Source organism: Acipenser ruthenus, chromosome 14 (genome assembly GCF_902713425.1).
Source record: "Acipenser ruthenus chromosome 14, fAciRut3.2 maternal haplotype, whole genome shotgun sequence".
Taxonomy (NCBI): Eukaryota; Metazoa; Chordata; class Actinopteri; order Acipenseriformes; family Acipenseridae; genus Acipenser; species Acipenser ruthenus.
The window spans coordinates 28,050,807-28,194,985 of NC_081202.1; the positions used below are offsets into that span (position 1 = coordinate 28,050,807).

Sequence of the window (144,179 nt, forward strand, 5' to 3'; positions counted from 1 at the left end):
CTACAGCCCATTGTGCCGTAGTTCTTCACCAGAGTCTCAACCAGCTCCACATAGTTTTCGGCCTTGTGATTGTCCAGGAAGCCCTGAACCACTGCGACAAAGCTGTTCCAAGCCGCTTTCTCCTTACTAGTGAGCTTCTTGGGGAATTCATTGCACTCCAGGATCTTCTTTATCTGTGGTCCGACGAAGACACCGGCTTTGACCTTTGCCTCAGGCAGCTTAGGGAAGAAGTCTTGAAGGTACTTGAAGGCTGCCGACTCCTTATCTAGAGCTCTGACAAATTGTTTCATAAGGCCCAATTTGATGTGCAGTGGTGGCATCATCACCTTCCGGGGGTCCCAGACTACATTTGGGGGCTGATTCGTGAAAGTGATTTACAGTATAATCGTAAATCTCGAAAAACTACTCACTTCTAAATCTTTTGTAGTCATTTTTGTATTACTTTAGTATAAATACATGTTAATTTGGATTCATATGTTGTTTTTTTCTGACTTTATGTGAACGAAAAGATACAAATTTGCCCGTTTTCTCATTGGAAATAGGTAAATTTCAAAATATCACTGTCCTGGTCACAAAAGCAAAGTTTGTGGGGAATAATAGCCATTTTCTATACTTTTGAGGCATAAGCAATTAGGAAATAACACTTACTACCCAGGAACAAAAATTGTGTTACATAGTGTTATTAGGAATAGAAGATGATTAACAACTCATCTGCATCAAAAAATAATTATATTTAAACTTCTTTTGTCTTTAAATTCTTTGAAGTCTGAACTGCAGTGACTCACACTGTTTCTTTTTATGCTACCAGTTAGGGAAAGGGATATGATGGAGACTTTTTTTTACCCTTTAAGGATTGATGATTTTGCACACATACAAACAGCAAGGACCAGGAACTTTTGAGAATGTTTTGCCTTCCAGAGGGGAAATTGAGTGAGACCCAGCTACCAAGACATGTTTATAATACCGGTCCCAGGGGATCATGTGAGTGTGCTGTATAAACTAGAGCGGTCCATAAAAACTAAACAGTTTCCAGTAACACAATTAGGCTTTTGAGCAGCTGTGTTTAGAGGTAATAAAATACCTACCTTTGGAATATGGTTGTGAGTTTTAGAATTGTCAAGGCCCTCACCTTTGCTGTTTGATGCTTTCATTTTTATTCATGCAACCTTACTCATTGTAAATAATTATGGCACTTAGTTGCATTATATTTAAGTGTGTATTCACCCAAGTGATAGTTCACTGGACAGCAGTGGCGCTGGAACAATCTTTTTAGTGGGGGTGCTAAAACCCATTGAACAAAACTGTAACCCCGGTATATGATTGAAGCCATGCATGCAGTTTCTATTTTGTTAAATATGGTAATAAAACTAAGCCAGCATCAACACCTGTTTATCTATTTAAGTAAAAAATGCTTTAACCACAGTCATTGCTACAATGTTTATAACATGCTTACCATAAAACATTTAGAGCAAACAAATCGAAAAGTAGCGTATAGTTGAACAGTTATATATTAATTACAGTATTTGTTATACACAAGGACAGTCAGAAGGCTCCAAAGGTTGACTTGCGATGCTGATTAATTTTTTTCATGAGGGAATGGACTTCTAACGCAGAGCTTCTCAAACTCGGTCCCGGGGCTCCCCTGTGGCTGCTGGTTTTCATTCCAACCGAGCTCTCAATTACTTAACTAGACCCTTAATTGAACTAATAATTTTCTGATTTTAGCAGGTGGTGGCGCTGAAGAATTTTCAAAAAAGTCTGATATTGTTTTTTGGGACATTTTCAATAAGCGTTCTACTATACACAGTGGTGTCTAATGCGTTCCAACTACTAATCGACTCTCGCAAGATTGCAATTCCGTTATATATAAAATATCCTGTGCAGTGCACTGCACACACAGCTCATAAGATTCATGAAACTAGCAGGATTTATCATTGCACCAGCAGATGCACAGCACCCCTGCACTTCAAGCCAGAAATATCACAGTGATGAGAGCTGTCACAAGTGGCTCAGCTACACCTGAAATAAATCTCTTTTCTTGTCATGCTTGGCAAGCTGGATGAAATCTCTTTCGTAGGTTGCCGACCCCTGGACTAGAGTATAATAACTTGGTATGGGGATTTAAATAAATAAAATAACTTTTGTTCTATGAAGCGTCAGTAACTGGAATCTGTAGGTTTTTTTTATTCCTGTAAAATCAACTTCAGCCACTGACAGCTAAATAGTTAAGCTTAGAGACTGTAGGTGAATGAAGTTTTCATTATAGTGCATTTAAATAAACTGATGGTTCTATGATTTCATATTGAAGTTCAGTAAAATAATTAATGTAGCATAATACATTCTGCTAATGGTAAAGCTATATTTTATGTAAGGACTATGAATCGCCAACCCGTTAATTGTAATCTTCGTTTAAGTGTGTATAAATATTTTAGAAAAATCAGTTATACAATTAAGCGTGTTAAACTTAATAATAATAATAAAAACTCAAGACCAGAACTAACTACCAATATATTTCTAATACTAATCTTTTATGAAGGTCCAGTCTTCTTCGACTTTGGGTTACGTGGATCAGTTTTTGCTGCCCTGCTAATGCCTGAAATCCACTTTGCCCTTCTGCCTGGATCTAGTTCGGGAGGTGAGGTAATTTAACCGAGTCACAATGTACTCTATTTCCAGAACTAGTAATGTAAAACAATGTTTGTGGCTCCCAGAAATTCTTATATATATATATATATATATGTGTGTTTTATTCTACACTGTGCAAGCAACACATTTCCTTAAGTAATGAAAATTACAGCATGGGAACCCATTTCCAGGATCCAGCTGTTTACTTTGGTGGGGGGGGGGTTCTATTGTCCCTGCATTGTTGACTTCCTCTAAAATGCTGTAACCTAAAAACATACTTTGAGCCCTTGTATGTCTAAATAAAGTAAACAATTGGTCTACACATGTAATTAGATATTTATACCTCTACTGTAATATCTTTAACCATTTCCAACTATTGTCATTTGTGTGTGTGTTTGTGTTTTTTTACATTTGTATTTGCTTGTTTATTTAACATTTACCAGTACATGGTGAGATTATTATTTTAAAAAAATTATGATACAGCTACATTATCTCAGTATTCAAAAGAGGGTCCAGCTATACAGAAGAACTTTTAAGGTTATTACAAGTTTAGTTGATGGTATCTAGATGATGACCAGCAATGTGTTCCCCAATGTAGTACATGCCATGAAAAACAAAGGCTTAAAGTTTGGGCCCACCTATACACTTCTGTATCATGACTTTATCTTATTTCAAAAATGATTTTTACTTTCAATTAAGGTAAAACTTGGCAGTGATGGAGAAAAGACGAAAATACGGTAATGGCAGGCAGACTGTAAGAACATGTAATATTTCACCAAGTGCTGTCAGCTGATTCTGAACAGAACAAAAAGCTGTGTACAAAAGCACACACTTTTTAGGACTGAAGTTATGTACCTGACAGCAATTATTGCCATCAGAATTGGACCTTTAGCATTGTCTGTTTGAGTGCCTTCTGTTTGAGCGCCTTCAATTCATCATTCTAAATACTGGCAGGCAGCTAACACCAGTCATAAAAAGTGTCTGCTGTGATCCTCTTTCTTTGTTTTCTATATTATATATTTATATTAAAATTAGAAATGGGATAAAGTGCACAATGTAAACTAATCCATTGAAATACTAAAAGCGGGTCTTTTGTGTGAAGGTTTTGAGAACAGGGATGACTTGCAGACATAAAGTGTGCCATAGAGTGTAGTATTTTATTTTTTATAAATATTTTTACGTAGACCAGGCTCTAATACCAAATCTAATAACATCTTCTTGAAATATTATTATATATCTGAAGATAGTAAAAACAACCACCTGTTTTCCAAAGTGGTGTGAAATGTAAAATATGGTGGGAAGATGTTTACTGTATGTGCATATACATTTGTAGGAGACAAATATTGAGGTGAAACAGCCATCTGAAATTTCTTTGCATCAGTTTGTATTAGACAGCTGATTCAAGGCGCACGCTGAGGCCTTATGTCCAGATGACTTTGCCCCAGAATTGCGCCTTGGGTCGTTTTACTACTCGTGTGATGAATAATGTCTGTTCCTTCGCTCCATTTTTCTTCTAAGTTTTTCATCGGTCTCAGAAAACACATTCAACATTTTGACAAAGTTTCCTCTATTGTTAGATTTACCTGATTCATCATGCCTTCGGAAAGGCAATCCTTGTCGGCCAATTTAAAACAAACAAAACTGGCTAATTGCAATCCTCCCCTCAGGGGACATCACTGGGCAAACCCCTAAGCCACCCAGCTCTAAATACCACATAGCCCCACTATTAAAATAGTGCAAATAATTAGGGAATAAATCAAATAATCCTATGCTAGAGTGACCAATAGTTTCAACTTGCAGTTAGACAAAGAGTCCACTTCATTGATCAAATGTCCACAAAAGTCCAGGCCCAAATCCAATACTTCAGGAACAACTGCATTGTTAGTTCAGTTTCTCAGTAGGTATCTCCAGTTTCTCAGTAGGTATCTCCAAACAAACCAAATAAAAGGCAGTCAGTCCTTACCAATGAAACTGCAATGAATCTACATTACTAAAATAAAAACTAAACAAATAAAATAACGACTTCATGCCTTTCTTTAAAAAAAAGAAAGAAAATAAAATATCTACCAGTTCCAATATTTACTACAACTCTACTACAAGTACTATAATAGCTAAAAGACCACAGGCTGCTAATACCCCTTTACAACAAAGTGTTGGGGAATACAGGAAAGTAAACAGCGTTCTGGACAGAGATGAGAAACAATGTGCCTGATGCAATGCAAGTGTCAATTACTGCCCTGACTAGTTCCTAATGCTGGTGCAAAACACCATCAACCTAAATCAAATGTGGTACTTAACTCTTCAGTACGAGTGAAGCAACTTCCACCCTCCCTATACAGCAAATCGCCTTCCTCTCAGGGCTGCCAGATTGTTGTTTTCCCGCCGAATTTGGGTTGTTTATCTAGCGGGTAAATATTGTCTTTGTCGGTTTGGCTATTTTTTATCATGCATGTTTGTTTCTGTTCCTAGCAATTACAATACAGTACATTCAGAACTCACCACAATTCCATAGTTAATCACCCCCACCCACCCCTTCTCTTGTCTTCTTCCTGATATGGTCACACTTTCTGAGCATTCAGCAAATCCAGTTCCAGAAAAGGGTGAACCCGCCTACTTTTTTCATTAGGATTGGTTAATATGGATATTCTTAAACATGTTCAGCACTGTTACTTTCTGAAGTTGGATCTACGCAATTCTCTCAGTCTGTGCACTTTAGAAAATTTGCTGAGGATTCGCTTTGCACTGTGGAGTAGGGCTCTGGACTCTTGACCGGAGGGTCGTGGGTTCAATCCCAGGTGGGGGACACTGCTGCTGTACCCTTGAACAAGGTACTTTACCTAGATTGCTCCAGTAAAAAACCCAGCTGTATAAATGGGTAATTGTATGTAAAAATAATGTGATATCTTGTAACAATTGTAAGTCTCCCTGGATAAGGGCGTCTGTTAAGAAATAAATAATAATAATAAATGGAAACACCTGGGTAAATGAGGGACACCAAGTATATTGAAAGCAAGGGCTTCCACACAGGTGTGGCTCATGTTAATTAAGCAAATAACATTCCAGCTTGCTTAGGGTCATGTATAAAAATGCTGGACAGGCCTGGTTGCCTATAATTATGGCTAGCATTGCTGCAAGAGGGGACCTCAGTGACTTTGAAAGAGGGGTGATTGTTGGGGTGCGTTTGGCAGGAGCTTCAGTGACCAAGACAGCTCAACTTGCTGATGTTTCACGAGCAACGGTGTCTAAGGTGATGTCGGCATGGAACTCTGAGGGAAAGACATCATCAGCAAAGGGCAACAGTGGGCGGAAGCGCATACTCCAGGATCGTTATATCCATGCATTAATTTGAAGTGCGAGGCAAAACAGGCGAGCAACTGCAGATCAGTTGACTGCAAATTTCAACCTGGGGCGCGAGCAGCCAGTTTCATCAAAAAACGGTCTGCCAAGAACTCCACAGAGCAAGATACCATAGTGGCCCAATGCCCTATTAAGTGACTTTACATTGGTGTTTCCATTTTTTTTGTCCACTACCTGTAGTTTGAAATTGTGAAATACACAAGCAGAGTAGCAATCACATTTTTTATAGAACATTACATACCTTTTTTTGTAGCATATGTAACATTTATTAAGTTTTGGCTGTTTTAAAATACACAATTTGGCTACTTTTTGGCTGGTTAAGTCCAACATTTGGTTGGGCGTTGAAAAAATAATCTGGCAGCCCTGCTTCCTCTGTCAGTGACTGCACACCATGGAGGGCGTCCAACTCTTTCTTAGATTTCTGCCTTTCGTTCACGCCGTAGTTGCTGTAGTTCCCTGTGTCCTCTCCACTTCTTGGCAGCCCGTGTACATCCTTCTGTGTTTCTTTTCCCTTTATTCATGGCTGTCCTGACTGAAACAGCACAGCTGTTAAATGCTGTAGCTATCACTGTACTGTAATGCCTGCTGTGTATATGCTGTGTGTCTATTTCATTCCCGCTGTTTGTAATTGTAATTCCCCGCTCTGTATTTCCTGCTGCTGCTTTGTTTACCTCTGTCTGTTTTTGCCAGCCTGCGTGTGTGCGTTTTGTGTCTCCCCTGTATTTGGTTGTTGTCTGTCTGTGCCCATTAGTCCTAGTGTGCGGCTGAGGACCAATGGGATGTGTGTAAGCTCAGGTACCCTGATCTGCATAAGGGGCGGAGCTAAAGGAATAAGAATGGGCTGGACTCGGCCATTTGTGTGTGTGTGACCTGAGGAGCTGTCAGAACTGTGGACTCTGGTGAATAAAAAACATTAAAAGAAAAAGCAAGCGTCTTTCTCCTGTTTTCTGCCTCTTGTAGAACGCTACAATACCCAAAAGGGGGTGGGATCTCTCCATCTCCCTCCAATCCCAATATATGTCTTTATTATTATTTTATTAATATTATTTATTTCTTTGCAGACGCCCTTATCCAGGGCGACTTACAATCGTAAGCAAATACATTTCAAGTATCACAGTACAAGTAATAATACAATTAAGAGCAAGATAAATACAATGACTTTGGTTCAAGCAAGTACAAGTGTGACAAAATACAATTCAATAATACAGCAGATAACAGTGTCAGTTATAGTTACATCAGGATATGATTAAATACAAAATACTACAGATTAATCAGGTATTCTGCATCTTAAGAGTGGGTGCATACCTAAACTCAATGGTAGTTTTCAGCACTGAGTCAATTAAAACGTCACTAAAAGGTCAACATTTCCGGGTATTTTGGAAAACTTTGTTGATTAAAGATGGACGTTATTGCAGTGGCTGCTGCAGCTGTCTGTCAGGTTTTAAGTGGAGAAAAAATTCTATGATGGAAGCTGTGCTATAATTTCCATGGTAGATAACAGCATTTCTGCATATGAGCTTGCAGCTGCAGAATCTAAACAGAATATTACAAAACCATCAATACCTATTTAATTAAACATGTTTATTTGTACAATATTTGACCAGGGCTAATGAATAAGGCTGGACATTCAAGACTGGGCGCTATATCGAGCATGTACGGTAGTTACTTTTTTGCAGTTTGCACTGTTTTATAAATTTTAAAACGTTTTTTTGTTTGTTTTTTTAACATGTCCTATTTTTGAAGCCGCTCTGCAGGTCTCGTTATCTGCTTCCACGGTCCATTTGTAATTTTTGTAGCAGTTTGATGCTAGCTGTGGGTGCCACCATCTTTTTGGTTGAATAGCTCACCAGCTTAGTCGGTGAGTTTGTTGAGTCAGCATGGAGCCAAGGTAACATGACATTAGGAACGATTTCTGGAAGTGTTGCTATTCATCGTTGAGTTTAGGAACACACCCTTTATGTCTGTGGAAGTGGGGAAAGTGTGTTACATCAAAATAAACCCGTGTAGAAACAAACCGTCCTCAACTTTGACAATACCTATAAAAAAGAAAACGTGCAATACAAAACATACATACTTGTGCCAATAATAATAATAAATATTAAATAACACAGGTAAAGACAAATACTAGTGTGAACAATAACAATAATAATAATAATAATAATAATAATAATAAAAAGTGATTTAAAAAAATTATGAATCAACTAATCACCCTGCGACAGTAAGATGTGCTTAAGATCTGGTTTTGCACACTTTGTAAAATAAACTCAAATATAAACATACGTGTCATAGTACAAGCTTTGGGCTGTCAATTATCTAATTTAACCTGATTATATTTACTGCTGTCTGTGGCTCCTCTCGAAAAGGACAGGCTTTTACCTAATCCCAGCTACATTCTCATATGGCTGGATTACCTTGTCCAGTTCCTAAGAGGATTGATCCTAGAACTACATTCAGATGGCACTTTAAAAATCCCTATGAATCAGTGGCAACAAGAAGACTTGGCAACCCATTTAATATACCCACCACTCTGTGTGAAAAATATACACACCACTCTCTGTGTGAAAAATATACTCACCACTCTCTGTGTGAAAAATATACCCACCACACTCTGTGTGAAAAAGTGCATCCTATCTTCTGAACAATTAAAAGATGCTGACTATGCTTTGTTGGCAATTTCTTTAAACAGGAAATCATTTTTTTTTATTTAAGAGGAATCTTTCTCCTGACCTATGTTCAAAGCAGTGGTGGTTTTGAACTATTTTCTAGCTTTCTAATTGAGAGGAAATGGCTGGGGAGGTGGGATTTTCAGAAAGTTCAGTCTATTTTCTTTTTAACAGGGAAACAAATATTTTCCTTGGCATATAAATGATACAGATATTTTGGTTATGTTTTTTGTTATGTTTTATTGAAAACCAGGACTTATTGGTCACGTGTTTGTCAATCCCCAGGCAGGCTTCAATTACATGTAACTGTCCCTGCATTTTTATGATTCATTCTCTAGCTATTGCATGCAGTATATTCACAACTGACAATTGAGCCACTGGGAACAACTCCTAATTGTAGAGTCTTAGATATATTTTTGTACATCTGGCATGTTTTTGTAAATTAGATTTTACATCCCTACAGTGGAGTTAACAATCCTGCTGAACAAAAAGATTAACTGCAGGTTTGTCCGGTGAGAAGAGGTGGGAATAGACAGCAGGAAGAGAGGTTTCCTGTTCAGTCCCCCCTGAGTCTCTTGGTAGGCTGTAGCAATGAGGTAACATTCAAATTGGGTATTTTAAAATGGCTATTAGGAAAACATAATCAGGTACTACACATTTAAATGTTTTTTTTTTTTTTTTTTTTTTTTTTTTTACTAGCTGTATACCATAAAATTCTCCTGTGACTTTCTAATGGCATTGATAGGTGAGAAAGAGATCATCAGCCTAAACCTTTCTGGTACAGCTAAATCTGTACTAAAACTGTTACAAAACCATGACATATTATTTGGGGGGATCTGATCTTTCAATAATGGTGTCCTTTACACTGTTCTGCTTTGCTAGTTGAGGAAGTCCCAGCCTCCTATATGAAACCGAATAAGCAGCACTGAATGGATCTTACTTCTTTGATGTTATCTTGCTCCTTTGGGATAATAGTCAAGTCACTGGATTGCTTTCCTGTACAAAATGATAGGTATCACTACTCGGCTAATGAAAGCAGATTGTATTTCCATTCATCATGAAAGGTAAATTCAGAGATGTCATAATTGCTTTATTCCACCTGAGTGCTTTAGAACATTTCTATCTAACCATTACCGTGGCAGTTCTAGGATGCTTGACGGAGAGACCATAATTGAAATGTTAATCAAGCCTTGAAAAATTGAGTATTTTTAAAATTGCTAAAATAATTATAACAAATGATTTAAAAAAGAAAAAAAACAATATTCACAAATTACTTAGGTTGCTAAGGTATTATGTAATTACATTGAGATCAATGTGTTATTGTGTACAATGTAATTACTATGCAACCATACTTGCAGGTCAATTAAAGACAATTTATGATAAACTGGGCCATTCAACTGTGTTCAAATATATTGAGGTAGTTCTGTTCTCTGGCATCTACACTGAATGAAACTAGTCAACTTACTGTAGAACACCTTGTATTGGTTTTTGTTGCCAGGTTTATATTGATTAAACACCACATCAGCTGTAGCACAAACATCGAACTGATTACGACAACTTAGAAATACTGCTTCTACCTGGGAAATTGAGCATTTACGGAATACGATTCTTTTTTAAAGTCCCTTTTTTTAAAACCCTCTCAACTGCATATTTGATGTATTGTTAGTACAAGCAGTATTAGCAAACCGCATATCCAAGTTTCAGAGCAGAACCCCATAACAGTGCTGACAAAACAAAACAAAACAAAACAAAAAGTCAGTGGCCTATATGAGCAACTTGGGTATTGGTCTGAATTCACAGGGTTTCCTGTCTGTTCTGATCATATTTTTGTTTATTGTTTGAGGAATCAGTGTATTTCGTAATAGAATACTGCAGTACACACTGGTTTTTAAAGTGTTTCCGATAGATTTTAATACTGTAATCTATTACAGTCAACAAATTGTATATCAACTGAATTAGAAGTCTGTAAAGCAGTGACTGAGAGGGAGCGTACTCTATGTTAGAACATCCAAAAAAGCTTTGGGTGGTTCTCATTGCAATTATTAAAATATTGTGTTTTTATTTTTGTTTTACAAGTCTGTGTTAAGGTTCTATGAGTTCAGGGCCTACACATCTGTTTTAGTTGCTTGCCATATACATATTTATTGTTGGCTAGCTCAGCCAAACCTGATCCAAAGTGGCATATAACCAGCTGGCAGTGGCTCTTACTATGTATATTTATGGCAGTCAATTAGTACGGATTCTGAACTCTGGTAAAAGCATCTTAACACAGAGTTATTAAGTAATAGTAATAATAATAATAATAATAATAATGGAATAAATTTGCATAAAGATCCTTTTTACACACTTTTTTTTTTTTTTTTTTTTTTTTTTTAAAGAAGTCCAAATAAAACATAAACACTAAAGCAGCTGACATGTATTTTTTTTTTATAGAGGTTTAACTTGCCCCTTACCTTTTCCACCCACATTTTTTTTCAAGGTTGTTGAGATATCATCACTTACTTTCATGGTTGCAATATTTAGCTGGCCAGTAGATCCTATCTGAATTATTCTGAACTTTGTTTGCAGAATATTTTCTCTAGGTTTATCATAGCATTCCTCAGGATTAGGGCTTCTGATTTTCGGTTTTAACCTATAAAAAAACGATACCCTCCCCCAGATACAAAAAATATGAAAATTGGTTATATCCAGGAGTTCACATAACTGGTTTGCAGGTACGCATGTGAACCAATAAAGAAAAATGCAGACTTCCATATTATTAAGACACAAAGGCGTACCGTCAGTACATTTCTAACAGGAAAGTATTTTTCATAAAGGCAGCAAGGGTGCTCACGCTTTCAAGGTGAGCCAAACAACCAATGATAGCAGGGGTCTCTATTAAGCCGTCCATTCAAAGAGGGATGCAGTTATGGGGAGTGGCATTAAGAAAGCTCGCTGACACTTCTCTTCCCAAACTGAGCAGGGGTGTCGATGTTTGAAATCTGTTACATTTAAACGTGAGTTTTAAATCATTTTACTTAAAATAATATATTTTTCACACTCAGATATATCTTTATATAAATACTTTTGTGCCGTCAAGCTAATGTGTTCAACAACACTAATAAATTGACAAAGTGTTTGGGTTTTTGTTTTTGAATCCCAGGGCGGCAATATGGTGGTAGGATATTGAAATAAATAGAGAATGCATGATGATTTGTTAAAAATTGTAATAACCAGCATTCCAGACTCTTGCATAAGCATTCAGAAACTATTGCTGAGGTTTCCGACACCAATCCCATCTCAATTGTTTGAACTGTCAGAGGCGGTGGAGCAACTTGGATGATGACCCCTAATTTTATGATGATCCCTAATTTTGGTGCGTACCAAACCATTTCTGCTGGTACTCCCGTGAGAACCTAATGTTACAAGTTATATAAACATCTGGTTATATACAATAAACACCAGAAAAAAACCTGGAAATGGTTACTCAATTCATGTTGACTTTTCACCCTTCTCCCCCTGTGAAAAAATAAAAATAACCTGCAAAAAAATTGCATTGCAGTTGGTCAATGTCCCTCCTTCCTGATTTGTAACTCACATTGATTCGTTCTGAATGCTTAAACCCATCCCAACTTAAGAAACACGGTGTATTAACCATCAGTGTATCAACCATTCCAGAAGTTAGAACAACTGCATCTGGTATTGGAAAGCTCCACTGTAATCGGATTCCCTAAAAACAAATGGCTTTTTAGGGATATCCCTCTGATAAAAGTAGTCTTTATTGAAAAAATTACAAGCCCAGTGTTAATTAAAATCTAGATACCTATTGGTTCTTTTACAAAATGTAATAACTGGATCAAATTAAATGTTTAGGTAACACATTTATACATTCATCAGTTAAATCAAACATCAAAAAAGCACACAATTTAAGGTAAAATACAGAATAGACATAAAATAAAGCATGTTAGGACACACAATCACAGTGTTTTAGGTAAATTAAGTGTTTCATAATCTGCAAGTTTTAAACTGAATGATGCATTGTATTATGCAATGACAGCTACAGATTGTCCAAGATAAATTTCAGTCACAATAAACATAATATAAATACTACAAAACTGAGGAAAACAAACCCACACCTCAACAATAGTTTATACAGTATATGCTTGATATATGCTAGGTGGTTTCTTGTTATGATGACTAACATGTTGCACCTTAAAAAAAAAAAAAAAAAAAATCAAAGAAACCAAACAAGACATAATTAGCTGGCTTTACCCCCCTGAAATACTGTACCAGTTTAGACTACAATGGAAATGATTTTCAAAGGACAAAAACTGCACAAATGGTAAATACAGAACGTGAACATTTTAAAATCAAAAGATTGAAAGTGGTTAATCGCCACTTAAAATACGTTCAATCTCTTCCAGTCTCTTCAAGGCAGCAGCCCTTTTCTTTTCAATCTCCTTCATTTCCTTGGTAGATTTGGTTTTAGTCCTCTTATCAGGTTGGCTTTCCTCCAGCAGTTTCTTTGATTGTTCTTCGCTCTCACTGGGCTTTTTAGCAGGGGAGGTTTTCTGTGCATTCTTGTTAATCTTTCCCTTTTCCAGTGGAGCTTTTTTTCCCTCCACTGCTGGGCTTGGAGCACCATCTGCCAGAGATACCTGCTGGCCTCCAGCACTCAGAGCTGCAATTTTCCCCCGGACTATGCTCAAGTGCCTGTGGATGTACTCTTCATGGGGTGCTAGGGCCAGGGTCTCCACCAGGCACCTCTCAGCCTTCAGGAGGTCACGCTCTTCGAAATACACCACACAGAGGTTGTGTTTCCCTTGAACGTTGTTGGGGTCCATTTGGAGAATCCTCTCAAAACATTCCTTGGCCCCTTTGGTGTCCTTTTTGTGATTCATCAGGATGTCACCTTTGAGGATCAGGCCTTTAACATGTTCAGGATAGTGTACTAACAACTCATTCAGAACAGGTAAGGCGTCCAGCTCCCTACCGGTCTGAGAATAGAGAAGGGCCAGATTAAACAGTGCACTCCTAAAGCCTAATTGCATCTTTATGGCCTTTTTCATCCACCGTTCTGCCTCTTCATTCTTATTGTCATCCATGGCAAGCATGCCAAGGTTAAAGTACCCGTTTGCATCTTCAGGGTCTTGCTCGACATAGATTAGAAATCTTTGTTTGGCCTCTGGTCTGAGTCTAGCATCACCTAGCAAACAAACAAATAAGCAAACAAATCAATCCCTGTAATTTATCAATAAAACTTCATGCTATGGCTGTAGGATTGGACTTAAAAAGACCCCTCTCCCAACAAGGTTATATTTAATATCGAGTTACTATAATCATTTGTTATTTAACAAATTAGACCACACACACAAACAGGACTTCTTATCGTTATTCATTAACCACACATTACTGATGTTCTCTGTAAACATGTAAAGATGTCTTTAAAGCAATTACAACATTAATTTCATGAAATGTTCACCTACAGTTGCCAAACACAACAGCCAATGTCTATCTGGGGGACAATAATTACAAATCCTGGCTGCATACAAACACAACACCTGGTTGACTTCAACTGCTGTTTATTGTATGATTTAAGACTAAGCTAATTAAATTCATTTCATTCTTTCTCCAATTGTGACAGAACTTTATTGGTTGGTCCTAAAACGTATATCATGTCTACAATACGTAGCACATGTTTGTATAAATGGGCTTTACATGACTTAACTTAAAAATTGGCTAAAAATGTTTGCAGTATATGGAATGCTCTATGATATTACAGAATCGTCATACTGACTTACCAGACTCCTGCATCAACAGAGCAGAATTGAAGAGTGCTAGTTTATGCTTGGTGTTCAGTTCTAATGCCTGGTTGAAATTTTTCAGAGCTTCCGACGGCTCCTTCATTTCAATGTTAACAATAGCCAGGTTGTACCACAGGTCTGCGTTCGTTCTGTCCAACTCCAAGGCTCTCAGATAGGCATCTCTTGCTTCCAATGGCTTTTTCATCTTCAGTAGCAGTTCTCCTCTGATGACAAATGCAGGTTTAAAGGATTAATGGGGAAACACAGGTCTAAAGGTTTAATGAAGAAACACAGACAGCAACAAAATACTGAATTTAAAACTGTGAAACAACCTAAAGATAGAATTAAAGATCATAAACCCAGTAGGAATCTAGAGCCCATTTTCATACTGGCACGCTCTACCCGGGTCAGGACCCGGTTCCATGCGGGTCGGGTACGCGATTTCACACTACTTTTGATAAAGCAGGGTTGACCTGGGTGACAGATGCAAGTAAACAATACTCGTATCAATGCCCCAGAAGCAGCTTGTTACTGACGCTTCCATCCAAGCTTCTCTGGATTGAACCGTCGGCCTAAATGTTGACTAGAGCAAATGTTTCTACATCCCTGCTGCAGTCTGGCTCATGCTGTGTCTCAATCAACAAAAATATGGCTATACAGAATAAACAGAAATGTTCCTTGCGGAAGTGAAACCTTCATGCAGGCGTGGCTGTTTATTTTTAGGATTTCGTGGACATTTCGCTTACCTGTTTAAACATTAAATAAACCTAAGTAGACAATATTTCAGAGCACTATAAAAGCCTAAAAATAGTGGTACTTGCTTACTTACTAAAACAGAGCGCTGTCAAGCATGCAACATCCCCCAGCAGTTGGGATGCTTGCATTGGCGGCCCAGTTCGTTTTGCCTAAGTGCAATGCACACAGGACGGCAAAGGAATAAAAAAAAAAGCCTATCTACAGAAGGAATATACATAGTTTGCATCGCTTGCGTTGTGCAGTTGTTCATTTAAAACAAGGTTTCTTTTTTTTCCCCTCTCCATACTTGTCCAGTATGCATTGACCCCTAAAAGAGGTGAATTTCGCGGTGACCCCTCAATTTCCCGATTTCCGCGAAATCGCGATTTAGGTTGACCCCTAATTATAACCAATTACACATGATGAATGTTAAGAAGAAGTGGTTGCTGTTGTAGTCTATATAGGGAGCAGGTTTAGCACTATTTAATTATTGTCCACTTACCTGCTGATGTAAGCCTGTTTGAAGTCTGGTCTCATACTGATAGCTTGCCGGTACAGCTGGTCAGCTTCTTCTAGACGTGATTCATTTGCACGAATTAAGTTTGCAAGGTTTATGTAGACATTTAGATGGTTGGGGGCAACACGGGTTGCATATTTCTTGCCTGGGATGATCTACAAAATACAACAGAACCTATCTTACCACGGAGCTTGCAACTTACCGGAAGCTGTTTCGTCTAAAATCAAGTTACTGAAGTGTTATTGCAGACCTTTATACAGATCAATACAATGACAACTGATGTCCAAAATTAAAGAAATACATGGATCTATGAAACAAATCTGTCACTGGACCCTTTAAAACAAACTCCATCCAGTGATTTTTTTTAAAACAGGTGATTAAGGGGTTAAATGAATACATGCATACATAAACCTGACCTTACACTTAAAACTTCACAGTGGTATTTTATCTTGAATCTAAATTTTTTCAATTGTTCCAAAACTAATCTAGTATTACAGTTCTCTCCATAGCAAACCCTTACGGTAATTTAATAACTGTGCACTTATGCAATAATTTTAAAAAGGCATAAAATATTTGCATTTGTTTTTATAATGCTTGGAAGATGACCTGCAATAGGGATGACCTTTCAGGCTTTTGGCAGAACAACAACTTAAAAGCATACTTAAGAGCATAATATAAGGGCCCATGCATCTGTAATCAAAGGCTTTGTAAAAATTAAGTACAAACAGTGCAGAGGTGTGTGATCTGTATGATTAATATGACAAGATGTTAAAACAGTCTGGCAGGAAAAAGGTTAGCTGCTACTTTGGACAACACATGTAATTTAGCTTTATTCAGAGAATCATAGATTAGAGATGTGTACTAACTGTTAAGATACTGTAAAAACAACTCTCAAAACATATGGTCTGTAGGATATCGGCACATTTGAAAACAATGGGTTAATGAAAAGTAGGGTTGTAACAATATCTATAGCAATATGTATCATGACACATTTGATGGTCCTGAAGCGCTATTTGTATAATGCACAATAGGATCAAATGGTAATTTAAGGACTACTTTGTTAAGACAAAAATGAATAGGAGTTAAGAACTTTATCTATTCATACCAACTATAAAAGCACACTTCATTCAATGAACTATGTGCTTTTGGTGTTTTATCACAATACAATACGATATACAGTGCAATTTGCTCAAAAGCACATAGTGACTATGTGTTGCTTTAAAAGCTACATCATGCAATAGTGAATTTCAAACAAATGTAAAATAATCTATATATCATCTTTTCAATAAATAATACAAGAAAAGAAGGGAATATACAATAAATTAGGTTGCAATTCATTATATGCGGATTCATTATAAACAGAGTTGCTGTCGACCACGCTAATATTAAAAGCCCTGTGCAGAAGTCACCAATATAAAAGCCTGCAGCTCTCCCTGTTCGAGGTTTTTGGACCGAGGGAGGGAAGGAGAACAGAACAAAATGAAACGAAACAAAACTAAAAATAAGGATGAGTGAAGGCTACTGCCCAGCCTGACCTTAGGGTTATTTTAGTGGTTTGTGTTTGTGATTTATTTTTGTTTAAACTTTCTTTGCTCTGTGAGCGTTGTTTTTGTAAAACCGTTTTATTTTATTTTGGTTTCAATAAAAATAGCGGCGCAGTGCGCTTTTACACCCAAGTACCTGAGTCTGTGTAGTTCCTGCTTCTGGATCTCTGAAGTTTGGAATCAAATAGATTAAAAAAATTAAAATCTGAATTTTGGGTATCACACTGACAGTATTACTAACTTGTAAATAAACATGGAAAGTAATACTTTTTACATTGGACCTGGACATGAGCTGAAATCAGCGGTAAAAATGCTTTTCTTATTTTATTTATTAGACTAGGTAAGCTACTGTCACATTCAAACCTTCCTGCTTACCCATATAAGTAGTTATTAATAGGGTGACCAGACAGCTCAGTGTTCAGTGGCACAGGCCGAGATAGTTCAGGTTTACAGGCTTCCATCATCACCAATGCATTTAACAGACAGGTGTGTAGGGTTTCTGGTTTTTGGTGTTTCCCTCTGACTTTTCTACTCTAATAAGAAGTATTCAATTGACCCCTGATAAGCCATTCGTGTATCTCAATTACAACTGAGCAATGCAATAATAATAATAAACTTATGCAATACTGTATGTGCAGCAATACAGTCTGTATTGCCGCACATACAGACTGTGTTTGCTGCCTTCATGTTTAATAAAACATGCTTGCCCTTAAGAAAAAAGAACCTAAGGCAGGCATTGGGATCTGTGCAAGTATTCTAAAAGCATGAAGTTTAATTATAGTGCTGTCTGTAATTAGACTGACAGCACTGGGTAAGGTAGTAGTTGGTGTGACAAGGTCTGTGTTGCCCTTCTGCTAGGTTTTTGTACAGGTTTCTATTTTTAATATGTACAGTACACAGAGAGTGTGTTCTTTTAATAATATTGTCATGTAAATAGTTATGTTTTCACTTTCGATAAACTTGTTTCCCAACGCGTTAGCTCATTTGATGGCACAGATTAATGTTACATTTTGATCCATGTGTGCCAAGCTAAAAAAAGATAGATCTTTTCATAAAAGGTTTGCTTAGCTTATTCTAACATTAGTATCTGCCCCACGACCTACCGTTTTAAAATAGTTGGGTAATTCCTTGGTGTTATGTTCTATAGGATAGGTGTTTAAGCAGAAAGAGCTAATTTGCAATATCAAAGGAACGTTAATGCTTTTGCCAAAACGTACATTTTCAAGCAGTACATGTCGTTTCATATTACAGTTTAATATGATGACGTTATTGAAGTTATGAAACAGCAATTTCAATATTGTATATACGTAGGAAACCCAATTTAAAATCTACATGGTCTCTACAATTTTTCAAAACAGAAACCAGGTTATATACAAACACACAGAGCGATTGCACAATTCAAGCTGAATCTAAAACCGTATAACTAATATGTGATTTAAAGCAACATCAATTTAAATCTGTAAAAAATATTTTTATAACCCAAATAGGACTGTATAACTAATGACAAATATACATATGTTTGACTGTTAGGGATGTATTTGTTACTGTAAAAAATATGTCTTAGTTCATGGCAGTTCGCCATCTAAAAACAGGTATGCCAAGATATTTCACAATTAAACGTAATATTTATTAAAGTGAAAAAATATGAGCTGCCACATTCAAAATTTGTATTTCTCTAGTTATTATACAACAAATGTTACTAAATATTTAAATGCATACCTTTTAAAGACAAGACTATTTTCAATATCAGTGAATTATCCAACAAAATAAAAGCAAATACATGGGTAACACTTTAGTTTAGGTATCCATTATAAGTGGTTATAAACAACCCATAAGCACGTTGTTAGCTATGCTATTACCCATTATACAGTATGATTATAAATAATAAAACTGTTATAATACACTTTTGCCATTTGTGTTTTTGCTAGAACATGTTATAAAAAGGTTATAATATAGATTGCAACAGGATATATAATGTAATATACAGTGTTCGAAGTAAGCTTTTTATTTTAGGCGCCAGCAGGCTCCTATTTTTTTCTTTATGGTCGCCAGAAAAAGAAAATGGTTGCCCATAACTGTATTGAAGTTTATTAAATATAAATAAAAACTATTGTTCAAAATAATATAATATTAATGTATACATTTTTAACTTAAACAATAATGCGCATCTCTAAGTATGTTTTATTTTATTTATTTCTTTATTTATTTATTTCTTAGCAGATGCCCTTATCCAGGGCGACTTACAATTGTTACAAGGTATCACATTATACATTATTTCACATTATACAGATATCACATTATTTTTATTTCCATAGCATATGGAAAAAAAATCTGCAAAAGTATACTCATTCACTTCGTTTGTATTGCTGCTGCTTAGAGACTTTGTCTTTGAAACAAAAGACAGTATTTTTTGCGGTCTGTTCGACGACATTTTATTAATCCTCTAATAGGTTTGCATGGACCTCTGGGTAAGTTGTTGCGCACGCACATAGCCTCGTAGCTGCTGAAAACAAACAGCTGTCAGATAGTTTGCCTTTGTAATTGACGTTCTTTTAATTGTAACTACCGTACACTGTATAAGTCATTTTCCCAAAATGACAAGGAGTTGTGAGATGCCACTGGTGACATTCACCCTCTCTGTTATCATTAAAAACCTCTTTGGTGAAATATTTTCCTATTAGCCTTTAATTACAAAGTCTTTCTTTTATAAGATAGTAATACAATATTGTGCAAAATAGGAACGAGGAGCAATATATTTAGGAGGCAGCCATACTTACATTTTTTTAAATACGTTAAGGTGCCAATGTAAGATGTATATAAGAGAGTGCTTTTTCAAGTTATAAGTACAACATATTTTGCTATTCGGGTTTCAAAGTCTTGACATAAGTACTCATTTTCCAGCTGATGTTTGTATGAGAGTTTTGAATAATAATAATAATAATAATAATAATAATAATAATAAAGTTGAATAAAATGAAAAAAAAAAACACATTCAGGTTGTCTTAAAAATGAATACATTTTTATGGTCAAGCTAAAGAAGAGAACAATGGGCAATGGAAGATCTACACCATTACATATGTGGTAAAAAAACAAACAAAAAAAAACACACTTTGGGTGCATCTTTGCTGAAAACATCAGCAAACACTTCATTGTTACACTTTACAAAATATTGTTTTGCCATCATCATAATTATGAAGGTATAAATTACTTTAGATTTGGGTCTGACAATGGTTTATTGATAAGTTATAAAAAGTATACGTTACATACATTTATAATTAAGTAATAGATTAGAATTGTGCATCACTTTAGTTTAGGGGCTTGCAAAATATGTTATTAATATCTTATACATTGTTAATAGAGTAAACAGTACTTTAATAGGGAACTTGACAGCATTTCTGATATACTTTATATACATGTATAGTTATGTTATAGATTAGGGACCCCAATATTTTGCAAACCCTATGAAGTTTTCATAGGGGTTGCACAATATTGTATTACAATCTTATAAATGAAAGACTTTGTAATTAAAAGCTAATAGGAAAATATTTCACCAAAGTGGTTTTTAATGACAACAGAGAGGGTGAATGTCACCAGTGTGGTGAAGGCTAAACAAACTATGCTTTAAGGGTATTCATAAACCTTTAAGATCACAACATAAGGTACATTTTGAAGAATCTGTAAATGTGTGATTAAGAATTTGAGTGATATTAGTGAGGCTGGATGGTTAATTGGAAAATAACTTCAAATACTAGCAGTGGTAAGCTTTGTGTATAATAAAGTGAAAAATGTTTCTTGCCATGGTGTATGTTCTAAGAGTTGTTAAAATGTGTCATTGTCATTCTAAGATTATGTTCTGATAAACACAATTATTGTTAATGGCAATGCTTAAATTACATCAACAGACACTGAATCAGAAAAAATAGTATGAAAACGTATACTTTTTATAACTTATCAATAAACCATTGTCAGACCCAAATGTACCAAGCATGTATAGAGTTTGGGCTATATTATCGCCTGGAAATCAAAGACACATAACAAAATGAAGGGTCCCCCCTTTGACTTTGCTTGAGGAGTTTCTGTAACATTGAAAACATGAAGTCAGCATCTCAAACGGTTTATATGAGAATTTAGATGTTTACATAGCAGAGGCTGATCCACACAAAAATATCCACCATCACTTAACTGAAGTGACCCCATGGAATATAAAAGCATTTTGTGTGAGAATTTAAATTCAAAATGAAGAGGCTCAAAAGCAAGGATTCCTATAAATAATGAACATAAGAAATGTTACAAACAAGAGGAGGCCATTAAGACAATCAATGCTAATCCACTTCTTAGTGGACAAATTATGCCAGAGCTTGGTGTTTACATATACAGTAAACAGGAATTAAGCTACTTTTGAGTCTCTGCATTTTCAACAGGCATTTTCAACAAATTGTAGTTAGTCATCCTGTTGGTAGCCACTTTTTGCATTCATAATAACTTACCTGTGGCATGAGAGATTTTGCAATCATGTAGGCGTCCTCAGCTTCTTTGGTTTGATTTAGGTTTTTATATGTTCTTCCTACATTCATGTGGGCACCTATGTCATCTAAAATCAAAAGATAAAATGACAATAATGAATTATTTTGTTTGTCACTTTTTAATGACTATCTATATGCAATGGGAATGGACTGTGCTTCCAGGTAAAGCTGTGTCCACACTGGACGTGAGTGAATAATTTAGAAGTCACTGCAGTCAAATGGGAGTATCCACACCAGCAGCAAGCTAAAATAGAAACGGTTTCTATTTTTTTTTCGTCACACGACTGGAATGAACCAATCAGAAGCAAGGTTAACACCCTTGACACATGTCAAATACATGTTCTTTCCGATTACGCAAGTTGCATAAAAATAGGTTTATTAATAAGCAAAAATAAACCGTACCATACATGCAGTCTATATATCCAGCATTTAGATGAAAATGTGCACTTTTACTGGCTTTTAAAAATGACGCAAAAAAGGTCCTGCATTCACACAACTTGAACATGTGACCTAATGTTAAGCTATGGCTTTTTTTTGGTTTGTTTGTTTGTTGTTATGATAAATAACGTTTTGCTCACTAAATTGTTCTGTGGCACAAATCCATGACAAGAAGAAGGTCTTTACATAAGCATAAAGTGAAGTTTTGTGGAGATTCACCAAACAAACAAAAATATTACCAAGGTCCTACAATTTTATACATTGTAAAACAAAGCCAGAAATACGTCTGTATTCTATTTGACACATCCCAACATTACCAAGCTCATAGTTTTGAAGATTAAGCCATATCTGTTCACCGGACTGTTTTAAAAGGAAAAACTAAATAAACGTCTTGTGTCTTGCCATGGCACACGACCCTGTTCTGTGTATAATTATTCATAAGTAAATGAAGTCAGAGACATATTTAAATAATATAGTAAAACTCATGGATATTAACAGTGTATGAAGCAATTAGGGGATGATGTCCGACATCATCAAAAAGACGTAAAAAAACAGGTCTCTAGTCGTTTTTTCTCTGGAAAAAGCCGAGAAAAACATTCAATGGCCGAGTGAGACTGATAGGAGCCGAGAGAAGCCAAAAAAAAAACAGGGGCGTATCTGAGAAATACAGATAGCCCCAGCACCACAGAGATAACACGGACATAAACAAACAAGATAGCTGCTTCTGCATCCAGTACTCAAAGAATATCACAGACATTTGCAGAGCTTTTTTGAGATGTTATAGTAATAAAATAATAACTTGGATCACATTATTGAGGAGTTCGGTGATAAAACGAGTGATAAGGAGATGATTTATCGGTATGCACTACTATGAAGAGGTATGTGAAAAATACAGTGAACAAGGGGTGGGGCGGGGCTGGAGATGCAGTACTGAGTGTCCTGTTGATATGCAGTGCCTTTTAAACCTGTTTTACTGTGGAAAAAAAATACGAATTTTAGCGCGTCTAAAATAAACTGCGCGTGTGAAAATAAATTGAACCTTACGCGCCTGAGACGTGCTGAATAAATGGACCGCTAAGGGTTAAGCATTAGAGTAAACACATCTTTTTCAAACATTATTTAGTTACTTTTGCTCTGGAAGGAACTTTGCCAATAACATCTTCAATTTTCTTACATCCCTGCCAATCACTGTGACCACCATGCTGAGGCTTTTCAGCACGTCTTTGAACAATTGTCACACCTTTGTGTCCTTTGTATGCGCCACAGCACAAGTGAAGACCGATTTCTTTTCAGTGCTTTAAAATTGCTAATAAGCTGCTTAACTTTAGCAGATACCAGGTTGCCTGTAGGCATTTACACATGAGCTCTGTACTGAACACTTCTTAAACAAGTCAGACAGGAATTACAGAGATAAACAATATATTATATATATATATATATATATATATACACACACACACACACACACATATACATACACAGTTGTAGTCAAAAGTTTATATACCCCAATGGAAATTGATAATATCTAGATATTTCTCAAAAAAGTAATTTCAGGAAAAATCTTTTGTAGCAAAAGTTTTGCTTTTGTGGATAAGGAAAAAAGGAAATAGATGTCTACAATTACTTTTCAGCTTTTTTTTTTGCAAAACTCCAAAAATGTTAATTCAAAAGTATTCATACCCTTTGATGCAAATATAGTATTGTCCACAAGGTGCTAGAAATTTCTAGAAAATGCTGACTTGTATATGGACATTCTTAGAGTATAAAAGGGTTAGGCATATGATGATTGCTGTCATTAGCAATAAATCAATATGGGAAACAGTAAAGAGCTATCTGAAGACCTCAGACAGAAAATTATTTATTGTCATAAATCCCAATTTCAACTATTGTTTCTATTATCAAGTACAAGACTCATGGTACTGTCACAACACTCCCTAAATGATATGGGTGCCGATATTCAGGGCAAGACTAAGGTCCTTAACGTTTCTATCGGATGCTACCTGAAATATAACTTTATATAGAGAAGAAAGTATAGTATTGAGTCAAATATTACACCTATGAAATATGAAATACACACCTATTGGACTGTGCATCCTTACCTGGCTGAACCCTTGTAGCCTGTAGAAAATATTTTAAAGCTCTTTCATAATTGTTCTGGTTCTCCAAAGCATGGCCCACATTATTCCAAAGCTTGGCATTGTTTTTATTGACCTGGAATACAGAAATTGGGCAATGTCTTGAGAATGTGTACTTTGAAGTTATGCAAGTAACCTCACTGATGTGGAGAATTAGCAAAATAATAATGACAAGCCAAAGATGTTAAAGGAAGATACGGTTCTTTATTGTTTTGCCCTGGGCAAGCAACCAAAGAATAAGCACCCAAAGGCATTTCACAGTAAGAATTTGTTTAGTTTTGCACATTGTGTAATGGGTTCCTGTAAGAAACCAAAAGGATCAAGTTAAATAAATAGAAAAAAAGTATTGAAACCCTTTCAATGCAAATGCTCTAATTCACATATTGATAGTATTACAGGTACCGCTTAGTTATAGTGGATATGTATGTACTTTCTCAGCACTAAAATTTGTAATTATGAAGCGATGAAATAAAAAAAATCCTTCAATTTTTTTTTTTTTTAAATGAACTATTTTCTTTAATTTCATGCTATATTTTATTTTTTGTAGTTAAAATTATATAAATAAATAGTAGTCCAGATATCCACATTTCCCAAGTATAATAATAATAAATCAGCGAGAATTATTTTGGGCACCACTCTCTTCCCTCAGCCGGACTCGTCTGGTTTCCTACCCTATGGATCTTTAACTGCAGTGCTTGCATTGGCCATAATGGGAATTCCCCTTCCTCCCCCCCCCTCCCTCTCCCTCTCCCTCCTCCCACCCTCGCCCTCCCCTCGCCCTCCCCTCTCCCTCCTCCCACCCACCCTCGCCCTCCCTCCTCCCACCCACCCTCGCCCTCCCCTCTCCCTCCTCCCACCCACCCTCGCCCTCCCCTCTCCCTCCTCCCACCCACCCTCGCCCTCCCCTCTCCCTCCCCTCTCCCACCCTCGCCCTCCCCTCTCCCCTCTCCCCTCTCCCCTCCCCCCCCTCCCCCAGGGATTCCACTTTTTTGTGGGAGATTACACAAAATAATTCAGTCCCAATTTAAGAGGTACAACATATAAATGCAAGCAAATATACCTACTTGTTATAAATACAGAACATACCTTTAATGCAGACATGAACAGCGTGTATTCAGATTCCCAGTCCCAATTTCTATTAACTGTTTTGACTGCATGAGTAGCAAGGAGAATTGCCATACCAATCCAAGAGAGTTTTTTCAGATTACTACAAAAAACAAATTTGTACATACAGTAAATACTTATTTCTGTAGTAAAGGCTGCCACAAACCATACGCAATGCAATTTCTTGTGGGGCTTTCGCAGTGAAATTATCATGCACAAAACAAATAACTTTACTAAACAAATAACTTTTTACTTGCCAGAGTTGCTTATAGTTTATCTGGATAGTGCAAGATATCTGAATGGAGCAATATTACTAAAATGTCCGTGTCTGTTTGTTGTTGTCAAAGATACTGAGCTCCAGTCGAGCTGAAAGGTTGCAACTAGCTGATTGGGCAGTTGCAGGTACAAGACCGGTTGCCTTCGTCAGTGCAAAGTATTGATTTTGGTGGATAATAAAATACACTTGTACCAATTCTGTCTTTGTTTAGTATTTGCTGTCCAATAGATGTGACCTGAGCTTTCATTAAGGAAAGTCAAAATGAAAATGCCGCCACGTGCAGATTTTAAGTTTGATTCACAGCTCATGCTGTGTGACATTTTATACCACTAGAATTGGTAGTTGACTGGTTGATGTACTGAATCGTTTTCTAATTCCTGATAGATCACATGATTTGACAGTGAGCTCTGATTGTCACATTACAGATAGGGTACTGAACAGTCACAAAAAATAGCATTCAATCCTATTTATTTTGAATTGTTCCAGTGTCGCCTGTGGTCTCATCTGTGGTGTGAAAGGTTCTTATCCGGTTCCAATAGTTTTGTCAGCCAGCAACACATATCCCCTTGTCACATTGCAGCTAGTGTGTAGCAGCATAAACATTTAAGATCTAAATGTACAATTGTTATGTTTACATTTAAATGATGTTGCATTTATGTTGTTTGTTTTCATATCTTGCTTAGCACAAGTAATGTACAGCTCATTTCCTTAAAAGTTCAAAATATATAGGATGCACTCAGGTATGTCAGTACGTCAGGTATGTCAAATAACGCATGGTATGAACTCACACTAGAACCATTATAAAAACACAGAATTTGACTTAGCATTTCTACTGGATTTTTTTTTGTTTTACTCATCAATTCTACCTAATATTTTAACACCTCAGCTTACACTCACCGGCTCTTAGTGGTTTTTCTCCATCCATGTGCCACTAAAATGCAGAAGCCCATGCTGGGTACATAGAGGACTCTTTCCGCAATCACAAATCCCACCGGGAAGAACAGATTTGATGCAGGAATAAATGGCAGCACAATTAAAGACAGTGCCTAGAAAAAAAAAATATATATCATTTTTAGGGGTCTACTTAAATCGCGGTAAATTTACATATTTTTCACGGGTATGTTGCGGAATAAAATTAGGATTTCGCGGACCTGTTTAAACATTAAATAAACCTAAGTAGACAGTATTTCAGAACACTATAAAGCCTAAAAATAGTGGTACTTGCTTCCTTACTAAAAAAGAGTGCTGTGATTTGTTAAAGGCGAGCATGCAGTATCCCCCTGCAGTTGACTTGCCCATACATTGAGACTGCACGTCTGCATCCACTGAATTGGTTGGAAGTTAAGGCAAAGCTTTGCCAAGTTATACAGATGTGGAAATCGATTAGAAACAGCCCAAAAACTCGGTTATACAAGGGCATCTGGCATACTTTAATAAAGTCAATGTGTGTAGCACGTTCGTTGTCATGTTATTTGTCCCATCCAATAATTTATTTTATTAGTACCGAGTCAAAACAAAGAAGACGTGGCTATTCGGGTCTAATATTCCAACTGTAAGCAGCAGGTTGAAGCGAGGTGGCTGTGCTGGATCATTTTAGTACTGATTTAACTTGCAGCAGACAGGAATATTTTTTATCTGGGCTGACTTTCCAGTTTGGTTTCTGAAAGCTGTTTATTTTACGTTCTGTTCAGCAGCCTCTGTAGTAGCCTTTTGTTTAATGTGTGATTCTGAAGCTAAATAGCGATCGATCGTATTTTCTCCAAATACACATTAAGATATGGAAAACAATGACCTCAGTCTGCATGTACCGTTCCTTTGGGAAATATCTTGAAACGATCATCAGCCGAAATATACTTTGCTTTTTTGTCGCCCATTTCTACTATTTTACCTCCAATGCTGAAAACTAGATTTTAGCAACCTAAATCAAAACAATGCAGCACCAACTTTGTCCCACCCCCTCCTGCACAGTACAGGTGACATAAAAGCAGTAAAGACGCACTGATAGGCTCATTAAAACTTTCTCATTTGAATAGTAAACAAGAACATTAACAGCTTTGGAGAATTTATTTTGGAAATGTTACTTGTGGATGTTTTTTGTTTGTTTGTTTTTTGCTTAAGTGCAATGCACACGGGACGGCGAAGAATTAAAAAAGGGCTATCTACAGAATGAAGATACGTAGTTTGCATCGCTTGCGTTGTGCAGTAGTTCATTTAAATGACGTTTCTTTTTTTTTCCTCTCCGTACTTGTTTGTATGCATTGGCCCCTAAGAGGTGAATTTCGCGGTGACCGCTCAATTTCACGATTTCCGCGAAATCGCGATTTAGGTAGGTCCCTAATCATTTTGTTTAAAAAAAAAAAAAAAAAAAAAAAAAAAAAGATCCAAAACAAAAAGCACTGCATAACAGTGACACCTACTGGCAGATCTGGTTTCATGTATAGCTGCTACAGATTCCTATCGGTTCCAAATACACCTTGCCAACATGCAGTCTTAAAAGAATACTTTATACCGAGGGCTTCTGATTTTCTGTTTTACCGAATAAAAAATGATCCTCCTCGGATACAAAAAAAAATAATGAAATCGGTGTAAGAACATAAGTAAAGCCAATAAAACACCAGAAAAACACTGGAAATGGTTACTCAATTCACATTGACTTCACCCCTTTACCACTTAAAACAAACAAACCTTTCCCAGTGCAGTTGGGCAATGTCCCTTCTTCCTGACTCGTATCTATCACTGATTCATTCTTAATATTTTAAACCCACCCCAACTACTGAGTAGCGGCAATTCCTATATTTCTATTGGAGACTCCGCTTGCAAGATTTAAAACGAGATTACAATTAGAAGGCTTGTTCACAAGATTTAAAGCTATATTACACATATAATAAAAAAAGAATTGCAAATTGTGGTGAAGTGTAGAAAAATGCCAAGACACACAAAAAACCCAGAAGAATGTGCCCGTGACCATAAGGATTTTGTTGAGGAAAGCAAAGGAAAGAAGGTACAACTAAGCGTGCAAGTACTGTCGAGCATTCCAGAAAGTGACCGAAAACAATAATTTCATACAGTATATAAAAAGCAAAAGCCCCGGGGGAAAAAAATGTTTTACATAAAACTAAAAAAATGAGCTAAAAATAAGCAGAAGAAAATTAAATTAATAAAAACCAAAAAACAGAAGCCCTAATTATACCCTCTAAGTTGACATGATATATGTATTGAACTGTTTATTATTTCATAATATATGGTCTTAGTCATCTTCTATTACTGTTTCTTGTCATGAACATTTGACGCATTTACATTCACCAGCATATTTGGTTTCTGGGCAAGTCTTTGAACAAGCCTGAACATGTACCTGCATTTAAAAAAAAAAAAAAACACACTAGGGTGCACAAGTTTTTTTAAATGGCACTTTGACAGTCATGTTTTCCATATATATTATGTAATTTTAAAGACCATCATTATGGAGATTATTAGCTAAACATGCAAATAGATTTTATTTGTATTTTATTCGACTGTAGTGTTTTTTTGTTTCTGGTATGTAAGTGTTTCAATTTACTTGTAAGCTACATTGTGGTTAGAGACGCAACAATTATCCGATGCATCGATTATTGATCATCCGTCCATTTGTGGGCTTTCTATTACAGTTTTGGTAATTCTCAAATTTTGATCATTCATAATTATCCAATTTCTTGATGTGCAAGTCATATGGCAAAATAAAGTAAATCTATCCCAGTGGTGGAAGGAGAGCCCCTTTTTGCAGCAAATGTTTCTAAATAGGAAATGGATAATAATAACAAATGCATTATTTACCTGGTTAAAGTTTAAGTAATAGATTGCTGCAATTAATATCTTTTCTGTTTATCGTCCTTTACATTGATTTATATTGGCATTCAGTTCATGAAGTTTTTTTTTTTAGCCAAATAAAACAAATTTAGACTGATATTTGTCTGGAACCTGTTTACTGGGTTCATGTAACAGTTCGCACAAATGCTTGTTTTTTTTATGTGATATAAAAGAAAAGAAACCCTAATTATGATTAATTACTTCTCACTGTGGCAACTCAGAAGGGTATAAACATTCTGTCCAGAAGTTCATAAACTTCTGTTAGCTTACAAAGGAAGCAAACTATTATTGCAGTATTCATGTTAAGCCCAAAGGGACATTTTTAAGCACATGTGAACTTTCCACGCCTCACTGCTACTTACAGGAATTCTAACATGGTCTCGTAGGGTCTTGTTCATAATAAAAATGTAAGAATAAAATGCAATAAGTATGCAAGTTCCCAGTAGTATTATCTATCCATAAGCTACAAAAACTATTGCACTCTACTAAATACACCTAGCTTGCACTAGAATATGTTTAATAAAAAATAATGGTTTTCTTACAGCTTCAATCTTCAATCTTCACCAATATTTAGGGTCAGTACAACAATATACCTACACTTTGTACACCTAAATAAACTGAAAAAGACAGAGATAGTAGAGATCTGAGGAAACCAGGTGTTAGATGCATAAAGCACACAGACATCTAAATTGGCAACAAAAAGGGCAAGGCCAAAAAGACCTCAATACATTTGTAAAGGGCACCAAAGCCACTAAACTAAAATCAAGGACAAAGTATAGGATGTTGTCTAATTTTGCTTAGGATCCATATATGAAGCTAATTATTGGCCACAGAAAGAAAAACACAGTTGATAACAACTATTAATTCAGAAAATGCAGTTTTTTTTTTGGTCAACCATGGCTCCAGACTCACTTTTTGCCTTAGGAGCCAATGGCTCCTACGCAAAACAAAATTAGTCGCTGTAACAGGGCGAGGGGCCCTGTACGTGATTATTTGTTTACTTTTAGAACGGGGTACCCCTCCCCCCTGTGCAATTTATTATTTTGTATTTGTTTTGTTGTATTATTATTATTATTATTGATTTATTGATTTATTTATGAATGTGACGGCAAAGCTGTATGTTTTTGTTATTGTTTTCATTTAAATGTGTTCTGGCAGAGTACTTACACAGAATAGTACTTACACACGTTTGGTCACCACATAACTGCTGCATGAACCTAGGGTTACCATATCCTGCTGGTGTTAATACAGCATCTCTGGACTTTGTGTTCAATCAGATTGTTATTGTCCCTCACACTTCAGTTTAAAACCTGTGATATGCCGTCTTTTTCTTTTCCTTACAGGCTTACCAAGCAAAATCATGGAATCATGTTATTGTTTGAACCCAAACACTTCCTAATACAGGTGACTCAGTTGCTGTAGCTGAAAGGACACTGCGGTCATAATGACTGTGATTAGACATTTTGAGGTGCATTGCAGCAATTGATATTTAGCATATATCATGAAGAAACCTGAATTACTGTATTTATGTCCTGGGCAGATGAGGCGGTAATAAATTAATCTTCGGGCGAGTTTGTTATTCATCCTCTGCTTACCACCCATGACTTAAAGCTTGTTTATACCACGAATGCTTACGACAAACAAAAACATACAAACTTAGTTTTAAACACATGCTGTTGCTCTAGTTAGTTTGTGAAGGACGATATTAAAATACGTAACATTTTTTCTTGTAAAGTAGCTTATGACGTCACTGCAGTGAAGTACACAAGTGCAACGGAACCTGAAGGGGTTTACAACTACCGGTACTGATGTTTTTAATTAGTAGTGATTTGTATAGGTTTACAAGTCAGTAATTAATAAATACATTTCAAACTAACGTATTGCTTACCTTATCTAGTTATTTATCCTATTTTATTTGAATGCCCTATTCCATGTTTTATGTTTTTTTGTTTAAGCCACAGATGTTTACATTTTCTATGAATAAAATCTCGGCAAGAATACTGCAGCTACTCAATCTCTTTTGAAGATACTGCACGGTAATTACTTTTTACAAGACAATACAGAGAGTCGGCAGTATGGAGCTTCCGACAGGTGTGCTGGGTGTAGAAAACTGCATTCTTCATATCTGGAGTTTTGTAGTCTTTTTGAAATTCTTCTATTAAAATATTCTCATGAAAGAAATATAGATCAATGTTTACTTATTTAATATTTTGTATATTGTGAATATCAGTGTTTTGTAAACAGTGTTTGTTTTTAAATGCTACACAGTATGATTTGCAATACAATGTATTTTCAGTGCTGTATGTTATGAAAACAAATATATACATTTAAAAATTAGACACAGTTAAAAAATTATTTCAATTATGGTGGTTCTTTTTTTTCATTATAGTATACTGTTGCCTTACCATAATGACAGTTTTGGAAGAGTCCACAGAATATCGGACACCGTGATGCACCATCAGTCCCAAGACAGAGTAGAAGGCGATTGTGACAAGGTTTCTCATATCCAATAAAGACTCCACAAGTGGAATAGTCCCCATTGTCCAATCACAACACAGCTCTGATGGGTTCAGGAGCAGCCATGCATTCACGGGCAGCAGGTAGTTAAAAGTGAGCTGCCTTGCAGGAGTCTGGCTAACTGCTGCAGGATTATCAAATCTAAAATAGAGAACGATTATTAATAAATCTGTGACGAAGGACCCAACCCACAATAATACAATCAAGCATTCAAAGCTACTGCCGGAAAATAGTTGGACATTTCAAGCATTCACCACTGACCTCTTAGCAACTGCAGGAACTACACTCGGATGGGATTTCCAGTCAAGAAACTACAGCAGAAGCTCCTATTTTATGCTAGACAGGCTTATTGAACAGAAACATCCTCTTGCCATATGCAGCAGACTTTGAGCTTACTGCAACAGTATATGCATCAGTGGGGATTGGCAGAAAAGGTGATGCTAGTACTTGCACCCTTTGAAGAACTGAACCGAGAAAATGTTGCATTGTCAGCAACAGCATCTAATGGGATTCCGTGTATCATAGATTTGGAACGACTTCTAAGAAAAGTATCTGACATGGACAGTGGTTTAACACTTAAATATATTTAAAGTGAACAGAAACCCTGGTTTACAATTGTGTTACTACTAATAATAATAACAAATAAAAGAAACAATGGTACCTGCCTATTATTGTCATAGCATCTCTACTTGCAAATCCCAAGGTTTTATTAAATTACATTTTTTTATTTTCTTACTGTAGCTTCAATTTAAAAGGCTTTAACTCATTTTTTATTTAGACAATAAAAGTAGGAAATGTTTTTGGAATATACACCATGTGTTTGAGGAGAGGAATGTTCAGTAATACTGTTAAAATGTTTTGGTAAACCTGACAATGGTGGTTAAATTGTACGAACTAGCAACATATTGTTTTAATAAAGCGTTCACAATTGTATACAGATATCTTGAATACTTTAAAGCTCACTCCAGGCATTTTGCTGAATCCAGTTTTCCCACCTAACTAATTGTTCATGATTTGACATACACTGCCCAATTCTTCTTATTATTTATTTCTTAGCAGACGCCCTTGTCCAGGGCGACTTACAGTTGTAAACAAAAATACATTTCAAGAATCATAGTACAAGTAATAATACAATTAAGAGCAAGATAAATACAATTAATTAAAAGTAATAATTTATAACAATGCCTTCCAAAGGAAAACTTTATACCATCTGACTTGGCATCATAATTTATCAATGTGTTATTGATCTGTTCATTATCCCAGGGTATGTGTTCTTAAATCACTATTGCTGTTTCTACTAGGTGTGTGCCAAGAGGGTCTTGGTATGACAAACATAAAAACAACAAAAAAATGTTTTTCACACAGACCATTATTTTTTTTAAAGTTGAAAATGGGTTATCTGGGGATCTCTAGACACAACCCAGTTTAAAGGAATACAGTGATTAAAATGTACCTGGTAAAGACGGGTAGCTGCGACTGAATAACCTGTACCCTAACAATGACCAACAGTAAAGTGCTAAACATAAGAACAATGAGCTTCAATAAAGTCTGCAGCAATGAATATGGAAGACCATCTTTTCCTCGAAGAATCCTTAACACTGTGTCCCACAGATGAGGCAAGGTAAACTACATAAAAAAAAAAGACAGTGTTACCAAGGACAGTTTGGAAAACATTTTACCATAAAAAAAAACATTGAATAAGTCAATTTTCTAGGCATTTTTGCAGGACCCTTTAAAAAGGGGGAGCGACTAATACACAGGTGCGACGTATATGCCGGTGTGCCTAATATTAAACTACTGTACCAGTGCCACAATGGAATTACTACAGCCACGGTTATGGCTCACACAAACTTAACTGTTAACAACCTGATTTATTTGTTCAGGATCTACGGCATTCAGGTCATGTTGCTAGGTAGAAACACAAAACCACTGCTGTAATTAAAAATGTTAATTTCTTTACTCTCAATACCCTTAGTCATTTTGAATGTTAAACGCAAGCTTTCAGACTCTTGACTGACATCCTCTCGAAAATGTCACAGCTATACTGCTTCACTTAGTGTTAATGCAATAGCTGTCAGTCTCTATGAATTTCCTTATTCCCACCCTCCCGAGCCACTGATTTGTCAACTGAACCCGCCCTCAGGATCCGTACCAAACAGCTATTGGTTAGAAAGCCGAGTCGTAAACTTTAAGTCTTCCATTCGTTGTAACTGCAATGCTATAATAATGCAGGTGACTTTTTGAGACTAGATAAAGTAGGACAGTAAGAAAAAAAAGAAAATGCTACTAACAGGTTTGAAATTGTGCTTTGTTGAATTTGCCGAAATACATGTTAATAACAAAGCTGAAAAAACAGTACGTGACTGGAGACGAAACAAAGACAAACTTAAAATGGCCAAAAAAAAAACGAGCGGATAGGAGGAGAGTGTTTATGACCCGATGTAGAAAACATTTTGTTTGAATGGAGTACTTTGAATGACTTTAATACATACTGTAACTTGTTCTACATGTCAGTGCAACGCAGTGGTACACTTGTAAAGTATGTGTATGGCTATGGTTCTGATTAATAAAACAAAATGAATGTATTTGTACATCTGGAAATTGAATGCAAATTGTACTGCACCGTATGCAACACTAAAATGTTTTGTTTACTGGTTATTAGATGGTGTACTGTTTAGTGTTTTTTCTTTGCTTTTTTTTGTTTATTATTATATTTGAAATTTTTAGTAGTCGCCAATTGTTTTTATAATTTTCTCCCCAATTTGGAATAGCCAATTACTTTTAGGCTCAGCTCACCACTACCACCCCCGCGCTGACTCAGGAGCGGCGAAGATGAACACACGCTGTCCTCCGAAGCATGTGCTGTCAGCCGACCGTTTCTTTAACACACTGCAGGCCCACCATGCAGCCACCTCAGAGCTACAGCGTCGGAGGACAACGCAGCTCTGGGCAGCTTACAAACAAGCCCGCGGGCGCCCGGACAGACCACAGGGGTCGCTGGTGAGCAGTGAGCCAAGGACACTTCGGCCGACCTGCAAACAAGGATTATTTCAAAACTAAACCTGTGTATCTCTTTATTTATTGGTGTTGAGCATGAAGGGAAAAAAAAAATTGTAAAAAAAAATATTTTAAACACAGAAAAGGTGTTTTTCTCAAATTTAAGTCTCAAAAAGGGGGGAGACTTTTATGCCAGTGTGATCTATAAAACCATTTTTACGGCAAATAAGAAAAAGCTGGCCATACAATCACTGTAGATAGTTGAACTTTCAACAATAATATTTCACCCACAACTATAAAACCATTAACGGTTAAATAGATAATACTGAAAGGCAAAATTATTTGACACACTTAGAAACTTTTCAAAGTCTTTCTCAATACGCTACAATATTTTAAAAAAATGTACATTTTTTATTTTTAAACTAAAAATTTAGAACTAAGAATGTCAATGTGATGACTTGTATGGAAATAAGTTGTTGACTAGTATTGTTTATCATTGGAGTAGAGAACGGAGCAAAAGCAATAGCAAACATTTTGTTACACATTTGAAAAGCTGAATCACAATGCATGTATCAAGGTATACGTTGTATTTTTGTGAAACTGAATATACACACCCCTAGTGGATATCAAGCATACATTCTGGATTGAGGATGGATTAAACCAAGATCAATGATGTCTAACAAAGTGAAGAAATGGCACCACTTTTAAAGTACATTTTGTCCTGTCATACAACATTATGTTTTTATAAAACTGCCTTAACAAAAAAAGTTTTAAAACAGAAAGTGGTTAATCAATTACATTTTTCTATATTTTGAGAATATGTAAAATAGCCTTACCCCTTGAGCTACAAATACTTCATAGACACAGCATATTCCAATGACAGTTATCCCCTGCTCCTTGCATAATGTTGCAACAGCAACTAAAATCACAGTTAATGCAATGGGAGTCCAAACTGAAAAACATCAAATTCATTTTTTTTTTTTTTTTTTTTTTTTTTAATTACTCTTGTGGTCCAACTGCTTTTATATTGTTGTCGACCTTGGTTCTATTCAAATTTCTACCACGTTTCATATCACTTTGTGAAAATGTACTCAATTCATGACAGTAATGCCACTTAAATAATTTCTGATATTGTATCAGTTGAATAGACCAAGGTCTTTACATTGAAACCTGCGAAGGTGGGCCAACTTGTTTAAGAGTGTCCTGCAACACATTATAGACAAAAGCAGCAGGGCTATCAAAACAATTTCAGAACATGTACCAATATTTAATCACACTAACAATTAAACACATTTTGCATGTGGCACAACAATAAGATATGTCCCAAAAAAGAAAATTCAGGCTGATGTTAATTTACAAAAGAACAGCTTGTCCTTGACAGAGATTATTAAAGCATTATGACAAAGAGACCTAAGCAATGACTACAGAGTGCATAGTGTGTGTGAGGAGTGGAAAGAGTGTTCTATTGGTGTGTAAACTATATGCTCCCTGTAGCTATAGCTATTATATGACAATAGTTTTGATAATTCGATTAAGGTTTTGCATTTAAATAATAAGCGAATGCCATCTGTCACATGATATTGTTTAAGAAAGCAGTTTGAGAAAGCATGTTTTAATGCAAATGCATATTCTGCAAATAAGTGCTTTTCTTGGTGGTTTGTTTTTATGCTTTCTTTCTACAAGCCTTTATAGACATAAGCACAACTGCAACTTCAGCAACACACCATGGAAAATTAACCAAATATATCTAAATGTGATTAACCGCATTTTGTTTACTTGTTATATTTATTTGCATTGTAACTTCTTATTTAAACAAATACAAAATATTGAAAAGCAATATTATACCTGTTTAAACTTTTTTGTTGTTTGTTTTAGTTTTTTTGTAATAAACTGAAACAGGCCTACACAACTCTATTTTAAAATTAAAGTACACAATAAAAAAAATGTTGAAATAAAAAAAAGAAACAATTACTTCTTGCACAAACACATTCTACTTCGACAGGCAAACCAAACACCATGCTACACAAGCTCAAACAATACATTAGAAATGTTAGTAATAATTAATTGATACCACCACTTACCAATTGAATTGTCGGGGCTTTTGGATTTGGTATAGGACAGAAATGCAGCTAATAAAAATATAGATGATAAAAGTTCAGCTCTACCGACTACACCAGTAACCTAAAAGAAAGAAAATCCCAATTACCCTAAATATTCAGTTTGACTGGAGTCTCTTCTCCTTCACATTGTGAGAAACAGATAAAGCTCTGTTAAAGAAAAATCAGTATTAGACAACAGTCACATAAATAGATAAACTCAATGCTACTAACATAATGATATTACAGTATGTGCAGTAAATGCACAACCCACATTAATCAAATCAATGCACTGGATCCACTATGATTAACACTCATGTCCAAACAGTTTTTCAAGTGATAATTGAATTGACAGTGGTTATAGAAACGTAATCAAACTACCAGATGTGAGAATCGCTAAAAACGGACTCAGATGGTGCGTGCTGCCTGTATATCAACAACTGCCATTTCGCTGATGACTAGTACAATTAAGACATGCACACAATATTCCAACAGGTAACTTTGGACACTTAGAGCATCTGTGATGAAGATCATGAGTGCCACCTTGTGGCTAATAGATTACCCCTACATATAATTACAGGACAATGGAGTTATAATACTAATTATGTATAAAAAAAAAAAAGAGAGATTTAAAATATAACAGCACTATCCTATGTATGACCAACCAACTACAATAAAAAAAATGACTCCAGCCTTAGCTTGTTTAAATCTCTTATCAAAACACATTAGAACGCCACCTGCAATTCTGATTAATGTTCCCCAAAACTGCATACAGTGCTCTCCCTTTATTTATAAAGCTGTAGTTGTAAACCATTTGCTAGAAGCCATGCAATTTCTATTCCGCACTATAACGAGAATATAGCGTAATGGTATTATAGAACAAATATGAGCCGTGACTTTAAAACCTGCAATTATTTTGCTGAAGGGTAATACATTGTCGGATAAGTAAAGTTTAGGAAACATATGAATTGTCGCTCATCTCAAATGGGGTTTCTGAAGGTTAAATATTATAAATACATAAATGTAAAAAACATTATCTGGTTACAACGTATTATATTATGGCAAATTATTGGCTTCTTAAACTAGTTTGATTGATTTTATTTTCTTCTCTTCTCTTGGTGTACAACATTATTGACGGGAACCACATCAACCTGCTTCTTTGATAGGCTGCAATATTAAACTCCTTTTGTATGCAATACCCTGTTTCCACTGGCACAGGAGGGGTGACAAGAGGGGTTAACTGGTGTAACTATCCCAGGTACCCCGAATGTACTGGCTTGGGCATATTACTCAGGCTTGTTAATATAAACTACATAATTTCATCTGACGTGTAATCGTACAGAGAAGGCCCCCACATGCAACATTAATTTACATGTAAATAACATGTTTGAAAGCAAATAAAAACAACAACAACATAGACTTAAGGCCATTGCACAATGGGTCCGTTCCGTCATTTATCGTCCGTCTGAAAAAGTCGTGCGTCAATCCACTGCACACCAGATGCGTTAATATCATACTTCAGAGCGCTGATGTGCAGTGGAGGCTTTCTGGTAAATATACCTATAGTTTCAGCATTTTAATAAAAAAATAAACACAATTCTGTTGTTCTTGCATAACTTTGAACACAAAATGTTAAATGTGGTATAAACAATGATCAGTTAAATGGAAGTTAAAACATTTGCTAATTATTATGTGTCTACTAGATCTACAATAATGTTATTACGCAATACATAAAAAATAATAAAATAAAAACATGATATTACACAACACAGTTGCCATAGCATCAGAAACCATATGACCAATATTTAATTTTTCAAACACTCGCTCCTGTAATAAATATATCTAAAAGTTGGGAAGCTAGCAATGAGCTACCGAAAATACTTTATCATAATGACCTTCTACTCTGTGTCTGAAGCCAAAAATTCCATCACTTACATGTACTGCCCCTCTTTTCTGACTGTTAAACACTGACCACTCTTGCCCTGTCACGCTTCTTTCTTCAAAGTCTTTGTTGGAGTTATCAGCAAGTAATTTTTGTATGGCACACACAATTCGTTTTACCATTTTGTTCAGGGAACTGCAAGAATCCACATGTCCTCTCAGTCGTTTTTCATTGGTCAATATATTTTTTAACGCACGTCAAAATCGGATCAAATCGAACTTGTTTCAATTCCAAAATTGATTAATCACTGTTGTACAATTACGGACTCAGTGTGCAAGGTGCAATAGGGAAAGCACATGATCGTTTTTTCTGTTTAGGCACACCTTAAATTCGGATGCGTTATCGGATCCGGTGTGCAGTGGCCTTTAAAATGATATATGGGTGGCTCCCAAGTGGCGCATCCGGTAAAGGCACTCCACGTGGAGTGCAGAATGTGCCCTTCAGCCTGGAGATCGCCAGTTCAAGTTCAGGCTATTCCACTGCCAACCGTGGATGGGAGTTCCCAGGGGGCAGTGCAAGCGCCACCAAGCGCCACCTGGGTGGGGAGGGCTTTGGTCAGCACTGTAGACTGGCCGGGCGCCTGCGGGCCTGCCTGTAAGTTGCCCAGAGCTGTATGGTCCTCCGACACAGTAGCTCTGAGGTGACTGCATGACGGGCCTGCAGAGTGAAAAGAAGCGGACAGCTGACGGCACACATTCCGGAGGACGCATGTGTTCGTCTTCGTCTCTCCCGAGTCAGCGCAGGGGTGGCAGCGGTGAGCCGGGTTGAAATAAAAAAATAATTGGGCTTGCCAAATTGGGGAGAAAATGAGAAAAAATAATTGCCGATTCCAAATTTAAAAAAATAAATAAAATGATACTTGAATCCTATTGTTTCCGATTCATCATTACACAACAACAGAGAATTTTTTGAGGCTGCGAATATGTTCTGCAATGTGTATACAGTACATGGGGAACATACTGTACAATTAGGCAACCTTAATAAGGATGTTATGAAAAGATGTAAATGCACTTTGCAACATAACCTAGACAGAAGCTAAAATAAACATTCAATAAAAATGTGGCTGTTACTAAACTAAAAAAAAACTATCTTGACTGTCTACAATTTGTAGTTCCCCCCTAAAAAGCGGTTTAAAACTTTGTCCACAGCACCCCACAGGTGTTTTCTTAATGCATTTTATATTTTCCTCTACCACCTGGTGGATAGAATAATGAAGTGCAGCTTACTCAGTTTTTCAGAAAATGCACAATTACTGCAATGCATCACAGTCTTAACAGGTGGTATTCTGTATTCTGCTGCGCACGGGTCGGAACATGTGGTTCCCTTTGTAATTGAAAAAAGTCAACACCACAGAAGACTTGCTCAATGTGTCAATGGAAAAGGAGCATTGCATCTACTGACTTAACCACTGTTTTTAGGAGCATTGAAGTTTAGTTGTATACAATTATTTTGTTGAATTAAAAAAAATGAAATTCCTTCTGTTTAAGTCAATGAGCACTTTGAAAACTTACTGCTTCTGTGTGTATTGGATGAACAGCAAAAAGCAAGGCTGCTACCAAGCTTGACTTCTGGTCCAAAAAAAGCCTGCACACCTGCAGGAATATTAAACAGACCACTGCATGAAGAACCAGGTTCAGGAGATGGTATGACTTTGCACTGAGCTCACTGAATACGTAGTTTATTCGAAACGTGAGGACTGTCAGAGGTCGATAAGACTTGTGGCTCCTTTCCTTCAAAAGAAAAAGATAAACCAACATGTTAGTACTGGAGTACAACTCAATTCAATCTTTTTTTTTTTTTTTTTAATATTTTAATTTTTTTTATTATTATGAACTGCTTGAGGCGCCAAGAATATACCGTCCGTGTCATACCTGTAAATCTGACACATAGGCCTATACATTAAAATACATCTCATAATACAGTATTGTACTGTTCTTATTTACATTCAGTGAGTTAGCTTTCTATACAAGAAGATATCCAGGCTCAAAAATGTAATAAAAAATGTACCTTTGAGTAAAAGTAAAGAATATTCCATTGAAGGCTACAATAAACAGACACCTAGGAATATTTTTAGGTATAATTTAACCTAATTTCACTTCTAATCACTGTGCCAGTACTATTTAGTCATTTGACAGCTTTTCAAAGTAAGGTTACCAGTACAGACATAGTTTAGAAATCTGAACAAGCAAGAACAATAATTGGATTCATCATTATTTAAGAGACTCAGTACTGCAATAACCTACATGCAAAATCTAGCACAGACAAGAAAAAAGAACAAAGATTAATATGGGCGTGGTTGTTCAATAAATACAGTGTATGGGAATATCTTTGCCTGATTCACAGACTGTTCACATCTGTACTATTAAGATGTTTTTCATTAATCCTCAACAATGAACAACGTAATCTCAACTTTTGTTCTTAAAAAAAATCTGAAATAGGTTACGACGCATGTGTTAACTATAGAACACTCAATAGTGGTACATTCAGAAATTCTAAAAGAAACTTTGTAAATTCAATCTCTTCTGAAATGAAAATGTTTGTGATTGAATTTATCAAGTTTATTTTTGTATTTCTATTTCTAGTACTCTCTTGGTTAGTCACAAATTGGAAAGATCATCAAAACGTTCTGTTTAATATGATGTTGTAGGTATTTTATCTTTGCTGCAGTCTTTTCCTCATTTAGACATAATAATGTGATTGTGAGAAAAAGATAATGTACCTCAGTCATAGGGGTCCCCCAGAAATCATTGCGGAACAGGTTCATCAGTGGCGTAGAGGGTCGCAGGTCTTTGTTATCCAGAATAGCGGAGACATCGTCAAAAACAAAGCCACAGAACAAACTGTTCCAGTAACAGGCCACGACCACACCAACCACCAGGACTATCTCCTTCCAGGTCATTTCTGCCATCTTCTGCCAGAGAGGTCATGGGTTGTTAGACCTAATTTAAAATATCAAAAAAGATATAGACACCATAAAAAATAAAGAAGATATATTGTACGGTAGACAATACTGAGCCTTTTGGTAACACCTAGCCTGTAGGTTTTAGAACGGTAAGCCTTGGCAGCGCAAATACCTCGAGTTGTTCAAACAAAATACTGTATGGGCTTATCATTAGGTTGATTATTCCTCAAAAAAAGGCCCATTTTGCTCCTTCCTGCTTTATCAAAGATTCTGGATAAACTGACATGTGCTCAAATGTATAATTTCTTTGAAAGTCAACATCTTCAATAACTGTCAATCTGTTTTCCCACCATTCACCAACTCCTGCTCTTTTAAAGGTCACTGATAATTTATATAGCGCATGGTTAAGGCCTTTATCAGGAGCAATTATTTTTATAGATATTTGATACCATGGATCGTGAACGGCTCTTGAGGAAGTGTTTTTAATTAAGGTTGAGGCTTTAGAATGTTTTTTGTGTCACTTCATCATGCCCTTAACTTACATTAGGCAGGGACTTGCTTCTTAAAACTAAATTGTATTTCAGAAATGTACTACCTGTCACAGTTCACCTCTCCCTCTACAAGACTTGAATGTAGGTGTTTGAAACAAGTTCAGATGGTCTACTTTGAACTCGGTACATTTTAAAGACTTCATTCATAAACACTCAATCACAAGACTGACCCTTCAAGCAAATGGCAGTAGGGCTGGCCCCCTATACCAGTATAGTATGTATGTGTGTATATATATATATATATATATATATATATATATATATATATATATATATATATTAAAACAATGTTTTTAAAACCAATAAAAACCGCAATGTTTAAGATGTTACATATACTATCTGTGTAGCTGAAGCAATAATATAATTGTTTAACATAAAAATAAAACAAACAAAAATAAAAACCTCTCGGTATGCAGTACTGGTATGCTGCTGGTAGTGTTTATTAATTTTGAAAAAATAGCAAATATGCAAACACACACACACACATAAAATACTTAAATACAATACTCAACTGTTACAGTGTTAACAGTGTACAGTAACAACAATATGGCATTACAAAGTGTCCGGACATGACCGAATCATTCTATTTTTGCTGTGTGAAGGAGCAACGACAATATTCCGCGTTTTCTGTCAAAAAAAGCACAAGAAACAAGTCAGCCTTCCTGCAATTATAAAATACAGTAAGTTTTCATATGACACTAAACTACTTTATTTGTGTAATGAGGGCCTGGTCCAAGAAGAAGCAATCCAAATGAACTGGGAATCTTGCGAACAACACATGCCGTAACTGGGCTGAGGCTGGGATATAATCAGCATAATCAAATTCTTCTACCACATCACAATTCCAGAAACCAATTCTCAACCCCTAGTACATCATTTCACTAATATCGATACGTTCGCTTTTGCAGCAATTAAATCCTTACCTTTTAAGCATGGTTTGCTGATAAATACTGAAGAAGAAAAAAAATCCCACTTATCCAACCCTATGCATTTCACAGTGTGGCTGTTAGGATTCAGGTAACTGAATTATCTTACTTCATTTCCGGGGTGGGGCTGGGGATTGGCAAATGTGCTGTAGTTTTTCCCAATGGGAATTAGCTGCAGCAAATTGACCATATCGGAATAGTAAAAGAAGCAGTTCTGCTTCACATCCTCACCCAGTGAGAAAGTATAGCTATTCTGTGCTACCCGTTATTATATAATATAGATCTTTGAATTATCACCCTGGTCGTTGCGGAAACTTCCCTTCACCTAACTAGACCATGATGTCATAAGGGAGCGCTTAATTAGAACTGATCAACTACAGTACTGCAGACAGGCCAAATATTTGCTAGTATATTCTACCGATGCGCATGAGCAGAGATAACTAAAATTACTTACTGTCTCTGATACTTATTTACACTACACCGGTAGTTGTCTGGAAGCAGGCTTTGAGTCATAGATGCAGAAAAGGACGCATTCATTGGTACCTAGTAACACCGCGAGATTGGGGTTTTATTGCTGTCGTAAAGTAGTTTGCCTTTCTTTTTTCATCTCTTGACTGTTTGAACGGTAGCCTAGCAGCAACAGTGTAGAAGCTTGGACGTAGCAGGAGTATGTTGACAAATTTAATTTCAGGCTTAAATGTAAGTACGAAAATGCAGAATAAATACGGTACAAATGCTATATGCAGACGTGTAGAACAAAGGCCAATTTCAAAAACAGCGATAAATGTACTGTGTAACTTAAGTGTGTTTTTTTTAATGCTGTACATACTAGTGTCAATAAAACAGATGTGCTGGGGTGAATAATATGACCGTTTGTTGTTACCGTGGGGATTCACTAATCAGATATGGTTTTCGCAAGAACGTTGACTTGAAGCGGTGGCAGTTATATTTGACAAAAGTAGCACACGTTTTTACATGAATTGTTTAAATAACCATTGTTAGTTTAAATAACGCAACTGGTATTAAATAGTACTAGCTATCTGCTTTAGATTTTTGGAAATTCTAGGTATGTGAAATGACGCTGAGTTAATTATTGATGAAGTACTAGGGAAACGTGTTCGCGAGGAACAGGTGCCTGAGTGACCTAAATTTTGATTCATATGCCAGTTGGAAATGGTGGGTCTTAGTGCCCCTGTTTACCCTTCGTGACTTAATTTAACTTAATTTGATTTCTAAAATGCGCCCGGAGCTTACATGCCAACAACAGTACCTATAGTCGGACAGTCTCGATGGCTGATGCATTTATCATTGGAAATTCTTCACAGATGTAGGGCGTTTGCTCTGGCGACGTAATATTTTTTGTTCTTTCTCTGTCTTTAGCAGCTGCTGACCCTCATGCACTGCACTGCCTTGCAGTGATTGTGTTCACATGACCCGATCTCAGTTTATTGACAAGTGTTATATCCAGTGAATTGGAGAAGCTTATTGTTTCCTCCCTGCTGCTGCAATATGAGTAAAATATGTGAAAAATGTGAGCCAATGGAACGTGAGGGAATTGAGTTGGGTACACTTTAACGATGTTAGTTTTGTTCTTTTTTTTCTTTTTTTCTTATAGATTCAAACCACCCAGAAGCCTGAAGATGCCACCCAATCTTGATTGGGGTCAGCTGATGAAAGTTGATCCAGATGCCTTGTCTGGTCAGGAAAGGCTTGCAGATAAGCTTCTGCTCTCCCTTTCCAAGGTACTTGCTCTCTTCAACAGACAGAACCCTCATCTGTATTATAATTAATTTGTCTTGAAACACATGCAATGCAACTTCAGATATCAAATCAAGTAAACATTATAATTTCAAGGACCTAGTCCAGGAAAGCATTTATTTATTTATTTTTAATAAGATAAAATGTGATTAGTATTGTCAGAATCATAAATGTTATAATTTTATTTGTATATAAAGAGTAGTGAATTTATGTATAAAACCAGGAACTTTAAAGCTTTTAAACATGTTTTTGTTTGCAGGTTGAGAGCAATGACCTGAAAGAAAGTGACCATGACAAGCTTGTTCAGCTTTTCAGAATCACCCAAGCTTTAATGAAGGTTTCACATTTGGCATTACTACACTTTTTATTTTCTTAATAACCCTATATTAGAGTGTTTGATAAGCTCTAGTCAATTTTCAGTTACAGTAGACACAGTAGTGGCATTGAAGCCTAGAGGGGATATTTCTATTGCACTTATTTAAAATGTTTGACATTTAAATTCAAAACAGTCTTGTCCAAGCTGATTTGAATGGACACAAACATAAATAAATAATTATAATAATAATAATTGTGCTGTCTTTGTGTCTCTACTGTTGGCTGGAAACAATATGAATATGCCTTCATGATTCAGACTTCACTAACTCTCTTGAGATGGTTGCTTCACTGATAATGATGTTGTTTTACATTACACTTTTATAAGGCTCATACTAGTGATACTTGTTATGATACATAAATAAGCTTCTGTAAATGCTGATGTAAAATGTATTAGGCTTCCAAAGGGACTTGCTTCACAAAAACTTGGAACCCCTTGAAAAATTAGATGTATATCTTAAGGGTACTATCCTAGTTAAATAAATAAAAATAAAAACCCTACATTATTATTTGTTGGCAAGGACGGACGGAATATATTTGGAATGTGTGGTGCAAAAATACTGGCATTTCATTTAAGTTTTTAAAGTATTTTAATTTTTTTTTTTTTCTTTAAGATGAAAGCCCAGGAAGTGGATCTGGCTGTAGAGGAAGTAGAAAAAGCTGGTGAAGAACAAGCAACAATAGGTGAGAAAGAGCCAAGTCATATAAAAGCCTTTTTATTTTTTTTGTTAAAAATAAAAATAGGAAAACCTTAATCATTTTGAACATTTTAGAAACACTTCTGTGTGACCCATTTGCACTACTGTTGAAAAGTAATATTAGGTAAAGATACATGCTAATTAGGGTCTGTGAAACCAGCCGCTCTAAATTAACTTAAGAGCAAGAAAAGCATAATGGTTACAAAGGCCAGTCAACCAGCGTGTCTTTGTGGTTTAGAAATGTAATTTTAAAGGGTAAACAACATTGTTAACATTACATTAAAAGCCAACTACTAAAAATAAAACATGTCGGAGACCCTTACATTTCTGATGTTGGAGGCCTCTGCAGTACTTCAACCCTGTTACATTTTCCTTATGTTTCTACAGAAAGCCAGCTGAAAGCTAAAGTGAACAAACTGGAAAATGAGTTGGAGGTAAGATGTAACCTCCTACAGTACTGCACCTATTCTCTAACAGCAGTACATTATTGTTACAGTCAGCACTCACATATCCGACCCTATACAATTTTGACTTCAGTGACGGTTAAATGCATGTGACGCATATCTGATCATTTCATTTTGGCCCGTTCCAACCCTTGTCCGTTTTTCAGGGAACACAAAAAGATACGATATCAAAAATACATAGCTGAAAGCACTGTGTTTTAAAATAAGTAGGCTTCCATTTAGATGTACTGCATTGGTTTTGTTGGTACAGTACTATATTTTCAACAGAAGTATTTTAATTCAGAATGATATGATTCTGAAAATATCACTTGCCAAAAGTGGACTGTAATACAGTACATACTTTTAAATCCAGTACATATTGTAGCAGTATGTAAAATGCCCTGTTAACGACCCAACAGCAAAATTAAATCAAAATGTTACCCATGCACAGAACTGTGTACAACATAAAAGGGAATGCAATTTAGCATTAGATAAATAAGTTTCCAGAATTAAAACAGTATGCAAAGTCAGTATTCAAAATTGCAGAATATAGTGCTCGATAAGGCTCTAATTCACAGTTCACTTGCACATGAAAATGCACAAAAGCAACTAAAGATCACAGATTAAAAAAAAAAAAAAAACACTGCACAATAAAAACAGAGATAAAAAAAACTGTGACAGATATTCAAATAAATTGTAACATTGAAGAGATGGTCTTTGTATCAGAAAACTGGTGACGAAAATTGGGTGTGACTGGTAAGTGCATTCATTTGTTACATATATATATAATGGGGATTGATTTTATTCTTAATACAAGGGTGGTAAAACGCGACTGACGTGTATCTGGGTAACGGATATTCGTGTGCTTACTGTATGTCCATGTGATAAAATCCTTATACGTAGAGATAGGAGTGTGATTCGTTGTCATAGAGATGAGATATTAAGCAGATTTAAAGAGCTAATTCCTTGCAGCAGCTGTCTTGTGTTGGCTTTTATTGCACTCAGACAGCTCTGTTTCACTGAAGGCTCATCACAATGCAGAGAAAATGTGTAGGTGAATGCTGGCCATAGCTGTTTTCAGTTTGTTAAACCACTTTTACCTGTTTTGTTTCAGATGGCTCAGATGTCTGTGGGGGGGAGAGACACTCGTTTTCTTCGGGATGAGATTCGGCAGCTGGAGAATCAACTGGAGCGCAAGGAAAAGGAGCTGGCTGAAATGGAGAAGCAAATTAACAAGGAAAAGAAAGCCAATGAAAATGTACAGTTTAAAAATGTAGAATAAATTGCCAGGCCGCTACAGGATTGGGGGTGGGTGGGTGGGTGTGAGTGGCTTAAGGCCTTATCTGCAGCCATAAACACACTATCATTATTATTGTGCTCTAAACAGTATTTTGGGGGGGGGGGGAATACATACAGTAGTATACCTAACTCACTTAGTTTCTGGTATTTGTATGCAGGTGAAATGTAATTTTATGTGCTGTATATACATTTGTACTACGCTGTAAGTTCTTTTAGTATCAGTATGGTGAAGTGAATACTGAATTTCAATTTCAGGAGTAGATAGACATTGAATGTAAAAAAAAAAAAAAAAAAAAAAAAAAAAAAAAACTAACTAACTTACTGAGCATCTTGTAACTGATTAGCACAAATTTGGAGTTTGGTTATCAGTCTAATGCAAGGTTGTCCTAACCTGCAGGAACATAATTAGGAAACTCAGTTCATAGTTAGTAATCTTAATGTAGGGAATTGATATAAGGAAACTATCATGGTAACAAAAAGCTGATTTATGGTCCTATTATAAAGGTAGGGGTGTCCAATCCAGGTCTTACAATAATTGGAAATAATTTGTCCAATTGAGTAATTTAGGACACAGTTGGAACAAAAACCAGGAGGGACACCGGCCCTCCAGGACCAGGATTGGACACCCCTGCTTTAATGTATAAGTAGTTTTGCCATTGATCTCAACTTTTGTTGGCTTAGCAATAGAACGAACGTCAATATTTAAGCAATGGAAACCAAAAGGAGAGCTTTAACGTCTGGTTAAGTCGGCCTCATGCTGTTAGCGAAATAAAAAAATACACAAAGTTGTAGTAGTTAAAAATACTGTATTCCTTTGAATTTAAGACGCATTTTTAAACCAATTTTTTTCTTTTCAAAAATGGCCTGAGTCTTGCATTTGAATATAGTGATGATGCATATATTAAAATCACCAACAAAAGACGTGACTGCCCAAGTACACAAACAGGAACGTGACTGAGTGTCATAGAAAAGATGAACAAAAACGTTACTGCCCGATCTCGAATCCTCCATGGCATACAGGCAGCCTTTTTAAAGAAGCCGAATTAACTTCCTGAGGAATTAGAAGAGAAGCTTTTACAATTTACCTATTTTCCTGCGGATTGATTTGGAACAGTGATTAAAGATAACATTCAAGGTCCTTTACCAGAGATTAAGGCAAATCGTATTGAATCAGGCTAAAGAAAATCTCTGATCCATGTTGTATTCTTTGTTGAAATGCTGAGTTGTTGCTTTGTGATTAGGGCCCATAGTTTCATGGAGGAGCACACAATGTTTTGTTTGAAATTGTAGCATATCTAGCACTCCAGTTGAAATAAGAAATCATTGAAGTCCTATGAAAATATTTGATTTCCATGGGAAAGTGGGAACTTTATATTCTCTTCAGTTTAAGAATGTCACAGATATTATACCATTTCTTTAAATTTCTATACCAACAGCTGACACTTCGAGCTGAAGAAGCAGAAAATGAAAACAGCAAGCTAAGAAGAGAGGTTGGTATATTTTTATAAATTAAGGTTTTGATAACTTTTAATTTCCAATTTCCAGTCTCCAGAATTATATATGTTTTTGGTTCATTGTGGCTATGTTACTTAGACAGAAGTACAGTATCAGACCCTTTCTTTTTGGTGGCTATCACTGCTGTTTGTAAGTGCTTGTATACATGTATATAGTGAACGTTATTGTGGTTGTGTGTGCATTGTAGTACAATCGCTATAGATTCTTGCCTGTAATTAAATATTTACTGCCAGAATGTGCTATGATACTGTAGTACAGTACCTGTGCATCTGAAAGAGAGCTATCTACACCAAACAAACATGTATCTCGGAAAAGCAAATATAATTGTCGACTGCAGTATCCTGGCAACACTGGGTTCTCCCATGTTTCAAAGCTGAATCTACAAATTTAGGCTCCGTTATCATCAGCCTAACTCTGGTACAAATATAGCATTTACTGTATTTGTCAGGAATCACAAAAGTCTACCAAATTTGCAGTAGAATGATGACAGAATAGTGTATCAGTTTTAAAATGGCAGGTTTTGTTATGTGCAGTTGTTTTACCAGTAAGTCTCCTTTTATAGGAGGCTGTGTGGTCAAGTGGTTAAAAAAAAGGGCTTGTAACCAGGTGGTCACCAGTTCAAATCCCACCTCAACCACTGACTCATTGTGTGACCCTGAGCAAGTCACCTAACCTCCTTGTGCTCCGTCTTTCGGGTGAGACGTAATTGTAAGTGACTCTGCAGCTGATGCATAGTTCACACACCCTAGTCTATGTAGAGTCGCCTTGGATAAAGGCGTCTGCTAAATAAACAAATAATAATAATAATAATTATAATAATAATAATAATAATAATAATAATGTAAAACAAACAAAAAAAACACTTTAAGGGATACCCTATGATTATTATTTTTTATTATTATTAATTTCTTAGCAGACACCCTTACCCAGGGCGACTTACAGTTGTATACAAAAAATACATATCAATAATTACAGTACAATTAAGAGCAATATACAAAATACAATGACTTCAGTCCTAATAAGAGCAAATATAAAACACAGTACAATTTGACGTCAGGGTTAGATACGAGTGCAAGTGAAATACAGAATACTACAGATTGGGTCAAGTGCAGGATTAAATACAGTAAAATAGGGAGCAGAGAAGTGCAAGTTAAAGTGCATTAAAGGCAAAGTGCTATATTGTCCAGAAGGGAAGAGTTGAGTTTTACAGGTGTTGTCTGAAGAGGTGTGTCTTGAGGAGGCACCGGAAGGCGGTCAGGGACTGGGCAGTCCTGACATCCGTAGAAAGGTCGTTCCACCACTGCGGGGCGAGGGTGGAGAAGGAGTGGGCTCTGGAGGCAGGGGAGCGTAGAGGAGGTAAAGCCAGTCTTCTAGTGCAGGCAGAGAGGTCAGGTGGGGGTGTAGGGAGAGATGAGGGTCTGGAGGTAGCTGGGTGCAGTCTGGTCAAGGCATCTGTAGGCGAGTCCAAGAGTCTTGAACTGGATGCGAGCAGTGATCGGGAGCCAGTGGAGTGAGCGGAGCAGTGGAGTAGTGTGGGAGAAGCGAGGCAGAGAGAACACTAGGCGAGCAGCGGAGTTCTGAATGAGCTGGAGTGGACAGGTGGCGGACGCAGGGAGGCCGTCCAGGAGGGAGTTGCAGTAGTCTAGGCAAGAGAGTACCAGGGCCTGGATGAGGAGTTGCGTGGAGTATTTGGTGAGGAAGGGTCAGATTCTTCGTATGTTGCTCAGGAAGAAACAGCAGGTGCATGCTAGAGTGATGTATTGGGAGTAGGAGAGGCAGGGGTCCAGGGTTACTCCGAGGTTCTTGGCCGAGGAGGAGGAGGAGGGAGAGAGTGTGGTAGATTCCAGAGGAATGGAGATAGAAAGATCAGAGGAGGGGGAAGATGTGGTGGGGAAGAAAAGGAGGTCAGATTTAAAGAGGTTGAGTTTGAGGTGATGTGAGTGCATCCAGGAGGAGATAGCAGACAGACAGGCAGATACAGGAGGGGATGGTGGGGTCAGAGCGGAAGATCTGAGCATTATCAGCATAGAAATGGTATGAGAAACCATAGGATGCGATGAGGGGGCCCAGGGAACCGGTGTAGAGAGAGAATAGGAGAGGACCCAAGATTGATCCTTGGGGGACTCCTGTTGAGAGGTGAGGTGTGGAGGGTGAGGCGCGCCAGGTTACCTGGTAGGTGCAGTTCCAGAGATTCCCAGAGAGGATAGGAGAATAGAGTGACAGTGTCAAAGGCAGCAGAGAGGTCGAGGAGAATTAGGACAGAGGAGAGAGAGGCAGCACGGGCAGAGTTTAGCGAGTTAGTGACAGACAGGAGAGCAGTTTCAGAGGGTTGAGCAGAGAGTGGTTAACAGGAAAGCAGAGTGCTGGCGGTGTACTGCCCGCTCGAGGGTTTTAGAGAGGAAGGGTAAGTGAGACAGTGTCTCACTGAATTATTTGGAAATGTAGTTGTGAAAACTGTGGACCTTCTTAGGTAAGTTGTCTTCTGCTGGGGATGCACATCCTTGGTGACAGGGTGTGTCTGAACTTATGTATGCAATAGGCCTACTAAGCTTCTAATAAGCACTTAATTAGTCCAAACAAAAAGCCGGGAGGGACACCAGCCCCCCAGGACCGGAATTGCCTACCCCTGATGTAGAGAATCAGAATCTTGTAAGTATATGTGCCTGTCACTTGCATTTTAACGTGGAGAAACTTTGTTAGGACATTCTTAAGCATAGTTTTTGAGAATTGGGGGTGTATGGAAGCACCTGTCGTTTCACTACATTTTACTATGTATTATGGTGGATGTAATTCATGGTGATTTTCATGATGCTGAGGGCACTAATTTACTGCTGTAACCTAACCTACTGGACTCGCTTGGGGAATACAGTACAACAAAGAGCTGATGATTTAAAATAAAATAATTACTTCAACTGCCAGTGAGGTGTATACAAGCTGTCAACAGTGAATATTGCTGCTGGTATTTCAGAAGAATAATTATAGTATTCTGTAAATCTGGGTTTCTTTTATCAGCAATTGCTTATGAGGTCTCTCAGGAACATGATAAAAGTAATTATGTGTTATTCAAACTTTATAATTGATTGCCTGTGAAGTGAATTGGGTTGCAGGACAGGCTTACAGTTTCCAGAAATCATGGTTAGGTCATGTTGACAGGAAATTGTACATTTACTATTGGGTCATTCCATGCCAACTCAACCAATGCCGTTGCCCGTCCGTCTCAGATTTTCCTAGAAAAATTCACCCGAGTGTTTTCAGACACGCTGAGTTCAAAAATGATAGCCATTATTATTTTTTTTAATTCTCCCTTCGACCTGTGACCTTGCAAAGGTCAACCTAAAGTGAGAAAGGGACCTTGACCAGAAAAATCACCCTGGGTGCAATTTAGATGCTACCATCATGTGTAGCACCTTGTTGAAAAGCTGAAAAGGCCTGGGAAGAACCCTGATTTTATATATATATATATATATATATATAAGTAAACCTACCTTTAGGTTTTACATTGTCAAGTGTATACAGAGGTATACTTTCTGCACAAAAGGCTTAGGTTAATTTGAAGTATGTTCCTCATTACAGCGGCTCCCTCCACTTTCATGAAATTGTTTGGGATATTGCTGTGCTAGTTGCTTAGAACTTAATTTCTTTTGCCACTTTTTTTATAGTTCTGTGTCAGTATTCACCTGTATTTGACGTTTGCTAACCGCTTTAACTTTGCACTGCAACCAATTCAAAAGACGTGAACTGCTTCTTTCCTATTTTCATGCTAATTGGAAACAAATGTCAAAATTCACAGGTTCCGTGACCACCGTGACAAAATCACATCCCTAATTATAATTTATACAACATTCTCCTGTCTTTCTGATTCCTCTTTCAGTTTCATCTTTTACATTCCATTTCAGTGCTATTATCTTATTTTGATTCATGTTTCAATCCATGTTTCATTTCTTTCTCTCTTATTTTCATCTTTCTGTTTCCAAGATAAAACAGCTAAAAAAAAAGGTAAGAACTTAATACCAATGAGCTGATGCTGGAATCTTGATCTCGGTATATAAATTGAAGCATCCGATTTCAGCATGGTACATCAGTAGTCAAATATTTCTTTTATCGTTTGTTTTTTATAGTCAAAGGTCTGTGATTTACTGTGCTTTTTTATTTTGTAAGTTCTGTTGAATGTAACCTTCCAGCATTTTATGTATTTTATTTATATATATATATATATATATATATATATATATATATATATATATATATATATATATATATATTATACACATATATACACACCTGTATGTTGCCAGGATGGAAAGTGCCAATTTTTTAAAGATTACAGCTTTAAATGTATCTTTATTTTATTTTGTTTACAGAATGACCAGCTTCGACAGGACATCATTGATTATCAGAGGCAGATAGACTCCCAGAGAGAGACTCTTCTTTCCAGGAGAGGAGGTGATTCGGATTTCCGATCCCAGCTCTCTAAGAAGAACTTAGAGCTTGTTCAGTATCTAGATGAAATTCAGGTATTGTGTTTATTGTCCTGTATTTTATTTTTGGATTGCACACATGTACACAGTATATTTCTAAAAGAGGAGGGGAATCACTCCTTTTATAAGGCTATTTTGACTTTAAACCACATAAAATGTAGCTCTAATTACCACTTTTTCTGTTGCCAACTGTTTACAAAATTCCCCCCGTTGTTGGCAGTATTAATGGTCCTAATATTGCAATATTACTTCCATTTTGGTTTTCATTATTTAGAATTTGACAGAAGCAAATGAGAAACTGGAAGTTCAAAACCATGAGATGCAGAAGAACCTGGAGGAGTCTGTCAACGAAATGGAAAAGATGACGGATGAATATAACAAAATGAAGGTGGTTGTGCAACAGACTGATATTTTCATGGACCAGCTAAGCAAAGAAAAAGAGCACCTTAGACTTCAAGTAAGATTTTGTTACTATGTTTATATAGTGTAACCTGCATGAAGTCCTCTTCCCGAATGTAGGGCTGTACAAGCATAATGGCCTCCTACCTGCCAATACTTACCACTTGGAACACTAAGTTCATTTTATTGTTTGTCTTTTTAGTTTTTAAGTATACAGTGCTGCACTTTTTTATAAGTATATTTTTTCATCTTAGGTGCAAGAGCTGACAGAACAGATTCAGGCAAGAACAGAAGAGGATGATCCAGTGATGGCAGCAGTAAACGCAAAAGTGGAGGAGTGGAAGGTATGTTATTACTTGTTTTACCAGGTGATTAAAGTAGCAGAGACATACTGATGGGTAAGAAAAGAAGATATTCTTTATGCTCTATACTCCACAATAATGCAGTTTCCACACTATGCTTTTGTAAATCTAGCCTGAGTATGCTCTTGCTTCTGTTTTACTGTTTGTCACCCAGGAGGAAATTCTGGAAGCCAAATCCTGTTTAACCCTTTGCAGTCCATTTATTAAGTGCGTGTCAGGTCCAATTTACTTTCACACGCGCAGTTAATTTTAGACGCACTGTTTTAAAAGTATTTTTTTTTCACAGTCAAACGGGTTTAAAAGGCCCTGCATATCAACAAAGCACTCACTAGGCATCTCCAGCCCCGCTCCACCCTTTCGTTCGCTATCGCTTTCACAGATGCTAATAAATAAATAATAATAATAGTGGTACATACCGATCGATAATCTCCTGATCACTCGTTTTATCACCAAACTCCTCAATAATGCAATCCAAGTCATTATTTTATTACTGTAACATCTCAAAAAAGCTCTGCAAATGTCCGTGATAGCCTCTGTGCGCTGGTGTGGTATCACGTAGCTTGTGTCCTTATACCCGCCCCTATTGTAATGCCAGGGGCATGTATGCTTATTCATGAGATACGCCTTTTTTTTTTTTTTTTTTTTTCGGGCTTGTCTCGGCTCCTGTCGCTCCCACTCGGCAATAGAATGGTTTTCTTGGCTCTTTTTTGCGTTTTTAAAATGATGTCGGACAGGGTCCGACAATGGACCTGATAGGAATAATTGCAATGTCGGACCAGGTCCGACAATGGACCGCAAAGGGTTAAGCATCCAGTCCAGATCAGATTGAATCTGATGTGCAGGTAGTAGTAATAGTATGCCCCTATAGCGATTCATATACCCTGTAGCGGGGATATTCACTTTACAGTTTTACATATATCAAGAAAACCTGATGTCCAACTGTGATGAAACTTGCTTGACATTCTTTAACATAAATGATTGTGTTAACTTGGGGCATATGGAGGTTTTATTTATTTATATCTGTGGCGGGGGATGGAAATCATTGGCCTATTGTAGTGGGGCACTACTACATTTCATAAAGGTTGATCTAAATTCTGACTGAATTGTTTTACAGAGTGTGTTATCTGCAAAGGATGATGAAATTATTGAATACCAGCAGATGTTGAGGGACCTCAAAGTAAAGCTCAAAACTGCCCAGCTTGACTCTGACAAAAATAATGTCATGGCTCTCCAGCAGGTAACCAGTCTTTTGAGATCACTGTAAAGTCATTGAGGATGGATGTATTCATTTCATGTCTTATTCTAACTCCTGGATTTTTTTTTAAATCAAAGTTTGTAGCTAGTTTTTAACAGATAACACGGACACTGTGAGTAGATAAGTTTATGACTTAATACATTTCACTGTTATCTCCCAGTGTAGTTTTACTATTATGTAGTTACGCAGTTTTTACTATTATGTTGCAACTCCTGGCTGTTTACTCTGTCTATTAGTAATATGAAAGGGATTATGCCTGTATTTCTGTCTGTCATCTCCTTGTTTATCTTACTGATATATCCAGCCGAAAGCTTGTGTGTGCATCTATATTTAAGTATGTATCTCCCCTTTTCATTTATATCTCCCTCATTCACTTGTCTATCTCCATTCTCTTTCCTTTTTCATTTGCACTGCCTAGGTTATTTATGAACTCTGTGCTGTAAGTATTTTCTATTTTCCAACTTTCCTAATCTTTAAACTGTTTATTTTCTCAAATATCCTGTGCATTTGTTTTCATTCCATTCATTCTCTTTTTTTATACAAACTTGTAAATGGTGGAGTCATTCTTCTAGCCATTGAGGGAGTAGGAATCTGTTACTGGACCCAATTTAACATCTAGTCTGCACTGCCACTTCCCTACACCTTGGCATATACTGTATGTATAGCGCGAACACTGAGATATTGCGCAAATGGCCCCCTGAAATAATAAATCTCCCACTGAATTTCTCTTAACACACCCGTGTGTTCCCCTCCCCAGACGCAATACAATAAACAGTATTATAAGTCACACACTTAAGGATTAGACACACGTATCTTTACAGTGAAAATTAACTTTTATTTTCGTTAAAAATAACATTCCCCGTCTAAAAATGGTTTGGTCCAGGATCGAACGTAACGTGACAAAACTATTTATTAAAAACAAATGTACATCCCGTAAAGCTTGCACCACTAGCATTTAAGTGTCCTGAAGCGTCGTTAGTAACTGAAGAGTTGAAACAATTGCTCTTATTTCATGTAGGAAAGGTATTGCTAGCATCGCTGTCACAGCAGGGGGGACTTGCGTGAAGAAATGTATTTATTTCCCTTTTTTGCATTGCATCCAGTTTGTCACGTAATGCGTGAGACTGAGTTCGCTCTTGTGTCCAGAAACTGAAATAATATGCCTGTCTTCAACTCCAGCATCACTTTACATGGAATTTGTAAAAGCCTTGTCTGTTCTGGGTGAAGTTTGGAAATGTATAGCTTGAAGCTTTTTACAGGACTGGCTGAGGCTGGGGAACCGGCTAGTAAGAAAATCTCACCCACTGTGGGTGACGGCGAGCAGGCAGAGCTAGGAGCGCAGGTTAGAACTGCCGTACAGAAAGACGTAAGGGGAAATGAAGTGCTGGAGGAACAAGGTACTCCTCAGAGCAGAAATCAGGAAGTGGTGGTTTCAGGGGAAGAGATAGACGGGGGAGAAGTAAACAGGTGATGCGCAACACTGAATGTTTAGGGATAGAAAAAAGAGATAGATTGAAGAATGTGATGAGTAAAGTACGTGCTACTCTAAAAACGCATTGATAATTTTTTCAAGTACTCTTTCTTTTTCCTGTTTACTTTGTGTTTTTTCTAATTGTGTGTCCTCATACGTTTCTCTATAATCTCTCAATTCAAAACCTTAGTTTGAGGACTCTGAATGTGAATGCATGTAGAGATACCGTAAAAAAAGTGTCTCTTTTTGACTATTTAGTTAAAAAAAGAGTGTCAGTTTTCTCCAGGAGTCGCACACTGATGATAAAAATCAGACAGACTGGGTCAGTGAGTGGGAGGGGACAGCCTTTCTCAGCCATGGCTCTAATTTTAGTGCAGGAGTAGCCATTTTATTTGCAAAATGTTCCTTTAAAGTAATTAAAGAATGATTATTAATGGCTCAGTTATGGGTAGGAAATACAACCTTAGTTTTTATTAACATTTATGCTCCAACTGACAGAAGAGAGAGGATGTTTTTTTTTAAACCCTGAATGCTCAGTATCAATCTGAGGGGATTGTTCTGTTGGCTGGGGATTTCAACTGCACTGAAAATTAGCAATGAGATAGGAACAGCTCAGAGCCTCACCCCAGCTCAGTCAGAGAGCTGCTTGTTGTGTTAACACTACATGAACTGGTGGATACTTGGAGGAATCTGTACCCTAATGACAGACAGTACACATGGGCAAAAGGGTCTCCTGGGCTGGTATCTTTGGCCAGATTGAACAGATTTTATAGTTTTAAACACCAGTTAAATTTAGTTGCACATTGTTCTATTCTTCCAGTTGGTTTTTCAGAACATAGTATGGTCAATTTTAAAATGATTATTCCCTCACCTAGAGTGTATTTTATTTTTATTTATTTATTTCTTAGCAGGCACCCTTATCCAGGGCGACTTACAATTGTTACAAGATATCACATTATTTTTACATACAATTACATTATTTTTTACACATTATTTTTACATACAATTACATTATTTTTTACATACAATTACCCATTTATACAGTTTTTTTTTTTTTTTTTTACTGGAGCAATCTAGGTAAAGTACCTTGCTCAAGGGTACAGCAGCAGTGTCCCCCATCTGGGATTGAACTCACAACCCTCCGATCAAGAGTCCAGAGCCCTAACCACTACTCCACACTGCTGTATAAATCGTATTGGCACTTTTTTTTTTTTTTAATTTAGCCGTTGCCAATTAGTTATTATATTTTCTCCCCAATTTGAAATGCCCAATTATTTTTTAGGCTCAGCTCACCGCTACCACCTCTGCGCTGACTTGGGAGGGGCGAAGATGAACACACGCTGTCCTCCGACGCGTGTGCCGCCAGCCGCCCGCTTCTTTACACTCTGCAAACTCACCGTGCAGCCGCCTCAGAGCTACAGCGTCGGAGGACAACGCAGCTCTGGGCAGCTTACAGGCAAGCCCACAGGCGCCCGGCCAGACTACAGGGGTCGCTGGTGCGCGGTGAGCCGAGGACACCCTGGCCGACCTAACCCTCCCCCCCCCCCCCCCCGGACGACACTCGGCCAATTGAGCACCGCCCCCTGGAGCTCCCGTCCACGGTCGGCTGTGGAATAGCCTGGACTCGAACTGGCGGCGTCCAGGCTATAGAGCGCATCCTGTACTCTAGCGAGTGCTTTTACTGGATGTGCCACTTGGGAGCCCCTCTGTATTGGCACTTTAACATAAAACTTACAAGATGCACACTTTCTAAAATGTTTTAATTTTTGAGGGAAAGATGGAGGGGGCAAAAACATGCCTTCTCTTCATTAAGGCAGTGGTGGGATGTGGCAAAAGTGCAGGTGAAGTTGCTTTGTCAACAGTACACTGAACATGCTACACAGAGCACTGCTATAGTCATGAAAGAGCTGGAGGAGGACATCACTGAGCTACACAGAGCTCTGCAGTCTGGCTATGATAACAAGCTGTTTGAAAGCTTGAAAACCAAAAAAAAAAAACCTGAATGACCTGTTGGATGCACGGGTACAGGGGGCGCTAGTGCGCTCTAGGTTTCAAAATCTTTCACAGGTGGATGCCTCAACTCAATACTTTTTTGGGTTGGCGAAAAAGGCAGCTCAGTGCAAGCTGATTCATTGTTTAAAGACCTCAACTGGGCAGGAGATGAGGGAGCCTGAAGCGACCCGGAGGCATGCTGTAGCTTTCTACACAGATTTGTACACGGCGGAGGCTGTAGAGGAGTCCCAAGAGGCCCAGCAGTTCCTCAAGGGTCAGGTTCCTGAAGAGGATAAGGAGAGGCTCAAGGAAGGATTAACTTTTCAAGAACTCATTGAGGCTTTAACGGGACAATGGTAAAGCACCAGGTATTGATGGACTGCCAGTTGAGTTCTTCAAGGTGCTTTGGACTTATCTGGGGAGAGACCTTTTTGAAGTGTTCAAGGAAAGTATACAGCAAAAAGAGCTGCCTATAAGCTGCAGGCGCGCAGCTTTGTTACCAAAAAAAAGGAGATCTATGTAATTTGAAGAACTGGCGTCCTGTAAGCCTCCTTTGCACCAATTTTTATAAAATCCTGTCTAAGGCATTGGCAAACTGCCTGAGAACTGTTACGGACTGTATTGTGCACCCCAATCAATCATATTGTGTACCAAACAGATCTATTTTTGATAGTGTTTTTAATTCGAGATCTAATAGCAGCCTCCAGGCTTTTTGGTTTTAAAGCTGGTCTAATTTCCCTGGATAAAGAAAAATCATTTGATCGGGTAGACCATAAATATTTATTTAATGTTTTTAGAGAATTTGGTTATAGCCCTAATTTTGTGGAGAAAATTCAGTTGCTCTATAAAAACGTGTTCTGTGTGCTGAAGGTAAATGGTGTGTTGATCTCTCCTTTCCCAGTGCAGAGAGAGGCTTCCATCAAGGATGCTCTCTGTCTGGGATGTTATATTCCCTCTCCATTGAGCCCCTTATTGAGAAGCTCAGGCAGCTCTTACGTGACTTTTCTATTCCAAACATCCCAAATCAGTTGTTTAAAGCAGTGGCCTATGCAGATGACACAGCAGCGATTGTGAAGAATAGTCAGGATATTAAGGCTTTGAGTTACTGCCAGGATATCTTTGAGAGAGTGTCATCTGCTTGTGTTAATTGGGCTAAAAGCAACACTTTTTTGATGGGTGATTGGGAGGGTACCAGACCGCGTGATTTACCAGGGGGCTGCAGTGTAACCAGAGGGTGTTTTGGCATCTCACAGTGTTCCTGGGAGGAGAGGTTACAGCACTAGAGAACTGGGAGGGAGTGTTAGATCAGGTGAAGGGGAGGTTGCAGAGTTGGAGGTGGCTTTTGTTAAAGCTCTCCTATAGAGGTAGATGGATGGATGTATATATGTATGTATGTATGTATGTATGTATTTATTAATGTAATTAAATAGTAATATTTTAAGACAATTGTTCATTATGATTGTGAAATGTAATGTTTTATATTATTGTTCACCAAATTTGATAATAAAGGTTATTTTAAAAACTAAAAATCTATCTATCTATCTATCTATCTATCTATCTATCTATCTATCTATCTATCTATACTGAGCATCAAAAAGAAACTTATCACTTATATTTGGATACAATTCACTAGATGTGATTGAAAAATGACAAACTCTGTTTTAGATCAGGTGCAGTAACTTTTTATTGTGCTGATTTAACAATTGACATCACAAAGATGCTGCAAAAATGATCTGTCGATCTTAGGCAGGTGTTGTGACTCTTGGTCTCCCAGTTCGTGGCCTGTCATTGACAGTGTGTGTCTGGTTATACCGTCTCGCCAAAGACGGCGAGCCACAGTACGCTGCCCTAGTCCATCCTCCAACATGCCGATTGCACGAAGGTGCTGCTCTCTTCACAGACGTGGCATATTGTTTCTTTCTGTGATTTTCTTTATTGGTTTTATTCAAGCTTGCAGTTCAACAGCTGAAATCACTCCATATCCAGTGTCCAATTAACTGTCTGACTAATTAGGTGATTAAGTGCATATTCTTCAGTCATAGTCACTCAAGCGTGTCATGGTCAAGGATGAATGATTGAGTGATTAAAAAGAAACCAAAAACATTGTGTCAATGTATATCATTTATATACCTTTTTTCCGAAAATAAATGTGTTATAATAGTAATAAGTGATGCTCGGTACATTATACAAATTAAAAGATTGAATTTTGCATGCGAGTGACATTTCATGTTTGATTTATAGTATTCACACATTGTCAAACAGTTTCTGTTAACAGGAAGAAAAAAAAACATACAGTGTCTGTACACGTTTGACAAACCTTCAAAGGTTTAAAACAATCTTCGAATCCCTGGCTAGCGAACTAACCTTCGGACGCAGCCCTAATATATATATATATATATATATATATATATATATATATATATATATATATATATATATATATATATATATATATATATAAAATCTGGGATATTTTCTATTGATTAATCATCTGGTCTATTAATTTGATTAAACACACCTATTTGCTAGTGATATGAAATTGTATTGAAATCAATTGATCGATCAATTATTAACCACAGGTGTGATTAATTGATTAATCATTTATTGATTAAAACCTAATATCCTATCTATCTATCTATCTCTCTGTTTCTCATGTTGTCTTTTCTTTATTCAGGCTGTACAAGAACGAGACAGTCAGATCAAGATGCTGACTGATCAGGTAGAACAATACACAAGTGAGATGGAAAGAAATGCACTTGTTATTGAAGACCTGAAAAAACAGCTTCAGAAAGACACAGGTATTTGTATAAATATCTTGGTAATAATGTTGAGTGTGCCTAGTGAACACTGATTTGCTTTTTTGATTTAAGCATGTGTTTTGCTATAAATTATAAAATACTTAAGGTTAACTGTTGTTGTTAATAATTATTATTATTATTATTATTATTATTATTATTATTATTATTATGATTTCTTCAGTTTATAGGAGCTTGCTTTACCTTGTGTAAAGGTTCGTTTGCATCACATTGCTTCAACATAATTCTGCAACACTTGCTTCAACACTTAATACTGCAGTAATTCATTCTCACCTGTATTTGTGGGCAATGTACAACCACTTAATTGTACTTCCTGAAGGTCTCCCATCGCTAACACAGCAGAACAGAATTGGAGAGATCCAGACAAAGCTACAGGTGACAGAGAAGAGGGCACTGGAGGCTGAGAGGGTAGCGGATCTGGCTGAGTCTGATGCCAGAGATAAGGACAAAGAACTAAGTGAAGCTCTGGCTCGAATGAGAGCATATGAGGCTGTAAGTTGAAAAGTTACAGACGTCATATAAAATTTTAATGTTACAAGCCTGTGGCTTTTTGTTTGTTTGCTTTTTTTCTGGGATGGCAAATCAGTCTTTTATTGTGCACTGCAGTTACACAGCACTTCCTCCAAAAACAAAGTGAACAAGACAAGGCACAGTAATGTAAAAGTTAATCATTAAACAGTTAGATACTGTGATGCATTTTTTTTTTTTATAAATCTGTGATCTTTTAGTTGTTGTTGTGCATTTTCATTTGCAAGTGAACTGTGACATTAGGGCCTTATAGAGCACTATATTCTGCAATTTTGAATACTGACTTTAGATATGGTTTTAATTATGGAGACTGTGTTGTGTTTTTTTTTAATGTTTTGCTAAATTGCATTGCGTTTTAAGTTCTGTGCATGGGTAACATTTTGATTTCATTTTGCTGTTGGGTAGTTAACAGGGCATTTTACATACTGCTACAATACGTACCGGATTTAAAAGTATGTACTGTATTATAGTCCACGTGTCTAGTCTTTTCTTTTGGCAAGTGATATTTTCAGAAACATATCGTTCTCAATTAAAATACTACTTCTGTTGAAAATATAGTACTGTACCAACAAAACCAACTACAGTACATCTAAATGGAAGCCTACAGCTATGTATTTTTGACATTTTGATCTTTTTTGTGTTCCCTGAAAAAACTGACATATATTTGTCTTTTACTGCTGTGTTATTCCCCCTCAACTCGTGCACTAACAAATTTCAATGAAAGAATCAACGTCTCCCGTTACAGTTCCTCGGACGCAGGTCATATTTTTTCTTTGTACGAAATGTGTGTGTGTACAGGGCAGGGGGTTGTTTGAGTGGTAAGGGGCAGATTACAATGTGCTAACCTACATACACGTCAAATCAAATGAAATAGTCAGATATGCGTCCCACTCGTTTAACCGTCACTGAAGTCATAATTTTATAGGGTCGGATATGTGACTGCTGACTGTATTTATCCTGACTCGATTCAATTTGAAAGCTGTTCCACAGATATTTATAAAGTGTTTGATGGAGCTACTTCATTTTGATTTACTCACCACTATACATGTATTATTCAGAATGAGTTCAGCTTCCCAACAGTTTTTTTTTTTTTTTTTTTTTTTTTTTTTTTTACATTGCTGCTATAATAGTAGGCTATTGAAAGTGTGAAGGGTATTGTAAATGATTAATGTAATTATTTCATGGCAGGGTGAATATGGTCTGGAAAATGCTGTTGCAGAAATTAAGGAATGCAAAACCCAGATAAGGATAAGAGATCACGAAGTTGAGGCTCTGACAAAAGAAATTAATACGCTTGAAATGAAGATCAATGACCTGTTGGATGAAAATGAAGATTTTAGAGAACGTTTGGGTATGGTGTACGTCATTCCTTAAAAAAATGATAATAGTGTGTGTGTCTAATATATATATATATATATATATATATATATATATATATATATATATATATATATATATATATATATATATATATATATATATATATATATATAGATAGATAGATAGATAGATATAATGAGAGTCAATTATCCAAACTAATTAGGACCGATACTAGTTTGCATAATCGATTTGTTTGGATAATCAAACAGGTATTAATAGCAATAGCAATTCAGTAAAACTTTAACACCTACAGTTAAGGTAATGAAATACTGTAATTAAACGTACAATATACCAAACTTTGAAAATCATCAAACAATTCAGTTCAACTTTGACACGTTACAGAACTAGGAATTATTAAACTTAAAAAATTCAGTAAAATGTTTCTATGCTTTGATACTTGCTGTTAAGGCATTGTAATAACATCCAATTGAAATGAATAAAATAAAAGTTCTTAGCTGCTCAATAACAGACAGGATCTCCAGCCCTTGCTGACAAAATAGAAGAAAAATCAAGAATGAGGTGACTTTTAATTTGCTTAACTGCAACAATTGAAAGCAAACAATGCTCCATCTAAGGTTTTGGTCTGAATAATTCTGTAACTTTTTCATTTGCCTCAGTCTGCTGTTTTTTTTTTTTTTTTTTGGTCGCTAAATCTCATAGCCATTTTAGCAGCAGAAGCTCTGTGTGTAATACACCACACGTAATTCATTACGTGATTACAGGTGGTTTCGGTTGATTAGACAGTACCATTGATCGAAGATCAGATCATTGGCTCTACTGTGTGTTTTATATATAATGCGCATTGTGGCAATGTATGGGGAGGAGAGAGTAAAAAATGTAACTGCTGTTTGAAACAGGACTATACCCCCCCAGAATGCTCTGGGATTAGAATTAGAGCCAGAATTGGAACTGTGGGAAAACTTAAGTGCTCACTTTCTTTCTATTTCACGTGCTAAGGACTTAATCCTAAAGAGGTTGTTGATTTGACTGAATTTCGAAGAACAAAGGCTCTGAAACAGCAACAATACCGTGCAGAAAACCAGATACTACTTAAGGAGGTAAGTTAATAAAGACTTAATATGCTGTACATGTGAGTACAAATAATATAGACTGCACAACGACAGACCACTTGCATAGTACACAATAGCTTGGGTTTGAATAATGAATGTGACCTTCAGAGGCGTAATGTATAATATGATTTACAAATGTTCCCAATCAAAAGTTGTGAATTATGAGGTGAGAAATCTGTTGTTGAATTGGATTACCTGACATTTCTTCTCAGTGTCCTATTTATATGGTATTCAGGATGCTGGCGTTTAATCCTCTGTTTCTGACCATCAGTTTTTTTAATTGAAATATTTGAATTACAATCTAGGAATAGACCTTTGGAAATAATGACACATGCCTATTGTTTCACTCTATAAAACAGATTGAGAGGCTGGAAGAAGAACGGCTTGAGCTGAAGAAACATATCAGAAGACTTGCGAAAGACAAAGGGAAGAGAGCTGCTGCATTAGGTGAGGTTTAGAAATCAGGTAAAGGGTTACCGTCAATGACAAAGTTTAGTTTTTTACGGTAGTGCAGAATCTCAGTCATTAAAATATACTTAATGCAGTCCTTTAGCCATTAGGAAAAGGTCATAAAACAATGAGACATCTGACCAAAAGTTAATTTTGTATTTAATACTTTTAATGCGTATTAAAACAATGTGCTTTTCACCTATAGGATTGACAGCAGATGATTTGCAGCTTGTTGACGACTTCACTGAAAATCTGAAAAGCTCAGAAAAACTCAACCAAATTCCTTATACTGACAGTCATGAGCAGATCAAACACATGGTAAGGAAATCTGAAGTTCAGCATCATTACAATTCAGCACTAAATAACCACATCAGGTTCTTATTTCAAAACCAGATGCAGATGTCCACAGAGATAGAAGTCCCTGATCTACACAGTATTCTGCATAGCCCCGTGGACATATAATACTCATACAGCAAAATTTAAATATTCCAAAGCTGCATGGAGACTGGAAAGCACTGAAGCGGTATCTTTAGGAATGTTGATTAAGTTAACCGAAAAGGCAGCAGAGATTGACAACTCCTGTTACTGCTCATAACACAATATAGGCATTGGTATTTTAAGAAATTATATTTACAGGCATACAACTACATTGATGCACAGAACCCTGTGACTAAGTATCTGGATAACTGCTGTGTTGTGTTGTGGTACAAAACAATCACATTAAAGCATGTGCAAAGCTCAAGAGCTAAATTCTCAATACCCCTCTCGTAATAATTTCTTTTGGATTAGGCCTACTATTTAGATCTCACTTCATGCTATTTCCATTAATCTTCAGAATGAACATCTTTTAAAAGAACTTCACGATAAAGAAAAAGAATTGGAACTTAAAAGGACCGAATTAGCTCAATTAAAATCCAAGTGTAAGTACTTTCCATTTTTATCTTTGTGTTGTACTTTTTTTGTTTTTTTTTTACACTTCCCAGCAGTAACATTTTATTTTTTAATCACCTGAAGATTTTTCATGTTGAATGATTTTTATAAATATAATGCATCACATCTGTGTATCATAATGGCTTTTTTTAAATACAGCAAAAAACACAATGGAAGAAAATAAACAGCTTGAGCAGGGAATGAAAGAAATATTACAAGCAATAAAAGATACACAAAAGGATTCAAAAGGAGAAACTGGCCTCAGTATCCCCATTCTAGAAAGGCTTGTCAATGTAAGTTTTTAAAATGCTCTTCAATATATTTGTGTAGATTTTCTAGGGTTAAAACACCTAATATAACAACATACTATTAACAACAACACACCACTATTAATGAGATGTCCAGCAGATTTTCCAAATCTTGTAAAAAGGGTCCCTAAGAAACACATTTGAACTGTGACTTGGGTAATCTTTTCAGAAGCAATTTTTACTGTAATAGTTTATAAGCATAATGAGCTTATAATGATTTAAGCAAAACATTAATAGTGAATTATGCACACATAATATGATATTAAACATTAACAGATTCTCAAAAGATTCCATGCAGTTTTACTTGACATAATATGGAAACCTTGTGTTTTCTGTTCAGGCAATTGAGACAAAGAGCTCGGAGGGAGTATTTGATGCCAATGTGCATTTAAAGGCTCAAGTTGATCAGCTCACTGGACGAAATGATGAACTGAGGAAGGGAATGAAAGAAGCTCGCAAAGAGGCTGCAAGTGCTGCCAACCAGCTGGAGAAAGCCAATGAAAAGGTACAAATAATACTGTGTTAAATGCAGATTATGGTGATGGATGTGTGGGAAGAATTAACAAGTAAATACATTTACAATACCCAGTCAAGAGTAACTAGCTGATATGTGTGATGGTTTTAATGAATTAGCGCTTTTAATTATTAATTACTTCCAACCAAGCTCAAGACGAACAATAACAACACAACTCAGTTATATGGTCTGTGCATTTTATCAAATTGAGTTCAGTAATACGATACAAAAGTAAAAAAGTTAATTAGTGTCAAAATAATCAGTACATTAAGTTTCGCAATGGATACTATTCAGCTAATATTTCAACTTAAGTGTGACATGTCAATTATAAGTAAAAGCAAGCATTTCATCAACATTTATGTTTTTTTTTCGATAATAATAGCAAGGTTCTTAAATCAATAATCAAATAGCATGAATAAAACATTCTCTGTGATTTACTTCAGATGATTTGAATACATTAGTAATACAGATGAAATCCTCTACCTGTTCATTAGATCCAGTTCCTACTAGATTCCTTAAATATATATTTTGTTTTTTGTGTAATGATGTTCTTACTATAATAAATAGACATTTGTCAACAGGAATAGTTCCAGTACATTTTAGAATTGATTTTAAAGTCTTACTGTTAACATATAAAGCACTAAATGGCTTAGCATCAGATTACATAAGAGAGATTCTGTCCCCATATAAACATCTGCGCACATTAAGGTTGGCTAACACTGGACTTTTGTGCCTCCCCAAAGGTAAAGTTGAAAAGGAGAAGAGAAAGTGCATTTAGCTTTAATCTTTTTTTTTTCTTTTTATATATAATGATGATGCATACTTTCTGTAAAGCAATTTGAGATACTATGGTATGAAAGGCGCTATACAAATACAATAAATAAATAAATAAAGAAACAAACAAACAAAAAGGATAACTGATTTATATATATAATATATCCTGTAAATTCTAATTAACAGGATATTACAAAATTGCAATCAGTCGTTGACAGTCTTGTTTAATCATATATATCCCTTAATTAGAATTCACTGCATTAAAACACTCATGTTTTGTTCTTATTCATTCTATATTTATACTAGCACCAATTTCAATTACATAGATCACTTCAATTATTTCTACTCTGTGTGACTATGAAATTTATTTAAATCTGCTTTACACTTGCACCTGGTTTCTACAGTACAGCGACTTATGGCCCCACCCTGTTACTTTATAACTCTCTGGTTATATATGTATTACATTCCCACATATAGATTCTTCTTCTGTGGTTCCACTTGCATTAGAGGGCCAACTTGCAGTAGAGTTTGTCTGTATTCCTGGTCAGACAAACCCAGTCTCGTTCGGTATATAGGAAATCTTGCTGTAAATTTGATCGGTGCCGGCAGGCCAAATTCTTCAATGACGATCTAGTTGGTCAAGTTCTCTTCATGTCCTTTTTGTATCACTTCAGCTTCTCACAATTTTAACCAAATTCTGGGGTGTTCCTTTTGAATATTGTGAAGAGCTAATCGGTTAGGCTGTTGTCTGCTGCTCTTTACTTTCTCTGACTTTGCTTGCTAGATGTTGATAGCAGCGTCCTTTTGTTCGACTGACCTGTATAACAAAGATCCGCTTCTCTCTTAATTAGAATGATTCGCTTGCCAACATCTGACCTTGAGAACCAGGTGCATCCATACTTGCTATCTCTTACTTATTCAGAGGCCTATTCCAGGCTCAGGAATTCAGGAGGGCCTGTCTTCCCCCAGTACTTATCAGATGTTACTATGGTGACTAGGGGCTTACTTCTTTTCAGGCTACACAGTTACAAACTCGTCAAATGTATTTCTGGTGCTAGATCATTACAGCAGAGTTTAACCCTTTAAATACTCTTATGGTCCTACAGATGCCCAAAGTTATGGATATTGTTTGTCCTCGGGCCAAAGAAATTACAGTTTGTGACTGACTGACTATAATTTAGAAACATAATATAAAAAGTCTGTTGAATTTCTTAAGGCTGGTCATGTGTGGATCTCTTTTTTTAAAATCTTCTGGCTCTGTTTATGATCATACATAGCATAGTGGTTGACATCTGTGGATGAAGAGCATTTTTGTGCAGCATGTTCTTGAAAATTACCCAGCAGACAAGTAAATCCTGTTATCTTGACCAAATTTACCACAGCAATGAGTCCAAGACTATAGCTATGGCTATCTGGTAAAGATGTCTTCAAATGAATAATGTTGTAATGATTTATATGTTTTTCTTAAAGGCTGATCGCATGGAAAATGAAATACAAATGCTTCGTCAATCAGGTGGGAGCAGTATTGTGTTTAAGATCCTTAATCTCCCAGATAAGATGGCCCCTTCTAGTGCTGAAGTAATCAATTCTCTTAACGAATATACAGTTGAACTTCTACAGGTAAGACATAACAGCTAACTGAATGAAATGTTATTTGTCCAAGGCACTACATAAGTTCTAAACAAATCATGGAAAGGTGTTGTATTCATATTTTTGTTATTATTTGTTAACATTTGTGGCAAAGTGGTAAAGACGTGCAGGTGAGTGCAGTGCAGAATAATCACACAGACAACGTTGGTACAGGTGCAAGGGTGTTTATTTAATTTAATAAATGTCCAGAGCCTTAAGGCAAACCTGCAAATAATAATAGTGTTGGAAGTGATACAGCGGCGTGTATCACTTCTATTTGTAATCCACGGGTTTGACCCGTAACCCCAAAAGTCCCGTTCAGTCACCCACATAAAACACAAACACAAAGACAGTGCGTGATTCAAGTGCTAGTGGTGAAAACGAAAGACAGTTCTGGTAGTGCAAAGAGTGAAACGGTGAAGTCCGGGTTTGTCGCTGGCCTGCGGCTGCAGCTCCGGATCGTGCTCAGTATTCCTCAGTGGCTAAATAACACACAAGACACACAAGGTTTTAGACACAGACACGAAAACACTCACAGTTTCTTCACTCTACGGGTTCCTTCTCGGTTAGTTCGTTTAACCATATACAAAGGAACAGATCACTCAAGCCATGCCCCCTATTTATACCCTCGCCCATGACCCCGAGGTTAACGAGCGCATCCGCTCCTCCAATCCTCGGATGCCACGCCACTTACCGTCCGGGTAACTGAGCTCGGGTGCCGTGGCTCCGCCCCCTTCCGAAATGACCGACTTCCATCTACCCTACGGAATAAATTGTTGTGCCATTTCATTAAGGGTACTCTGTTCCTCGTGCACCGTTCCCTCACAGGTCGAGAGGGAGATCTAACACCAAGACTCATTCGCTCTCTGTCACACATCACACTACAATTGTTTGTTTTTTACATGTCTTGATTCAATGTTTAAATGTACAAGGCTCACAAATGTACCAAACGTCAGTGAGCCATATAAAAATATCAGTAAATCATTTCTTCAAAAGGAGAACCCAAACTTGATCTAATGATGTTGCCTTTCTGCTTAAGGAATTACATAATAAAGAGGAATCTATGATGAAGCTGGAAGAAGCTTTAGAGGAATACAAGCGGAAATTTGCTGTGATTCGTCATCAACAAGGACTGCTATATAAGGAGTACCAAAGGTGTCAGTTGTTGTTTTGAAATTGATTTTAAGTCCATATGTAGAGAACAAATTTCCATTTCAACTGACACCATACATATTAAAGTTGCACAATTTTCTGTTTTTCAGTGAAAGGGAATTGTGGCAAAAGGATACTGAAAAGATTCAGGAACTCCAAGATAAACTTGGAGAGCAGAAGGAGCAGGATGCTGCTAAAATACAAGAGTATAATGTGAGTCACCTAAACCAAGTTTTTACACTTCCAGAGCACCCGTAGACACTGTCTGGTAAGCAGAGCGCTCCACTTAGTTTTCTTTTGACTATATTGTGAGTCTGTTTATGGGGCTATTAGAAAACAGTAAGTGTATCCCTATGATTTTTTTTAAATGAAGTCTAGGGGGAAACATGCATTCATACATAAAGTAGCAAGTGTCTAGCTTAGAAGAGTTAAATTGACTCTGACAAGATAAGATGTATGTCTTAAATAAATATTTGGGGCAAAGCTTGCTGATTTCGCAGACGGTGGGACAATAAATCCTATGCTTTTAAATTGGTAGTCATTTAATAGAAATTGCGTTGGCGTTTCAGCGTTGGTTAGACGTGCTACAGAAAGACCCTGATGAAATAAAGAAACAACTGGCTGAAGCTGCTCGAAAAATGACTGTCCTACGGGTAAATGAGAAGTCCCTGACAAGGCATTATACAACCCTGCTGGAAATGGAGCAGCATCTCAGAAAGGAGAACAACAAATTAAAGAATGAAATGATTGCAATGGAAGCAGCAGTGGCAGAAAGAGTTGGATACCTACAGAGATATAAGGCAGGTTATAATTTATCTTTATTAAGATGACAAAGTTGAAACACCGTTTGTGTTCCATCATGTGGTTATTACTTCAGTCTAGTATTTTCTTAGAACCAAAAAAAAAATCTTAAGAGGATAACTAATATTATGTTGTGTTGTTTTCAAGGACATGGCAGCTTTTAAAATAGCTGCATTGCAAAAAGCCTTGAATGACAGTGTTCCCTCTGCTGATCTGGAGAAAGCAAATAAACAATATAATGACCTGACAACCAAATACAGAGACATGCTGCAAAAGGACAACTTGCTTGTTCAGAAAACGACCAACCTGGAACATTTAGAGGTATTGTATTTTGTATATTGTAAGGTGAAGATATCAATTGCATAAGAAAAGCTGAGACAATACCAAGCATGCTCTCAGAAACATTTTACTTTTGTGAAGGCAACTGTCTGTTCTTGCTAAATTAAATTAGACATGACAGTATAAGCTAATGATTCAAACTCTGATTTTATAAAGAAGTATATACAGTCCTTGCAAAGTTGTTATCCCCTGCTGGGGATGAAATTCTCTGCAAAGGAGATATAGTGGAGTATAGTTTGTACATTCACATTACTTCACATGTTTTATGAATCTGGAAAACATTACTTAGCATACATATGAGTATCAGATTCTGGTCACACTTACATTTTTGCATATATCTGGAGAATCGCCTATCAAATTAAACATCTCATTACTAATTTTTGTTCTATACTATATACGCACTGTTGAAATGTTATGGTCATGTTTCCATAGTACTGATAGCTGAAATTTTGAAGTTACAGCCATGGCCATGTATATTACTGACATACTTATTGGAGTTGTAATTCTTATTTGCGGAATTTATTTATTTATTTATTTATTTATTTATTTATTTATTTTGTGGTAAAGGGTGAAAGTGCAGTTCTCCGGGGACAAATTGATGCCTTGAACAAAGAACTTGAGATAACCAAGGAAAAGCTGCACACATTAGAGCAAGCCTGGGAACAGATCACCAAATTAGGTAATCTTTAGATAAAATGGTCTGATGCACTTGTGTAAACGTGCCAGTGTAAACTTAGTTTTGTGCATAATAAATACTATACAAGTGGAAAGATGTATGCATATAATCTTACCTGTTACAGGAGGTGAAAGTGCAATGGATAAAGCAACCAAGGCAATCACTAATGGTGAAATTGTGTCCATCTCCAAGAAAATTACGACGCTGGAAATGAAAGAATTGAATGAACGACAGAGAGCAGAGCATGCACATAAAATGTACGAACACCTGAGAAGCTCGTTCAAACAAGTAGAGGAGCGTAACTTTGAGCTGGAAACCAAATTTGCAGAAGTAAGTGGTTGCTTAGTCTTTTCTGACATGGCTTTCCTGTATAGGGGTTGACTTTATAAAACCCTGACTTGGTATAGGAATGTTCATGCCAGGCTTCAGTCATTACGGACCTGTAATAAAATGTCTTGTCATATGCCAAAAATTTGACAAATGACAAGTGTCTTCATCATTCATTTAAAAGCTTGATTTGTCCCATTTCTAAAAATAAATAAATAAAATGCTCAAATGCCCAAAATGTCTTTTTTACCAGCTAACGAAACAGAATCTAGAAGCTCAAAGGATAGAACAGGAGCTAAGGGATGAATTGGCTAACAGCGTTAGTAAAGCAGTCAGTGATGCCGACAGGAGAAGAATTATGGAGTTGGAGAAAACTGAGGCTGACCTGAAGATTGAAGTATCAAAGTACGTTTTTATTTTTTATTATATATATATATATATATATATATATATATATATATATATATATATATATGAATAACAAAAGGGTTCAGTGGTCATCATATCTACATTTTTTTTTTTTTTTGATAAGAAAAAACTTATTAATAAATGTAATTTGCACTGTTTTGCTGGCAAATATCAGGATCTAACAAATGATCCTGATTTTATTAACAGGTTAAGAGATGTCTCAGATGTAGCCAAGATGCAGACTTCTGCTTTGGAAGCTCGCCAACAGTCCAGAGAAAAGGAAGTAGAAGCCCTTAGAAAGCTAGTTTTGGATTATCAGGTAAATGCAGAAGTATTGTTCTCGGACTGTATGAATCTAGTGTGCTTTTTGATGTTTTATTTAAGCCTAGGACACACATCAGCGGTGCGGCACCGCTAGCGGGGAGCGGCAAAATAATGCATATATCGCTCACCTTTTATTTCAATTAGAGTGAACACACATTGACGAAAAAATTACGTTGCGGAAAAGTGTCGCAGCGGCAGAATTTTAGAATGGCAAAATATCGCTCAAACATATTGCTGCTCAAACATTTTCCCGCAGCGGCAAATCTGGGTCTAGCCTATCGGGTCCATGGTCTGGGATACGTCATGTCTTGATGAACTCGAATATCCATCAACATGGAGGAGCTACTGATAGCTGAAGTTTCTCAGCATCCCAAGCTATTTGATTATAAAAATAAGAATTTGAAAGGACGTTGGTTATGGGTCTATTGAATGATCCAAAACAAATACTAACTGCTTAAACCCTGCATTAATCCAGTTACTTGACATCCTGTATCGTTTGTCAGATATACACGTCAAGTAATTAACCAGTTGCCAGCCGACTGATTATTGTGTATACAATTGCCAAGAATGTGATCCCTTTTTTCTTTAATAATAGCAGCCCTTATACAATGCATAACTACAGATACAGTACCACAGTCCAGTCTTGTTAAGTGCAGTTCTGGATATATAATAGCTGTTTCTTTGTAGAAAGAGGCTTTCACATTTTATCCTAAAATAAATATCATATTTTACATACATATCCTTCGGTAAATGAAAGGCAAATATTTCTGAGTGGTGTTCTGATATGGGAACTTAGAACGTTAGATCCTGATAACAATTTCTGGAGATGGACATGGTCGTTCACTCTGGGTTCAAGCAGTTCAAAAATGAGAATTTTTTGGGTTGTTGTACAGTGCTGGGAGGTGGTGGGCGGTCTTTTTTTTTTTTTTATCGGCACTTCACAACGTTGATATGTCCCTGCTTCGCTTCCCCAAGCGGTGCCACGCTGCTCATGTGTGTCCGAGGCTTTACATACCTTGGTACCTAGAGTCCCTTTTAATTATCTAAATCGTGTTAGTATTTAGATCCACAGCTGTTTTATAATTAAACATTACTTCATAAACACTATCTGTCATTTGGGGAACTGATGTGTATTATATTTTTGGTTGAAGAAGGAAATTAATTATTGTTTGTTCATACCATAGGCTCAATCAGATGAGAAAGCTCTCATTGCGAAGTTCCACCAACACATTATAGCATTACAGGTGAGTGAAGCAACTGCTGTTAGCAAACTTGAGGCCACAGTGACCAAACTGCAGAAGCTGGAGGCCTACAACCTGCGCATGGAGCAGAAAATGGACGCTAAGGAGCAGTCCTTGTACTATGCCAGACAGGAGGGGCGGAACCGAGCCAAACACCTGAGGCAGACTGTGCAGTCCCTCAGGAGGCAGTTCAGTGGTGCCCTGCCACTGTCCCAGCAAGAAAAGTTCTCCAAGACCATGATCCAGCTGCAGAATGACAAGTTGAAGGTGCTTCAGGAGGTGCAGCAGGCTCAGCAGGAGAGTAGAAAGGCTGAAGACAAGGCTCTGGAACTGGAAATCCGGCTCAAGGGGCTGGAGGAGCTGATAAGCACACTGAAGGATGTCAGAGGAGCTCAAAAGGTATTGAACTGTGAAGAGTGGGTGGAATAACAGCCACTAGGGGTACAGTCATTTTTCGCATTAGGAGTACAGGATTGAAATTCCTCTGTACTTGGAAACAAACCGTGCCTAAATTTTAAAGGCTATGCTGTTTCTGCTTTTAGTCTAGCAGACAAATGTTTTGACTAGTGCATTTTCCAGTGTACATATTTAAAACTGCATGTGGAGGTATATATTTCTATTAGGAAGAGTGGTCCCTCCTTTGAGACTTGGGTGTAAACAGAAGTCCTTTTATTCTCAAACATTATTTCTATGATTGATTGTTATGGGTGAATAATGAATGCAAATGATGTACAGCATGGTGTGGGATGGTGGGCTAAATGCCAGCTCTCGCGTGTCCCTTCCACTCCTTCGAACCCGCGCTATATCAGGAAAGTCTGAAGCAGTCAGACATTTCATTTTTCACTTGTTCCCTGAGACCAACCACACTATTCCTTTTTAACAGCCATGTGAGCTTACTTAGGCAAGTTAAGCTTTTTCAATTGCTACAGTCCTAATCACCCTTAAAATCTTTATATTTTTTACCAAAAGGTGAACGAGTGGCACAAGAAAATGGAAGAGTTGCGTCTTCAGGATCTGAAGCAGAACAGAGAGCTAGGTGTTCAGAAAGAAGAAATTAAATATTTAAAGACTATCATTGCTGAACAAGAACGCACCATCAGCAGTCTGCAAGAAGAAGTTGTTCAGCAAAACAATGTGAGATTATGGGCAAATTTGTTTCATACAAACTAACAGTTCCTGGCTTTATTGTTTTAAAGTGTAAATGCTTCCCTGTATGTGATAACACTGCATCTAATGATAATAACAAAAGACTTCATTTTTCACTCAGCTTTATGAGGAACAGCAGCTATCTTGGGATCAGAGGGAAGTGGACCTGGAACGACAGCTGGACCTGTATGAGCGTCAGCATAATGACGTGCTCAGCACTGCACGGAAGGTTGGACTTCTTTGGCCTTCTATTATTCCAATGCAGAATCAATATAGGCTCTCTTCCTGCAATAAATGAGTAAACTCAATCTAAATTTGCCTTTGCTAACACGATGCTTTTGTTTACCTACAGTTTGAGGAAGCTACAGGATCTATTCCAGACCCCAGCTTGCCTGTACCACAGCAGCTTGACTTGGCTTTAAGAAAGATCAGAGAGCATATCCGCACCATTCTGGAAACACAGACAACGTGCAAGACCTTGGATGAAGTAACGAATACATGTTTTATATATCTTTTTCTAAATCTCTGCTGCTGCATCTTCAAGCTAGTTTCTCATTAATATTGTCTTATTATGGTTGTTTATTATTATTGTTATTATTATTATTATTATTATTATTATTATTTTATTTATTCCTCAGCAGGCACCCTTAACCAGAGCGACTTACAGGTGTTACATTTACATTATTTATAAGTCAACGTAATAGGGTAAACACTTTGACCTGTGACCTAATATGACTTCCATATTTTGGTGATGTGTCTTTTTTTGGTTTCCAGATGACATTAACTTTGAAATACTGGATTCACATTCAGTACACAACTGTATTATATGATGCATTTTTTATTTTTATTTTTTTTATAGTTTTCCAATGTGTGAACATGTGTTCTGGGACTCTGAAATTTGTGTCCTGAAGCATTTTATAAAATTGAATTTCCCTTTAATATCTGTTAGGTGTCATATTAAAAGTAATTTAGATGAATTCTATGTCCTGCAATGATACAAGATAATTGTACAACTTCCTGCATTCTCCTTAAATATGTAGACAAGTAGTGTTTTTTTTGGTAATGGACAGGAAATATTCTTTTTTTTTTTTTTTTTACAGAAATTGAAAGAAAAAGAGGCAGCTCTTTGGAAAGCAGAACAAAATGTGTTATCGAGGGACCGTGTAATCAACGAGCTGAGACTTCGCCTTCCTGCAACAGCAGAGAGGGAGAAACTCATAGCAGAGCTGGGGAGAAGGGAAGAGGACCCTGAGTTTCAGCAGGCGTTGAAAGTGGCCCATCAAACCATAGCAAACTTGCAGGCCCGGTTAAACCAGAAGGAAGATGTCCTGAAGAAATACCAGCATCTCCAAGCCAAAGCAAGACAGGTATTGTCTAACTGTAGACCCCATTCTGCCAGCACAAGATGTTTGCTTCATGTATCTTAATCCAAAGATGTTTTCTGTAAACACTACTTTCAGTTTGGGTTTGTACATGGGCTTGTATAAAAGCTGCTGAAATTAAGTGTTAAATGTTGGTAAGGGTTTAATGTTTTTATGTGGAAACAAGTTTGAACTACATTTCAGTTTCTAAAAGTTCAATGTTAACATTTATCATGAATGGTGTTTTGTGTGGTTATACATAAGCTTCCGGATATTATATTCCATTGGTGAAATGTTGTTTTATATTGTGTACTATGAATTAGCCCGTGTTCTATATGCCAAATCTCAACAGGTAAATTAAATAATTTCTGATTACAGGACCAAGAAGAAGTTGCAAAGAAGCATGAAGAGGAACTCCGATTATTACACCAGAAGCTGGACTTGCACTCTGATACATCACTAAACAAGTTTAAGCAAACTGCACTGGTAGAATATTGTTTCCCCCTTTTTCCTATTATAGGTCTCATCAAACACTGCTATATAATAGTGAAACCTGTAGCAATAGCAGATCTCCCTAGTTGAATATCACAGGTTCACACTTTAAGGGTTCTAAGGGTTCTATGATTTGAAATACTGAAATGCATAAGCACTTGTTAGCTGATTCAGTTACCTTTGTGTGAAACAGGTTATTTTCTTTTGACTATGCGGTGCAATCAAGATCAGTCATATCCTAAAATGCCTTTACCTTTGCCTTATCTAGGAATTGATGAAGAAACCTTCCATTGCGGTTCCTACTACAAAACACCTGGCCAGGCTAGCCGAGATGGAGCAAACAGTAGCTGAGCAGGACAACTCACTATCTAATATTACTGATAAACTAAAGAGAGTAACAGCAGAACTAGAGAAGCAGAAACAAATCACAGTGTTAAAAATGAAAGAACACGCAAATGAAAAAGCAAAGTAAGTATTCATAAGAAAACGTATTGTTGCATTCTTGTGTGTGACCTTTACACAGGAATTCAGTGGCACGCCCACCTATCCTACCTTGCTGTAGTCCTTTGATCTTGCTGATACCATGGTATCACCATGTTCCTTTTGATTGCCATTTAAATAAATATGTATTTATCTTGCAGACTTGAGGAGAGGCATGTGGCTGAGGTAAAGAAACTGAAGGAGAATGTGGCTGAGCTCCGAACCCTCTTGTCCCAAATGGAAAAGGAGGTGCATTACCTCAGAACTGAACTGGAAGCACAGAAAGAGGCCAACACCAGGGCCCCCACCACTACAATGAAGAGCTTGGTGGAAAGGCTTAAAGCTCAACTTGCTTTAAAGGAAAAACAGCAAAAGGTATAGCTAAATCTCAAAGAAAATGATTCATACTATAACAACATGTGCAGAATTAGTAATATCTACTCATGTTTATCTTCTGCTCTGTTTCGAAGGCTCTCAGTAAGGCTCTGTTAGAGCTGAGATCAGAAATGACTGCTCATGCGGAATACCAGATTGTGGCAAGTGCATCACAAAAAGAGGAAAACCTGAATGTCCAGCAGATTGTTGATAAGCATACCAAAGAACTGAAGGTAGGTATTGCAACATATCGAACTATATTGTGTTTGCAAAACCCCTTCATAGTTTGTTTGAACACATTTTAAAAATATATATATTTTTTAGTTTCGTATTGAAGACTTGAATGAGCAACTTCTGACGGCAAAGGAAAATCTAAAAGCAAGTAAAAACAAGGAAAACTCTCTAAAAGAAGAGATGGACAGTTTAAACAGGGATCTAAACAGGAGTTATAAGGCTCACAAGAAGTTGCAGTCTGAGAAAGAAGAACTGGACAAAGAGAATGAAGAGCTCAAAAAAAGAATAAAGAGGCTAGCCAGCAGCATGCAGGTAAGGACTGTCTGGAAGGGCAGAATTAGGAGCATCAAACAGCATTTGTAAATATTACAATGTTACAGAAAAGCAGTGTGCCATAGAACAAGAATAATGTGCATAATGCAATACAACTGGAAATGTATTTGATTTCATGCAACAACAAACAATCATTATAACTGAATGAATTATAAAGGCCATCTTAATATTAAAAATAGCTAGAACCGAAACCTGTCAGAGTATAACAGTAACAGATAGTGGGTAATTAAAGTGTCTTAAACCTCAGCCTAACCTTAGTCCCAACAGAAGGGTCATATTTTTATTACCACTATGAACCCATCATATTTTATAAATCTTTGTTTCAGATCAAGTCAGATAATGAAAGCAAGCAGTCCACAGTAGATGAACTTCAGAAGAAGATAAAAAGGTTAGAAACTGAGCTGGAAAGGAAGGCTACATCGGAAAGAAAAATAATAAAGGAAGACAAGGTAAAGATATTTCCAGATTTTTCTAAATCTTATTACAAAAACAACTGTACAAGGTCAACTGTTCTTCCCACAGTTCTTATGCAGAATGTACTGAACCCCCAGTGGCTGGCTATTCAGGCAGACCTTAAAAGCCACATTATAGTTTCTAATAAACAATATGAGATACGGTGTAATTTACAGAGCCTACATAAGGGCAGCCAGTCAGCTTTTTGTTATGTACCTTAGCAACATTAAACTCTTTGAAGCTGTAGATCAATGGAGTCAAGGCAGAGTGTTGTCCTTGTATAATCTATTTCCTTTTTTTTAATAATCTCTTCTTAAACAGGGATACATTAAAAAAAGAGTGTGTTGTTCTCTTTAGATAACTGGGTTCTTTTGGAGGTACGTACTGTAAGAATGTGCAAACATAGTGCAGCGTCCTTTTGCCTGCATTTACCAAGAAGTCATGTAAAAGATTTCTCTAACTATATTTATCTTACTGGTATGAAAGATTAACATCAGATTACATTTGTGTAATACATTTTTGTATGTTTTTGTAGACATCAAAAGAAGAAATAGTAAGGTGGGAAGAAGGTAAAAAATGGCAAGCTAGAACTGAAGGCATGCGCAACAAACTGAAAGAAAAAGAGAAGGAGGTTGAGAGCTTAACAAAGCAACTGAGTACCATAAAAGACCTCTATACACGGTCAGTGCCTGTACATTAATGTCTAATAATCATCTCCATTTTACTTCTGAAAACCAGAGAGGCAAAATCACAACCATCTAACTAGACTACATGCAGTTGTCAACCACTAGATGTCACTGTATTACTGTACTATTGTGTTTTAATGCTCTTATGTATTGCTATTATTTGTTTATTTAGCGGATGCCTTTATCCAAGGCGACTTACAGAGACTAGGGTGTGTGAACTATGCATCAGCTGCAGAGTCACTTACAACATCGTCTCACCCGAAAGACGGAGCACAAGGAGGTTAAGTGACTTGCTCAGGGTCACACAATGAGTCAGTGGCTGAGCCAGGAACCTCTTGGTTACAAGCCCTTTCCTTTAACCACTGGACCACACAGCCTTCTATATATATGTAATAAAAGAACAGTGGCATTGGTTGCATGAGCATCAGAGGGCTTCTGGGTTGGTTTAGAAAAATGCCTTACTTTGTCACTTGTTAAATGGTATAATAACACAGTAATAAACGTTTACATTTGTTTTTAAATGTGTTTATATATATATATATATATATATATATATATATATATATATATATATATATATATATATACACACACACACTACAGGCTTGAGCAGGAAAAAGCATCTTTGCAGAAGAAAATCAAGGCCCGTGGTGTGACTGTGGATCAAGTGGTGGGAGTTCGAACTCTAGAGTCTGAAAAGGAGATTGAGGAACTGAAGAGGAGGAATTCAGAGCTGGAGAATCACATTGTTACTATAAAGTGAGCAGATACGTTGCATTAATTCAGATGTTGACCCAAATGCAATTTAAATAGAACTGTTTTACTTGATATAGCAGAATGATTTATTCATCAGTTCTTGTGCCTATCCACAGAAACATGGATATAGTGGAGGCGATTATACGTACCCATGTCACACTTGAATTTGACATATATCCAGAAAACATTGGCTTGTCCAACTGTGATGAAATTTGGTTACAATATTCTTCAGCACATGTTAAGAGTATCAGAATCTGGATATCTAAGTAGGTGTCCGTATGCCTATGTTTTAAGTACTTATGTATGTCACACTTATATGCTTGTATCTAGAAAGCTGCTTATGTAACTGATAGAAAAGTGGTTTCAACAGACTTCTTTTTTTTTTTTTTCTTTAAGGAAACAGCAAGCTTTACCACGAGATTCTGCAATGGAAGATTTGAATTTAAAAAATCGATACCTTGAGGAAAAACTCCTTGCTTTAGAAAGACAACTTTCAAAAGATACTCATTCCAGGCCTTCAGTAAGTATCCAGTTCTCTGTAATCACTACATATTGGCCTAAAGAAATGTTTTGCTATACACCCATGGTGCTGTAGTGTTTAAATTATATCTGTATATATTGGTATGTTGTCTGTGTAGAGCATGATTGCATATGTGATTTATTTAGTACAGACCATTTTAACTCAAATCCAGTTTTTTTAAAACTTTTATTTTGTTAATCATTAGGAATGCTTTATAAAATAGGTTGTGTCCTGGCTAAGGGTATAATTTCAATTTGAAATACATGCTTATTTATCCTGTTTCATCACAATGAATATTAAAGTGAACCTAAGTATGAATTGTTTGTTTTCAACAGTCGTATTAAAGCAGCAATTATGCAGACACTGCAGCGAGGCGTATGATCCCTCTAGGGCAGGGCTCTGTGTTTTGCTTTTTAGATGGATAATGAGGCTCTGTCTCTCATGCTGTCAATTTAGCAACTTTCACAATCAATGAGAATTAAAAATGTATGATTTCTCATCTCTCTGTCTTCTTTCTTTCATGCTACATTTTTTACTCATTTTCACACATTACCAACTCAGTGCAATTCTATATTTCCTGACTGTGCCATCACAAATACTTCTGAAAAAATAGCAGATTTTAAATCTGGCAAAGTTAACATTAAAAGCTATGAGAGTGAAGACAAAAGCAAAAATGTAGGTAATATAAATTGGGATGGAGTAATCTTTTCTGAAGAAGTTGAAAGTGCATTGAAAGTTGAGAAGGAGGATCAGAGTACTACAGTTGCTTTAGATAGTAAACTGGAAACCGAGGTTGCTGAAAATAGGGACAGATTTGCCGCTGCAGAGGACAATAAGGCTGAAAGTGAGACTGACAGGGTCAGTCCCTCTAAAACTGAGGAGATACCTATCTGTGAAGAACAACCTGAAGCTGTAGAATCCAACCCCCAGGAAGTGGATCCCTTTGGAGACATAGGGGGTAAGATTGGGAGCCCTTTTGGGAAAGATCTAAATAGGAATCCATCTAATGCTTCGGAGCATGCAGTGACATCTACAAGCGAAAATGGTGAAGGAGATAATAGACTTACAAATGAGCAAAGTGGAAACAATACAGAAGATACTAACAAAGCACAGCAGCAAGATGAAAAGGAAGAACCAGCTGCACCCCTGGTTAATGAAGAGGAGGAAAAACTTAGCAATGAACATAGTGGAAGTCATGCAAAAGAAAGTGTTGATGCTGTAGATGAAACTCAGGAAAACTCTGAGAAGGAAGAACCAACAGAGGATGACATTATTGAAAGGCTAGAACTGAAACCAGATGATGTTAATGAGGTTAGCGCTATCTGAGTGTACTTTTTGTGCTTTCCTGCTTTGATGCTGCAAAAGAATCCCTGTTAGAAAAAGCCATAGTATCATCAAAAGTCCCATTCCCAAAGGTTTGCAAAGTAACAAATGATACAATCATTTTAAAGAGTCAATTTATCCACACCAATTCCTTCCTCTCCTGTCTTTAGTAATTGTGTGCATTTCACCTCCCTGCTCTTAATTCAGCTTTGTGTTGTGGTCAACATTTTGTATAATTATTCTGTTGCTGTGTTTTTCTAGACATCAGGTATGGGGTCTGATTCACATTCTCAAAAAGATGATGAAATCCAGAGGGAGAATCTCAAGCTGTCTTCAGAAAACATGGAACTGCGTTTCCAACTGGAACAAGCCAGCAAAGACTTGCCAAGGTTTAAGGTAAGGAAGGTTAAGTTAACATGAATGGTGCCTTACCAAACATACTGTATATGTATCTTGCTTTCAGGTACCTGTATTTTTGCATGTCTGCAAATGTAAATGCTTCAGCTGTTTGTTTTAAATTGATATATTTGCAACAACCACATTCTTCTGAGTCAGATAACACGTTTCCACTCAAACGCAGGACAAAGTTGCAGACCTAAAAGAGATGTGTGACCTTCTTAAAAAGGAGAAAACAGAAATTGAGAAAAAACTTGGAAATGTACGAGGGGTAAGAGAAAATATTATTTTTACAGTTAATGCTTAATGAGTGATACATCAGACCTTAAAAAGGAGGATGTTGCCCATTCAATGCTTATAAGACTTGGTATTACTGTATATTCATACCTGTTTAATTTACAGTCTGGACGTAGTGGCAAGACAGTACCCGAACTAGAGAAAACTATAGGCCTTATGAAGAAGGTGGTGGAGAGGGTGCAGAGGGAGAATGAAGAATTGAAGAAAGCTCCTGGAGTGGTATCCAAGGAGAAGCTTGCTGGCCTGGAAAGGGAGAATGAAAAGCTCAAGGTAATGCTTTTGATGATACTAGTAGTTTTTAAAAAGGAGTTGTGTGCAAATGATTGAGTGCATGCATCTACTTGGTTCAGGTATCTTTTTACTGCCAGGTTTGTTTTATATTTAGCAGACCGTTTTACAAGATTTATGCTGTAAAGCTGATTAATTCCATCAATTAAACTCTTTATCAAAACATTTATGTTCATGGCAAATTTGAAGTTCGCTAGCTGCTTTAGTATCCTCTCGGGTTGTTTCATAGGCGTGCTTTAAATTGAACAAATTGGAGGCAGTGAAGCACACAGAATAATGGACTCAGTTATTCCCTTTCATAAAGATTACACTTTTTAGTCTGAACATTATTTCCAGTTGACCAGAAACTGAAGTATCAAAGTATCATTCTTGCCTGATTTACTGCAAATTGCAATCAGGTCCTACCACATCAGTTCCATGATGCAGTTGTTTTAAGCTATTTAGGTCATCACTCATCAGTTTGGAAATGGATTATCCTCAAGTCTATGATACACACTTGCATTTTACTTTAACATTTAAATGATTTATTTTATAGAAGCAATCTGCTTGAGGAGCATTTAAAAGCATATTTGATCATCACTGTTTTTTCTAAAGGATCAATTGACACAAATTCATTGAATTTTGTATGTTAAAGAAATACTGTATACCATGTATATTTATAATATTTAATTTCTAACCTGTTTAATGTTCATTATGTTATATGTGTTTTTTATATCGCTCAGTAGTTTATGCTTAGATCATTTTACCTTGCTTAATATATATAATAAAGCTAAAATGATTCAACCACGTATAAAATTAATTTCTAAAGTGAGGTCGTTTGAAATATGAGCACTGCCTTTAATGTAGGATTCAATCCCAGGGCTGAAAGGTATGAGTTATTAAGAGCTGAATAGCCTTTAATCCTGAACAAAGAAGGGTTTCAAATCCCAAAAGGAGGCAAAAAGTTAACCCTAGTCAGTATTTCAAGCACAGCACAGAGATCAGGAACAGGGGACAGTTTGTGACAGACAAGGGAGATGGAGTAGGGGATACTTCTTTGTACAAAGATTGCACAGATTGGGTGTGTGGAATGGATTACCAAGCTCAAGGGTTCTTGTTCATAACTTCTCTTATGTTTTTGTTGTTAATAGGGTATTATTGAGGTAACAAATTAAATATTTCTAAAACATAGATGGTAGAAAGTGTTCATTTTGATCTATGTTTTACACATTTAAAAATAATATGTACATTTGAACAACTATACTCCTCATATATACACTGTACAGCTTTTAGATTTTACAGATTTTTTGAGAGGCTGACAAATTCATCCCTTTTTTAAAATATTTTTAGTCAGAGTTTGAAAAACTGAAACTGCAAATGGGAGGTCAGCTAAGCATGAGGTATGAGTCTAAAACGAAGGGAATGGAGAAGATTGTGGCAGAGAATGAGAGGCTACGCAAGGAGCTTAAAAAGGTAGAACCGCTTTATGGAATATTTCTACATTTTATACTGACTTGCACAAAAACGTATAAATAAACATTCATTGGGAATTCTGCATACTGTTGTATAATACATACTGTATTGAGTCTGATCTTTTGAAGTTAAAACAGTATATTTTATAGATTTAAAAAAAGTTTTTCTTAGAAAAAAGGTAAACATACAAGATTTAGGACAAAACATCTAGCAGTTTACTTTGACTGTAACAATTTATTTTTGGGAAATGCTAAGACCAAAGGTTTTCTCGTTCCGTATAAGGTGTTAGCAGATATGGAGGGGAAAACACAATACAATGAATACCATTTGGAAACTAGAGTAATGACTTCAAAACAACAGTATATTGGGTATGATATTTTGATGTGAACTGTCTTAATGATCTTTGTAACAGGAGGCAGAATCGGCAGAAAAGCTGAAGATAGCAAAGAATAATCTGGAGATCATGAATGAAAAGCTAATGGTGCAGTTGGAAGAAACCAGCAAGAGGTTAAGTTTTGCTGAAAGTAGGGGGCCACAGTTAGAAGGTGCGGAAAGCAAAAGTTGGAAATCTATCGTGGTCACAAGGTAGGCTATAGCCCAATTATACGTTATTTGTTGACATGACTATAGGGGAAGCTATTTTGCAATCATTCCCATTCAATATATCAGAATAATTAATCAAGGTTAGGTTTGGAAAATTATCTGTTTACGGATCCAGGTCAGATGTGGAAGACAAACATATTAAATCTTTACACCGCTACAAAATTGATTAGTTGCTACTGGTATAACGTTCCATTCTTTATCTAGTTTCCTAATGAAAGCTATTTAAATGATTTTCCAAATAATTCAGCTTTTATTTCTTTTTTTGGAAAGAATGTATGAAAGTAAAATGAAGGAACTAGAGACTGACATTGACAAAAAGAACAAGAGTCTTTCAGACCTGAAACAGCTGCTACGAGAAGCAACTGAGCGGGAACAGCAAACAGAGCACTGTATCAGTGACTTGAAAGAGCAAGTGAGTTTGACTGTTTTTCTTGGTGGAAAATTTAAAGTTGGACTCTAAACCATCTTCTCCTTCAAACATGTTTGAATCACAAAAGATACCTCTCCAAGAAATAAGTGGTCATGTAAAATTGCTGGATCTTTTGTTTATCTCCACAGTAGACACAGCACCGTCAATAGCAGTGTAATGTAGCGGCAAAGCATCCTCACTTACAATCCTACCAGTTGGGCTCAACACTGCTCTGTAAGAGAGTGAGATGAGAAACAGTCGCAGACTATAGTATTGGCACCCTATGTTTTTATACTATAGTTCAAGGTAACGGATTAAGGACAAGCATTTAGTAAACTTTAACCAATTTTGAATATAACAAAAGCAAAATACAGAATTTATAGTAATTAATGAGTAGTCGTTATCAATAAACAAAAACGTGTTTAATTTTAAAGTGTTCGTTCATGACAAGTGTTGACAACCCTGCTTTAGTATTTAGTGTGTCCTCTTATGCTTGTATTACAATTTTCAGACATTTATGGTAATTAACCAATATGATACATCTTCTTGGAGAAATCTGGGCATATTCTGTCTTGCATAGTTCCTTCAGCTCAGACAGGTTGGATACACAGTGCCTGGCTACGTCTTTTTTTTTCAGATCAGTCCAAAGTATTTCTATTGGATTGAGATCAGGTGATTGCGAAGGCCATTCCAAAAACGTTATCTTCATTTTCTTCAAAAACTCCAATGTACTTAGTTTTAGGGGTTCTAGATTCTGCTTAATTTATTAAGCATTTAAACTTTTAAAAAATATATAGTTTAAACAGTAAAATAAAAAGAATTGAGAAAGTGCTATTTATTTTTAAACAAATAGCTTTTTATAAATTACTGCATATATAAATACTATATATAAATAGGGCTTCTGATTTTCAGTTTTATTTCTGTGAAACAATTAATTAAATGGGCTTTTAAATCGCAACTTATATTTTTTAATTTAAAAGCAGATGTGACTCATCTGTATTAATGTAAATACAGTTATGTATAACAATTGTAATAGTGTGTCCAGCATAAAATAGTTTATTTTTTATTATAGCTTTAAAAAAGATTTGTCGCTTATTAACATGTTGCAGTCTCATGAAATCAATGTTACTATTAACACGTTTCTTAGTTGTGCTTGAGATACACAAATGGCTTAACAGGTATCAGCTGAATTCTTAAAGGAGAGTATAAAAGTCATGGTAAAACACAGAAAATCAAAAGCCTTATATATAAATAATTGAATAAAAACAGTGAAGCAGTATGAAAAAATAATAGCATTGGTGGTACGATAATGGTCTGTTTTGATTAGAAGGCGAGCATGAATTGCATTATTTACAGTAAGGTTATGCAGTCTTCAAACTGCTAAAATTCAAATCGCTAATCCTGCTTACTGTATATGAGACAATAGCTAGTTATGTTCACACCAAACTCACTATTCCAAGTACAGTATCACGTTAATTAAAAGAGACTCATAACATTTGCAGGATCAATATTCTGTTAAAAATAAAAACATAAATAAATAAATAAATAAATAAATAAATAAATAATTTACTAATAGCAATAGTTTGTACTTGTCTGATTGGCAGCAGTAGGGAAAAAAAAAGAAAAACAAAAAATAAACATAAAACGTAAGCAATCTGCTCTCTTTTAAAAAAAAAAAAAAAAAAGTCGCTCGAGTCTCAGTTCCAGAATAGCAGTTGTAAACTAAACCGGCATCTCCCTCAGTATGGAGTGGAAACTAAATTTTTTTTTTTAAAAATCAACATGGCATTCTGTAATCTGGCTCAACAAAAGGCATTAACTTGTTGAATCCGGTATCCTCCACAACTGAAATTGGTTGCATGTCAGTTGAGATCATCTCAATAATCAACGTGTTATGTTTTCAGCCCGAGTTTTATCGCATTTCCTGCACTACTAGCAATACGCTTGCATTGTTGTTTGTCTGGGCCCCACCTTCCCCGTGCTAGATCCAGAACCAGTAGCAGACATCGTATGTGCAGGGTGATTTATTTTCATATGGTTTAACATTGTTCCCGTACAGCTGCTATAACTAAGCTCTGCAGAGCACAGTCTACATTTTACTTTTTGGTCTCCCATTTTATCGAAATATGCCCATACAACGCTTCGCTTATTTCGAGCTCCCAAAGATGACATTGCCAGTCACGTGAGAAAAAAGCATGCTGGACATTGGGAGCTGAATATCCAGTGACGATGATGCCACGTGACTAAGGTAGGAAGTAGTCAACGAAAAAAAAAACTCTTGAGTAGCTGTTATTTGCAGACACCCTCTTGTTCTTAATATTTCACTAGCACATTTTTGACAACGTTTAAACGATTAATCACAATTAAAAACGTTTCACTCTTTATTGACGTTTAAATTCTAAATGATTAACACCCCTACTTAGTTTATTTTCCAACACAACAATGACCAAAAGCAGCCTACAAGTGGGTAGTATCATTGTACTTTCACTTTTTTGATGCATGGCTGCATTCATTTGGTCTTCAATTACATGAATGTCTCCAAGTCCCTGAACTGGAAGGGCTTGTAACCAGGCGGTCCCCTGTTCAAATCCCGGCTCACTCACTGTATGACCTTGAGCAAGTCATTTAACCTCCTTGTGCTCTGTCTTTCGGTGAGACGTTGTTGTAAGTGACTCTGCAGCTGATGCATAGGTCACACACCCTAGTCTCTGTAAGTTGCCTTGGATAAAAGTAAACAAATAACTAGAGTCCTGCATCGGGTGGGTGACCCACAAAGCGGGTCGGAATCTGAACTTTTTTGTGGTTTGGGTGCGGGTCAGAAAATGTCATTCTCGTGTCTGAATTTGAATCGCCAAAAATATTGTCTGTCCTTTCAGCGTACTCGTGTGTAATCCTTTCCCAGATAACGTATTAGATTAGAAGGTAAATGTTGTTCCTGCTCCAAAGCAGGAGGGGATTATTTAAGTTTGTTTAATGAATTTTCTTTAAAAGTGGTTTGCAGCGATGTCTACATGCATACAACTCTTTGTTCAATTGCCTTGGTACAGATTCTTTCGTGCACTATTATGCCTGATGCTTCTAAATCTTTCTTTTAAATCCTTGGATTTTAATCTTGTTTTTTTTCCTAACTGCTGGGACGATTCTCCTACCTGCTGTACCAATACTTCTTGGATGATCACTTCTTTTAAGCGTTTCAGTTGAATTTGTTCTATCAGTTCTTTTTTTTGCTGTGATCTTACATTTTGGTATTCCATACTTCCTTGATACTGCTTTGTAGCCATTTCCTTTGCTACAGTCTGCTACAAGTGTTTTCCTCAAATGTAAATCCAACTTCCTTGTTTTAAACAATTTAGCAATAAAGCTAACTGGTTTTCTTCAATACATTTTTAGAATAATTACCACTTTTCTGGCTATTAACTTTATAATGAAGCTTAATTACAGTGTAATGGTTTTCAATCAATGAATATATATTTTTAAATAAGTTATTAATATTTTTACAGACTTTTAATGTAAAGGTGCCAATACTTGTGTCATGTACAAATATTTGAAATTACGTCTGTTCAACTTCTAGAAATTGTGTATTTGTGTCTTTGTCATATTAATTAGTGGCCAATGTTCATTAAATGCTTTTATTTAATGGTGTTGGGGTGTGTGGGGTGTGTGTGTTGTGTGTTTTTTTTTTTTTTTTTTTTTAAATCTTATATTAAGTATAGGGTGCCAATACTTTTGTCTGCGACCTGTAGAGTATCCATAATGGCTTTGTACTGTATTAAGGTTGGAAATTATCTTTTTTAATAAGTGTTGCCAGTCTTTTCTTAAACAATGCTTTGATAATATCTAATTATGGAAAAACACTTTTTTGTTGGTTGATTTAGTTATATTGCATTGTAAAATGCCAAGCATGCCCACAATTGCCACTGACAGAAAAGGCTTTTGGTCACTTTCAAGCTGGGGATGCAGTACATTGACACCCTAACAGTGGTTTGTATTGATTCAGAAATCTTTATTAACTTCTGTAATTAGTTATTTACATATGAGTGTATCTATTGCTAAACCATTTTTGATTTTCAGGTTGAACTTCTAAAACATTTCCCTGAGGAAGCAAAGACTGAGCCAGGCCTTATCCGAGAACTGCAGCTCATCAGGTACAAAAGCACTGTATTTTAACTGGTCAGAGGAGTGTGAAAACTCAAGCGATCTTAATTTTTTTTTTAATTGTATTTGGGTGGGGGTAATTTGATGTAAACCTTAGATGTACGTCTCTAAAACCAACACAGCATTGATGTTCCATATCTGTTTTGAAGGCTAACAAACGATCGTCTGGAGAAGGAAAAGACAGAGCTTGTTCACCAGTTACAAGTTTATAGACAGCAGATTGGGGCAACAACAGAGGGTGCTGCTGAACCTGGTACAGTATACATCTTTTTTTTTCAATATCTCTTCAATGTTACTTAAGGCACGTTTCAATGTTCTTTGTTAATGAGTGTGATGTATTTATAATGCCAACAAGTAGGGTGCTGTACACTTCTTCAAAATGTATCCTTAAAGGAAAACACTACATAGTTATGATAATAGAACTTGATTTCCTCTCTATTCACTTCACTAGTGATCTCATTCTGTTCTGAGCATAGATGGGAATTTGAAATAACTGTTTAGCAAGTAAGAAAAGCCAACCACAAAACATACAATAATACTTACCAATATATGCACATTTTTTTCTTGGTTATTTCTCCTTTAAGCACAACATTATTAATGCCCATAGCAGTATGAAAATAATCACATATTTAATTACTGAAGCTGCTTCAGAGAGCTCTACTGAACTTCTTTTTGTGATGGGCCTGGTATTGGCCCTACATTAAAATTTTATTTTGTACATCCTTTGCCGTCAAATAGGAATAGCCTTTTCCCAAAAGTAATTAGCAAACCCAGTCAGTTATGAAATGACTGCCTCTTTAGTCTTTTGTAACATAAGTAAATCCTGGTATTTCATATTTAGGGTATGATGAGCTTCTAGAGAAATGCATAAAACATGACAAAATGATGGGGGACTTGGTGGAACTGCAAACCCAGGTCAAGGCCGCAGACCTAGACAAAAGACATTTGCAGGTAATTATGGGGCATACACCAGATGTTTAATGTGAGTGATATTATGGCCCATATTCATAAAACTTACCGTCTCCTTTATCATGCCAGTAATAGTGCTTAACATGACAGTTTCATCGGGTGATGCATAAACAGCATTTACCGTTAAAATATTAAAATAACGTGCCCTTAGAGACCAATTTTCTCATTAACATATTATTTTTCTGATTCATAAATCTGTATTGTGCCATTAATTTACCCTTACCGGCATCATAATTAGCACATGCCTCAGACCAGGTAGAAAATGAGATGTATCTTAACGGTATAATTTTCTAGCATCATTTCTGCATTTAGAAACATGTATTTAAGCCAATAGTAATACAAAAAAAAAAAAAAATTGTCCACTAATTACGTAATTTAAGTACATGATTTGTTTTGTGTTACCGGTAGCCTATAGGCCAAAGTAAAAAGAAAGCGCTGTAGGTTGTAAACTTGATTTTACTACAGTGCTGTACAGCCACGGCCAAAGGTTTTGCACCACCTAGAATTGTAGGATTGAGACAATTAAAAAAACTAAAAACGATAAACCGAGCACTATTAATATATAAATTGTGACTTGTAAACCATTGACGTCTTGAATAGGGGACTCATTTGCATATAATTGGTTAGATACAATCTCTCGGTAACAATCCGTGGCAGCAGATCGCATCTAAACCCATTACTGGCTGGTAAAATAACCAGTCAGTACTTGCATAAATCGCGTATTAAATACTGCCCAGTATTTTTTTATTTATTTATTTTTTTAAATGGCTGGAAATTACTGCCGTCTTTTATGAATATGGGCCTTTTTGTTTTCATTTGGTGACATAAAGTACCTTTTGGAATAACTGAGGTTAAACTTGTATGAAAATTAACTCTTTGCTTTTTCTGAATGGATCCCTTACATCTACTTGACAAAAGCTTCTTTAAGACAATGATACCTAAAAGTCTTTACTTGCACATTTTAGGAAGAAGTAAAAAAGATGAAAAAAGAACTTGAGAACTTTGACCCCACTTTCTTTGAAGAGATTGAAGACTTGAAGTACAATTATAACCAAGAAGTGAAGAGGAATATTCTCCTGGAGGAGCAGCTTAAGAAGCTTTCAGACCAGTTTGGAGTTCAGGTTAACATTCCAGCTAATGTATCCATTGACTAAAATATAGGAACCATCCTGAAAAACTGCATCTTCAGATAAATCCATGACAAGTCTCATTGTTTTGTAATGTTGGCTGAGGTGCCTCCACTGTTACGCTAGCTTAGTATTGTTTCTACTGTATTTTGTTACATCAGGAAGAAAGCTTGTTAAATGTAACATCATTTGTTGTATTTTCTTTAGGTGATTTTGCACAGAATATACACTAATTGGCCAGTATTGGTTGTTTTGTATAGTTCCTGTTAGTTTTTAACAATAACAACTAAGATTCTTATGTTTCCCCCTCCTATGTACTACCTGTTGTAACACATTTCTGTGTTAGTTTTATTCATATCAGCTAGGGTTGTGCTACCGAAGTAATTTCACCTATGAAGTATGTCCTATTGCTGTGCTGTTTTAATCTACATTTAAAATTCCTCTCAACCACATCATCAACCTGTTTTCTGTAACAGTTGTTAGATTTTAATTTTTAGACAAAATCATATGGCAATATGATGAGATGTTTCTCCAAAGACAGTATGAGTGATGGGCACTGAAATGGCTTTTTAATAACTCTAAAAAATATACCTACCATTGTCTGTTTTCACAGACCCCGATTAGCAGTAATCTTGGATTACCCTACCTAAGGTAACATTAGGTTAAGTACAAGATTACTGCGAATCAGGGTTTGTGAAGCTAGCCAAATTACACAGGAGGCTGAATTAGAAATTGATTACAATTATGTAGCAGTGTTAAGTAGTGCTGCAAAATAAAGCTACTTAAGAATTATTTACACTTCTAAATGTTATTTATGGAAACAATGTTTTCTGTGAAATTCTTCTGTAAATTATTTTTTTATAAAAATGAGAGGCCTTGTAAATAAATGTAACTGTGAATGTTAATACTTCCTTTTGTTTTGTAGTCTTGCTATTTGTTATTTTAAATAAGGAACATTTGCTCATAAGCTGCCCTTATAAATCTTATAAATCTGTACCTCATGAGAAAAATCGCTCTATGAAATTGGCAGTATCTTTTATATTTTAGCCATTGCATTCATATTTCATCCATATGCTCCATCCTCCTCCCATCCTCCCCACCGCACACATTTTATGCTTGTTATGAGGTACCATCATTAATCAAATGAGGTGTTAAAAATAAACGCACACAGGGGAGAAAAACAGGAATGAATGTCATTCAAATTTATTTTTATTTGTTTTTCACAGTATATCCTCAGTGGCCAGTTTGAATGCATTTTGTATTATTCAATAAATATTCTATACTAGGGCTGATTTATATTTTAAATTTATTTATTTTTCTTTTCCCCTCCAGAAGATAGTAAACATGCGTTGGTCCTCAACAAAATGCCACTGACATTTTTGCACGACTTGCTTTCTTTTTCTACAGAATAATTCTGGCATGACCTCTCACCCTCAAATGTCTAAGAGACACAAATGGCAAAATCATAGATGGAGAAAAAAAAATAGCAAATATATTAAATGATTACTTTTCACAGGTTTTTACAAAAGAGGACACGGACAACATGCCCCACATGCCGACCTGTTCCTATCCAGTTTTAAATAACTTTAGCATAAGAGGCAGAAGTGTTAAAGGGAAGTGTTATCCCGGGTTTAAAAGGCATGTCGTATGCAGACAGGCTAAAATAATTGAATCTATTCAGTCTTGAACAAAAAAGACTACGCGGCGATCTGATTCAAACATTCAAAATCCTAAAAGGTATAGACAATGTCGACCCAGGGGACTTTTTTGACCTGAAAAAAGAAACAAGGACCAGGGGTCACAAATGGAGATTAGATAAAGGGGCATTCAGAACAGAAAATAGGAGGCACTTTTTTACACAGAGAATTGTGAGGGTATGGAACCAACTCCCCAGTAATGTTGTTGAAGCTGACACCCGGGATCCATCAAGAAACTGCTTGATGAGATTCTGGGATCAATAAGCTACTAACAACCAAACGAGCAAGATGGGCTGAATGGCCTTCTCTCGTTTGTAAACTTTCTTATGTGCACATGTTTTAACTTTAATTGTGTTCTTCATGGTTCCTGTCCTTCCATTCCTTTAGGCCGTGTCAAAGCTGTTAATTGTGGTTGGTCGTCTGCAGTTAAGAATAGAATAATTTAAAACAATATACAGGATTCACCTGCACGTTCTTGTTAATTAAAAGTCAATTTTCAACAAAGCAATGTTTTTTAGATGGAAAATATGAAAGGAAAGCTGTTAGGGTTTCCTATTTTCTCATTATTCAAAACAGATGTCTTTTAAATGGTCAAACTGCCAACCAAAGTTGTAAACAAAAACTTTGGTCTGAAATCCCACTCATATATTGAGGTCAACATTGACGAGAACTGGTCTTGAGTTCAAGAAGGTGTCTTCAACTGGCCAACGCAAACACAGGTGGTGATGGTGAAGCTACACAAAGAAAAAAGAAAGATAAATATCACGAAAGGAAAAAGTTTTAATGAACTACTTTTTTTTTTTTTTTTTTTTTTTTTTTATTACCTTAAGGTTCCATCAGAACAGTGCCAGACAATGCCTTCCACTTTTCTTCACATCCCTGAAATCATCCTAATAGCTGCTGGTAGTTTACAGCTGGGGTACTTTGGATGTTAAAGGATGGGACTATCGTTGGGACAGTTTTGGTTATGATTTAAAACAATTTTTAAATGTCACCACTAGATTCATGTTTATGGTTTGTATTGGCATATGCTGACATTAGTGTGTTTTTAAAATGTTACACTGTAGTATGCATTAAAAGAACAAATTAAATTTGACTAAACCTTCAACTAACCGAGGTCGCTGAAACATCCATGTTTCTTAAACAGAATACTGGAATGGTAAGTGTTCACAAATAAGGACCTCTTAATTTAAAATGTTCAGAAAATTCTGTTTAACTGTGTTTACAATATGGATTTGCATTAATGTTGGTTCCTATAAGTTTTAAGGTTTGCTCAAGAAGCTCATGCAGTGGGGCTGTTGTGATTTCAAGAAGCACCTGATGTTCTGTGTGGAGGTCTCTAAACCAGTGCTGCTCCAGTCTCTTAATTTACCACAGAAGAATGCCAGCAGTACTGCTTGTTATCATTCTCTACCTGAACCCAACCTTAAAAAAGAAACGGCAATGATCATACAGTATCACTTCCCAGCACAATAGATGAAAATGAAAACTTCTCATTAATACTACAAGAAACGAGAAGCTCTACATCTTTTGTCCACTTAAATTTTACATTAGATTTACGATAACATTTTTATATTTTAGTTTCTGAATATCCGTACATAAACTAGCTGAAGTTTGAGGTGCTACCTACAGTATACTGTCTACCTATATGACTGTGTTAAGGGGGCACAAAGACCGGCCTCTTCAATCCAAATAAAACATCTTCATGCAGAACTACAAGCCATCAATGTGGGTCGTTCTGTTTGGATCGAAAGTGAGGCTTTTTATTTACCTCAGAATTTAATTTGAACACATATCATGCAGGTACCAGATTCGCCCGCCTTTGTCAACACTCCTTTTGGCTACATTTCATCTCGGCTTAATCCAGTAACTTTGACATTGCTGCACTTTGAATGTGACCATTTTCGTCTGCTGCGGATATCCGTTGCATTGTGCAACTCCAAGAGTAAAAATCCAGGATTCTGGAACTGATCTGAAGTCTTATGTTCCAGACAAATGCTAAATAAGGAGGGGAAAATAAATGCAGCCTGGGCAGGAAGCTATTGTAAGTTAACCTTGCATTGTTTGTAGATGGAAGCCTAACACTAGCTAGACGACACTATACAGTACAGAGTCTCAGCAATCCTTCTGATCACTAAATGAAATACAATTTTGCAGGTCCAGTCTTTCTGGCAATGCAAATGTACTGGAGTGCAATATATGGCTATTCCTGTAGATATCTACAAAATATTTAAAATCAATAAATCTACTGGGTCCTGTGACAGGGAGACCATGTTGCTGGTTCTTGGAGTGCATGTGTGCCTTGAGGGAAGCAGCTGGGATGCGCAACAGGAGACGCTCAAAAAGCACCTGCGCTACAGCTCAAGGCTATTGCCCAGCCATAGCCATACAGACGGGTGCTGAGAGATTGCTGTGTTTTGTTTGTTGTGTTGCAGACTCGTACCAACCCAGGAGCTAAAGCTATGGAGCCAGCACTAACCCCAGGAGGGTCTACCCCTGCACACAACCACAACCCAGGAGAGTATCCACTCCACAGGATTAACTACTACAGAACCCCTCAACTGCAAGACGGTGCTCGTGAAGGAAATGCCCAGCCGAGCCTGTGTGAAGAGGCAGGAGTCGCCGTGAGAAGGCCCAGGAATAGGCTAGTTTAGGGGATGTTGATCCCAAACAGTGTATAGAGAGGGTTTACGTAGAGTAGCAGGTTCCTGGAGCATTTATTTTCATGGGACTAGCATTCGCCTAGTGTGGCAAACTTTTATTTTCAGCTTTGTATTGTTTATTAAATATGCCCTACATTTACCCTAGTATCAGCACTTGTGTTTATTAAATCTTCGCGCCTGTGTAGCGTGCCAGTCCCAATGCTCTGAGTCTGCCTCAGTATTGTTCAGTGACAACCCACATGTGTAACGACCCTCCATTGTTACAGATCCAATGAGAGATCATGGGGGTGTGACTGACCTAAAGCATAGGGCTTGATTGACTGTATAGCTAATCGGGCTAAAGACCCACGGGGCCAAAGTTTCCCCTTCTATTCCGGATATTTTTTTCCCAAACAAGTACTAAATTGTATAACTGAACCAGTGCACTTAAACCCCAACTCAGGTCCTACAATCGTTATATTTTTGATGATGCCTATTAAGCTTTGGGTGGAACTGCCTTCAGAACCGGATTTGCAACCCCTGCCCTACTTGATGCACAAAACCAATTTATCTGAACTAGGTGAGTCCCTGACCTGCAGCAATGCCTCATACTGTGAGACTCAGGAAGATGAATAGCCCCTGATACCTAAGAGTCCTCTCAGCATCATAACTTGCCCAGGCATGTTTCACTGGAATGGTAACAAAGCCCGTAATTCCATTGTTTCAAACCCTCATCCTGAGATAAAACGATAACACTTATTAGTTTGTCTATACATATGTGTCACTTTCTTTGACAAATACTTAAAACTTAATGTAAACTGAAAATTTGGATCGCAATCAATCACCAACACATCTTTTTGTTACAAAACATAAAGAAAAACCTTCTATTCAATGCCAGTGGCAATTAATCATATTAGACTTCCCATAGTTTACTTTGTCATTGCCTTCATTTTGAAAGATTAAGAGTTCAGAATCCGGAAGAACATCTCACCGGGGTGGGGGAGAACGACAGACGGACAGGACACAACTGCTCATGACTTATTAAAAGATATTAAAATGACACATGGAGCTGTCTTTTAACTTCCAGACCCCATGGTGCATGAGAAGCAAGCAGTTTTCTAATATGTTCAAATAAAATGGACAGGGTGGATTTGAGAAAAGCTCATTTACACTTTATGAAATGGGTGTAAAAATATTGAACACAGGTGTTCAATATATTTTTGGGATCTTCCAACATACCCCAGAAGTAAATATTGAATACTTCATTGCACTCCTTACCTGGAACTAACGGATGAATGCATAACACAAAAATACATGTCGTTTTACATATTGAACATAGTATATAATATGCATGCAAATTACATTTTCAAGCCAATATTTTATTAGCTTGTTTTATTTCCATTTTATCTCAACCATTTTGTAGTTGATCAAATTTGAAACTGTATTTTAAGATTATTAAAGCCTCTGACTTGGGTCACCTACTATGTGGAGCACAGGGAGGCACTTGAGGGAGTTCAGTATACGAGTATCATACTATACTGATAAATCAAACTAGGGAGAAAACTGAGAAGCTGAAAGAACAAAGTGTACAGTGATAAATAATTAGCAACATAGTTCCCACTAGGTGTCACTATAACTCAATGAATACTAAAGTCAACTTGATATGAAAATGAATACTCTGGGACCATAAAAGCTTTATACGTACACATTTTTAAAAAAAGACAGCAAGCTTAGTTTACACTTATAAAACAGTGATAGATAAAAATCACTGTGGTTCAAGTGCAGTAAAATATTTTAGAAAACTTACTGTGAAGCATTGTAAAACTAGCACAGTACAAAGGCTCATACAGTATGGAATATGTGTCATTTTTGGAGCTTCTGAACTGTTGTTGGGATGCTACTGATTAATGTTTTAGGCTAACAAAAATATTTGTAATCCTCATCACATGTGTTGTTGATTGTTAGATGATATGTAGACATGAATAATGGTATTGTATGAAAATGTGCCACAGTAGTACTGGGATAGTGTTGTGGGAGAAGAGGTCATCAGTGAATGAGAGGGCCTATAAATGATCTACAGCAGACAGTCAGCAAGTGGTATAAATGTTATTGACTTGGATTCTAAAGGAAGAGTACACCAAATGTACAAAAGCATAATTATATTGTATGTCAGTCTTTCACATATTGACAGGAAGAAGGTACAGAATTAGATATGGTTGCCATGGCACTGTTACTTAAGGGTAACTACCTCAATGGCCACTAGAGCACAGTCCAAAATCTTTGGTTAGAAAACAAGAAAAAGTATTTATATTTACAACCAATATTATAATCAGGGCTTCTGTTTTTCTTGTTTTATTAATTATATTTTTCTGTGCTTATTTTTAGCTATTTTCAAGTTGTATGTAAATCAGTTTTTTCGGGGCTTTGGTTTTTGATATTCTATATGAAATTAGTGTTTTCGGTTACGTTCCAAAATGCTTGAGCGTTTGTTTTTTTTCTGTCAAAATATGTATAGTAGTAACTCCACAGTACTTGCACACTTGAGTTGTACCTTCTTTCCTTTGCTGTCTTCCACAACTAAATCCCTATAAGCACGGGCACATTCTTTTGGGGTTTTTGTACATTTCGCCACAATTCTAAATCCTCACTATCTTAACTGTAATACAGCTTTAAATCCCGCTAACAAGCCTCCATCCTGATTGTAATCTTGTTTTAAATCTCGCAAGCAGAGTCTCCAGTAGAAATACAGGATGGTATTTACCGATTTAATTTTTGGGGGTGTTTTATCGGTTAAAAACAAAAATCAGGAGCCCTAATTATACCGTAAATTATTTGACAACTGTCTAAATATAATAATAATTTCAAAGAAACCAAGAAATTAATAACTTTTGAACCCCTCAGTGTTTTAGAACAATATGTTCTCTGGGGGAAAAAAATGGGTTGGGGAGGTACATCCGTATCTATAAATAACACTTTTGATTCCAATGTAGATTTGAAAAGCCTGAATTAAATGGCCCTGTCTGTATTCTTCACATCCAAAGCTGACCTTATAAGTCTGGTATCAGTAGTGTTCAATTCTATCAGCTATATCAGCACCTCTCAGGCACTGAAACTATAATCTAAGCTTTTACTCAGTAAAACAGCTTTGGTCCAATTCAATTGCTTATCTAAGAAAAACACTTGACTTGAATGTGTTCCCTTCCCTGCTCCCATGATGCTGTGTATCTTCGGGGCTCTGAGTACAGGGCTTCTTTGAGCTTATACTTTTGGTGATTTTGATTATTTTCCCTGCTGAACTGACCCAATATGGTTGCATTTGCCAGTTAAAACTGCCATTTTATAACTAGAGTGAAGTGTACTTCTTTAAAAGTGGGCCACAAAATATTGTTTAAAAATGTCTGTACTGTTATTTATGATGCATTTGATTACATACAAAGAGATATAATCTGCAAAAAAAGTCACAAAAATAAACTAAAAACTTTTTTTTGTGTTTTAAAATTATATCAAATGAAACCAGTTAAACTGAAATATATTGTGCATTTCATAGGAGGTGCCCACTAATTCATTTTCCAGCTGTAGCAAAATCTCACAAGTATGTTTCAATTGATCAATTATAACAGTTTAATGCTTTACAGGTATACATAATACATGCTAATATTTGAAAGTACCGGTACACCATATGGTCAATTTGAAGTGATATATGGTATCCGTAATAATATATATTAAGCTATTGACATTTAATTGAAAATATTAGCACAATTTGATTCCCTAGATCTATTGTGTGAACCATATGTTTCAAAGCATTTTCTAGTAGTTTCTGGTATAATACTGGTGACATTAGCAGGATTTCCAGTTTGCTTCCATGATAATTAATCATCATTACTTCTGCTTGGTTATAAAGTGGTACCATACACTCCATACCTACTACTTATGCCCCCAAGACTCATTTCATGGTAATGTATTTAAATTGACATTGAACACCTGAAATAACTACCACCAAGGAAGCTGTGTGGTCCAGTGGTTAAAGAATAGGGTTTGTAACCAGGAGGTCCCTGGTTCAAATCCTGGTTCAGCCCTCATTGTGTGACCCTGAACAAGTCACTTGTGCTCCATCTTTCAGGTGTTGTTGTTGTAAGTGACTCTGCAGCTGATGCACAGTTCACACACCCTAGTCTCTGTAAGTCGCCTTGGATAAAGGCTTCTGTTTTTTTAAAAAATAAGAAAATGTGTCTGTATTGATATTATATTGTAACACATCTGCTGGGAGGTGGGGGTAGCCCCTACAGCAACACAGACAATTTATGAGGTGATTGGCTGTGCTATGTGGCATCTCTTGGGCATTAATTTCTGTTGTTCACAGAGCTTCAGTGTAACTGCATGTTTTAGGTCTATTTAGGCTCATATGGCATACAGGCAGCAGATAAAGTGCAAACTACTTTCATTCACTTTTGATTTCTGTCCTTGTCTTTTTTTATATTTTAAGTATGATACGGGGTGGAGCTGCGATAGTGAGTAAAATGACTTTTTTTTTTTTTTTGTGCTGCAACACAAGTTTTCTGCCTGATCCACAAAGTCAAGAAATTACAATTTAAACATTACAATTCTGACATTTAAAAAAATACACTTGAGACTGACATACTGTTAAAGATCCAGGGGTAGATGGCTAGTCGCAGCGCAAACATATCTCAATTTGCATTTTCGTTGTGACAATTTGCAAAGTATATATTTTGTCGTATGTAATAAGAGAAAATATGTTGATATTTGTTATGTCTTCTTAGCGAGATCTCTATTGCGTGTGACACTGTTCAATAAGTTGAGTTGTGGTTTGCTGCAGCAGAGGGTGCCCGAAGGATAACGCCTATACATGCAAGGATGCAAGAATCCAAATAACATTGTTTTTGTTAAATGTAAATGTCATCTGTACAATGCATTCTGTTCCATTTTTATTTTACCTATTTTAATACTGTTATATATATATATATATATATATATATATATATATATATATATATATATATATATATATATATATATACAGTACTGTGCAAAAGTTTTAGGCAGGTGTGAAAAAATGCTGTAAAGTAAGAATGCTTTCAAAAATAGACATGTTAATAGATTATATTTGTCAATTAACTAAATGCAAAGTGAGTGAACAGAAGAAAAATCTAAATCAAATCCATATTTGGTGTGACCACCCTTTGCCTTCAAAACAGCATCAATTCTTCTAGATACACTTGCACAAAGTCAGGGATTTTGTAGGCATATAGTCAGGTGTATGATTAAACAATTATACCAAACAGGTGCTAATGATCATCAATTCAATATGTAGGTTGAAACACAATCATTAACTGAAACAGAAACAGCTGTGTAGGAGGAATAAAACTGGGTGAGGAACAGCCAAACTCAGCTAACAAGGTGAGGTTGCTGAAGACAGTTTACTGTCAAAAGTCATACACCATGGCAAGACTGAGCACAGCAACAAGACACAAGGTAGTTATACTGCATCAGCAAGGTCTCTCCCAGGCAGGAATTTCAAGGCAGACAGGGGTTTCCAGATGTGCTGTCCAAGCTCTTTTGAAGAAGCACAAAGAAACGGGCAACGTTGAGGACCGTAGATGCAGTGGTCGGCCAAGGAAACTTACTGCAGCAGATGAAAGACACATCATGCTTACTTCCCTTCGCAATCGGAAGATGTCCAGCAGTGCCATCAGCTCAGAATTGGCAGAAAACAGTGGGACCCTGGTACACCCATCTACTGTCCGGAGAAGTCTGGTCAGAAGTGGCCTTCATGGAAGACTTGCGGCCAAAAAGCCATACCTCCGACGTGGAAAAAGGCCAAGCGACTCAACTATGCACATAAACACAGGAACTGGGGTGCAGAAAAATGGCAGCAGGTGCTCTGGACTGATGAGTCAAAATTTGAAATATTTGGTTGTAGCAGAAGGCAGTTTGTTCGCCGAGGGGCTGGAGAGCGGTACACGAATGAGTGTCTACAGGCAACAGTGAAGCATGGTGGAGGTTCCTTGCAAATTTGGGGCTGCATTTCTGCAAATGGAGTTGGGGATTTGGTCAGAATTAATGGTCTCCTCAATGCTGAGAAGTACAGGCAGATACTTATCCATCATGCAATACCATCAGGGAGGCATCTGATTGGCCCCAAATTTATTTTGCAGCATGACAACGACCCCAAACATACAGCGAAAGTCATTAAGAACTATCTTCAGCGTAAAGAAGAACAAGGAGTCCTGGAAGTGATGGTATGGCCCCCACAGAGCCCTGATCTCAGCATCATCGAGTCTGTCTGGGATTACATGAAGAGAGAGAAGCAACTGAGGCTGCCTAAATCCACAGAAGAACTGTGGTTAGTTCTCCAAGATGTTTGGGCCAACCTACCTGCCGGGTTCCTTCAAAAACTGTGAGCAAGTGTACCTAGAAGAATTGATGCTGTTTTGAAGGCAAAGGGTGGTCACACCAAATATTGATTTAATGTAGATTTTTCTTCTGTTCACTCACTTTGCATTTTGTTAATTGATAAATATAAACTATTAACATGTCTATTTTTGAAAGCATTCTTACTTTACAGCATTTTTTCACACCTGCCTAAAACTTTTGCACAGTACTGTATATATAGAGTATATATATATATATATATATATATATAATCCCATCAGATTATATAGTGGAGCCCAACCGTCACCCACAAAAAGCTAATCATACAGTAGTCCCTCTCTAAATCAGACATGTTTGTCTGACATAAGGAGTACTTGGGTGTTCGCCTCAAAAAATACATTGAGCACAACTGGCAACACATGAGAAAGAGTGGACTGGGAAATACCAGCAACTATTTCGACTGTTTATAACGTGCTTTCAAAAGTTCTTAACAAATTGATGCCATTGTAATAGCAATTGCTGGCAGCTTTAGTACATCTCATTATAATATTGTTACAGGACCTACTAAACCAAGGTAGACTAAGTACAGTTAGTATCAAGCTTTAGTTGCTTCTGGCATCTGTTCCTAACCTATTCCATAAAGCAAATTTAATACATTCTCTTGCATATCCATGAAATGAATTAGACATGCTCACTGTATAAATAATGCAATGCACATTTATTAGAGCATGGTTTTATGGTTTAGTGCATTTTCATGTTTTCTAAGCATCAGCTTCACATACAGGGTAAAAACATGCCAAGTAAACATTACTTAAAACACTATGATTTAAGAGAAATTCTTTAATTGAAGAATTATCTTTTAACATGCAGTAAACACATGTGTTTTAAGCAGGCTGGTACTGAATGTTACATATTATTTACATACATAAGATACTATTTTCTAATTTTTGCAGTTGTATCAGTTTTAACTCTGATTCAAGCTGAGGGGAAAAAAACACAAAATACATACCTACAGTAATAACCTCACTACCATGGTGTTTGGAGAAATGGTGCTGTCCTTTTGCTGAGCCATTAAACTGATGTAATATCTGCTGTAACGAATGATCAGTGAAATGGCAAGAAAAAGGTGCCAGTATGGTGGAAGACTGATACCCTGCCTGAGCTTACAAAATAAAAACAGATACATTTTTTCCTGTAGAGGTTTTTTTTTTAGTCGGGAATATTTTTAAGTTCACCAGGTCACTGCAGCACAGGCTGGGCTGTAGTTGCATCCTTTTACCTCCAATATTCCTGCCAAGGGACCAGAGGGGCGCCAACTTCTCTTATGAAGGCAGATCGAAAACCTGGAGATACTTACCTGGATTTCTGAAAGGAACAAAACTACAGTTACTACACAGACCCTTGTGGATTACAAAAATACTGGTTATCGCGGTACTTACCTTGGGTGGACCTGTACCTGGAGATCTCAGAAGAGTGACCACAGTGGACCGGTGGCCACTGTGAAAACCTGGACTGGACGAAAACAAGTTTTGTTTTGCATAGTGTTTTACTTGCATTGAGACTAACTCATGCAAGGCCGAGCGTAGGGCCTGCAAGAAGTTTAGACAGGGTCCAAGTGGGCAGGTTTTCTTTTATTTATTTTCTTTTTCTAAAGTCCTTTGTGCTTACTTCAGAAATATAATAAAAGTGCCCACTTAAACTGCAATTTTGGGTCTGACGCCTCCTCTTTCATACTGACGGTTCAGTATCCCTTATCAACAAATAAACAGATCTTTCACACTGCTTAGTGAACTATATAGATCCCATGGCACTTTATCTGACCCTGCTTTTTCTCTTTAGCTCTCTCCAGAGAAAGGCCTAAATGTCAAAACATCTTGTATTTAACTTTTAATCTTTAGTTGATTGCCATCAATGATATATGTCAATTGTTCTACTAGAGTCAGCGACATACAACAGCTACATCTGCTTGAGAATCACATGGTGTATAAACTGATACAGGATGAGAATGAAAACAAATACTTATTTGAATCCACCGAGAAAAGCTGCTTGTGCTTAGATGTATTCTGTGTAAAAGTTGATGCTCATCGACGGTGATGGACTGAATTATTTTCTATTTTAAGGCCAGTTTGCCCCGCAAGTCTTTTCTGGAGAGACGTTTTTAAGGGGTGAGTAAACCATGATTGCCATTGCCAATTATAAAGAATTGCGTGGAGGTTTGTTATGTTAACTATTGTCTAATGAGGGTTAAGTTTAAATTCATTTAACTCGTGACACCAAATGTGAAGGCCACTCAGGTGAAAAGGCAAATTCATTGACCTTCCTAATTTACATGTTTCTCAGTGGAAGAATATTAAAGTGGTTCCGAGGCCTCTGCTGTGTTTAATATTCATCAAGTTAATAACCTTTTGGGCAGGTCTAATGTTTTTCTAAATGGGTACTCGTTTTTTGTCATTTGGGTCATGACACCTGTGTAGCAGAGCTGGGAAGAGCCTGCTCCTTTGTATTTCCTGAAGAATTTGTTTTCTGCATTATGTGACAGTCAGTGTGATCAGTAGTGACACTTGGTGGACATCAAGAGAGTACTGAGCTCTGAAGTTATTCTTTGACCAGTTTTACTCAAAATACTGAAGTTAATCCCGAATTTCAGATTTATTGTAATGATAAAGCAGAATGAAAGAACATCCCACTTGCAGTCTTGTGAAGTTATCCTTCATCTTTCAGAAGGGAAAACAGAGGATACTCCAGCCTAGAACTTTGAAAACATACCTCCTTGATATGTTTGAAGTCTTAAAGCCTAAGCTGGTTACAGACTGAATCTGTTTCTTTCAGATTTTAACATACAACCTAACAATCACATGCATTTTTTATTGTACCTTGCACACAAAGTCGACAATTGTTGTACAAGAGTGATGTGTTGATTTTAGAATTTTGATTCAATCTGAACTTATGTTGATTCTTAAATTGATGGTGATTCTTAGATTGAAATCTGCCTCACCTCTGTCTGGTACCAATTTTTTATAGTTCAAGTTTTGTTTCAATTGAAAGTGTAACACATTTGTGTTTCCCAGTACTTGCCATTTCAGTAGTTTAACCTCACATTTTTTTGTACTGGATTCTGGTTGCATTTTATGCATGGCCAAGTGATTGCTGACTTGCAGCTAGAAGTGGGGTGTTCGGTTCACAGGTCATTTTGGTGTAATGTAATGTTCTACTGTACAAGAATTATAAAATATTAGAAGTTAGTGATGTGTCACATCACCTGTATTTCAATCTTAATTGATTAGTACATGAATTACACCAACTGTCATTGTGTATATAGTTTTCTCAAAATGAGCCTCATTGATAGACTGATTCAACTTCAAGAAAGATTTTGTCTGGCGAAGCCACTGGGATAGTTAATGCTGGTAGACAAAGGAATTTGAATCCAGGCAGAAAGGTTTTAGGATGCCAAGAATGAAGGAGCAGTTGTTCAATTAAAATAATGCCATCTTTATGCTCCCCCAATTCCAGTACAAAAAGAATCTGGACATAATCGAGCATGGCGATACAGGAAGTAAACAAAACTAGCATGTTTTCTTTTCAATTCCTGTCTGGTAGATTATGTTGTCACTCACAATTCTCTTACAGTGTAGCTTACTATATAAACCAGTGCTAGACACATGTGAAGTCAAAGTACTGCGACATGCTTCCTACCAAATTATGTGACTGCTTAACATACACTGTATTGAAATAAAACATATATTTAATTACAACACACAAATTATAAACTAGAGTAAAAGTACCCCTACTTGTCGGACCTCTGTAATGTAACTACCCAAATGCACCTACTGCAGGATGAGGTCATGTATTGTTCTTATCAATTCCTTTCTAGTTTTATTAGGTTCATTTCAGAAAATGTGCTTTTTGCCCTTGAATTTGTAGGTAAATAGGGGGCCATGTGTCCCCTGTTAAGAATGTCTTGTCAGTTTAGCTGAAAGGTATAATCTCTCAATCGTTTGTTAGTACAGTTCATGGTGACAGCAAACAAATTGTCTGCAGATAACAGTGCACCAAATACAATTTTTTTCACAGCACATTTATAATATATTTTTTCTTTTTCTTAAAATAGCCCAGGGGAGAGGGGATCTGCTATCCCTTGCATACAGGTATGGGCATTTGCTGCAGATCACAGTGAGCTCATTACATTTCCATCGTAATTAAAAGTGAACTAAGAAAACAATGCAGAGCATGTACACTACAGATTCTACTGCCAAAGTAAATGTTTTGATATGCAAAGGGACCACTCTACTCAGCCGTCAGCCTGCCAGATTTCACCTTATGTAAATAGGGCTTAGGATAATGTCATACTAAAGCCTAGGTAAGTATTTGCAATACAGAAATCATACTAAAAAAGATTACATAAAATGCATACTTGAAAGTGACTTTTCTAAAGCCTCGGACACACATGAGTGGCACGGCACCGCTTGCGGGGAGCGAAACAGGGCAGCGCGCGGCAATACCGCTTTGCTTGGTGGACACACATCGACGGTTGTGAAGCTGCGATAATAAAAGAAAGACCGCCCACCACTTCGCAGCACTGTACAACAACCCAAAAAATGTATCTCATTCTTGAACTGCTTGAACCCAGAGTGAACGACCATGTCCATCTCCAGAAATTTACCAGGCTCAGAACACCACTTAGAAATATTTGCTGTTTATTTATCTAAGGATATGTATATACAATATGATTTTGGGATACAATGTGAAAGCCTTTTTCTGCAAAGAAACAGCTATTATATATCCAGCACTGCACTTAACAAGACTGGACTGTGGTACTGTATCTGTAGTTATACATTTTATAGGAGCTGCTATTATTAAGGAAAAAAGGGATCACATTTTTCGCAATTGTATACACAATAATCAGTCGCAACTGGTTAATTACTTGACGTGTACATGCATATGTGACAAATGATACAGGATGTCAAGTAACTGGATTAATGCGGGGTGTAAGCGGTTAGTATTTGTTTTGGATCACTCAATAGACCCATAACCAATGTCCTTGAAATTCTTATTTTTTGTAATCAAATAGCTCGGGATGCTGAGAAACTTCAGCTATCAGTAGCTCCTCCATGTTGATGTATAGGGCTAGGATTCTCTCGCGGAAATTTATATGAAAAATCACAGAGCAGTCATGGTAAATGTGTTTAAAATCATGGAGAAAGGCTAAAATGGTGTTTTTTTTTTGTTTTTTTTTAAATACAATAATCCTACATACAAATAAACTGAGCCTATCTATATAAGTAGGAAAAAATGAAAACAACAATATATTTTATTTATTTATTATGGTTTTCACAACATCAGGTTGAAGTTTTAATCCTGTAAATCAATAAGCTTCACAGTTTTACATAACATTCGGTGGGTTTTCTACAGGAATGCAAACAAAAACGGTAGGTTTTACATACCTTTAAAAAAAGAACGTTTTGTGTGCATCTGTTGCTTCTGCTGTGGTACAGTTTGCAGTTATTTTACATTTTGGTTTGTTTAAATATTTTGATACAACATGTTGTACATTGAGAGGTTTGATGCTTTTGTGGAGCCCAAAGAACATTTTTATATACAGAAAATGATCTTTCTGCATCAACACTGTTTACTGGTACTGTTAACCACCTGACGGCAATTACAGCAAAAGCTGGGAATCGTGTTTCCACGTTTTTCCAAAACTGGTTAACTTTGTCGCATTTCAATTCACTGACAATTTTATAGTAAACACAGTGCTACACAGTTGTCTTCAAACAGTGGGATGGCCTCAAACACTTCTATATGGTCACAGACCCGACTGGCATTGAAAAATGCAGCTGCAGGTCTCCAAATCTCCAAGTGTTTATCACAGCTAGCTTTACGACTGTAATCTACCAGTACGTTGCACGTTGACCAAAACAAATCTCAGCTTTCATGAAATACATTTCTGGCAGCTATTGTGCAGCTCGTAACTATTTGCTTATTTTTGCTGTTTTGCTCATTTTGTAAATGTTTGCAATGCGGATATGTATTGAGTAGTGCGAACGGGGGCTACATTACAAATTAAGGCAACCAAGCTAGGTCAACATCATTAGCGCAAACGTGAAAGTTATAATATTTTTTTTTGGTTGAAATGGAGTAAAATCACGGACACCAACAAAAATCACGGAAACCATGAGGCCAGTGACCATCAGGACTTAATTCCAGCCTTACTGATGGATATTTGAGTTCATTGACATGACGTATCCCACACCATGGACCTGATTGGCTAGTCCCAGATTTGCCGGGGATTTGAGCAGCAAAATATCGCTCACCGAGCAATCCGTTCTAAAATTCTGCCGCAGCGACACTTTTCCGCAACGTCATTTTTCGTCAATGTGTGTTCACTCTAATTGAAATAAAAGGTGAACAATATGTGCAGCATTTAGTCGCTCCCCGCTAGCGGTGCTGCGCCGAACTTAACTAATGTATTGCTTTTGTTTAGATTCACTTTATAAATGATTCTCTGTTTCAGTCATGGCATTCTGGTGACTTTTTAAAACCTGACAGTTAAAATCACCCAATGCGGGCTAGGTGAGCTCAAACCGTCTTGAAGTACAGCTCTTGCACTAGAGGGTAACCATTATTATTATTTTTATTATTATTATTATTATTATTATTATTATTATTATTATTTATTTCTTAACAGACACCCTTAACCAGGGCGACTTACAGTCGTAAACAAAAATAAATTTCAAGAATCACAATACAAGTAATAATACAATTAAGAGCAACATTAACCTGTTACCCTGCATCACTGTCCCTAATGGATGTAAGAAATGCATAAGTATGACATGTGGAATATGTATATACTTTATTTCCAAAGTAAGTCCCCTGAAGCTCTTCAAATTCAATAAAACTTTGTATATGTGCAGTATCTTCTCTATTTATCACAGCCTGAGGCAATTTTATTTTGCACTCACACGCCCTCAGAAAGTCTGTGCTGTGTGGGGACTCGCTGCAGTGAGGAGAAAAAACATACTAGGACATTCCAAATTGGGTGAAAATCAATAAAAAATAATAATTGGTCACTCAATGCCAAGGCAAAGGACACGTTTGAAGGTTTTGCATACATTTGAAGTTTGGTTCCTACATCTACCATGAATATTAATTTATTGATAATATGGTTAGGACTGCAGGTAAATTCAGACTATTGGGGTTCCGACTGATGAAAGTCTACTGTATTTTCAATAAATATTTTAGGGAAGTGAATTCATTTAAAATGGCAATTATATAAAACACTTGAGACATACAGGCAATATTTGACCTGTATGTAACTTCTGACTGCAGTTTGAAACCAGCTTTTGTTTTGAGATTGTAGGATGTTTTTAGTGTTAGTAAATATGAAGTGAACATGGGGTAACAATGATAATCCTTAAGATGTTCCAATCCGATTGTCTGCTCTCAAAGGCATAGATCAGCTATTTCTATTCTAATTTGTGATATGCATGTAAATGGAACTCTGAAAGCCCTGTAACATTTCCATGGGAAAAAACAAAACATGTACGACAGGTATTGCTTTCCTTGTATTTCAACTTTTCCAGAAAATATGCTGGTTCGTTACAATTTACAGTAGGGGTATTCAAATGTGTCTTGCTATGGGTGAGTAATATGTTATTTAACTAATGTATTCTTCTGGTTGTTTAGATTCACATTGCTTCATTTACTTTTTCAGTAATCCCTTCCTGGTGACTTTTAAAAGCTCAGAAGTTTAAAGCACGCCAGTGAGCCCAGGGACTGAAACAAAAAATTATAACATTGATGTAAACAACAAGAAGAATACATTAGAAACACTGATATTTCATTACAAGTTGCCATTCAAGTGAAACGTTTCTCTCTCTCTATTTTTCAGAGCGTATGGGGCATATTTTCAAACAGTTAAATGAACTTCTATTTTTGGAATAGAAAAACACTTCATTTTACAAAACTAGACCAAATAACTAAGTATTATACAATGGACAATTCCTGAGCTATGATTGGTCAGCCTTGCACTAGACCTGTGATGTTATCCCAGCATAACATCACGGATCTAGTACCGGCAACCGCCTCACTGAAAACCTAGACAGACATATCAATCCACCACAACTGTCAATAACACAGAATAACTTACACAATTCCTGAATTGAATTTACCTTAAATAACATAACAACTGTGGAAACCTCATTTGGCAAAATAGCCTTAAAACACAGAGCAGCCAGGAGACCAGACAGCACCTCTCAATGAGAGAAAACGCATAAAAAATGACACTTGGAGATCGACTCTGAGGGACTAGACCAGGTAGAATCTGACAGAAATGACGCATACACAAAACAATAAACCAACTGGGCAGTTAAAGTGTTTTATGACTGGGAGAGTGAGAGTAACACAAATATAGACTTGAAAACTGTCACAACAGAACACCTTAATACAGTTCCATGACAATTTTATGCCTCTGTCAAAAATAGCTCTAGAGAGCTGTATGGCATAAACAGTTACATGGGGCTCAATGACGGCCTAAATACACTTAAATGAACCGCCTCTGAGCTGTAACATTAATATACTATTAAAACATCATAGTTAATACTTGACTGCAGTTTTAAATGGGAAAACAGGTACTATTTTATGAGGTGGAATGTTATTTCCACTTTTAAACATATGAAATTAGTCTTACTTGCTATTTTTTACAGTGTGAGCCATTGTATAATAGGGATAATGCGCTCCAGGTTGTGTGTTGTGCTGGGATAACATCACTTCTCAGGTGCTGGACGCACTCGGCCTGCGGTCTTGTGCCCAACCACCTGAGGCGTGATCCAGGCACAACACACGCCCTGTCGTGCATTATTCCTTTAATATAATTCAAGGTTAAGCACTTGTATGTTGTTTGTTCCTCAGTGTTGTAACATTAACATGACATTTTCTCTTTTCAAAAAAAGTAGGAGTAGGTTCTTTGAAAACATGTCCCTTTATATATTGTAATGTTTTCGGGTTCCAGCCTTATGGACTCAGACAGAGACAGTGGTTGTAGCTAAATATTTAACTAAAACTTAAATCTCTTAACAAGATTTAACATTTAGCTAAATATAATATGACTCTTGTAATGCTAATCGGGAAATATGCAATACAAGATTTAAGTTAAATCTTTTACACATGGCACCCCATAGAGATGGAACCTTGTCTTATTTAGTTGAAAGAAGGAAACATGGCCAACAATAGTTTGTTCACAGCACTGCCTTCCATTTTATGAATGCCAATTTCTTGCCACGACATGAGAAGCTGCCTTGTTTTTTTTTTTAATTAATGATTTTGCGATATTGTATTTGTGTCATTAAAGCGAATGTTCCACGCTGGTGTCACTAATAACTTGTAGAATGAAATACTACGTGTTTTTAAGGTTCTGATTTGGAATTGATTATAAAAACTTGCATCCGCAATTCTGTAAGTTGTTGTTTACAGTGCTAATGTTGTTTTTTAATTGATTGGGGTATATTTTACATAGCAATTGCAGTCTATTATTTGAATGCATTAAAATGCTCTCAGCGGAGGCATGTATGCAATCAGCTGAACAAAGTAAATTTACTTGTTGTACGTTAGCCATTGAGTGGGGGTAGTAATAACTATTTTGTGATTGGTGCCTCATCTGTCAAAAAGTCACGAGCCACCACTGAAATGCAATAAACAATAACGAACACAGATAAATAAAAGGGTTTAACCACTTCAACACCATGACGTACGCATGTACGTCAATTGAAAACCCACTTACAGTACCATGCCGTACCTGCGTACGTCAAGTTTCCCATTCTATTCTATGATTGGTTTCTCAGTCTAGTGTTTCAGGTTTCATTCTCTAAAGCAGTGCTAGTACGATGGAATGTAAAATGAAAGTTGGGGGAGAGTCAGGTGACATTTTTATCCAATTGCGTGTCATGTAGCAATTCCAGTCTGTAGCTGTGGGTGTTTAGAAGGCTGAGATATATTGCAGGAAGCCATTCAGCTTTTACATGTATATATATATATATATATATATATATATATATATATATATATATATATATATATATATATAGTTTTTTAAATTATTATTTTTTGATTTATTATTAGTTTTACTTGTTTAGTTGTAGTTTATATAGTTTTTAGCGAAAGCTAAACATGGCAACGTACGTGGTCTTTCTATAATGAGCAACGGGAGTGAAGCTGGTTCGGAGGATTTCGATACTAGCGACTAATGCTGACTTATCACGCAGCAATTATGATGAAGAGGATGTGGAGTCAAGAACAATACAAACTGTACAAACAGAAGAGCATGCAGCTACTTTACAGGTAAGCCAGCTGCAAACGGGAAGCTGTTTCTTTTGAAAAAGCAGTGCTGTGGCGAAATACTATCAAAACACAGCACTGGGTACAGGTGCAATTAGGGTTAGGGTAACATTTTGTAATAAGATAAGGTAGCATTACGGTTTTGGTGGAGCTGTCTCCAGTTCTGTGGTTACTGCAGTTCATAGTCTGCCCTAAAAAAAAAAAAAATATATATATATATATATATATATATATATATATATATATATATATATATATATATATATATATATATATATATTCCTCACACACATTGTACAAGTTTCTAAGAGTTGGATGATCTGGGTTTATGAATTAAAGGGGGTATCTTTCCCGTCCACTGCTGTATGTAATAATGATGTTTGTTTTCCTTATGTTTTTCTACCTGTTCAGCAAAGGCCAGTTGAAACAAGCATCCCATTATACTTTCTTCATCTAATAAAAAACAACTGGATGACCTCAAGCATATAAATGTAATACAGAAGTGACAGTAATGAAAAATATCTCAATGGCAGACAGAAGTTTCTGCTTAAATTCCACAGTCTATGTTTCCCAATACAAATTAGGTAAGCCTTAGGCAGCCCTATTACATTATTCCTCCTAAACCAACAGAGTGATGTTATTACCTTGAAGGCATTCATTTGTCCTTGCTGATTGTCAGCGACAGCCTTGTATTATCTAATCTAGACTGACTTTACAGATTGTCAGATAGACATCTGCCTACATGAAGATCAGGCTTAATTCAGCATTTGGGCTGCATGCTACAGACATCTGAAAATGAGCATCACTTTTCTATGCAGCAACAGAGTATCAATGTAGCCAAGTAGTGTTTGTGAACGTCCTTAATCCTCCCGCAAGACTTTTAAATTAAATTTGGTTATATAGAACTACAGACACTGTTGAGCCACAGCAAATTTAGCTCCGATCACTGAGTCACTTATTCTGAACTCAATCAATCTTCAAGACAAAAATAAGGAAATCCAATGGTACAAAAAAAATAATATAATCATCTGGAAATGCTTAAAAGATTACATTCCTACTGATATCCATAACGCAATCCCATTTTTTTTTTCATTCTCACTTCTCAATTTTTGCCTTCATCAGTATAGTTTGGCCACATAGTTATTCTATTTCTATCTATCTAGCACCTATGGTACACAGTCTGGTGTAATAACATAAAATGAAGAACAGAGGTGACCTAAGTGATGATTCGTCGCTAAGAAAATGTAACATTCCATCAAAATCACAGAGAAATTTAGTGTAAACTTCAGACAAGATTGTTGTTGCAGATCTTTATCCTCCAGAGATTACTGGCTTATTTTGCAGAAGCCCATTGTTATCAGATTCAAGGGTTCCACCAGGACAGACTAGAATATATACATCATACTATAGCTGTGGCCATAGATGTTCAACATGAAAAATTGCAAACACTGCTATGTGAGAACAGATTAATGAAATGTTGACCATTTAACAGTAAGAGTTGGTTCAGGCAAAAGCCATGAAGCTATGAAAGTCATGGTATATTATGCTTTTTTATAAAGCAATTTTTGACAAAATAACAAATAGCACTTATTTTAGACTTAAAACAGTCTAAAATAAGACTATTTCATCATAAGGACTCAAAAGTCCAAACTAAACAAACAGCTGCCAAAATTGTATAATTGACCCAACGAGCATAGAAAAAAGACAACAGCCTAGCAAAATAAAAATAAAATCCTGCAAGGAAGTGTTTGCACAGGTAAAAAAGAGATAAAGAGCACTCCGTAACATAATCCCAAACAGCTCTTCCAATACCACAACAGCAAACATAACCCCAGACAGTTCTTCCAATACCACAACAGCAAACATAACCCCAAACAGCTCTTCCAATACCACAACAGCAAACATAACCCCAGACAGTTCTTCTGCCAAAGTGCAGCACAAAAGATTAATCTTAAAGCTGAAATTCATGGGAATACAAGGAAGTACATGCACGTGGATACCTAATTGGTTAAAACTACAGGTGCTCCAATTAACAACGAAAGAGTTGATCGCAGATGAATTTTTACAATTGAACCATAAGTGAGCGGAGGCAGGACATAAACAGTTGAAGGTCTTTAGTAAGTTTAACCAATGGGAGAGTCAAAGATCTGCCCCTTGTTATGCAGTTGTCCAATCATATGTGAGCAGAGTTGGGACATAATCTTGGGAAAGACAAATTCCTGAACTGCCACAGGAAGGGAAGGGATATACTCACCACTTCTAAAATTCTAATTATGAAAGGTATCCATGGCTTACCGGTAGCTGTCAATTAAAAAAAAGTATACTGCTGGAACTGTATTTTGTTCAGTACAGAAAAGGCAATATGGAATAGCACTGGCTACAGCAATCTGGGATGTCTAACGGAGTCAGCACAAAAACATGAGCATTCCCAAAGTCATTTGCGAGCCACTGTAACACTCAAAGCTTTTGGACAAACCCAGACTGATGTTCAACTGGATGAGCAGAAATATAGAGATACAATACATCACAATGACCAAGCAAGAAAAAATCGTGAGGTTCTTAAACACTTGATTGATTCTCTTGTTTACCTTGGCAAGCAAGAACTGGCAATCAGAGGGCTCAAATAGAGGTAATTATGTGGAATTACTTTCTCTGATTTCTGACTATGACTGCATGTTAAGCACTTGTTAATAGTTACAGTATTCTCGGGTACCTGTAACAAGATTCAGAACAACTTAATCTTTTCGGTGCCTCAGGTTCTGCTAAATTCAGAAGTACGTAGCTGTAATGGTAGATTAAACAACCGATGTTGGAAACGCAGCTCAGCTAACTTGTGTTTTAAGGTATGTGACTGACAGTGGCCTGAAAGAACGGTTGTTCTGTGAAAATGTGTTACATTTACTAAAATAAAAATAATAATAAAAATGCTTTTAAAAAGACCTTTTTTTTAGATTCTATTGATTTTCAGAAGCATTATTATGCAGGACAGCTGCTATAAGATTGTTACCTTTATTAAAAATGTGCATGGATTAATCTACAGATCTACCGATTAATCAATGACTTAGATCTAGGGATAATTATCAAACTTGTCAAATTTGCCGACAACACAAAGCTTGGGAGAGTGGCCAACATGTTTTCGGCCAACCAGGCAATCCAAAAAGATTTAGACTGCATACAGATTCAATGTCAACATATGTAAACTGTTACATGCCAGTCACAAAAATGTAGTATCCAAATACCAAATGGGTGTAGAACTAGAAGAGGCTCACCAAGAGACAGACCTTGGTCTTGTAATAGATGCATTGCTGTCAGCAAGGAAAGAGTCCAACAAAGAGCAACTGGACTAATCCCAGGGCTAAAGGAATGAGCTATGAAGATAGGCTGAAAGAACTGAATCTATTTAGCATACAGCAAAGAAGAATTAAGGGGGCATAAAGTCTTTAAAATCTCAAAACAAATTGACCTAGTTAACCATAACCATTCCTTTAAGCACAATACAGAAACCAGGACCAGAGGACACAGTTGTAAAGCAAGTGGAGATTGACTCAGGACAGATGGAAGGAGACACCTCTTCACCTGTCATGTTGTTGAGGCAGAATCAGTTGGATCCTTTAAGACCCCACTTGACAAAGTTTTGAGATCGATCAGCTACTAGTAATCAGACAAGCTTTGAGGGGCTGAATGGCCTTCTCTGGTTTGCTATTTTTTGTTATGTTCTTATGACTGCAAAATTGTGAACAAAAATAATCATTGTTGTTTTTCTAAGCTATATAATTGTTTTTCTCTCATTAAATCAGATTTATTGTGTCCTTTTTTGCTGGTAACATTTCAAGGAGAAGGACACGAGCTATGAGGAAGCATATGGAATGAATGAATGCACTGCTTGCCTAAAGGTATCCAAACAGACGATGGGGTTGAAAAACAGTTCACTGTGATCTAATTAAATAATTTAAAGGAGTTAAGCCCTTTGTCTTTAAAGTGAAGCAAAGATGTTAGTTGTTTGCATTCAGTTCACATTTAATGATTTTGGCAACACCAGGATTCCCATTTCAAAACTGAGAACATCCCAGTCAAACTGAGGAATAACAGTTCTAGAACAATCACTTTAACACATTATTATTTTTTTTGTTACTAAGGCTAAGCTATGCTAGAGTGAAACATTGCAATACTGCTGAATAGGCCAATAATATGAATATGTAGAATTGAAGAAAACAATGTCCTATTGTAGTGACTCTGTTGTGATACACAGTTCACCCCCTAGTCTGTAAGCTGCTTTGGATAAAAGCATCTGCTAAATAATAATAATAATAATAATAATAATAATAATAATAATAATAATAATAATAGCAATAGCAATACTTATCCAGACTTAAGATGGCTACTTTCAAAGCCTCATTTCTCAAATTAAATGTGTGGGAAGTTATACAAACCACAAAAATTATGTAATTGTTCCTAGCTACAGAAATTATGATTAGAATTTGAATATATATATGCAAGATACAAACAACATTATATATATATATATATATATATATATATATATATATATATATATATATATATATATAAACAAATGATAGAACTACCTGAGTTACAAGTATGATGAATAGATCCAATAGTCATGCAAACATTTGATATTTTGATATCGGGACCAAACGCTAGTGTGGTGTCTGGCTTTTGTGTGGACAGTAGGTTATGAAAAGTGTTTACATGCTCATTGACGAGAGGTATCACAGAGTTTAAACTAGTTCATGAACGGGACACACAGGTTATTCAAAGAGACATTAAACATGACAGTTCCAATATAACAATAGCCTTCGGGCAGTTTGTCAGGTTCATACAGTTGATTTCTTAGGCTTTTTTTTTCAAAAAGGAAAAAAAAGGACCGATGACAGTTTACTGTAATTGATGTAACCTCCTATGGAATCCTTAAGTCTCTTTGGGGAAGGCCCCACATAGTTCACATGAAACATTAAACATACAATACCGGTAGTTTATTCTGTTCTAAAATAAGCACATGGAAGATTATCACCATGGGGCTATCCTGCAAAGTCATTTAGAATCTTTAATACAAACATTGCACTTCAGCTCACCTTCACTTAGGTCTACAGAATCAGGGTCGTTGCTAGAAAAGTACTGGTGCTTTGTCATTGTAAGAACTTTCTATTTTCTATTAAATTGTATTCCACTTCATTTCATTCAGTATTTCATAAACATTTTGATATTTATGCAGTAAGCCTGAATCATCCTCTATGACTGCCTCAGGTACCTTTTGGAGATATAATTGAGAGCATTTGTTGGATTTCAAAGGGTTGTACCTGCTTCAGCGCTAATTTGATGATATAGCATTTCATCTGTCCAAAAAAAGAAAAAAAGGATACTTCATAGAGTGTATAAATACACTATGTAACACAATTTTTGTTCCTGGGTAGTAAGTGTTATTTCCTAATTGCTTATGCCTCAAAAGTATAGAAAATGGCTATTATTCCCCACAAACTTTGCTTTTGTGACCAGGACAGTGATATTTTGAAATTTACCTATTTCCAATGAGAAAACGGGCAAATTTGTGTCTTTTCGTTCACATAAAGTCAGAAAAAAACAACATATGAATCCAAATTAACATGTATTTATACTAAAGTAATACAAAAATGACTACAAAAGATTTAGAAGCGAGTAGTTTTTCGAGATTTACGATTATACTGTAAATTACTTTCACGAATCAGCCCCCAAATGTAGTCTCCCATCATGTTCTCGTTATACTGTCCTTGGTAGCGGCGTTCAAAGTCCAGTATATCCTTGCTCCTCTGAGTACGCTCCCATGTTCTCCTTGAATTTATCAAGATGAGCATCAAGGATATGGACTTTGAGGGACATCCTACAGCCCATTGTGCCGTAGTTCTTCACCAGAGTCTCAACCAGCTCCACATAGTTTTCGGCCTTGTGATTGCCCAGGAAGCCCCGAACCACTGCGACAAAGCTGTTCTAAGCCGCTTTCTCCTTACTAGTGAGCTTCTTGGGGAATTCATTGCACTCCAGGATCCTCTTTATCTGTGGTCTGACGAAGACACCAGCTTTGACCTTTGCCTCAGACAGCTTAGGGAAGAAGTCTTGAAGGTACTTGAAGGCTGCCGACTCCTTATCTAGAGCTCTGACAAATTGTTTCATAAGGCCCAATTTGATGTGCAGTGGTGGCATCAGCACCTTCCGGGGGTCCACCAGTGGCTCCCACTTGACGTTGTTCCTCCCCACAGAGAACTCGGTCCGCTGTGGCCAGTCCCGCCTGTGGTAGTGCGCCTTGGTGTCCCTGCTGTCCCAAAGGCAAAGATAGCAGGGAAACTTGGTAAAACCGCCTTGGAGACCCATCAGGAATGCCACCATTTTGAAGTCTCCTATGACCTTGATGCCATCTCAGAAAAATGCAGATATGTATCCACTTAGGCAGCTGGAACTAAACTGAACTGGTGGGCTTAAGGCCCCTGTATTTATACTACTATTTATATTACTGGAAAGTTCTAGAAAGTTCTAGAAGTTACTCCAAGTTTACTCAGCACTGAATCTATCTGGAATGTTCTGGAAAATAGGTACATTTCAAAATATCACTGTCCTGGTCACAAAAGCAAAGTTTGTGGGGAATAATAGCCATTTTCTATACTTTTGAGGCATAAGCAATTAGGAAATAACACTTACTACCCAGGAACCAAAAAAAAAAAAAAAAAATTGTTACATTGTGATATCATACATCTTATTTTTGGTTGACATGATATTTATTTGATGTAGTCTAATATTATATATATATATATATATATATATATATATATATATATATATATATATATATATATATATATATATGACTACAGTAATTGCAGTTTTATATGCATGAAAAAGAACAAAATTTGCAAGCTTGTACTTTTTAGTGTGTAATATTAAACAAAAGTCAATAAAAGGCATGAAAATTGACTTGGGGGACCTTGAGGGAAGTCATCATTTTGCCCCCAGGAAAGTTGTTTTGAATCAGATTTAAAACGGCTTTGATAAAAAAATTAATTAATGTTCATTCCTAACCTAAATGATAAAAAGAGGAAAATGCATGTGGCTATATTGCATTAGTAAAAGAAGACAGATGCAATTCTGAAAGCAGTCCTTGACTACAATATCAAGGGTAATAGTAATTTTAATGCTCAGAATATTGAGAAATCATATGTACCTTTTATTAAGAGCCAAGTTCTTCAAAAAATGTTGACTGTATATACCCAACAGTCTCTGTGACAGGGTCCCTCAGTTATAAACTGGAAATGTTTGTGTCTGATGGCATAAAAAGCTAGAAAAAAACTAAAACTGGAATAATTGTATTAATTTAGTGTTGTGAATTAAAATCTTCATTGTTAGTTTTTTTTCTCATGTGTTCTCTGGCCAGCAAACCTCTAAATCTTTCTTGTCTTAGTTTGTGAGTTGTACTATAAAAGCTATATTAGTAAGAAACTTTATGGTTGTAAAATTTATAGTATTTGCGTATTCTATAATAATTCTATATAACTAAGACAACAATAGCCTGAAGTTTAGGTTTAGAAAACCTTCCCTTCCCCTAACAAGATGACCTCTATCAAAGATGGTGATCTAGTAGCCTCATATGGGTTATTGGAAGTTGAAGCCAAAAGGCAGAAAAAAAGAAGAGAAAGAAGGAAACATAAGAGAAGAAAGAAGAGAGTAACACTTTTCAATGACAGGAGATTGTAAGATTATGGGATTGGAGTCAGCCTGAGTTGGTCAACATAAAGCAGAAAAGGTTGCCATGTCTTGAAGAATTTTTCCCTGGATCCTCAGAGTGTATTTGATTTTTTTCCAATTTCAGGAAATATAGAAGATCCCTAACCCAATGAATGTGAGAGGGTTAGGGTTAGGGTTAGAACATGAGAGGGCAGGGCAGCTTGTTTCCAGACCATCAATCTCAGGTGCCTTGACAAAAAGGTGGCAAAGGCCAGGGTGACAGATTGCACAACATCAAAGAGAGCTGTAAGTGGGGAAGGATCAATGCGTACTTTAAGAACTTTAGAATGTCTCAAAAACAAATGACCAGAACTAAGCCAGCCTGGGACAGGTCCAGTACCAGGTGTGCAAATCTCCTTTGTATGTGGATGAGTGTGGGTGGGTCATGTGAGTATCCCAGACCCAATGAGAAACTATCTTCATCTATGGTTGCTAAGGAATAAAAAATAAATAATAGCATGAAACATGTGTACCGGCGTTAGCATTTAATCTTCTGGCGTTATATAAGGTACCCTGGCATTAGAATCTAGCTCCACAGCACCAATCTGACTTTCGACAGATGTAGACGATGTACAATCTTGAATTGTATTAGCCCATGTTGAGCGCAAATTGATTAGGAGTGTAATCTACTGAGAACGGATTCCCACACTTCATCCAGGAAACTTGAGGCCTATATCCTGCTCTCATGCAGTTTTTATTGGTGATAGTGATGGTCAACGTAATGCCTGCCCCTGTAAATAGTGTACTTTTGGTTGGGTCTCTAAATAAAATATAGTTTGGTTTGTAAATAAAATGTGTTAAATTTTGTAAAAACAAAGTGTGTGTTGGATGGCAGGACTGGGAGGTTAGACCTCCCTGCCTGCCTAGTTGAAACGAAAATGTGCAGCAGATGGCCGGGTGTCAACTGAAGAATTGACAATCAATTAACCCTGATCACCTTGCCTTTAAAAGAGGCTGAAAATCCAGTTTTTGTTCTTCTTTGTTCTGCTTTTGTTTGTACCTGATGTTGTATACCAGTGTGAAGATTCATGTCAGGGTGGCTAGCCAAAGAGAGTGAACCGGATGGACCAACCAAGATTATCACCGCATATGTAACTGGGTGTGGCAGTGTGCCCCGCCCATATGTGTGTTATGTGTTGTGTTGCATGTGGTGTGTTAATGTTGGTTTAGGTTTAGGTATAGGTATTGGTGCACAGGATATAAATGGGTCTGTGTAGCACAAGTGATTTAAAAAATATATAGTTGTATTTAGGCACAAGGATTGCATAATCACTTCACGTGCAGATAAAGTATGTAATAGTATGTGTGCACGGGATTGCACAAATTAGTTTATGTGCTGGGATTCAAGTGAATAATTAATTAGTAATTGAATCCCGGCACAACAGTATATATAGATGCACGTTTTACTCACTCGGGGTTGTGTGTTCGGTGAGTGGAGAATAGGTGTGGAGAGGAGGTAAAAAGGATTCAAAACTAAAATAATAATTGCTGAAACGTGCTGTCTTATAAACCAGCATGACACTTGTTATTGTTTATCATCTGTTTGTTTGTTTGGCCAACGTGCCGTTTTGTTTTGATTTGATTGATTCTGGCTGGGGATCTCAAGCACAATAGAAAGGAAAGCTGATGTACAGGTAAGTAAGCTGGGCTGAGTTGAGTGGGGGACGGAAGGGGGTGATGCTGGGATGCCAGAATCACCGTCGAGCCCTCTTGAGGTGTCGTGGGCTAGTCGACGAAACACAGAGGATGGAAGGTGCCCACTTGAAGACCCTAGAGGTTACCCTACTTAGCTCAATCCAGACGGTTGTCATGCTAATGCACTGGGGAGACCGCACTGTGGTTGATCCCCGGAGCCAGCATCGCAGCCGTTGTGTGTGGTGATGCGCTAGGGAGGCAATAAGCTGATCCCTGGAGCCAGCATTACACTTCAACACCAGACAGAAGGATATCTACATCATCATATGGAAGGAAGCGCAAATGGATGGAGACACATATGGATCACATTGGTTTACTGTAAAGCTACGTCTTAGTTGGTGCTTATCTTGGTGAGAGCCGAGTTCAAATCAGCATGAAGTTTTAACATCTACTCTCCTGTAATGGAAATCATTTCTCCAAGTGTTTTATATTTTCTGTTTTTATTTTACAATAAAACACTGAGCGCCGCAGCATCTCAGTTTTGCCCGCAGTTGCTATGTGTCTTGCATTCATTTCCTGGCCTGACGTCACCCCTACAGCCAGCCTTGTTCACACCGGAATAATTACATAAATTTTAGGGTAGGGATTCATTTAGAGGATTTTAATCCCACCATAATGTACTGGAATTTGTTAAGGAGAAGGTTCCTGAAGCAGGACCTCCCTTTTAGTGGGAGCAGCGCTGAGCCACTGGATAGCAAACTTTTATTTCAGCTGTTTCACACTTTTATTTTTAATATATCTGTTTGTATATATCCTTCCACATTAGGGATACCATTGCTGGTACCCTAGTGGTGGGCAACAATAACTGCAACTACCTGCAGCCCTAGTGTATTCATAAAACCTGACGCCTGAGCTGCGTTTTTAATCGCAAACCCTCTGTATCACTCTCATCTCTCAGCGGATACCCACACAATGACAGAACATCCCTGTTACAGGGGGAAATTGTAACAATACAGCACATTAAGGATGTTGGCAGCTCAATAGTAAAGCTGGAAGTTAGGAAGACCCAGACCTCCGCTTGGCCTCAGTCTCAGAAGATAATCTCTCTGGATTCTAGGGCTCTTTGCATTCCAAATAAATGAGGAAATAATGCAATCTAAAGTAATAAAAAGGTGAAGAAATGTGGGAAGTATATTCATTTTGATAGAATTGCCCCGACCCCTCAGCGAGAGGGGCAGTGTAGACTAGCGTGTCAGGTCAAGTTTAGTATGCTCCGAGAAATACAGTTAGTCTTAAAGAGATTTTTAAAAGGAGTGGTTGACTGAAATCCCCAAATAGGTAAAGACCTCATGGGCAATTTTGAACAGAGAGTTATTAAAGGACACATGTACTGCTATGGGATTAACTCAGAAAAATTCACTTTTGTGTAAATTTAGCTTCCATTTTCCAAACTATTCTAGAGTGGATAGGGAATGAGGGAGGGAGAAGACAGGGTCATAGACATATAATAGAAGGTTGTCTGCATATAGGGAAACTTTTGTTCTCGCCTTGCCTGAACTATCCCCTGAATAGCACAGTTGCTACGGAGGAAGACAGAGGGGGGGGGGGGGGGGGGGGGGTTCAATTGCAAGAGCAAAATTGGTCAAGGACTTCCAAGAGGAACTAGCACACAAATTCTGTTGGATTGCCCTTCTCCTTGCCCTCTGGAATCCCTATGACACGCAGGTTGTCTCGCCTCAAACAATTCTCCAGGTCGTCTGTTTCTCATATTCGTTGTTTGCGGCCGACAGGTTAGTGCAGTTTGTTTCCAGGAAGCCGAGGTGGCCCTCGATATTTGTATCTACTGCTTCAACCTCACCCACTCTCTTGCAGCAAGATGACAATACAGCCTGCAACAGGGCCATTGTTGATTTGATTTTGGCTCGTAAAATGTAAAAACAAGGCCCTCTGGAGCTGGTTTCTTACTTGATGGCCTCAGCAGGGTGTGTTTGAAGAAAAATCTGAAATATTATTATTTGTTTATTTAGCAGAAATATATGAATATAGGTAAAAAATGGAGGCAATTCAAAAGCAGCGACGTTTAACTAATTGATATTTACTGATCAGGAATAGAGTTATGTAATAATTATAGGGGATTCAAGAGATAATTGTAAAATAGTTAGGCGCTCGCTTTTAGTCCCTCTACTCCAGGGGTCTCCAAGCCTGGTCCTGGTGAGCTACTGTGGCTGCTGGTTTTCATCTCTCAGTTAATTAACTGAATCAATTATTGGCTTAATTAGTCAAGATTAACAGACACCTATAAAACTTGCTGGCTAGGGGATCTCTAGGACCAGGGTTGGACCCCTGCTGTTCTAAAAAAAAAAAAAGAAAAACGTTTTGGACTCTTTACCCTAAACTTGAACCCTGTTACACCCTGTTATAGATTTGTGACATTTTTCCAGCAGCTACTGTTTTTTTATTAAAGTGTCAGTATTAGACATATTATTGTCCTATCTTCCTAATTCACTTTCATTGCTATTTTAAATATATTTGAAAATTAGGGGTAACTGTGATCTCCCCCAAGCCTTGATGGCCATGTTTACATCTGGGCTGCCATTCTTGAGATAAAGTCATCATTCTTTTTTTTCTGGTCAAGTAGGAGAGGGTGCATATTTTGGTGAATAAAAGATGTTGCAGGAGATGATGAGAAACCACAATATGGTTAAAACATTCTTACACACATACAGGCTTCTTAAATGGGCTTGACTGGAACAAAAAAAGAACTGCAGAACATCAGAAAAAATATATCTTTTAAAATAAATAAATATAAAGATTTAACTTCATGTCTTTTGCCTGATGCATCCTACATTTTTCCTAATATATGCATCCCAGTGTTGCTAATATATTTGCCTACTGACTCATAATGGTAACAGATCAGACCTGTGACTGAGCCTGGATTTTAAACAAACACCATGGGGTGAGAGAACAGTGTACTAACTACAACACCTATATTAAGACAAATACACCACCTGCATTAAATCAACAGTCATGATGAATGAGGTGTTAGACGCTGTTTGTCTCAACTTTACTGATCTGCGTCTTCTTATTGAAAGAATTTAACTCTGTAATTCTGAAAGGCTGGCTTATAATAGCACTTTCCTAATAAGCAGCCGTAAAGTATTGTTATTGTTCAGAAGTTTCTTAGGGGCAGAAGGGCTAATTAGCTGTGATTAAAATCATGTCAGCACACTGTGTTGTGGCAGTCAAGGTACTGTATCATGCTCAGTTGCTCATGATGCTAGCCTACGGCTTATGCAGGAAGTTACTTGAGATGACATTGTGAAAAAAAAAAACAGGTGGGATTTTGTTTTTGCCAGGAGAGATGCAATGTCATGAGCAACACTTTGTGATCTCAGCCTAAAGCATAAACAGGAAGCAAGAATATAGATGGAGCAGAACAGACTCTGAATCCTGCCTCCTTGAATTGGCCAGATTTATTGATTTATTGATTATTCATTCTGAAAGAGCCTAGAGGGCAGGCACATTAACCCTTCCCCTTTAGTAATGTCTGCAGCCAAAAGAAATACAGAGTAGCGTGTTAGTTGGAGAAGTAATCAATGGATGTGGCCCTGAATATATTTTTGAGCTTACTGATAAAGGAAAAGGAAAGGATAAAGGATCTGCAGTCACAGATCTCAGCATCATTTTTCCTTCAGGGTTATGATAATAACCTAACATTCCCTTTCAAGTACAAATTGTAACCGTTACTGAATGGGTGAGTATACCCAAACCGTTGCAAGGGCATGATTGCAGAATGACCGGAATGCTATAAGGCTAAGCTGAGAGGCTGTCTTGTGCATTATCATTCGGCACCCCAGTAACAAGTAGCTAGGGTGAAAAATTGAGGGGGAATTTCACCTCTATGCCTGTGTTTTAAGGGTTGACTGGGAAGCCGCTCTTAATATCTCAGTTCCAAAACCAGGGTTTTAAGGATCCACAACATTTAGCCTGTAGAACCTAGTGAAGGTATGGGGAGTAGCCCACACCACCGCATTTCATATATCTTTGACAGATGCACACTGTAAGTTGACAGGCCCCTGGTGGAATAGGCAGTGAGCTTTTCTGGAGGGGGCAAGTTGGCAAGCTCATGGGCAGCTTTGACCACATCTGCTATCCACTTGGACATCTTCTGTTTAGACAGGGCTTGACCATGGACTTTGCCCCATAGCAGAAAAAAAAATGTTCAGACTGCCAGTGTATGGAGCTGTCGCTCTCTGTCAGACTGGAAAGGAGGTGAATGGAAAGCCTCCATTTTCACAGACTGGTAGACATGGAAAGCCAAGAAGTTTCTGGAATGTTACTACCTGAGCGCTCTGTTGAGCTTAAAGAGTTCTAAACGTGGCTATTCTCTGCACTCTGCCATCCAACGGATTGGCTACCATGGACCCAGAGTCTAGGAACACCCTGAGATAGGGGGCTGTCTGGGAAGGTGTGAGCTGGCTCTTCACATTATTCACCATAACGCCTAACCATTGAAGGTGGCCAGTGACAAGTTTGTCTAGATAGTTCAGTACTCTGATGTCTTTGAGTCTCAATGGGGCCAAAATAGCTTCCATGCACTTCGAGAAGGCACGTGGAGCTAGGGAGAGGCCAAATGGCAGGACACGGAACTCGTATGCGCTGGTTCAGTGTACTAAACACTGGGTCAGTAACGTTTCGAAACATGGTAAGGCACTGGTTCGGTGGCTTTGGCACTGGTTCAGAACCGGGTCGGTTCAGCACCAGTACAGTGACTTAGGTACCGGTTTGGTGGCTTCCGCACCGGGTTGGTACCGGGCAGTACAGGGTCGGTTTGGCACCACTTCGGTTTGACAACGATTTGGTGTACTTAACACCGGGTCGGTACCGGTTCGGAACTGGTGCGGTACCAGTGCGGTAGCCTTGGTCCCTGTCGGGATCGGATGCAGGTCGGTGACCTCTGTACCGGTTCGGTATGGGTCCACTGAGTCACTCAGTATCAACACGAGATTGAAGGAAGTCTGCTTGTTAGAATGAAGTAACAGCCTTCGCAATGGTGATGCTAAAATAGCTGGTCACTAAAACAACATTGAGATACTGTGGTTGTAATTGCACTTTACAGACAGGCATGCACATGGTATCTGTAAAAAACAGAAATAACATTTTCTCAAAAAAACCCAGTAATTTAACAATTAAATACATAATATAAAATGTCTTGTATGGTGCTAATGAGCAAAAAAGAGAATGAAAATAAGGTAATGCTGCTAGGTCCCTGGGAAGGAATGACTCAAGCCTCTGGCGTAAATAGAAACCCTATTACAGCGATTTGTTTAATTATCACATACAAATTGTGTAAAACCACATAAAATGCGAAATATATACAGATATAAGCAACAATGTACTTATTTAAACAAGGCTCCACAATCAGCTCAGTCTTGAAAGGAAAAATGGTGCTGAGATCTGTGACTGCAGTACTGCAGAAAATCGCTGAGTGAGAAAGAAGTATTAGTAATACTACTGAATTCAGATTCCAATTTAAATTCAAATACATACAATTCTTCCACTGAATCGAATGTCAGTGAGTGTGTCGAAGACATAAGCAAAGAATATTTACCATCAACATCAAGTGACAGCGAAGAGGCGGCGCCCATCTCTGTGCGTTGCTCCATGCTTCAGCAGTATCATACACTGAAGCATCAGACACTCTTACTCCCTCCGCTCCCACAACCCGTTTTACCGGATATGATTTATTCATCTCGCTCTCTCTCTCTCTCTCTCTCTCTGTGTCTGTCACCCTTTTTTTTTTGTTAGGACGTGTTGTTGTGGTTGTTCCACCGCTTTGTTTATTGCCTACATGTTATTCTTTAGTCAAAACCGTTCCCTGTAACTAAATACAAATATATATTTATTTGTTTTAATTATTTACAGTACAAATGATTTGTCTGTATTTCGTCAGTATCCATTACATACATACAAACATATAGCTTTCAGCTTGTTTGTACGCTGTACTCGTAATAATCAAGTGCATGCAAAAAAAAAAACCAAAAAAAAACCTCACTCCTGTAGGACCGGCAGTGCATTTTAGAACTCACTACTCAAAGGGTTAAGGTCTGTTTTAAGTTAACAAAATGGAAGCTTATGAGTTTTGGCTATGATGTGCTGGTGTGGCCCTAGAGGATTCATCATTGTGAAAATTCCTGCATGACAGAAGATGAAAAAGGAAAATGAATGCAAGCCAATAAAATATTTCAACCAGCAACTTGCCCCTAACTTGCCAAATAGTTCAGGAGCCAACCGTTCCTCCCTTGTTTTCCCCAAAGCCTCTATGACAAATGCCAGTGTCTGAATGGTGTCACATGCGCTCGAATATCCCAGTTTCAAATATATTGGAGTTTGATTAGCCAAGGATGAGCACTACCCCTTTAGAGCTTCTTAAGCATCAGTGACTTAATGAAATGATTGTATCGTTAACGGATGTCATTGGAGAACACATTCCGCCGTTATGCTGCAAGTTTTACTGTCATTATTTGTCAGTGATGTGTGGCAGGAGGATCAGAACTGACACTCTTTGATGCATTCTGGGCCTCGATTTTCTCCTAGAGCAAAGGGTTTTGGCTTTATTTTAGTGCTGTCATGCAAGGTGGAGGTTCTTTTTCCTTCTTCCCTAATTGAGAATTCCAGTCATTACTGACAGGGGCTCACTAGGGACAGTCTGCCATCTGTCTTCACCTACATTCAGGCTTACTGGCAGTGGATAAGATGCTCTAGAGAAGCTCCCTTCAATGTAGCTGTCTCCACAGTTGAATTTTGTAATTTCTCGCGTAGTGGGCTATGTGAGCTTAAGCACTAAATTGCTGTCTTGAGATGCACAGTGCTTTATAAAGTGTACTAAAATGTTCCACAGATATCTTGGCTGGAGAAAATGAATTTCTGTCTAATCAACGTGGGCAATAGTGCATATAAGCTGCTTAGGCCAAACCATTTATTTTCTGCCTCTGTAATTGAGCAGATCAATGCTTTGCATTTGTCTTTTGGAGTATCGGCAACGTTTTTTTTTTGGCCATAGTTTAGAATATTAAAAGCAAATCATGACTGTAAATCCAATTTCCTTAACATATCCACTGACTCTGCTAGCAGGATGATAACTGTCTGGTTCAAGTTAAGGACTGTGTAAAAAAAAGTTATCATAAATACCATTGTCTTCACAGCTCAAACGACAACAGATTGCAGGCAAGCTTGTCAGAACAGGTAGAGGGTATACATTGTATATTCATATTGTATATTTAATTAAAGGGCTTTTGTTAATGAAACAACATTTTTACACATATAGTACACCCCTTTACATTTCACAAATATCAACCATTCTGCAAATGTTATTATATTCCCCATGTACATTTTCTGTAACTCTTTTATATTCATTAGTTTAATGGAGAATACTGCATTGTATTCCGCAGAGCTGGACTGTAGGGTGATGGCATCTGGCGTTGTGTTTCTTTAAGTTCTTTGTTCAATGAGAAATCCTCTTCGCATTCAGATGTCCAACACAGCAAGACACTCAGTCCGTAATTAATTACTCAATTATTAGCTTTTCCCTTTCTTCAGTAGCGATCAAGGTTAATATAATTCATTTTTAAGTCATTTAAACAATATTTAAACAATACAATAAGTTCTGCCCTCCATTTCCCTCACTCCAACCAGCAATCTCACTAAAACAAAAGACTTCTCTTTTCTGTGACCTTTTACAAACTTACACACATCTCAGTATCTCATTGTTCCAAAATCAAATATTAGACACCAACCACCTGGAAAATGCTAGGGAGTTACACTTTGGCCTTAGTCTTATCTACATTGTCATGGAGACCCAGCCAGCATGTTCTTATTTATCACCTTCTTTTAGAATGTAGATGTGCTTGTGCAATTAAAAATGTTTAACCCTTTAACTACTTATGGTCCTGCACATGGTTGTCTTGGCTTCTTTCAGAATATGGCAAGTCTTCAATTAAAGTTATGAATATGTATAACTGTAGCTGCTACTATATGCAATACCTCATTTCTGTCTTGTGGAGTAGGTTGCTGCTGATTGAGTGTCATATTTGTAAGAAAGCTATTCTGAATAACTTTTTGATGATCATCAAGTGACCTCTTGGTGGAGCTTCCGTGAGTGAACAGAAAGTGATTAACAGTAAAATGGGAGGGTGTGTTGAGTCGGTGAATGAATATTCAATGTCTCTACAATAAACCAACTGCATTGATATAATTTTATAGTAGTGCACATACTGTAAACAGTTTGGTATATTAAATAGCAAGTTAGTATAGTGGGGGTACACATTAAAAGGGTAATAGTGGTGTTATTGTTGTTCCAGCTCTTAAAGATGTGTTGTGTCATTTTTTGTTTCAATGTTTAAATCCTAGCAACCTTTTACTTGTGTATTTTGTTTTAGCCCCACTGTAGCTTGATTACATCACAGAAGAACTGAAGCTGCTGATTACAAGAAATACACGACTTGTAGTCAGATCAGTTACAAGTGAAAATGTCATAATTTGTCACCCTCTTGACGACCATGAATGTCAGGTTTTAGACCCCCACTAGCTTGTATGTGCAGGAAACATCTGGTGCATTTGTTATGTAACTAAGCGTATTAGGCATAACTGGAGAAGAAGGGACCCATTCAGCAACGACTGGACCCAATCGTCCGATTAATTTTACAAAATTTCCTATTGTTCATAATACATGGGCATAACTGAAACATCAGGAAGCCACTGAATTACCAACTGCAGAATGAGACTGAGCACCCCCTACCCTTTCTCAAAACTTAACTTTTAGTGAAAAGACTGTAGGGTTTAAAACAGAATGCATAACTTTCCCTAGTTTCCTACTTTGTTGTAAATATTCTTGCAATATATTTTTCAACATAATTGCAATTGTTTTAATATTTTTATTAACACGTTGCTGGTCATGAATCAGTTTTGACTAGCTGTATTCGTTTCACATCGACATCAGTTATGCTTCGTCTGCTAAAATCCAAACTGTTCAACCAGAAACGTTTAATTGGTTCCAGTCTCCTCTCCCAAATTCAGCATTTTGATTGGTTCATCTGTCCTTTGCTCACTCTGGCACAGGTTCAGAGGGGTGGGAACAGGTTTATGAATATGCATGACAAGTCCTGTATAATCACAACATCCACTTTATAAACCACTGCCTGGTTAGAGTTAGGTTAGATGCAAGATGTACAGGGTCTGTACCTCCAACCATATGAATATTTATGTGTGTACTCAAAATGTGCATAAGACATGTTTATAACATTTTTATAAATCAGTTTTATAAAAGTTCAGGGTATGGGTTGTGCTGGAGATTGAGATTTTTGAGGTGCCTGTCTTCCTGCATATTCTGGGTAACATTATTGCCTGTTAATTCACTCCCATTGGCACTAACGTATACCATACAGGGCAAAAGTTTAAGGTATTTTGTTTTGCTTTGTTGGGATGAAGATAAAAGGCAGGTGGATTTTCTGGAAGTTTTAATAAGTACTTCGCCAGTGAAGCTACGCGGCACAAGCAGTTTCTGGGCTCTATAAACATAAATCCGTGGTGAGATTCTTTGTTCCGTTTGAAGGTATTTTTGTGATTTTTTTGTACTATAATTAAAGGTCATGGTGGCATACTTAGCTCCATTTTCATCTGTTTTTATAATAAAAGAATCCACTCTTAGTTGTCTGTTCCCATCTTTTCCCCTGCGTCCAAACTTTACTAACAAGACCTTTAGTTGTGTTGTGTCCGGGTTTAGGGTATCAGGATGTCTAATTACTTGAATGTCTCTTTATGTTATTGCGGGGTGTTTTATCCCGGCCTTCTCATCTCAGTTTTTTAATTGTACCCACAAACACATTGTTTGAAGTTGTGAATTCTGTGTCACTCATTAAACTCCAGGATAAAGTCAGTGGGAGGTCATTTATATGTGTTTATTCGAGCACGGAGCCCCACATAGCTGCTTATTTTGTATTGCTCATCTTTACAATTTCTAACTGTGCTATAGAAATCTCTAAGGATATTATTTAGCTCTTCTTATGTAATAATTTAAAGTCAAAGTATATCTTTTTTTTTCATAAAGCCAGTCATTAAAGGTTTTAACTGCCCAATTTGTTTGTTTAGTGCTATTAATTTAATGTCATGTTTTTTCTAGCAGTCTTACATTTTTGTACCTCAGCATGACAGGTTATCTTTTTATTTTCTTCAGTTTTGAGAAAGTTGCTTTTATGAATCGATGTGACTTCTTTCTGTAACCATTCTTCAGTTGTCATGGGCGCAAAACAGTTCAAAATATTTTGAAAGGTGTTTTCTTTGATGTTGCATGGCGCAGTGATGGTTCGCACAGGTACGGTGAGTTGTCATTGTTGCTAAACAGTTTCTAATTGTGACATTGTGCTGGATATTGTCACTGCTAGAAGGCTGATTGACCAATCAGTGTGCAACATTCTTACACTTTTTATAACCCTTTATAAACTATGCAGTGAAAGCTGCTGTCCATCTAAATGTTGTTGTGTTGCTTAGTGTGTTCTCACTTAAGAATATATTACTGATTCTTATTCCACCCTAACCCACCAATATAATCAATATATTTATTTATTTCTATTATATGGGGCTTGTCCTGCATATTGATGAACTTGTGCCAGCACAAGCAGGTAGGACAGATGAACCAATCAAAATGCTTAACTTTGGGAAGAGTCGGGATCCACTGAAATGTTTTTGATTGAACAGGTTGGCTTTTAGCAGCCAATGTTATGAATCCAGAAGACAATTTGACAGGAAAACCCGAAGCATATCCGATGTGAAACGAAAATAGCTAGTGAAAACGTATTTACGACCAGCGATATGTTAATAAAAATATCAAAACAATCGCAATTATGTTGAAAAAAGATGCAAAAATATGAACAGCAAAGCAGGAAACTAGGGAAAGTAATGCATTGTGTTTTAAATCCTACTGCCTGTTCAGTAATACTTATGTTTCAAGAAGGGGTGAGGGGGTACTCAGTCTCATTCTCCAGTTGGTAATTCAGTGGCTTCCTGATTTTTCAGTTATGCCCATGTGCGACTAGAGATGAATAATCACGTTTCTTCGTATGAATGAGATTAAATAAAAAATTAAAAAAACATGAGGGAAACAACAAGAGAAATTTGTGATGCATTAAAATCTCCCATTTAACAAATGTGTGTTCATCCATAACATTCAGGTGAAATTACTTCCAGATATTTTTTTGCCTTCCAGAATTTCATATCAATATCTGTTACTTTTCTTAGGAGTTGAAAGGAAACAGCTAGCTTTTAACTATTTTGTTTTTAGATTTAGTGACCGAAGTCCAATTCAACCCTTAAAGGGACACTCAGACAGAAAGATACTCCCAATGTGCCTGAAGCAATTCATCCAACAGACATGTCATCAACGCTGTCACTTTCTAACTCCCTTTTACAAACCAAAAAGTCTCTTTGATAATTCCAAACATGTTGGATATAAATGGCAGAGCGTTTGCTCTAGACGTAATTAAATGCAATGTATCAGATAACCTTTAAAGCAAGGGTCCTGTTTATAACATTTAATCCTATTAGACTCAGGTTTTATCAGGTTAGGGAAAAGCCCATTACATTAATAGAGTTAAATATCATTCTTGTGTGATTATTTTAAACATGTTTTTCCTTTGGCGACTGCAGTAGAAAATGTCATACAGTAAGATTCAACCTAACACACAATAGTAGGCTGCTGTTATCCAGGGTAGTGTGCAGGGATGAGTTCACTATGGAATATACATGCAGCCTTTACATTTTTGTTTCACCTGTTTCACCAAAAGAATGGGACAAAGTCATATGGAACAGATTTGTGTGCACCGTACATAAAATATAAAATATTTATGTTCACAGTTATCTCTACATACCACAAGGCACATTTGAGATTTGAGTTTCCTCTTTGTAAACGTTTTCTCAAAAACAAAAATGCAAATTGTATTTTGGTGAAAGGCTTTGACACTTTTTTCCCCCTAGTGTTACCGCATCAGTGAAAAGAAGTATAGAACAGAAGGTGTGAATGGAAATATGCATATTAGTACCCTGAAGGTGTGTACGGAAGTTCTCACTGGGAGATCAGAAAGGTTTTGATCTGGGTTTCAAATTAGGTGCTAAAAAATAAGGGGACTGTAGAGAAACCATACAGCTACCACGTGGCAGTACAGAACATGCTGCAATGGTAATCGGGGAACACTGCAGTGCAGGCTCACACATACGCGGTCTAAAGCAAGACCGAGGCTGCAGTATATGCGCGTGACCTAAGGCCAACGCACAACACGTCCTCTAAACAATATATATATATATATATATATATATATATATAAACAAAATACAACAATAATAATTATTAATTAATTAGAACAGAGGGAAGACGAGAGACCACGAAAGAAAGAAAAGAAATGCAATGCCAAAGCAAAGCGTGAAGGAAAATATAAATGTAATACAAATATATAATCCAACAAATGAAATAATAATAATTGAAATAAACTCAGAGAAGGGGAAAAAAAACAACTTCTCAAGCTTACGCTTATTGAGCACAATCAGTTACCTAGCTCTATTACCTACCGCTACCAATGCTGAAGACAAAAGAGGAAATGAGTCTCTGCGTACAGTTAGCTCCCAGGGGGGCGGGCTTACACAGCAGCTTTGCTCTAAAAGCTCAGCCAATCCCTACTGCCTGACGGCAATATCCCATACCTTGATGGTTATTTTCGACTTGAAAGGGAACAGCCAGTCACCACTAAAAGTGATCAGCTGAAAGAAAATGTAATAATAATAATAATAATAATAATAATAATAATAATAATAATAATAATAATAATATCTGAAGCAAGTTTGTTAAAAGTGTGCTTGACTTAGTACCTTGAATTAATTGTGATTGTGCCACAAAGAGCTGAATCCAAAGGACAGCATGGTCCTCTACAAATACTGGTGTTCAACCTGGTCAAAAGCCTTTTCTTGATCCAGTGAAATCAAACCAGTATTCAAGCCAAATAATTTTCAGACTGCCAAAATATCGCAAATTAAAAATGTGTTGTCAAAGATTGACCTGCCTCGCACACAGTACGTCTGGTCTGAGTGTACCACTGACCCCAGGACCTCAATCAGTCTGTTGGCCAGAGCTTTTGACAACAACTTGTAATCTACACACAACAAAGCGAAAGGTCTCCAATTCTTTATTTCACACAGGTCCCCCTTTTTAGGCAGCAACGTTACTACTGCCCTTCTGCAGCTGAGCGGAAGCTCTCTCTGGGCCAGACTTTCTTTATAAACTGTCAGCAGGTCCTCCCTTTTCTATGATCTAATTTACTAATTCAGTTGTTTTCAGAAAAATTACAATAGCTCCGCTCATACGGGAGATTTAAAAAACATTTTAAATACTAATAACTGTAAAAAACAAAACAGTAAAACAAAAAATAATTCAACGACAGACCTCAGCAGCTCTCACACACACTCCAAACCTCCACCCACACTCACGTGAGAGAGTGTAATTGGACCACAGTGCGGTACTGAGCTACAAACTTTCAGTTTACACTCCACTTGCTATTGTGTACAGCTACTTTTTAACTTGCTGTTTGGCAATCTGACATTGTTGCCACTACAATTACTGTATGCTAACCAGTCACTTGTTGTATTACAGGGAGAACATAGAGAACAGGAAAGAGACCATGAAGACAAAAGAGAATTTGCAAAATGAAGTCAAAATAACATCAATAGACGAGAATAAGAATTTGCAGAAGGAAGTTTTAATATTAGAGACCCAGAAATTGAAATTGGAGATGGAAAAACACGAAATGGAAAAGAACAATTCAAATTTAAAATAAATTCTAATTAAAAAAATAAACAAATGAATTAAAAGTGGACATATATCAATTACCGACCCAACTGCATCTGAACAGTAGATCATACATTAACAAACAATACAATTAAATCAAAAGTTTATTAAACACTCAATTATTTAATTAAATACAAATACTAATTGATTAATGTTCAAGATATTCACAATTATACTAAACATAAAATGTGTTTAATTGTTATATTATGTGGTTTTTTGTTTGTTTGTTTTTTGTTTTGTTTTTTACTTTAATACAAAATGTTAATTGGAAAAACAAAAAAACGTATTTCTGGTTATTGCTCAAATACAACCATTTAAATAACATTTCGTTAATATTTTAATACATGTATTTTAATATCTATGAACTTATGTCAAGTTTCTCTCTCTGTCAACACAGATCTCTGCTTTGCATTGGAAAGATTAAGTGGAACAGTTGAAAAGAAGCTGGATAAATTTGGGGAATCATCTACGCATATGGAAGTGAGAGGTTTGGGGTTGAAAAAAGGAAGGAAAAAGTACAAACTATTCCTGGAAAGTCTAGACGGCAGCAGGAGATTGAACGCTTAGTTAGAGAAAGGAGACAGCTGAGGAAGCAATGGATTAGAGCAGAACAAAGTCAGAAGGAGGGACTCAATCTCTTACAAAGGGTCATAAAAGATAAGCTTGCAACATTGCACAGAGCTGAGCGCCTACGGAAACGCTACAAAAAGAAGGAGCATGCGAGAGCTAACTTTTATAAAGACCCATTCAAATTTGTAAAGAAGTTATTTACCAGTGAGAAGAATGGCACACTAAAAGCATCTAAGTTTGAGCTGGAGAGATATTTTGAGGAAACACATACAGATTCAAAAAGGCAGGACCCTATGTCAATTCCGTCAGACATCCCACCTATCAATCCACCAGAATACCAAATGGAGGACTGTGCACCTAAGTGGAAAGAAGTAGAGCAAGCTGTGAAAAAAGCAAGGGCTTCATCATCTCCAGGGCCTAATGGAGTTCTGTACAGAGTGTACAAGAGTGCTTCAGGAGTTCTACGAATTCTGTGGAAATTGATGAAAGTGGCATGGGAAAAACAGGTTGTACTAAGAGCATGGCGCCGAGCAGATGGAGTCTTTATACCTAAAGAAAAAGATTCTACAAGCATCAGTCAGTTTCATCCTATTTCCCTATTAAACATAGAAGGCAAGATTTTCTTCAGCATTATTGCTCAAAGATTGTCAACTTACCTATTAAAGAACTGCTTCATTGACACTTCAATAGAAAAAGTGGGCATTCCAGGTTTCCCAGGATGCTTAGAACACATCAATGTGATCTGGCAACAAATTCAATCAGCTAAAAAGGGAGAGGAAGGAGCTCCATGTGACATTCCTGGATTTGGCTAATGCATATGGGTTAAGTGCCACATGAACTTCTTTGGGCAGCATTTGATTTTTTCAGTGTACCGATGACAATAACAAATTTAGTGAAAGCCTACTTTGGAGATTTGCAATTTAGTTTTTCAGCTTCAGAATTCAGCACTACATGGCAATGCCTAGAGGTTGGAATAATGGCAGGATGCACCATTTCTCCACTGGCTTTTACCATGGCAATGAAAGTAATTATTAGGGCATCAAAATGGGTAGTGGGAGGAGAGCGCTTGGCTTCTGGAATGCGACTACCACCAATTCGAGCATACATGGATGACATGACAACCATGACTACAACAGTAGCCTGCACTAATCGGTTATTGGGCAAATTAACCAATAACATTGAATGGGCACGAATGCAATTCAAGCCCACTAAATCAAGGAGCATCTCTATAATTTAAGGTAAAGTAGTAGATAAAACATTCTTCATTAATGGTGAGGCAATACCTACAGTGTCTGAGAAGCCAGTGAAGAGTCTTGGGAGATGGTATGACGGGGGATCTAAAGGACACAGTTCGTGTGGGAGAAGTTAGACAACAAGCAGTGGAAGGGTTGAAGAGCATAGACAGCAGCGCTCTACCAGGCAAACTAAAACGCTGGTGCTTTCAGTTTGGTCTACTGCCGAGGTTGCTGTGGCCACTGACTGTGTACGAGGTTTCTTTGACAACAGTAGAGAAGCTGGAAGCTTTAATCCGTTCATACATCAGGAAATGGTTGGGAGTTCCACGCTGCCTCAGCAGAGTGGGACTTTATGGTAAAGGAATACTGCAGCTACCAGTCTCCGCTCTAACCGAGGAGTTTAAGTGCACCAAGGTCAGACTGGAAAAGACATTAGTAGAGTCACGCGACAAATGCATAAGGGAGGCAGCACCTGTGTTGAAAACTGAAAGAAAGTGGGCGGCAAAGAAATCTGTGGAAGATGCAAAGGCTGCCCTTCAAATTGGTGATATCATGGGGCAAGTTCAGCATGGAAGAGGGGGTCTTTGTCTCAGTTCAGGTCCTCCTACATGGCACAAGGCAGCCCCAGCTCAAAGGAGGAAGCTGGTAGTCAACGAGGTGCAAAAGCAGGAGGAGAGGATGAGGTGTATAAAGGCCATTTCCCAGGCCAAGCAGGGAGAATGGATGAGATGGGAGAATGTGGATGCGAGGATGGAGAGTCCGGGTTTACCCAGTGGAGGTGGGTTGTCGAGGATTTGTGGCACACTCTACAACCCGGTTTCTCAGAGACGTCAGATTCAGTGGCCAAGAGCTGCGTCGCACAGTGAAGAATTTATCTGAAGCAGCAGAGAGGAGCAGCAACTGGCTGTGGTTGAGACGGAAAGATTCTGGCTGGGGATCTCAAGCACAATAGAAAGAAAGAAACGCTGATGTACAGGTAAGTAAGCTGGGCTGAGTTGAGTGGGGGACGGAGGGGGGTGATGCTGGGACGCCAGAATCACTGTCGAGCCCTCTTGAGGTGTCGTGGGCTAGTCGACGAAACACTGAGGATGGAAGGTGCCCACTTGAAGACCCCAGAGATTTACCCTACTTAGCTCAAGCCAGACGGTTGTCATGCTGATGCGCTGGGGAGGCCGCACTGTGGTTGATCCCCGGAGCCAGCATCACAGCCGTTGTTTGTGCTGATGCGCCAGGGAGGCAAAATAAGCTGATCCCTGGAGCCAGCATTACACTTCAGCCATTAATACCAGACAGAAGGATATCTACATCATCATATGGAAGGAAACGTAAATGGATGGAGACACAGATTGATTACATTAGTTTACTGTAAAGCTACATCTTAGTTGGTGCTTATCTTGCCGAGAGCCAAGTTCAAATCAGCATGAAGTTTTAACATCTACTCTCGTGTAATGGAAATCATGTGTACACCCTACATGTCTACAGCAATGTAATATTTTATAAAGGCATAATAATGCACGATGAGAAACCAGCCGACATTGGTATAACCTTTCAAACATATTTACAACCACAAAAAAGAAGAAATCAAGTATTGTTCCCTGCCCACATACTAACAGCAAAAATGTTTTTGCTACTGCCAGCTTGCATGCAGTTGATAGAGACATTTTTTATATCCATACATTCATAGTTTGGCTAATTGTACACAAGGGATCAAATGTGTTATGTTGATGGGTTGGACATTTCATAGAATGCAGTATTTGATTAAATATGTATAAAGAAGACGAAGAAAAAAACACAAAAAAAAACTTGCGATAGCATCTGTTAGAAAAAGCCATCTCCACGAGTGCAGATGCCTTGGATCCTTGTGCTGATTAACATGACGCTACCCAAACATCCTCAATTTTCTGTTCTAGCCTCATGTTCTAGCAACTGGATATTTCTCACCGGTGCTACTGTCATTCTCCTATGAGCGGCGACATGCATACATTTACTTGTACTAATAAAACAAAAGATTTTGCGATCTTGAAACCTTTTCCAGGTACAGTCGGCACCACCTAATTGGGATACCGATTATGGGGATTGCTGCTTAAATAATACAACTCTGGGAGACGGTTCTTCCCAATTCTATTTATGAAATTTAATTGGGATACAGTATTTTCAAATGATGAACAGAGATCGCTTTTCAGTGCAAGACAGGTCATGTAGCACAACGCAGCGAGTACCTGATTACAATGTGACTTGCTTAAACCACGTTGAACTCTTGAAGGAGCTGGAGTCTCCTGTGGTTTCTCAGGCTGCTGTTGCAAAGAAAATTGGCGTGTCAACATCACAGGTGCGATTAGTTTTGTTTATTTAATATTTATTCAGAATGTGATGCAATTTCATTCCTTTTTTTTCATTAAGAATCAAAAAAGTGTGACTAAGCTTGTCTCAACTGCCTCTTGTTTAATTGGGACAGCTGCTTATTCTGGATATTTTTCTTCTCTCGAGGTGTCCCAAAAAAGTGGCGCTGACTGTATAGTTTTATAGGATTCAGAGTGGTTACTATACAGCTATGGTGGCCAAAAGTTTTGCATCGCCTACAATTTTAGAACTGAGACATAATAATAAGAAAAAAAATACTATATGAACATAATTTACAGTGCCTTGCATAAGTATTCACCCCCCTTGGACTTTTCCACATTTTGTAGTGTTACAACCTGGAATTAAAATGGATTTAATTAGGATTTTTTGTCACTGATCTACATAAAATAGTCCATAATGTCGAAGTGGGGAAAAAAAATCTACATATTTTTCAAAATTATTTACAAATAAAAAACAGAAAAGTTTTGATTGCATAAGTATTCACCCCCTTTGCTGTGACACCCCTAAATAAGCTCTGGTGCAACCAATTGCCTTCAGAAGTCACATAATTAGTTGAATGGAGTCCACCTGTGTGCAATTAAAGTGTCACATGATCTCAGATTAAATACACCTGTTTCTGGAAGGCCCCAGAGTTTGTTAGAGAGCATATCTAAACAAACAGCATCATGAAGACCAAGGAGCTATCAAAACAAGTCCGGGATAAAGTTCTGGAGAAGCACCAATCAGGGTTGGGTTATAAAAAAATATCCCAAACTTTGAACATCCCCCAGAGCACTGTTAAATCCATTATTAAAAAATGGAAAGAATATGGCACAACCGCGACTCTGCCTAGATAAGGCCGTCCACCAAAACTCAGTGACCAGGTAAGGAGGGCATTAGTCAGAGAAGCAGTCAAGAGGCCAATGGTAACTCTGAAGGAGCTGGAGAGATCTACAGCTGAGATGGGAGAAACCATCCATGGGACAACTATAACCCGGATGCTCCACAAAGCTGGGCTTTATGGAAGAGTGGTGAGAAGAAAGCCATTGCTGAAAAAAACCCATATCAAATCCTGTTTGGATTTTGCCAAAAGGCATGTGGGAGACACACCATCAGACCAGGTTCTCTGGTCTGATGAGACCAAAATTGAACTTTTTGGCCTTAGTGCAAAACGCTATGTGTGGCGCAATGCCAACACTGCTCATCACCCTGAGAACACCATCCCCACGGTGAAGCATGGTGGTGGCAACATCATGTTATGGGGATGCTTTTCATCGGCAGGGACTGGGAAACTGGTCAGGATTGAGGGCAAGATGGATGGAGCCAAATACAGGGAAATTCTAGAGGAAAACCTGTTTCAGTCTGCAAGAGACCTGGGACTGGGGCGGAGGTTCACCTTCCAGCAGGACAATAACCCTAAACACACAGCCAAAGCTACACTGGAGTGGTTTAAAAACAAGAACCTGAATGTCTTAGAATGGCCCAGTCAAAGCCCAGACCTCAATCCGATTGAGAATCTGTGGCAAGACTTGAAAATTGCTGTTCACCAACGGTCCCCGTCCAACTTGACAGAGCTTGAGCAATTTTGCCAAGAAGAACTGGCAAAAATTGCAGGATCCAGATGTCTAAAGCTGGTAGAGACTTACCCAAAAAGACTCACAGCTGTAATTGCTGCCAGAGGTGCTTCTACCAAGTATTGGCTCAGGGGGGTGAATACTTATGCAACCAACAAATGTCTTTTTTTTTGTTTAATTAACTTGTCACAATAAAAAATATTTTGCACCTTCAAAGTGTTAAGTATGTTGTGTAAATCAAATGGTAAAAATCCCAATTAAATCCATTTCAATTCCAGGTTGTAACACTACAAAATGTGGAAAAGTCCAAGGGGGGTGAATACTTATGCAAGGCACTGTAGATATTTCATTTAACATTATGTTATCAAAGAAACTACAAAATGATATCACAAAAGTCTACCAGAAGTCATAATAGTAGTACAGTATTTCATGATAGATTTCAGAATGTCACATTTTTCAATTTGTCAGTTTTTAGTCAAGTACAGTAAAGCCATAAATATTTGCGACCAAAATATTTGGCAAATCACACCCATAAAACCTATTTTGCTCCAGAAATGTTGGTGACCTGTTGCAATATACGAACTATGTATTGTTAGTGGAATTTGATATTCATGGCAAAATTTTTTTTTATATATATGCAAAAAACGCACAAATAAACGGCTTGCAAATATTTATGGCTTTACTGTACTTGACTAAACTGACAAATTGAATTAGTTAATTCTATATTGCGATGCAAAACTTGCGACCACTACCGTGTACTTTTGGTTTATATACTGTATAAGCAGCAGCTTTTGCAAAAAAAAGAAAAATAAATATGTGTGGTCCAGTGGTTAAAGAAAAGGACTTGTAACCAGGAGGTCCCTTGTTCAAATCCCACCTCAGACACTGACGCATTGTGTGACCCTGAGGAAGTCACTTAACCTCCTTGTGCTCCGTCTTTTGGGTGAGATGTAATTGTAAGTGACTGCAGCTGATGCATAGTTCACACACCCTAGTCTCTGTAAGTCACCTTGGATAAAGGTGTCTGCTAAATAAACAAATAATAATATTTTGTACTGCTGCCTGTGCCCAAGACT

At 37.1% G+C, this 144,179-nt stretch overlaps 2 protein-coding genes across 11 annotated transcripts; one reads left to right on the forward strand and one right to left on the reverse strand.

Annotated features, from left to right (window-relative positions):
* Nucleotides 1-12,383: 12,383 nt before the first annotated feature.
* On the reverse strand, nt 12,384-44,016 carry tmtc3 (transmembrane O-mannosyltransferase targeting cadherins 3). 4 transcript variants are annotated; one of them, XM_058986293.1, is made up of 15 exons: nt 43,473-43,671; nt 43,062-43,176; nt 41,816-42,035; nt 40,608-40,826; nt 37,140-37,239; nt 35,895-36,010; nt 33,515-33,687; nt 31,950-32,202; nt 26,599-26,747; nt 25,407-25,527; nt 24,285-24,396; nt 21,712-21,815; nt 15,666-15,835; nt 14,426-14,652; nt 12,384-13,830 (listed from the first exon to the last, which is right to left on the reverse strand). In XM_058986293.1, exons 3-15 carry the CDS (start codon nt 42,002-42,004, stop codon nt 13,013-13,015), a joined length of 2,751 nt encoding a protein of 916 aa, XP_058842276.1. In that variant the 5' UTR covers nt 42,005-42,035; nt 43,062-43,176; nt 43,473-43,671; the 3' UTR covers nt 12,384-13,012. The 4 variants fall into 4 exon arrangements, with proteins under 4 accessions (XP_058842276.1, XP_033888356.1, XP_033888355.1 ...); XM_034032465.3 differs by lacking the exons at nt 43,062-43,176; nt 43,473-43,671 and adding an exon at nt 43,930-44,016; XM_034032464.3 differs by lacking the exon at nt 43,062-43,176.
* Nucleotides 44,017-44,077: 61 nt separating this feature from the next.
* Nucleotides 44,078-93,944, forward strand: cep290 (centrosomal protein 290). 7 transcript variants are annotated; one of them, XM_058986285.1, is made up of 56 exons: nt 44,078-44,174; nt 45,091-45,217; nt 45,493-45,570; nt 46,220-46,289; nt 46,691-46,737; nt 47,861-48,004; nt 49,482-49,535; nt 53,536-53,556; nt 53,922-54,074; nt 54,313-54,495; nt 54,692-54,781; nt 55,914-56,036; nt 56,473-56,493; nt 62,192-62,315; nt 62,653-62,825; nt 64,050-64,212; nt 65,199-65,299; nt 65,671-65,758; nt 65,967-66,079; nt 66,597-66,681; nt 66,851-66,984; nt 67,340-67,504; nt 69,758-69,907; nt 70,956-71,071; nt 71,179-71,281; nt 71,638-71,868; nt 72,017-72,190; nt 72,776-72,887; nt 73,009-73,214; nt 73,465-73,616; nt 73,827-73,938; nt 75,128-75,583; nt 76,154-76,318; nt 76,452-76,559; nt 76,683-76,817; nt 77,431-77,697; nt 78,070-78,177; nt 78,452-78,651; nt 78,825-79,038; nt 79,134-79,271; nt 79,363-79,584; nt 79,932-80,054; nt 80,594-80,739; nt 81,348-81,503; nt 81,897-82,020; nt 82,582-83,331; nt 83,605-83,739; nt 83,924-84,010; nt 84,142-84,306; nt 85,654-85,776; nt 86,189-86,361; nt 86,650-86,791; nt 90,860-90,933; nt 91,093-91,196; nt 91,785-91,894; nt 92,878-93,944. In XM_058986285.1, exons 2-56 carry the CDS (start codon nt 45,116-45,118, stop codon nt 93,064-93,066), a joined length of 8,202 nt encoding a protein of 2,733 aa, XP_058842268.1. In that variant the 5' UTR covers nt 44,078-44,174; nt 45,091-45,115; the 3' UTR covers nt 93,067-93,944. The 7 variants fall into 7 exon arrangements, with proteins under 7 accessions (XP_058842268.1, XP_058842274.1, XP_058842269.1 ...); XM_058986291.1 differs by lacking the exon at nt 82,582-83,331; XM_058986286.1 differs by lacking the exon at nt 56,473-56,493.
* Nucleotides 93,945-144,179: the final 50,235 nt, after the last annotated feature.

Bases quoted from the DNA above. Each gene is read 5' to 3' on its own strand.
- tmtc3 (XM_034032465.3), bottom strand. From the start codon at position 42,004: ATGGCAGAAATGACCTGGAAGGAGATAGTCCTGGTGGTTGGTGTGGTC. The intron at 33,688-35,894 runs GTAAGGCTATTT...TTTTTTATGTAG, and splicing joins AAGTATTTGTAGCTCAAGGG to TTTACCTTGCCTCATCTGTG. The intron at 13,831-14,425 runs GTAAGTCAGTAT...TTTGTTTGCTAG, and splicing joins TCTGTTGATGCAGGAGTCTG to GTGATGCTAGACTCAGACCA.
- cep290 (XM_058986285.1), top strand. From the start codon at position 45,116: ATGCCACCCAATCTTGATTGGGGTCAGCTGATGAAAGTTGATCCAGAT. The intron at 66,682-66,850 runs GTAAGTACTTTC...TTTTAAATACAG, and splicing joins AGCTCAATTAAAATCCAAGT to CAAAAAACACAATGGAAGAA. The intron at 91,197-91,784 runs GTACAGTATACA...TTTCATATTTAG, and splicing joins AGAGGGTGCTGCTGAACCTG to GGTATGATGAGCTTCTAGAG.